At 54.6% G+C, this 135,939-nt stretch overlaps 7 protein-coding genes and 1 long non-coding RNA gene across 13 annotated transcripts; 6 read left to right on the top strand and 2 right to left on the bottom strand.

Moving 5' to 3' along the window:
- The first annotated feature begins 10,698 nt into the window (after positions 1–10,698).
- CDKN1A (cyclin dependent kinase inhibitor 1A) lies at positions 10,699–15,488 on the top strand. Its single transcript, XM_040085523.2, has 3 exons — positions 10,699–10,764; positions 13,165–13,578; positions 14,313–15,488. The coding sequence occupies exons 2-3, from the start codon at positions 13,173–13,175 to the stop codon at positions 14,360–14,362; spliced, it is 456 nt and encodes a 151-aa protein (XP_039941457.1). The 5' UTR covers positions 10,699–10,764; positions 13,165–13,172; the 3' UTR covers positions 14,363–15,488.
- Positions 15,489–17,125: 1,637 nt separating this feature from the next.
- RAB44 (RAB44, member RAS oncogene family) lies at positions 17,126–31,624 on the top strand. Of its 5 annotated transcripts, none has more exons than XM_040085926.2 (18): positions 17,126–17,203; positions 17,602–17,928; positions 19,458–19,672; positions 19,752–19,866; positions 20,111–20,282; positions 20,474–20,617; positions 20,951–21,041; positions 21,159–21,254; positions 21,528–21,715; positions 22,067–22,115; positions 22,399–22,493; positions 22,964–24,087; positions 26,998–27,537; positions 28,063–28,144; positions 28,490–28,604; positions 29,268–29,369; positions 30,195–30,271; positions 30,719–31,624. In XM_040085926.2, exons 1-18 carry the CDS (start codon positions 17,131–17,133, stop codon positions 30,804–30,806), a joined length of 3,693 nt encoding a protein of 1,230 aa, XP_039941860.1. In that variant the 5' UTR covers positions 17,126–17,130; the 3' UTR covers positions 30,807–31,624. The 5 variants fall into 5 exon arrangements, with proteins under 5 accessions (XP_039941860.1, XP_039941858.1, XP_039941861.1 ...); XM_040085924.2 differs by having other exon boundaries at positions 17,160–17,481; XM_040085927.2 differs by having other exon boundaries at positions 17,160–17,481; positions 22,964–23,358.
- Positions 31,625–35,459: 3,835 nt separating this feature from the next.
- C24H6orf89 (chromosome 24 C6orf89 homolog) lies at positions 35,460–60,482 on the top strand. Of its 2 annotated transcripts, none has more exons than XM_040085692.2 (8): positions 35,460–35,515; positions 38,897–39,104; positions 40,455–40,620; positions 52,676–52,830; positions 53,124–53,245; positions 54,306–54,432; positions 55,100–55,223; positions 55,562–60,136. In XM_040085692.2, the coding sequence occupies exons 2-8, from the start codon at positions 38,916–38,918 to the stop codon at positions 55,645–55,647; spliced, it is 969 nt and encodes a 322-aa protein (XP_039941626.1). In that variant the 5' UTR covers positions 35,460–35,515; positions 38,897–38,915; the 3' UTR covers positions 55,648–60,136. The 2 variants fall into 2 exon arrangements, 1 of the variants encoding a protein (XP_039941626.1); XR_009208496.1 differs by lacking the exon at positions 35,460–35,515 and adding an exon at positions 60,322–60,482 and having other exon boundaries at positions 55,562–59,710.
- Positions 60,483–62,955: 2,473 nt separating this feature from the next.
- Positions 62,956–67,491, top strand: PI16 (peptidase inhibitor 16). The gene is made up of 5 exons (XM_040085689.1): positions 62,956–63,224; positions 64,443–64,655; positions 65,215–65,324; positions 65,599–65,687; positions 66,642–67,491. Exons 1-5 carry the CDS (start codon positions 63,072–63,074, stop codon positions 66,779–66,781), a joined length of 705 nt encoding a protein of 234 aa, XP_039941623.1. The 5' UTR covers positions 62,956–63,071; the 3' UTR covers positions 66,782–67,491.
- A 4,363-nt stretch (positions 67,492–71,854) lies between these two features.
- Positions 71,855–79,638, top strand: LOC120762967 (peptidase inhibitor 16-like). Its single transcript, XM_040085940.2, has 6 exons — positions 71,855–71,978; positions 74,385–74,603; positions 74,867–74,976; positions 75,763–75,851; positions 76,240–77,967; positions 78,322–79,638. The coding sequence occupies exons 1-6, from the start codon at positions 71,859–71,861 to the stop codon at positions 78,459–78,461; spliced, it is 2,406 nt and encodes an 801-aa protein (XP_039941874.2). The 5' UTR covers positions 71,855–71,858; the 3' UTR covers positions 78,462–79,638.
- A 4,504-nt stretch (positions 79,639–84,142) lies between these two features.
- Positions 84,143–89,619, bottom strand: LOC120762792 (uncharacterized). Its single transcript, XR_005703971.1, has 3 exons — positions 89,508–89,619; positions 88,630–88,848; positions 84,143–84,337 (listed from the first exon to the last, which is right to left on the bottom strand). It is a non-coding gene; the product is annotated as an uncharacterized LOC120762792 (long non-coding RNA).
- A 17,249-nt stretch (positions 89,620–106,868) lies between these two features.
- MTCH1 (mitochondrial carrier 1) lies at positions 106,869–120,311 on the bottom strand. Its single transcript, XM_040085658.2, has 14 exons — positions 120,302–120,311; positions 119,624–119,628; positions 118,568–118,795; positions 117,389–117,473; positions 115,941–116,047; positions 115,474–115,551; positions 115,153–115,210; positions 114,363–114,414; positions 113,511–113,570; positions 110,298–110,391; positions 109,895–109,942; positions 109,634–109,701; positions 108,879–108,954; positions 106,869–108,485 (listed from the first exon to the last, which is right to left on the bottom strand). The coding sequence occupies exons 1-14, from the start codon at positions 120,309–120,311 to the stop codon at positions 108,411–108,413; spliced, it is 1,044 nt and encodes a 347-aa protein (XP_039941592.2). The 3' UTR covers positions 106,869–108,410.
- A 319-nt stretch (positions 120,312–120,630) lies between these two features.
- Positions 120,631–128,845, top strand: FGD2 (FYVE, RhoGEF and PH domain containing 2). Its single transcript, XM_040085560.1, has 16 exons — positions 120,631–120,695; positions 122,548–122,776; positions 122,851–122,931; positions 123,239–123,387; positions 123,765–123,921; positions 124,044–124,182; positions 124,681–124,739; positions 125,078–125,224; positions 125,603–125,695; positions 125,987–126,066; positions 126,150–126,180; positions 126,284–126,376; positions 126,543–126,668; positions 126,841–126,987; positions 127,344–127,487; positions 128,429–128,845. Exons 1-16 carry the CDS (start codon positions 120,631–120,633, stop codon positions 128,666–128,668), a joined length of 1,980 nt encoding a protein of 659 aa, XP_039941494.1. The 3' UTR covers positions 128,669–128,845.
- Positions 128,846–135,939: the final 7,094 nt, after the last annotated feature.

Raw genomic sequence — 135,939 nt, forward strand, 5'->3', positions numbered from 1 at the left:
CCCCGGCTTTGCGGGGCCCCGTTTCAGCTGCGGAGGGTGAGGAGCAGCGGGTGGAGCCGGCCCGGGCCGTGCCAGTGCCGCCGGTGCCCGGCAGAGGTCAGCGCGGCTCTGTGGGCTCGGGCCGGGCCCAGGGGCTGCCCCGGGCCCTGCTCGCTTCCCTTCCCTTTCTCTGCTGCCTCTGGCAGCGACGTGCCGAAGGGTCACGGCTGGCGGTGCCTCTGCCAGCACAGACGTTCCTCCTGTGGTTACCTGCGGGAACAAGGAGCCTTCGGTAGTTCAGCTACTGCAGGGAGAGAAATCTGAAGTGCCAGAGACAGTGGGAAGCGGGTTGTGGTTTTCGTACGCAACAGAGTCTCGCAGAACTGGAAGCATTTCAGTTTCGGGTTTCTGACTATTTTACTCAGCAGCTGAATGAAGAAGTTGCCCCTTAGATCAGAAGTGTGCTGGTTTTATATAATCAGGTGGAGGTTTTAAGAGGAACACAACAAACAGCTTCTAGAGAAGGATGGGAAATGTATAAATATTTATAAACACTGACTGGGTGGCCCTTCCCACAGGGTGTAAGTAGCAAGAGCTATTTTTCATGTACCAGCACATTTGTACATTTCAGGCGTCCCCTTCCTGTTCTGAGGGAGTGACCAGCCTGGGAGTGTTGTGTTTAAAAAGTTTGCTCTCAAATTAAATGTACAAGGAAGTGTTGGTGTTCTAAGGCCAGGGGCATCCCTTGCGTCTCCCCAAAGATTCTGACAGCAGGAAGAGTCAGCAAGCAGTTTGTTCCTGCCAGGGTAGGACAGAGGGACACTAGCCAAGGCTCCTTGGCACAACCTCAGTCACAGCCCTGCTGTGGAGACTGCTGGAGTGATGGAGCAATTGCTGCTGCCTGACACCTTCCAAATTGTTTCAGGGTTCTGACAATAATGATCTACACTGTTTCTAATATGGTTTCTAATATGGGGAGAGGTTTAACTGCCTCTGCTTCAGGCAGAAGCTTCCTGGGGTTAATCCTCAGAGGTCCGCAGCAGTGCCTGGGCACATCCCAGATATTTTGTACACTTTACCTGGGGAGAGCATTGTGTGCAAATGGATTTGCAAAGAAAAGGATCTTGGATTTTTTTTTCTTTTTATGTACATGCTGCTCCTTGTTTATAACCAAAGATCATGTTAAGAATGTGCCTTGCACTTAGAAAGTGGAGAGAGGTTAAGGATGTCCTTGCTTTTGTTGGGATTTGCTCCGCTGGCCTTCAGACAGGGTTGAGCTTGGGTAAGGAGTTGTGATCCTCCCAAACACTGACAGTTTCCAGTTTCCAACTTCCAGTTGAGCTGCTCCACGTGCGGGATGACACATCCATATACCTGTGCTAGTTAGGACAGAAACTGGAGAAAGGGAGGGCTGACAGGTAATGTTAGAAAAACAAGGAAAATCCCTTGAAAACTAGTTTTTGTTCCACTCAAATTCACCAGGTTTTAGGGTATATTACCCTTTGAGAGCTGAGCCTGTTCAGAAAGCTGAAGGGAGCCAATATGGATCATATCGAGTATTGATTTCAAAGCTGAGCCTTGGGAAGGATTGCTGCTTCCCTATGCCAAATCGCTGTCCAGAGGTGCAGCCTGGCAGTTTCTGGTTTTCCCTCTATTAAATTTAAAAGCGGAAAAGAGCTGCAGAAATCCAGAGCCAGATGCTGCTCTGTGAAAGAAGAGCTTTCTCACTCTTGGACAAACAGGTGTGCTGTGTTACCCCCCTCATCCTCCAAACCCGGTCTGGTTCTGGAGCTTTGCTCTTCTGTCCTCCAGCCACAGTGTGAACTGCAATGTGTTACTGATGGCAGGGCCTTGCATTTCATCCTCTGCCTTTGCATTTCCTTCTTTTTGAAGTCAGAGAAACCAGAGAGACACTGCACAGTGCCCGTGGATCTTCTGCAGCAGCCTGGGGCAGGTTATACCTCACACCTCTGAACCTCTCCTGCTTTGGTGGGGGTCTGCCAGCAGAACCCAGCGCTGGAAGGATTTTTTGACCTATAGATGTTTTCAGGGTTTTGTGTTTATTAATAGAATCATGGAATCACTAAGGACGGAAAAGCTCTCTAACATTGAGTCCAGCCATTCCCCCGGGCACTTCTGCAGCTTTTTACCGCTGTTATCACCTCTTTTCAGTTTCCAGTTTTACTTTCATTTGCCATGATCTCATCACTGTGAGCTCCTGATATACAGACCCTCCAAGTGGTTGAATGCCGGACAAACTTATTTCTGCTGGGTTTAAAATCCCTGTACCCACATTCAAATCCTGCCCCAGAAATACTGTCCCCAAACCTGACCTGCAGTCCCCACCACAGATCAACCTCCTCTGGTGCTGTTGTAGCACTGAATCTCTTGGTCAGAAAAGAAAAAAAAAAAAAAAAAAAGGTGAAAAAGCTTGAGCATCAACCCCTTTTGCAAACAAAAGGCTGAAGGGCAGGAGTGCAATTCCAGTTGCTCCGGTTCGACCTTAGCTCCCGCACGGCGCGATGGCGCGGCGCCGGGACCTGCCGTAAAGAGGCGGGTCCCACTGCCCTGCTGCTGGAATGCAGCTGCCTCCAGCTTCACACCTCACCCTGCCAGAAAAAGGCAGAATAAAGCCAATTTTAGCTTGGCCGTGCTTTGCAGTCGGTCACTCAGGGGCTTGCCGGAGCTGAAGCCTTATCCCAGGCTCTCACATGAGAAGTGTTCTGGCTTTCTTGAAGCACCATCGCTCTCTGGGGTTGCTCTTTTCGTTTCTGCAGTTTCACTGGGGCACGGCCATGAGTTCCTCTGTTACTGCCTTTCAAACAAACACGGCTGGGGACTAAAATAAACACGGCATCCAGACAAATATAAAATAGACATGCAAGAGGAACGCTATGTTCGTTCCCAAGTGATTCATTTGGCAATTATTTAATAATTTAGTGGCTGACATAATTTGAACAGATCTTCACAGTGATTCGGGTGGTGTTTCTCCTTGGTGCCCTAAGTCATTTTAGCCGTCAGATTTTCTGTGGGAGTGATCCCAGTCGGGAAAGGGAAGCGTACGTCCTTCCCGTCTGGATCCCGTCACCGCATCCAGCGGTGTCACTCCACAACCTCCCTGACTGAGGAGATTCCTCCTGCTACAGTCACGCTGTTGTTCTTGGGCATTTTGCTGTTTAACACAGAGGTTGTGATGTGCCACTGCCTGATGCCACCCCCAGAACAGCCCGAGGCGTGCGACAGCCCCAGCGCTCCGTCGGGCCCGCGCTATCGGGGTGCAGCAGTGGTATCAGGGCGGGGCACTGTGTCACCCGGGCTGTCACTTGGGAAGATCGCCCCTGCCAGCTGTGAGAGAGGCATTATCTCCTCCTGGGCAGGGGCTGCTTACAACATGAGTATTAGAACATGAATGTTTAAAAATATTCAGCAGGAAGCCCTGGCACTGTCCCAGCCCTCCCTGCCGATGGAGGGTTTGCTGTCAGCGTTGGATACAGAGTGTTCTCAGTCACTGTTTCACGGAATCCCAGGTTTGGGTTGCGAGAGACCTTAAAACTCAGTTTTTTCCACCCGCTGCTGTGGGCAGGAAAACCTTCCACTATCCCAGGTTACTCCAAAGCCCATGCAACCTGGCCTTGGCTACTTCCACGGCTGGGGCAGCGACAGCTTCTCTGGGCCCTCTGTGCCAGGGCCTCAGCCTCATCGCAGGGAAGGATTTCTGCCCAACACCAGTGTTATTACACCTCCTGCACTGGGTGCTGCTCTTCCTGGTGCTGGATTGATCAGCTTTTCATGCACTTGTACTATAAACTTTGTGGGAGGAGGTTGCCCCAGCTGGGGAGATAAGCTCCAGGTATGGTTTGCTGCCACTCCTGCCAAGCTGTCCTTGCAGCTGCCTGGCTGACACGTGCTGCTCAGAAACGCGTGCATGAAACTCCGCCAGATTTGGAGTCAGGAGTTCCCCTGTGCAGGGAATGTTTGACAGGGCCCCCTGGGGTGTTTTTTGATGTATAGATATTTTCAGGGTTTCGTGTTTCATAGAATCATAAAATCATTTGGGCTGGAAAAGCCCTCTAAGATCATAGAGACCAACTGTTCCCCCAAGCACTGCAGGGTCCAACACTAACCCATGTCCCTAGGTGCCACATCCACACGGGTTTTGAGAGTGCTTGCAGGGATGGTGACTCTGCCACTGCCCTGGGCAACCCATGCCTGTGCTTGAATTCCTTTTGGGGAATTTTTGCTACTATCCAACCTAGTCTTCTTCTGGTGCAGCTTGAGGCTATTTCCTCTCATCGTGTCCCTGTTCCCTGGGAGCAGAGCCTGACCCCTCCTGACTCCCTCCTCTCAGGGAGTTGTGCAGATCCAGAAGGTTCCCCCTAAACCTTTTTTTTTTTCAGGCTGAGCCTCCCCAGATGTCTCAGCTGTTCCTGGTGCTCCAGCCCCTTCCCCAGCTCTGTTCCATTCTCTGGACATGCCCCAGCCCCTCAATGTCTTGTTGAGAAGGGCCCAAAACTGAACACAATACTGGAGGTGTGGCCTTAGCAGTGCCCTGCACAGGGGCAGGGACACTTTGAGATTTACAAAATCCCTCTCCCTTTGTCTCCCTCCTGCTCCCTTTGTGGATTTACAATTGATGATCAATAAACCAGTGTTCTGCAAAGCTGGGGTTTGTGCAGAGGCGGGAAGGGCTCTGCTGCAGCATCGCTGCTGGTGGGTGAAGTACAGAACATTTTAAACCCTGTTTCCAGCCTCTGTGGCACTGCTGACCACAGCTCCAAGTTCCAGCAAATTTTCTTTTTCTTTTTTCTTTTTTTTTTTTTTTCTGAAAGAGAAAGGTTTTATTTTGGCACCTGGAACTCCCCGACTTCAGTCTCTGTGGAACTGGGCAGAGCCCCTCTAGTGTGTGCAGCGTGTCCATCCCCATGGCCCCGCCCGGGGTCAAGGCCAGCGGGGAGCCCGTGGGGTGGAAGCTGCTCGTCCATCCTGTCCTGGTTTAGGGACAAATTTGGGAGAAAACCCCTGAATGGCCGGAAATCCTGCTCTGCCTGACTGACATGCAGGAGGGGAAGTGCAATCGACCCTTACCCCGGTGTCAAGGCGGTGGCTGCCATATCATCACCCCTGCCTTTATTGCCTTCTCAGCTGTCCCCTCCCATTACCTGTGCTCCGGGCTGTGTGCAAGTCACCACGCAAGGCAGGTGACTGTCTGTCTGTCCGTCTGTCTGTGGTCTGGGTCCTGGTCCTGCCCTCTTGCAGATCCCATTTCATGGCATGTTCAGGGTCTGCCTGTCCCTGGCTCTGCCCCATCCCTCCCTCTGCCCACGCCCAGCCCCGCTCCTCGCCCCCCAGCACAAGGCAAAGTGAATCAGGCGCTGTGCTGGACTGGGGCATTCCCCAAAGGTGTGACTGGAGATCCCAGGAGATGGTGACACACGCTGAGCCAGCAGGTGCTGGGATGGGCAGACGGGCCAGCGTGCACATCCCAGAGCTCAGGATTGTGTGGGACAACCCCAAACTCCCAGCATTTGAGAGCGGAGATGCCCCATCCTGGTGTCTGGGTGCTCAGGCAGAGGGTCCCCCATGGAATCGGGGTTGTTTCAGAGGTGACATCCTGAGCGAGTGCTTAGTGAGAGCTCCCCATTCCCACCTCCTCCTCACGGCCATAAAGGGCCAGATCGAGCTCCCAATGGATTTCAAACCATCCCACAGCCTGGAGAGCAACAAATCCCTCATCAGCATCCCCGTGCCACACGTGCTGTGCATTGGGAGGAAATTCCATCCCCTGACAGCCCCCACGAGCTGGGCTGCACCGCGGGCTGGGCACCCGTGAGCCGCATGGACGGGAGCGCTCCTGCCCCACGCTCCCTCCACTTGCTCATCCTGCTGGGTAAGGTCCTGCTCTTCCCCTGCCTCCCTGAGATGCCCGTGGGGAACCACAACCCCCAGCGGGCGTTTGGGATGGACCTGATTCCCTGCAGGAAGCTCTGCGAGAGGCTGGAGCCGCCGGCCCCGGTTCGCAGTTGGGTGTCTGTGTCCCCTCCGGGCGTCTGCCCCGTCCTGCCGCGCTCCGGGGCCGTGGGCAATGAGGTGGAGCAGCAAGGGAATAAAGGGACAGCCGGGTGCAGGCTTTGGAGCCAGGTACTGCGGCCGCCCGGCCGCACTCTGAACAATGAGGCCTTTGCTGCCAGCAAAAAAACCCCACAAAGCTTCCAAGCTGCTCATGGAAAGTCAGTGAAGCAATTACGTTAATGACTATGAATGGGGCTAAAAACAATCTTGGATGAAAATGAGTGAGGGGCCGAATGAAGCGACCGATTCATAGCCCGGCTCCCGCATCCAGGAATATTTCCAGTAAGCAAAGGCCTTGTTTTAGGACTGTCTCATCCCCCATTTGTGCTTGGTGGGACTCTATTTCCACTCTGCTGGGTCTGGTGTCTCATCAAAATGCCTTCATAAATGGGCCAAACAAGGGCTGGATATGGCAGGGGAACAGTCAATTAACACGATCCGAGTTCTTTTAGGGGCAGAGTTAATCAAGCATTCAGCGTTTTGTCATTCTTGTCTTTCTTTCCTGGGAAAATCCTATTAGTATAAAATCACTTAATTGGGCACTTCAAAGAGCTGATGGGAAAACAGGCTTCGCTGGGATATAAACGCCCTCCAGCCGAACACTGGGTTCATTTAGACTTCTGCTGGAGCGTGAGGGTTTCATTAAGAGCCTTCACGATTCCCACTTAAAAGAAAAAAGCTTGTTAGCAGAGATAATAAAAAAAAAACAAACCCACACTGAAAAAAACTCTCGGTGATTTGAATCTTGCTGAAGAGGGTTTTTAGTGCCGGGATACTCGGGACTTTGTCACTGGCAATCTGCTGTCCTGAGTCGAGCAATTTCCACCTGCCTGGGATGTCCTGGCAAATAAAAGCTGTTTGAGGAGGGAATAAAAATCACCCCTGTGCCCCATGGAGTGGGACACAGCCGTGGCTGGACATTTGGGGTGTAGGATGATGTGTTCTGCAGGACTGAACCCCAACCTCATGTGCTCATCTCCACTTTAAGTACTGGGGCAGAGGTCCTGTGTTAGTTCCTCCTGTTTTCAGGGTGTTTCCTTGGGTAGAAATTCACCTTTTTGTAGAGTTTATCTCACCTTGAAAAATAAGTGTGCCCTGATCTCTGCCATCTCCATTCCAAAAGACCCAAGGGATGCTCATCTGCCCAAATCTTTGCTGGTTTTCCCCTGGCTGATCTAACAGGAATATTACTTCACCCCAAAAAAACCCTCTTCACACAGACCTTTGACCACGAAATCTCAAAACCATGTAAAATCCCTGCACGCAGGATTTCGGGTGCATTTAGAACAGTCCCGATGAGCCCGGGGTGGACGTCGGTGCGTTACTCCTGTAACCGCAGTTGTTTCCCCGTTCTCCATCCTATCCAAGGCTGGAACATTCCAGCCCTGATTCCTCCAGCCGGCCCAAGCCGTTCCCTGCTCCCCGCTGGAACTCCCACCCGTGTCCCCGTGGGTTTTGGGGGTGCTGCTTCCCGGGTCAGAGCAGGACACGGGACAGGGACTCGGAGCGAGGAGCGATGCGCCCAGGCACGTTCCCTGACGGATCCCTGGATGTGCCGAGGATGGGCTGAGTCACTCCAGCTCTGCCTGCCGTGAGTAATGTGTTTGCTTCCGTGTCTGCAGAGGCTTCCACTCCCTTCGGCTTCTTCGGGACCCACCTGGGGAGATCCCTTGGGAATTAAATGCGCCCGCTGCTCGGTGTTGGGGTGCCCCCGGTGCTGGGAAGGAGGTTCCTTTGAAGGCTGTGAAATGTTGCAGTGGTTTCATATATTCCTTTTGCTTCCGGGCATTAGGACGGGTTATTCAAGGAAATGATAAACATGGATTCTCCCACGACCACACCCCTCCCGGGTGGGGGTTTGGGACCCTTGGGGAGGGCGAGCCTGGAACAGGGGAGGTGACAGATCCCACGCTGTGGCTATGAATGGTGAGAAGGAAATAGCCCATCAGCCCTCGGCACTGATCCTGGTCCCCAGTCCTGTGTCTGCCCTCCTCCTTCTCCTCCTCCTCCTCCTCTGCCTTGTGGGATCAAGCACCATGAATCACCTTTGGGATTTTCTATATATCTTTTTTTTTTTTTAAGTTCCTGTATCGCCTTCTTAATCACTCTTCCCCCCACCCCCTCCCCTTTTTTCTCAGTTAATGCCACTGCAGACGTGCCCATGCACTTCCTGGCCCAGACCCTGACGCCATCCCTCTCCCCACTTCCCATTTCCAGAAACCCACTTGGCTGAGGTCTCCTCCGATGCCGGCGCGGCCGGAGCTCCCCTCTCCCGGAGGAAAGGAAGCGAGAGTGGAGTTTGCAAGAGCCAGAAACCTGCCCATACCCCCTTCCTAGAGTGTGGGGAGTGAACCCTCAGCCCACCAAAAAATCACTGAGAGAGCTACAGAGTTACTTTCCTAAGGGAAAATCTACGTCTGGTTGATTTTCTCACTGGTTTAGCCCTGGGATGAATCCCTGGTGTAACTGGGATGTTCCCAGCAGTCAGGCTGGTCGGTTATCTCACTTTTTGAATCCCTTTCTCTTGCATCAGTGGCTCTGGGGCCCGTCTGGGTTGCACAAGCTCCTTCCTCTGCCACTTCAAAGAGCTGCAGGTTTGATGTTCCCATTTCCTTCTGTTCACTGGGGGGGCGGGAGGGAGGGGTCTTTTATGGATAAAAAAAGGGATGTGTTTTAAGCAGGGAGCATCCTCAGGTAAATGCTGCTTCATCCCACAGTCCCAGGTGGCACTGGAGCTGCACTGGCCCCGGGTTTGCCCACGGTGCTACGGCTGGGGCGGTGCCGACTGCATCCCTCAAATCCAGAGGGAGCAAACCCACACCTGCAGCTGGAGCAGAGCTGGAGCTTGGCAAAGAAATGATCCACAACCACCCAGCGCCGCAGGTACCCCTGCAGTGAGGCTCTGAAGGCTGTTCCGTGCACCCAGGAGCAGAAACCATTCCCAGATGGAAAAACCAGTGACAGCTTCCCTGTCCCAACTTGCCCCCTCCTCTCCCTACCTCTTACAAACAGAAAGGCAGGATGAATTTCCAAGCCTTTAAGTCCAGACTGCAGCTTTCCAGGATGGATTTTCAGCAGGGTGTAGCATGAATTTAAGATGATTTCCCGTTCCCCATCCTCCTTTCGCCTTTCCTGCCCATCCCACTGTGCCTGTCTGGAGGCAGCCACGGGGCTGAGCAGCCACCACTGATACAAATCCCAGCACCTCGGCACAGCCCAGCTCCAGAGAATGAAGAGGAGTGATTGCAAAATCTCCTGCAGCGTGTGGCAGCCTCCAGCCAAACATGCCCAGACATATTTTCCAGCTGCTGCAGCCAGTGGGAAGCTGCTGGTCCAGCTGGAAAAAGCAGGAGCGGTCTGCACACAGAGGGTCCTCCTCAGCACCCCGGCACCTCCTGCCTCCAGGGGCTTTGGAGGACCCCTGGCATTCCCAAGGGATCACTTTGACGTGGCTTTTGTCACTTGGCATTGTGCTGTCACCTCCTCGTGCCCACGGGAGCAGGTTGTGTTTGTCTGTGTGCCCGAGCCGTGAGTCTGGGCCGGGAAGGGGCTGCAGGACACGGCCCCTGTGCCCAGCTGGGCTGGCTCCGGGGGCATCCCTTCCCTTCCCTTCTCCCTGCAGGGCAGGGCTGGACCCACCCAGCACGCTCAGGGCAGGTGCCCCCCAGCCCTGCAGAGTAACCCCAGCAGAAGCTGCCCCGGCTTCGCACCTTCCCTGCCTCTGCACTTGGACGCATTTCCCATCTAAGCCACAGATCCCCTCAAATCCTAGCCGCAGGTTCCTGCAGGACATGCACAGACTTGTTCCCCCTCCTCACCCCTGCCTGGACATCTGCAGGACTCAGAGCAGCAGATCTTGCTCCAAACATTTTTTTCCACCCACAGCGGGTGCTGGGGTTCCGCTGGTGGAGCAGAGCCAGGCCTGGGGGAGACAATCCAGCTGGAGAGGCCGGGGGCGGCCCGGGATGGGTTGGGCAGTGCCTGGGGGCCAGGGGAGAATCATCACCCTGCGGTTCTCAGGTTGGCACCTCCGGGGGCTGAGCCATAATCCATGAATCTCCTTCCTACAGCGGCCCGGTGGGTGGGACGGGACCTCCTCGAGGCCGGCTGAGCTCCGGCATTCCCGGCTGGAATGTGGCACCTCTGTATCCTCTGCCGGGGCTCCTTGCATCCTCTGACAAGGAAGAGGGTCCCTGCATCCCTCGTGGGGGCGTCTCCCTGTCCCCTCTAGCAAGGGGGTCTCTGCATTTCCTCCCTGTATTCCCTGATCGGGGAGATCCCTGCATCCCCAGGAAGGTCTGGTCACTGATGCCAGGTCCCTGCACCCACCTAGGAGGGGTTTCCCCTATCCCCTGACGGGGGTCCCTCCATCCCCTGCTATAGGGCCGTCCCTGCCCTCCCCAAGGACGCGAGGTCCCCGAATCCCCTGACACAGGACCCACGCTCCCTAGGAAGGGATCCCGGTGCTCACGGCCCTGGCATGCCCGAGCCTCCCCCGGCACCTCGCACATTCCCGGCAGCGGGACGGGAGAGGAAGGGGCGGGGGATGCGAGGGGGCACGGGCAGGAGCGGAGCGGCCGCCGCGGGGCCGGGCCGGGGCGGGGCGGGAGGGAAATCCCGGGCGACGCCGGGAACGGAGCCCGGCCCCGCCCCGGCCCGCCCTCGGTATGAAGGCGTAGGATCGCCGAACGTGCTGAAGTACGCGGAGAGACGGCGGTGAGTGCGGGCGGCTGCGCTGGCCGGGGAGGGAGAGAGAGAGGGAGAGCGAGCGAGCGAGCATCGCGTTCCCCGGGGAATGCCGCTGCCTGCGGCTCCGCCTGGGACCGCGACCGCAGCGCTGGGAGAGAGCGGGGCCGTGCCCGGTGCCGGGGTGGCGGTGCCGGGAGTGGCGGTGCGGAGCCCCCCGGGAACTGCCGGAGCCCCCCCGGGGGATGCGGAGCCCCCGGGCTGGGTCGTGCTTGTCCCCCGGTGGCGGCGGCGCGGGGCGGGGTGCGGGGTGCGGGCACGGAGCGGGGTGCGGGCACGGAGCGGGGTGCGGGCACGGAGCGGGGTGCGGCGGGTGCAGGGCGCGGTACGGGCGCCGTCCCTCCGCCGAGCATCCTGCGGGGACCGGCCACCCCCGTGCCATCCCCCCGCGGCCCCATCGGTGTCATGAGCCGGGCGTTCTCTGCGCGGGGTCCGCGGCTCCAGCCGCTCCCGGCTGCGGGTGCCCCCTGCCCCTCCTGTGCCCGCCCCGGGCTGGCGCCGCTGTTCCTGGGTGTCGCGGGTGTCTGTGGAGCCCCGCTGGGTGTCCCTCGGGGGTGCTTTCATCACCCAGCTCGGCTGGGAGAGGTTCGAATGTGCCCGTGCACCTGCCGCTTCCTCGCCCAAATCTTGGCGATCCCGGCCGGGAGCTCGGAGCTCGGAGCTCGGCAGAGGTCGCTGGAAGCGGCACCAGCCCCGCTGGGAGGGGACCATGACCCGGCCCCGGTGCCGGTCCCGCCCTCGTCGGTGACTTTGGCAGCCCGCAGCCGTGACTCAGGGCGAGCCTGGGTGTTATCTTCAGCCTCCAGGGTGGCACCTGAGTCGCGCCGGTGACCTGAGGATGGGGACGTGGGCTCGTGACGCGGGCGGGGAGGGCTGAGGGGTGTCTGGTCAGGGTGACGGAACGTGTCCCTCTCCCGCTACCTGCCCGGGCTTGCCTGGACATGCTGGGACTTGCCTGGCTGTGAGTGAGGTCACCCTTGTCTGTGCTCACACTGCCCGGAGATAGGAAGCTGGATTGCTATTTTTACTCGGGGATGCTGGGTCTGAGCGCAGGGTGCCCACAGGGGCGGCCCCCGGGACTGAACGCGGCCCCCCAGCCCTGGGCTGGGCACTCCCCAGCTGCCCACCGGCACCGTGCTGGTGCCATGCCCGGTACTAGGATCATCGAATCACTGAGGTTGGAAAAGACCCCCGAGATCCTCGAGTCCGACCACTGAGTGATCCTCACCTTGTCAGCTAGACCGGAGCTCTGAGTGCCACATCCAGTCGCTTCTTGCACGCTTCAAGGGGTGGAATGGGGGGAAGACAATGTGGCACAGGCAGTCCAGAGGATGCTGAATTTGGGGAGAAACCTTCCCTGCGGGGGGCTGAGAACTCCCTTCTTGGGGAAGTTTGGGGATGGGGAGGATCTTTTGTGGCCTGGCTTTGGGAGTCCCAGATCAGGTGGGAAAATGGGAGCGATGAATCTTCCTCTTTTAAGCTGATTTAATGAGTGTGGCCGTCCCAGCAGGGGCAAGCCTTAGCTCTGAAAACTCAAATCTCAGAGTAGTGCTGACTCTTATCAGCTGGACTCGATGATCCTGGAGGTGTTTTCCAACCTTAACAATTCTGATTCTGTGTCAAGGTTCCTCGTAAGTGGAGCTGTAGTGAGGGGTCCATTATCCCCACGTGTGTCAGGGGAAGGACTGCTCGGATGGAAAGGCTTTCTCACTTACCGGGAAGGTCAAGGCTTTTGGCACCGATTTGAAAAAAAACAAACAAGGTCTTGTTTCTGGTTACCCAGCAGCTCCTTGCAGATAAGCAGGGTGGTTAACAAAGTGGTCAAGCTTGTGGCATGGTTCTTGCAGTTGCTTGAAGGTTTCCTTACCACCGGGTCTGGGTTCTCGGGATGGAGAAACTGGCCAGAAAAACATCCTGTTGCCTCACTTGCCCGTGTGCCAACTTGCCCTTGCCTGCATGGAAGTGGGAGTGGGCAGGTTGGGCAGTGTCTGGGACCAGGGGAGCATCATCCTGCTGTGGCTCTGAGGCTGGCAGCCCGAGGGGTGTTTTGGGTGGAGCCCGTGGCAGTGTCGAGGGGCTGGGTGTTCTGTCCTGGCAGGGCTTTCCCTGCTGGAGGAGGAACAGGGAATGTCGACATCTGCACCTTCCCCCCGCCTCCTGTGTCGCGCTGGGCTGTGTCTGACCTCAGCCGTGCTCGAGCCTCCGCTAAAATCTCCAGAGTCAGAATCCAGATGTGTCAGTCCCCTCTGGGCTGCCTCAGTGCAGAGCCAGTGCAGCTTGTCCCACCTTGGCTACCGTGTGCTTTGCCCTGGTGGCCCTGGCTGCCCTGTGTTTGCTCCGGCCCCTGTAACTGGCTCTGTTTGCCCGCAGCCGCCGCGATGCCGCTGTCGCACAGCAGGGCTGGGCAGACCCCGTGCAGCAGCAAGGCGTGCAGGAACCTCTTCGGCCCCGTGGACCACGAGCAGCTCCAGCACGACTTCGAGGACAAGATAAGGCAACAGCTGGAGGAGGCTCAGCAGCGCTGGAACTTCAACTTTGAGACAGAGACTCCCTTGGAAGGGCCGTTCAAGTGGGAGAAGATCCTGGTGGCTGAGCAGCCGCCCCAGGAGGGTCACAGCCTGGTCACGGCTGTCATCAGCGGTGACAGCAGGAGCTCCTTGGCCCACAGGGACGCCCCCAAGGACCACGCTGGCAGGGTTTGCCCCGAGGAGTCTCAGCAGAGCTCCAAGGCTTACAAGGCTGGTTCCCTGCGGAGCTTGAAACGTGGGCAGACCACGATCAAAGGTGGGCGCTGGGGGCTGGTGTCACTCCCTGGGGGCTTGGTGGCATTGATGTCACGGCAGGGACAGAGGGGACTTGGCTGCCAGAGCCCTGTCTGGCTCTTGGGCAAGGGGAGGGGTGCCACCCTCCGTGGATCTCTCCTAGGGACCACCCTCCGTGGATCTCTCCTAGGGAAGCAGAGCCCATCTTCCAAAGGGAAGAAGGCCACCAGCTGGGTGCCTTTTGGCTGCTGGGGTTTGTGCAGGGGACTGGCGTTGGGGACTGTGGTTTTGTAGCTGAAGATGCCCCCAAATTCCTCACTTTCAGTTCCAATGGCCTGACCCAACCATAGAATCACAGAAAATTAAGGAGTTGGAGTGGAGCTTAAAGATCAGCTTTATGGTCCCATGGGCAGGGACACCTCCCGCTGGAGCAGGTTCAAAGCCTTTATCCAACCTGGCTTTGAACACTTCCAGGGCTGGGGCATCCAGAACCTCCCTGGGCAACCTGTGCCAGTGTTTCACCTCCCTCACAGGGAAAAATTTCTTCCTGTCCTCCGTGGTCAGGGGCTGGGGTGGAACTGCAGCTGAGGCAAAGAGAAGAGATGATGCAGCCTCACAGCTCTGCTCTCCAGCAGCTCTGCATGGGGGCTTTAGGGTGAAACCCACCAGGGCTGATTTTGGGACACCTCCCTCTCCCTGCCCTGCTGCTCCCAGCGGGCTGGAGACACTTCCAAACCTTTTCCTTCTTCCTTTCAGATTTTTACAGTGCCAAGAGGAGGATCGTCCCTGCCCGGCCCCAGCCGTGACTCGCCGCGGCAGCTCCGAGGCCGGGGCTGAACGTGGCTCCTGCCCTGCGCTGTGCTGACCTGTACCAAGCAATGTAGAGTCTGTAGTTCCCTATTTATGAGTAGTTCTGGGGTCCTGAGGGACCTTCACTGTGTGCAATGTAGAGGAGGAGCCCCACGGCGGGGCTGGAGGAGGACTGCGATGGCACCGAGGCGCTGCCCTGCCTGCTGAAGTGCCCTGTGCCCCGGGGTCCAGACACCGTCCTTGTGCCCTCCTGCTCTCCAGCCGTGCTGCTGGGGGACACTTGTGTCCCAGCCACCTGGTGGCACCGGATATCTCTAAGGAAAGTCCCCGGTGTGGATCGCAGAGCCCCGGGGCACCCGGCGCGGGCGGTGGCCCACGTGCCCTGTCCCGGCAGGTTGGACCCGAGCCTCGTCCCCGTGCGGGAGCAGAGATGTGGAGGCTGCTCCTTCCCACGGCTCGGGGGGAGGAAGCTGCTCCCTGGACAGCTTTTCCGTGGGGTGGCTCCCTGGGAGGTTTGGGGTCCCCTCTGGGAGCTGCTGGCCCCAAATCCCACTTTGTCACCTTGTTGTTGGCTTGTGGTGCCCACGTCCCTGCTTCCCTCGACGCTGACACCAGGCTGGGGAGCCCCTGCTCTGGCTCTGTTGGGCTCCTCTAGGAAGAAGTCCTGCTCACCAGCAGGGATGATGCAGGAATAAGGAATTGTAGCTTGTTTTCCTGGACTTTTTCTCCTTTGGGGCTGGCGGGGAGAGGACCCTCACCTGGCTCTGCTCTGGGACCGAGGGATGGCCTCAACAGAGGCTGCTGAGTTCCAGCACTGAAGGATGAGTCCCTGAGGGACTCGACACTGTCAGGTCTCGGCACTTTCATGGGGTTCAACTCCTGCTCTGCTGGATTTGGACCCAGAAAATCGGTGCAAGATGGTCCCAGGAGGAAAAGGGACAGGGTTCATCTCCCACCTTGCACCAGGATGCACTTTGCTGTCGGTGAAGCTGCCAAGCTCCCAGCACTAAATGTTTATTTATATTTAAAATAAAAAAAAATGCTACTAAGTGTATGTAAGGGAAGGGGAAATACCTGTTTGTCTGTAAGTGTTAACTCTGAATAAACACCTGTGCAAAGGAATTCTGGGTTAATGTGGATGTTTGGGAGCAGGGTCTGGCTAGGGGAGGGAGGAGGGTGTTCCAGGGGCTGGGGATCCCTCTGGGGGTGCAGCCCTGAGCTGGGGTCTGCCTTTGTGAGGGCTGGGAGGGATAAAACCTCGCCACAACCTCTGTGCTTGGCCCCATGCCCTGGGGACAGTGATCTAGTGCTGCCACCGTGTCCCCAGCAGAAGCCAGTGCCAGTGTGTGGGCTGTCCCTGGAGGAGCCCCTTCCCCACTGTGACCCCGAACCCTCAGCACCCTGTCCCGTGCTGCAAGTGGCCAGTAGCCATGGGCAAGCTGCTGCTCTCCTGAGCCCTTTAAAGGGGTGCTGTGGGGTGAGGACACAGGAACGTGGGGGCACTGCTGGTGGAAAGGTGCCAATGGCATTTCCTGGGTGGGACTGAGATCCCCTGGGAGTCAGGGATGTCTCTGCCACTCGCTGCTTCCTGAGCAAGGCTTGGCTGCAGGCTCAGGTTCTGGCCAATGTGAGAATTCCCCGATCTGTGGAGGACCCAGATGGAAGAAAGGTGATGGTGATGAACAACCTCGTGCCATTGATCAGCTGGGGATCCCTAAAGCATCTGCCTGTCCCTGCAGTGTGGGGTGACATCCGTGCAGCCTTTGAGCTGCTGCTGAGTCAAACCCCACAGATTTAGCCCCTGTAATCTTTCCCCTCACGTCAGTGCTTCCAAACCCCTCTGGCTGCTGCCAGCAGCTCCCCTCTGCTGTCAGCTCCCATTTACCAGGAGCAGTAGCAATGAAGGAAATGAGAAATAGAAATGAAGCAGTGAAACCTCCTTTGTCCATGTTTGTGGCTCTGGGGAGAGGCAGGCTCTGGCTCTGCTGTGCCACGGGGAGCTGGTCCAGGGCTTGAGCTGAGTCCCTGGGACACTCCTTGGGGCAGGAGATCCCGCAGCTTTGGGACACAAAACCAGCTCCCAGCAGCTGGGGAATGGATGGAAACCTCCCACTGTCGACCCAGCTTGTGTTTGCTGCTCCCATCCCAGCCTGGCCCCAGCACAGAGCAGATGCTGAGGGTCAAACCCCCACAGGGGGAGGGTCAGGGGGTTCCCTTCCCTTGTCCACATTCAATCCCCTTTCCCTGACATCTTCTCAGCATCTCATCGGGGTTGGATCATACCTGGGTCATACCTGGGTCATACCCTCCCTCCCAGGCTGTGCCCTCCCGTGCTGATCCCAGCACTTGCTGCCAGCACAGCTCTGCTGTTGGAAGCACGATGCCAGAGTCCTGCTGGGCAGAGGGCACAGATAAAGCTCTCCCGGGGATATTGAGGGTTTTCCCTTCAAAAGGGAATTTTTCCTCCCTGAATCCTTGGGGAAAGCAAAGCCAAAATCCAGCCTTGTCTGAGCAGCAGCAAACATTGCAGAGGTTTCAGGGCGAGGGGGGACGCTGAGCCCCCCGGCCTGACCGAGGGGATGCCTCAGTTTGGGGTGAGCAGCACCAGCTTTGCCCGGAGTGAGGAGAAGAACCAGCTGAGCTTTCAGCTGGCCCCTAAATGCCCTGATGGAGAGGATGGACCTGAGCTGGCTGCTGCTTCGTTAGGCTAATCAGCAAACGAGCAGGGTGGGACTGTTCCCAGGGAGGGATTTCAGCAGCTCAGATGGGCAGAGAGAGTTGGGGCCTCAGCTGCCAGCCCACAGCTCCTGCCCTGGGAGCCTGGGCTCAGATCTGCCGTAAGCCAGGGGATGTTCGAGTCACGCTCTAGAGATAACAGCATTTCCTTCTGCCTTCTGCAGTGAAAGAGCAGGGAAAATGCCTGTGGTCCATCTGATCCCCTGTCCCCTCACGGAGCAGAGTGCTTGCAGCCCATGGGCAGCCAGTGGCTTTGCTGCTGGGTTTAAAGCCAAGTTTGTAATTCAGGCAGGAACCTTAAAAAAAACATCAGAGAGCAGCACAGTGGGGACATCTTCAAATTCTGGGGCCAAAGGGCCTTCACAGGGAGGATTTTCAGGTTGTCCTGCCTTTGGTAGGATGTTATAACCTGAGGGTTATAAATAATCTTGTATTTTGGGTTATTTGGAGTCTTGAAATAACATTTGCTGTTTGTCTGCTGTTCTTCCCCCCACACCAGACACCCCCCAGCCCCGGACCATCACAAACCAGGACGGGATGGGGACTTTGCTGCACTCCCTACAGCACCTGCAGTGCCTTTGCAGAGCTGCCCTGGGATCTGGGGGCTCTGGGTCCTTCCCACCCCCCGCTTGCAGCGCAGCAAACAGGAAACGTGCAGCACCGGCAGTTGAGTGTCACCCCAGAACGGAAAGCGCCTTGAGTAAGAGAGATGAGAGCGGGGCACGGGGCAGCTCGGGCGCCCTCGGGGTGGGAGCGGTGTCCCCTGTGACCTGGGGAGCCCCTCGTGTGCCCCAGCACCGAGCATCCCTCTCGGCACGTGCGGAGGGTGAGTCCTGCTGCTCCGGGGAAAGCTCGGGCATCACCTGGAGAAATGGAAAAGGGAGGGAAATGAGGGTTTACTTTCTTGCTGTTGGTGATCCAAGGGAGTTTTTCTTGCTGCCTGTGAGGGACTGTGGCTGGGGGCCCTTTCTGAGGGCTGGGAGCAGCGCAGGGTGCTGTGGAGGGAGGCAGGACATTGGGAGCTGGTGATGCCATGGGGGGCCCTGCTTGGCTGGGGGGGCACAGTTGCCATCCCATCCCACCCCATCCCATCCCCCTGCTTGTTCAGCGCCTCCGTCACGCTGTGGGCTCAGCTCACCTGCCCTGGGGCTAGGACAGGTAACCAGGGGCTTCTCCATGCCTTAAACAACCTCCTGCCCCTCCGAGCTCCCACTTCTGCCCCCTTAGAGGCCGGCACCACCATTCGAGGTGTTTCTGCTCCTGTGGGACTCCAGCAGCTCCACGAGACCCTCTTGCTTTAAGGGGTTGGGGCTGGTTTGGGGCCCTGTTCCCATTTCTGGGGTTTAGGCTCTGTTTCTGATGGCAGAAGGAAGGGGCAGAGGGCTGCAGGAGCTGGCATCTCCCCAGGCCGGGAGCGCAGAGCTGGGCTCAGCCAGAGCGAGCACGGCCCCGGCTCTGCCTCACTGCTCCCCACCGCCGTGGTTTCCTTCCCTCGGGGTTTGGGCTTTGAACAGCCCCTCCTGGGGACGGCGTGGCGGCTGTTGGTGACACAGCCACCCCCAGGCTGGGGACAGGGCACGGGGGGTCCCCAGCTCAGGCCCCACAAGCCTGGGCAAGCGGCGGCGTGATGGAAACCTCCGGAGGCTCTGCCCTCTGCCCGGAGGTGACTCACAGCTGCGAAAACCGGGGGAGGAATTTAGAAATGTGCTGCTGAGCTCTGAGCGGGCAGGTGGAACCAGAGGGCTCGCTCAGACCTCCAGCATCACCTTGGCTGGTCCTTTGCTGGTGTCCCCTCCTGCCAGTGTCCCCTCCTGCCAGTGTCCCCTCCTGGGTGGCCCTTGCTGGTGCCCTGTGCATCCTCCACAGCCGGGGAAGAGCATGGGGAGATTTGGGGTGGGTGCTTGGCTGGTGGCAGGAGAAGCTGTTGGGGAGCTGGGCTGGGATCCCCTGGGATGGCTGGGAGCCCCTGGGGTGGTTGGGATCCCCTGGGATGGCTGGGAGCCCCTGGGGTGGTTGGGATCCCCTGGGATGGTTGGTTGGGATCCCCTGGGATGGTTGGTTGGGATCCCCTGGGATGGTTGGGAGCGCCTGGGATGTCTGGGAGCTCCTGGAATAGCTGGGATCCCCTGGGGTGGTTGGTTGGGATCCCCTGGGGTGGTTGGCTGGGATCCCCTGGGGTGGTTGGTTGGGATCCCCTGGGGTGGTTGGCAGGAGCAGCCGTTGCTGCTGCGCATCCAGGCTCCATTTGCTCCGTGCAATCGGAGATCCGTCCTTCCCTCGCCCTTGCCAAACCCCTCAGCAGCTGGGAGCACCACGGTGAATTTCCAGCCGGGTCCCTCTGCGCTGTCTCTCCAGGGGCCATGTCCGAGCGCCGGGCGGCCGCCAAGGGCCGGCGCTTGGGCTCCAGCCGGCGCAAGCAGCTCCGGGAGGGCTCCGGAGAGACCCCGGCGGCAGCGCCCAGCCCCGGTGAGGAGCCACCCTGGGCGTCTGAAATCGTGCAGAGGGTGCAGCAGCTCCTGGCTGACAGGGACGCGGAGCAGGCCGCAGTCGTCACGCGCTCGGACGTGCAGGTGAGGCCGGGGCCGTGTCCCGGGGTGCCCGGAGATGGGGTGACGGGCGGCTTTTCACCCCGATTTGCTCCGGTTGCAGAAGCTGCACGAGGAAGGTTTGCCGTGCAGCAGGGAGGAGCTGGAGCTCGTGTTCGACGGGCTGGACGCCGCCGGCACCGGGCGCCTGGGCACGGAGGAGTTCACGGCCGGGCTCCGTGAGTGCAGCCCGGGCTGGCCCCGGCACGCTCCCCGGGCTCTCCTGGGGGATGCGCGGCGCTGCCTTCGCTGCGTGGCGCAGGATGGATCGTCCCCAGGAGCAGCTCCCAGCCCTTGGCTCAGCGGTGCTGCTGAACCGCTTTGTCGAAGCTGCGGAGGGGGAAGCGTTGGGCTTTGGGTTTTTTGGGTTTTGGGCTTTGCTGTTGCCCTGCCCGGGCACTGAGGATTTGGGATGTCTGTCAGCAGGGCAGTTCCTGAGCTCCCAAAAAGCCGCCAGGGAGCACCGGCGGCGGAAGACGGCGTCGCGGAGGGTCCAGCTGGTGCTGCCCGTGCCGCTGGCGGGCGTGGACAGCGAGGAGCGCAGGCACTTCGCCGCCTTTATGGAGCAGCTGGGCACAGGAGACCCCTCTGAAGAGTAAGTGCCCTGCTCGGCACCCATGGGTGTCCTGCAGGATGGGACAGGACACCCATGGCCTGAGCACAGGGTCACAGTGACCCCGGCGCTCACCTGGCCTCACACACCTCAAAAAGTGTGAGCGAAACGGCTCAGCCTGGCTCCGGGGGTTCCGGGGCGAGGCTCACCCCGGAACACCGCTCTCCCTGCAGACAGGAGATCTGGCAGCTCTGGGTGAAGCTGCGGCAGGATGAGCCCCAGCTGCTGGACAACCTGGAGGACTTCCTGGCCAAGATGAGGCACCGCATCCAGGAAGCCAGGAGCGAGAAGGAGGCTTTGGAGCTGACTCTGAACAAGTGAGTCACCCCAGGATGGCGCACAGGGGTAGGACAGGAGGGGTGGGGACAGGGATGGGGCCCTGGAGGGCCACCCCAGCCGCGCCGAGAAACCGGGCTGCTTCCAGCGCATCCAGCGGGGGCCGGAGCAGAGGTTTTGCTCATGTTTGGGGTCGGGCTCCCTCTACAGTCACGGATGGGATGGCAAAAGGACCGGGCGCGTCTGTGCCGGGTGACACCCTCCGGGCAAACCCAGCCGCAGCCCGGGGCTCCCGAGGGCAGTGTGGGGTCCCGGGGGTCTGCACCCCCTCTAGCCGGGTCTCACAGCCCTCCCCGGCCCTGCTGTCGCCACAGGCGCGTGGCCGAGCACGACAAGGACGTGCAGCAGCTCTGCGAGGTCCTGGAGCAGCAGATCCAGCAGGAGCAGCTGCGGCTGCAGCAGCAGGTGGGTCCCTGGCCGCTGCTGTCCCCTCGCTGTTCCTGCCGGGGGCACCCAGCACCCCAAACCCCCTCGGCAGCTGCCGGAGGATGAGCGGGTGCCCGTGTCCCTGTGCCCCCCCAGAGCACGGCCCGGAGCCAGCAGCAGGGCGAGGAGCTGCAGCGAGTGCTGGATGCCAGCGAGAGCGAGGTGCAGCGCTTGGTCACGGCACAGGCGGAGGTGGGCTGGACCCAAATCCCCTTTGTGTGCCGGGGGTCTCTGGGCTGTGCTGTAACGACCCCGCTGTGTCCCCACCAGCCCTGGCTGCGGGGTGTCACACAGGACCCTCCACCCCAGCGTGCCCCCTCCGTCCCCAGAGGACGCAAGCGGAGTTTCCCACCCGCCACCCTCGGGGTTGTGATTCAGCCCCGGCTCTGGAGCAGGCGGTTGTGAATTGTTGTCTGGGGGGGATTTTGGCGGGGTCTCAGCGTCCTGGTGGTCGCCATCCCACAGCTGGAGCGGCGCTGCCGCAGCCTCCAGAGCTCCCAGCAAGTCACCAGCACGGAAAACCGGCAGCTGGAGGAGAGCAACCGGGCACTGGAGCATCACCTGCAGCACCTGCACCAGCAGCTGCAGCACACCCAGCGCCGCCTGAGGACCATGAGGGCTGCAGTGGTTTGGGAGCACACGGGGGAGCCCGGGTGAGCAGCTGTGTCACCCCTGTGTCCCCACACACGTCGTTTCCTCCTGGATGGAGTTGGACGGGCCTCAGCCGCCGCGGTGCTTCAGTGCTACCCGTGGTGCAGGTTAATCGTGGCTTGGTGTGCAAAGCACAGGAGGAGAGGGCAGGATTATCAGCCCCGTGCACGGGGTGTGTCCCTGCAGGGCACCAGGGGGGTGGGGGTGTCCTTCAGCCAGGAGGGCTCGGCAGGATTGGCCCAAGGACTGTGGGTTTTGCTGAGCTGCTCTATCAGCTGACGGTCCTGGGGCAGGGGTGGAAGCGGTGAAGAGGATGGAGATCCCGTTTTGACCCTTGTGCTCTGTGTTTGCAGGGACAGAGTGGTGGCAGAGTTACCCATCGAGGTGCCAATGTCCCCGCAGGTACAGCTGGGACAGGACAGGGGTTCCTGGGCCTTGTGCTGTTCTGTTTGGGGCTGCAGAGGAGCTCAAGAGCACAGGGAGCTCCTACAGCACCGCCTCCCCTAAAAGCCCTCTCACACGGGGCCGGTGCAGATGTTTGGGAAGGGAGGGGGTTGCAGCACCTTGCTTCTGCTACCCCCAAGATTTTGGGTGGGTACAACTTGAGAACTCCACATCCTTGCAGGTGGATATTCTCCCTCACCAAGCATTTCCCTCTCTCCTCTTCCCACCCTGTTTCCGGCAGCTGAGCCCTGGGAAGAGCGAGAAGTTCCGCTCCGAGATGCGGATCAGGCTGGGATCCCAGAGCGGCGAGAGCAACGCCAAGAGCACCCACCAAGTGTAAGGGGTCCTGCTGCTCCCATGGGTGCCCCTGGGGTCTGCGAGCTGGGGCTGAGCCCCAGGCCCTCCCTCCACACTCCCCAGGCAAACAGTGATATTTTGTCCTTTTAGCACTCCTCTCCCACCCACTCATCTCTCACCCTGGAGCTCACGTCTCTTATCCCAGCTCATCACTCCCTTGGCTCAGGAACTTGCTCTGCCTGGCTGAGAGTTGTCTTTTCCTGTCTGATAATGTCAATGTGGGTCCTGGGAAGAGGCCGGGATGCAGCCCCAGGTCTGCCTGCATGTCCCCTGCCCCCACTGCTGCCTGTGTGAAGTCCAAGTGCACCCAGAGGGGAAATAAAATCAGGTCTGGAGAGGGATGGGGTGAGGCTGTAGATCAGAGACCCTCTGGGACTGGCTGGGGATGGGAGGGAGCTGGAGTCTGACCTGGGAGCTGGTTCATTGCCCCCATTTTCTGCCCTTTCCAGGGTTTGGGAAATGCTGCCAGCAGAAACAAACCTTTCAGGAGCCCCACGGAAAGCAAGCTCTGCAGAAGAGGATCCCTTCCCAGAACCTCTGAAAGAGGAAGGTGTCTCTGACCAAAGCTCTTTGCTAAGAGAGATGAATGATGCAATAGCAGCTCTGAGCAAACATCTGAAGGCGCAGGCACTGGGTGCACCCCCTGCCCTGGCAGACACTCCCTGGCACCCCTGGGACAATGCTGAGCCCCAAACGGGGCCAGAGGCAGCCACAGCCCGTGAAACAACCCCTGGGGTCCTGCAGGAGACCCTCCCTGGCCACGTCCATCGTGAGCTGCTGGAAGGAGACCAGCAGGAGGGACGAGGCACAGCTGAGCTTCGTGCTCCGGATGTGACACAGGCTGGTGCGTCCACAGGAGCCACAGGGCACTGCACGGCTCAGGAGCCAGGGGCAGAGCAGGGACACGGCCCAGAGGAGGCACAGGGGATGTTATTCCTGCAAGGAAAGGGTGCCGGTGAGGAGGAGATGGTGCAAAATGTGGCTGAGCAGCTGGGAGAGAGCGTGGAGGCAGGAGAGCAGGTGCTGATGGAGGTGGAAGGAGCAGGGTGGCTGCAGGAAAAAACAGCTTGGGCAAAACCACAGCTCCTGAGAGAAGCTGAGGAAGTGGAGATAAGGCAGAGGGAAAATTTGGAGGCAGTTCTGGGGCCACCAGAGGCTGGGCAGGAAGGCAGAGCAGTGGCACAGTGCCTTGCCATGGATGAGCAGCAGCCGGGCAGGACGCTGGGTGGATGTGCGCACGCCCCGGGCACGGCGCTGCAGGAATGGGCTCACCCGGCATCGGGGCTCCCTGGGAAACTGGAAACTGAGCTGGGAGAGCACCTGGAGCCAGAGCCACCATCCTGGGGTGAGGCACAAGTGGAAGCAGCCCGTGGGGGTGGTGTCCCTGAGGTGACAGCGGCTCCTGGCCCAGGAGTGCTGGACGAGGAGCGTGCCAGGACAGAGGTGCAGCACCGGGGAGAGACCACGGACTCCAAAGTGCTGGAGGCGCTGCCAGCCCGAGCTGAGCGTGCAGGGAGCGAGGAGGAGGAGGTGGAGGAAGCAGAGCCCAGGGAGGCAGAGCAGCAGCTGCAGGGTGAGTGTGCCAGGGGAGGTGCAGGGTGGAGAGGGAGCGCAGGCGCTCTGCAGCCACTGGCAGAGGCTGTGCCACCCACTCAGGGCCAAGGAGGAGTGGGGACAGACGTGGAACTGATGGAGGCTCGGAGCAGCACCAACATAGAGGTGCAGGCAGATCTGCAGGTCTGGAATGAGGCTGGATCCCCAGGGACACAGCAGGGCCGGGGTGTGGAGCCAGGTGTGCAGCTGGAGAAGGACAAACCAGAGGCAGGGCTGGGAGAAGAAATGGGAGCTGCTGCAGTGCACAGCGAGGGTCCTTCCCCAGCAGAAACACCCGTGGGCAGCCCAGACTTGTGTGGGCTGTTCCCAGTTAAGTCTCAGGCACTGGAATTGGTGGAGGCAGATCTGCAGCTCTGTGGGGGTCTCAGCCCAGAAACCCCCCAGGGAGGGAAGGGGGAAAGAGCTGTTCAGCTCCAAGAGAACGAGGAAGAGGATGGGGCACAAGGACAGGGTGAGCACGGGCTGCCTCAGGAACCAGTGCCTCATCCCAGGGGAGTGACCCTGGATCAGGGAGAGGGGGCTGGTGGAGACATGCAGGCACAGGGAGAGGCTGAGAGCCTGCTCGCTGTTGAGCACCAGAGCTGTGGTGCCAATGTGGAGCTGACTGCAGAGGGGGATGAGCTCAGACTGACACAGGGAGGGAGCACCCAGGCAGGTCTGCAGCCCCTGGGTGAGGCTGGATCCTCAGGGACACAGCAGGCAGGGAGTGTGGATGCAGAGGTGCAGCCCCTGGATCGGGAGGATAAAGAAAAGTTTTTGGAAAGGGAGGCAGAGGATGTCCAGGAAGATAGGTCATCCAAAGAGGGTGTCAGCTCAGGGGCCCCATGGGGATGGGAGGGTGAAAGAGCTGTTCAGTTGGAGGAGGAGGAGGATGGGGCACAAGGACAGGGTGAGCATGGGCTGCCACAGGAGCCAGTGCCTCATCTGCAGGGATCAGGAGTGGGGCACAGTGCAGGAGCTGATGAAGACATGCAGGCACAGGGAGAGGCTGAAACCCTGGACACTGTTGAGCACCAGAGCTGTGGTGCCAATGTGGAGCTGACTGCAGAGGGGGATGAGCTCAAATCAGCCTCAGCAGAAAGCACCCAGGCAGATCTGCAGCCCTTAAGCCAGACTGACTCCATGGGGACAGAGCAGGGAGGGAATGTGGCTCCAGATGTGCATCCCCTGGGTCAGGAGGATAAAGAGGAGTTAGTGGAAATGGAGGCAGAGGACTCCAGGACAGACAGTCAGCTGTGTGTGAGTGCCAGCCCAGAAACCCCCCAGGGAGGGGGGCACTGTGCAGCTGTGCAGCCCAGGGATGGGGCTGGGGGCTGGGGACAGGGTGGGCGTGGGCTGATGCAGGAGCTGATGCCTCACCCATCTGGAGTGACCATCAGACAGAGAAGAGGGACAGATGCCAGTGTGCAGCCAGTGGAGGAGGTTGAAATCCTGGATACAGTGGAAGATCAGAGCAGTGGTGCCAATGTGCAGCTGATTGCAGAGGGGGATGAGCTCAGACTGACACAGGGAGGGAGCACCCAGGCAGATCTGCAGCCCCTGGGTGAGGCTGGATCCTCAGGGACACAGCAGGGACGGAGTGTGGATGCAGAGGTGCAGCCCCAGGATGAGGTTAATAAAGCAGAGTTAGGGGAAGGGGAAGCAGAGGTTGCCCAGGCACATCTGCAGCTGTCAGAGGAGCTCAGCTCAGGAGTCCCACAGAGAGGAGAAATTGAAACAAATGCTCAGGTTGAGGAGAAGGACGATGGGGAACAAGGACAGGGTGAGCACGGGCTGCCACAGGAGCCTGTGCTTGATCTGCAGGGATCAGGGGTCAGGCAGGGAGAGGGGGCTGGTGGAGACATGCAGGCACAGGGAGAGGCTGAAAGCCTGCTCGCTGTTGAGCACCAGAGCTGTGGTGCCAATGTGCAGCTGATTGCAGAGGGGGATGAGCTCAGACTGACACAGGGAGGGAGCACCCAGGCAGGTCTGCAGCCCCTGGGTGAGGCTGGATCCTCAGGGACACAGCAGGCAGGGAGTGTGGATGCAGAGGTGCAGCCCCAGGATGAGGTTAATAAAGCAGAGGTAGAGGAAGGGGAGGCAGAGGATGCCCAGGCACATCTGCAGCTGTGTGGGGGTCTCAGCCCAGGCGCTCCATGGGGAGGGGAGTGGGGAAGAGCCGTTCAGGATGAGGAGGATGGGGCACAAGTGCGAGGTGAGAATGGGTTGCCACAGGAGCCTGTGCTTGGCCCAGAAGGAGGACGAGGGCGACAGGGAGAGGGGGCTGGTGCAGGCGTCCAGCCACAGGAGGAGGCTGAGAGCCTGGACACACTGGAGGCCCAGAGCACTGATGCTGATGTGCAGCTGTTCACAGACCAGCAGAAGCCCAAATCAGGCTCAGGGGGGAGCACAGAGGCAGATCTGACACCTCTGGGTGTAGCTGGGATGTGGGAAGGGCAGCAGAGCCTGACTCTAGGTTTGGAGGCAGTTCTGGGTGCAAACCCACGGGAAGGAGCTGCTGCTGCAGGTGTGCTCACTCCAGGTGAGGCTGATTTGGGTCCTGGACCTGTCACTGCTGCAGAGGGCCCTGGTCTGGAAGCAGAACTGGGAGCATGCATTGGTCCTGAGGGGCAGATTCTGGAGGCACAGGAATCACTGCAGGGAGAGAGGGCTCCTGCAGAGGGGAAGCCTCTGGATGGAGATCACAGTCTGGAGGTGGCACAGGGCGAGAGGCTGGAGGCAGGGGCGAGGAATGGAGTGAAAACTCAGGGTCTAGGACTAAACCAGGGCCACGATGACGCTGCGCTGGCCTCCCTGGTCTCTGAGGTGCCGTTACAGATCAGCCCCCTACGGCTGGAAACGATGATGCAGGAGGATGTTCTCATTCCAGATGTGTGGCGGCTTTGTGCTCCGGGACAGGCAGCCCAAAGGGAGCTTCAGGAGCAGGTTTCAGCACAGGGCCATGAGGGGAGGCTTCACACGGTGGCCCAACAGCCAGAGGGGAAGATGGAACCGGAGCACACGGCTGCTGAGCATCCGAAGCGAGAGGTGCCACCAGCATCAACGCTGCACACGACAGCACAACCAGCAGATGCTGGGAGTGATCAGCTGGGGATGGTCCTCAGAGATAACTCACTGGGGAAAAGGCAGCGCTTGGGAGAACAGAGCAAAGACCTCGGTGTTGGTCAACGAGAGAAAATGCAAGAGTTTGGTCAGAAAATGAGCCGGGAGGGCGAGCCCAGCCCAGGAGAACCAGGAGCTGTGACTGCAGGTGGGGCAGGAGCTGCCCCAAGGGGTTGTCCTAAAGCTCCCCTGGACCCAGACCACGTCTACAACGTGCTGTTCGTTGGGGACTCCCACGTGGGCAAAACGTCGTTCCTGTACCGTTTGCACGCCGACACCTTCAACCCCCACCTCGCCGCCACAGTGGGTAGGTCTCCTCCAGCCCCTCTCCAGGCACTCGCTTGGATCACGGCTGCAATTCCCTTTCCTCCACCCCACAATTCCCTTTCCTCCACCCCACAATTCCCTTTCCTCCACACCACGAGCTGCTGGAGGTCGCCACGTGCCCGTTACAGCTCATGCCAAGCGTGCTGTACAACCAGTCCCCAGGGGCCCACCGGAGCCACCAGGTCCCCACGCCTGGATGCTCATGGGCAGGAAATGCTGCTCCTCTTTGTCCTTCCTAAGGCACCAGCGACAGTGGCCCAGGGCTTCCCTCTCTGCTTTGCCTTTCAGCTCCATTCTCCTCTCTTCTCCAGCCTGGTTTTATCCATCAGGAGATGAGAGACCTTCCCAAAATCCGGCGATTAAACACCTAAAAGCCAGAGGTTCACTTGGGACCAACCCCTGGAGCTGCAGCCTCAGACCACCCTGCACCATGTTGCTTCTCCATCCATCTTCTGTCACAGGGCAGAACTCAACCTATCAAAATATCCTCTTTTGTGTCTTCCAGGACTGGATTATCAGATCAAAACCCTCGTTGTGGATAACAAGAGCTTTGCTCTCCGCCTGTGGGACTCAGCTGGTCAGGAAAGGTGAGGTGCTGTGCTGCTTAAGGATGCAGCCTGGGTTTTTTGGTTTTTGTTTTTTTTTTTTACCCTGTAGTTTAGGGGCAATGAATATTCTTGGCTTTGCTAAGCAAAGGTGAGGTTTCTCAAGGAGGGACTCTGTACAGTCTGCCATCTGATAAAGCATAATAAAGGAAGTAATTAAGATAAAACTGGCGCTCAGACTGTTCCTATGTCCCCCGCCATCAGGACAAGAGCCAAATCTGGGGCTCGCCTGTTTTTGCAGGCCTGCATTCCCGCCTTTCCCACCAGGATTTCTGCTAGGCAGAACCCCCTTAGGCAGTGCTGGTGATCCACCCCAAATGCCTGCAGGTACCGCAGCGTGACCAAGCAGTTCTTCCGGAAGGCGGACGGGGTGGTGCTGATGTACGACATCACCTCCGAGTACTCCTTCTCCGACGTGCGCTACTGGCTCGGCTGCATCCAGGTGGGGGAGATTCCCCAGCTCTCGGGGCCGATAGGAGCGGCCAAACCCTTTGGAAAGGGTTATTCTGCATTGCTTTCATGATGAAATGATTTCTTTTATGCGGAGGATTTAAGTCAGATACGGAGGATCTTCACACGTTGGCGGTGTTCCCCAGGGTAATTTGTTGATAGCACCAGTAGGGTAATGATCAACTCTTAAACAATTAAAAACGAGTGCAAAGGAATGGAAAAATGTTGTTTTTACATCAGGAATGGTCCACCTTGAGTCCTGGGGAATGGGAGGTGATTCAAGGCTTTTTAAAAGCTTCCTTTCAGAGATTTTCCAGTTGACACAAAGGAAGTGTTTAAAAATGCTGGAGCAAAATAGGATATTGCCTTGCTTGGTGCCTGTAAATCCCAGCCAGAGCACCTTCAGGGGTGCAGTTGAGCACAAAGTGAATTCATTACGAGTGTAACTCATCCAGTGCTCTGTCCTGTTAACAGACATGGGCAGATGATTTAAGGAAGAAAAAAAAATCTTAAAAGCTGTTGAACTTATTTAAGAATTTATTTGTTATTAGCCCAAATCCATGGGTGTCAGTCATGGTGTCCCAGGATATGTGTAGGCAGTGCGGCCAGCTGGGGATTTTGGAGCTGTCCTGATCTTCCCTTCTTTCTCACTCAGGACGCAGCAGAGGATGGAATTGCTGTTCTTCTTCTTGGGAACAAAACCGACTGCGCTGCCCAGAGACAGGTCCCTACAAAGGAGGGTGAATGCCTGGCCAAGGTAGGTGGTGAAGCACAGCCCAAGCGAGGCAGGGACAGCTAAGGATGGACACCACCAGCCCAGGGAGCTGGAGAAAGGGGAAAACCTTTCATTTACCCCTCATGCATCAGTGGTTGACAAAATGTTCTCTGAAGCCAACTCTCACCCTTCCCTGCCTTGCTTTCCCTTAGCCACTTTAATTTTGCCTCAGCCCCATCCCAGTAAATTGGTTTATGGAAGTGGATTTGTAAATGAGAACGTTTTCAGCTCCGCTTATCTTTGCTGTGAAGTGTTGAGTATCTTCCCAGCATCATAAAAATAATAAACCCACTGAGCACTCTCCTAGTTTAAAGATACCGAAATGACCAAAATTTGATTAATCTCTTCAAATATAGGTGGCTAATAAAAATTAGGTGAGGAGAATTAGGAGAATTTCACCTTTACTGACTTAATTTTAAAGTTTATGAGATATGGGCTAGAATCCATGGACCAGTTTGACAGATGGAGATGAGGGATAGATGCTCATTTTCTCAAACTGGTAGAAAACAAAAGAGTTGGGAACATCTAGTTATGCCTCTCTCTGTGTTCACTCCCATAACCAGAAGGCATCACAAATTTTTCTGTCTGCACAGTCAGCCTTTTCCTTGGTATTAAAAGCTGCTGTCGTAGCAACCAGAAAATCTGGATTTCACCCTCTTGTTCCAGTAAATAAGTTATTGAGTTAGTTGTTTCCTTGATTCCCTCCGGTTTCCCCTTGACTGGGACAGTCCCATGGCTATTTATTGCCACATGAAGCTATTCCAGTGCAAGAACGTTGCATTTCTATTTGGGGTGTGTGTCTTCCAGGAGCATCAGCTCATGTTTTACGAGTGCAGCGCTGCCTCGGGCCACAACGTCTTCGAGTCCATGGTCAGCTTTGTCAGGTGAGCTGTGTGCTTGGATTTCTCCAGCTGTCCTCAGTTTAATGGGCTCCCTCCCTGCTTTTTTAACTCCAGGTATTGGGATGTCACTGTCACCAGACATTCCACGCCCAAATGTCAGGGAAAGCTCAGGGCAGCTCAGGCTGGGATGAGCACTTAGCACTGCCCTGACTTGTCTCCTGAACAACCAGCATTGCAAGGAGGTGAATAAAACCCTTTTGGGGATGCTGCTGATTTCTCCCTGGCTTGACTGAAACAAGTTCTGTGTGTGATTTGATGTAGGCTGGCACTTTTAGCAGCATCCACAGCTCTCGGATCACGTGGAGCTGGAAGGGTCCTGACTCCTCTCAGCCGTGCTGAGCCTCCTGTACCGAGGCTTGTCCAGACAAACAGCACAGCACTACAAAATATGGGGGAAATACCCAGCTAATTTGCTTCTTTTTCTCCCAGGTTGCTCAAAGTTCGTGAAGATGAATTGAAAAATAAGGCAGAAGAGGTACCAAAGGCACCCGAGAAGAAAAAGGGCTGCTGCTGGTGATGGACAGAGCCCTCGCACCGACCTGAAACTGCACCAACAGCCAGAAAAGCATAAAATAATCCTTGGACACCTTCTCTTTTCCTTTGTGTCTTCCTTGCCTGCTCTTCCTTGGCCTTGGATGCTGAGAGAAAAAGCTGCTGTGGGGAACCTGCTGCCATTACCCCAGAGCACACCAGCCCTTCAGAATACTTCTTGGGGAACTTTACCACTTTCTTTTGGAGACTAAAAACATGCCAAGAAAAGAAGCAGAAAAGGAATTCAGCTGGGTCTGAGATGCTGCAATGATACTGGAAGCAGAGAGATTAAACCCAGGCCTTGGGGTGGAATAAATGGAAACCTGAAGCCATCCAAGTGGATAAAACAAGGGGGTTCAGTGCTGTTGCTGCTCTGGGCTGTGGGGACTTCTGCTCTGGCTTTGCAATCTGACTGGATTTGATCAGGAGCAATGAGATATTCCATATTTTCTAAATGCACTTAAATCTCTCCAATGAAACAAGGTAAAGCTAATTTTTCCCTTCCCTGTTTAATCCTGCCAGTGAGCAGTGATGGGGTTTGACAGAAACTGCTGAATATTTTGCTCAAAATAAATTCAAAAGCCCCAAGAGCACGTCCAGGTTAAGAGGTTTTTTCAATTGTATTGGTCCCAGACCAGAATTCTGGACTATTGCAGCAAATCTCAGGCTGGGCAGAGAATGAGCTGCTGCCTCCTGCCCCTCTGCTCTTTGTGAAGTACTGAATTGGTTTTACATCCAACTTGAAAAATCTAAATAAACATGCCACGATTTCAAGGGGGATTTTTTTATCTTTTTACAGCTTGATTGAACTACATTTTTGCAGGGAAAAAAAAAAAAAAAAAAAAAAAAAAAAAAAAAAAAAAAAAAAAAAAAAAAGACATACAGACTAAATAAATAAGAATACAAGTGCTATATTTTAGTATTTTATACATTCCATGTAAATTCCCAGCAGTTCAGCAGGTGTATTTAAAGACTGTGCTTATGTACAGAGTTTGGGGAAATAATTCTGCCCAGCTGGGTTTGCTTTTTGTTGCCATTATTATTTTTATATGCATAATGGCAAAGCATAATAGTAGCCAGTTTGTGCTTTACAAAGAAAAAAATGACAGCAGGAGTTGGGCTTCTGGCAACACTTATATATTATCATATGTAATGATATATACATTATATATATATCAGCTTCACCAGCCAGGGTCCAACTTTGCAGTGACCCTGGGATTTCTGAGTCTTTTAGGAATGATTTATCTCTCCTGCACACCCCAATTTATCACTGCAGTATCTCTGTACCCTAAATCTCCATCCCTGTGTCTCCCCCCAGCCGACCTCAGGTCATTTTCCTTTCGCCCCATCATTAAAACACTTTATTTTCCTAATGCAATATATTTAATGCACCCATTCCCCGTCCGTCTCTCTTGACCATTTTTCTTTATACAATATTTTTAGTGATGGAGCAGCTCCTCAGGAAGGATTTATGTGGCTCAGCTCAGAGCTGTGCTTGGGTTTGATATTTGGGATATCTGGAATGGCTTTTTCCTTTTGTTTGGTACCCTCTTCACTACTTCTTTTATTTAAAAATAATATAAATCCAAATCTACATTGCAAATTTGATCCACGATAAGAGAAGCACCATTTCAGCACGATTAACCCAAACCCTTCTTTCTCCTGGGTGTGTAGCACTTCCCCATTCAAAGCCACCCATCAGGTCAGCTTTTTCTTTTGCCTAAAAACGCTGGGATTATAGATGGAAGATGCTGCTTGGCCGTGTGGCAGCAGGATTGTGCAAGAAACGGATTTATTTGATTCCAAAATGAAGAGTCGAGGCCGTCGAGGCTGATTTTTCCCATTAGATGGCAGCAGCTGCAGCAATTCATCCCCACTGCAATATTTCTGCTGCAGGGAAGGACCAGGGAGCTCGAACAGGGCCAAAAGTGGGAGCTGGAAAACAACAGGCTTCCCAGAACAGCAGGCAGAAAGAAATGTCTATCTTATTCCCCTGGAAAACACCTCTAGAAAAAAGGACGGAGTTTGTGCCCAAAGCATGAGTTACACCACTCCAACCCTCCCCGCCAAACTTGGAAATGAATTTTTCATTGCCAGGCTGGGAAAAACACCGGGCAGGCAATAAATCACATTGGAAAACACGGGCAGCACGTTGCAGTTGAAAGCGTTTTTCACCTTTAATAATTCACATCCCAGCAAACATTCCCACTCCGGGATCAAAGGCACCGCTCCTTTGCGAGCCATTAAACGCCTGCACGAGCATTTGGAGGAGGATCAAGGCCTGGGATATTAATAGCAAGAGGGAAATGCATACTTGTTTGGACCACAGGATGTTGGTGTTTTTTTAATCAGGTGTTTTCCTTTGAAGCTGTTTGAAATTCCTCAAGGCGCTCCACAAGAATTAGAGGAGCTGCCTCAGCCAAGCCAAGATCTCGGATAGCAGCCCAAAGTCAGCGGGCATTTACCAGCATCCTGCTTGGATGAATCCACCTTGGAAGCCGAGAACCCACACGAGCTTCTGACAAGTTGGAACAAATCTTCAACCACAGCTTTCAGTGCCCCAGCCATGGGATTTGGGTTTTGCCCAGGAGCATCTCTCAGAATTTCACACCCGTTCCTCTGGAAAGGCAGTAAAATTGAGATGAGGAGACAATCCCTGGGCTGGGATTGACGGGGCAGGAAATCCAAACCTGCGTAGGGGAATTCCTTTTTCTTGCAATATTTAATTCATCTGCAGAACTCGGCGCTGCTGGAAGTTGTTGAGGCCGAGAACTTCAACAAGGCTGAAATTTAGACAAGGTTGCCCTAAAGGGACCTGGTCTGGTGGAACAGAGTGGAATGAGACCATCTTTAAGGTTCTTCCAGCCCAAACCATTCTAGGATTCTATGAAAATGCATCGGAGAGATACCAAGAACACCCATCACACACCCACAATCAAGAGCCGACTGAAAATACGTTTAATTGCAGTTGAGGACTGAAGCTTATGTCTGAGAGTAGGGTGAGGCTGAGATTCCTCGTTCCAGATTCTCCCAAGCAAGAAAAATGCCAGGGGTACCTCCAGGGACCGTCTCTTGCCCCATTTGTAGCCCTTTACGCCTCAAAGCCTTTCCCACAATTTTTAGGGCTTTCCCACATTTGTTTTAGGGGATGTTAACTGTGTGCTCAGTGCTTGTCACTTGACCTGTGGGAATGGGCACCCATGTCCCCCACGGGGCTGGGGATAAGTGGGGTTCAAGGGGACACTGTGGGTCTCCCAGGGGACGCTGGAGGGTCTGGGGTGGCTGTGGGGTGATACTGGGGACTAATGGGGTGCTGGGGGTGAAGTGTTTGGGATGCTGTGGGAAGTGGCTGTGAAAGATTTGGGGGGTTCTGGGGGGTCTTGGGTGTGCTGTGGGCTCAGGAAGATGCTGAGGGTTCATGTGGGTGCTGTGTGAGATGTCAAGGCGCTGGTGGGGGCTTGGGGGATCGGGTGTTTCTTGGGGGGTCTGTGAGTGAGGGGAGGTCAGGCAGGTGCTGGGGGATGGTCTCAAGGTATTTATGGGCTCAGATGGGTGCTGGGAAGGGTCTTAGGGGTCTTCGGGAGCTCTGATGTTCCAGGAGAGGCTCAGGCTTGTCTGGGCTGGGGATAATCATGGACTGAGATAGGTGCTGGAAAAGGGGGTCCCCATATTCTGGGCTGAAAAGTGTGCAGGGAGTCTCAGTGGGACATTGGAGGTGCCAGCGGGGAGGAGTGCGGTTTTGGGGGGCTGTTGGTGCTCCCAGGGCTGTGCTGGGGGATCCTGAGGGGTGTTTGGGGCAGAAGAGGGACTGGTGTTGGTAGGGTCCTGGGGGCTGTTGAGGCTTCGGGCTGAGCAGTGTTGGGGGTCCCAGGCTGGGCCGGGCCGAGTGTTGAGGGCCCTGGATGGTGCAGGGCGGTCCCGGGCAGTGCTGGGTTCCTCCCCGGGTGGTGTTGGGCTCTCCAGGCGGTTCTGGATGCCTGGGCAGGGTTGAGGTTCCGGGGCGGTGTTGAGTCCCTGGGCAGGGTTGAGATTCGCCGAGCAGTGTTCCCAGGGTGGTGCTGTGCCCCCGGGCACGGCTGAGGTTCCTCGGGCAGTGTTCCCTGGGCGATGCTGTGCCCCCGGGTACGGCTGAGGTTCCTCAGGCAGTGTTGGGGTTCCCCGAGCAGGGTTGGGGGTCCCCGGGCGATGCTGTGCCCCCGGGTACGGCTAAGGTTCCTCAGGCAGTGTTGGGGTTCCCCGAGCAGGGTTGGGGTTCCCTGGGCGATGCTGTGTCCCCGGGCAGGGTTGAGGTTCCTCGGGCAGTGTTCCCCGGGCGATGCTGTGCCCCCGGGCAGGGTTGAGGTTCCTCGGGCAGTGTTCCCCGGGCGATGCTGTGTCCCCGGGCAGTGTTCCCCGGGCAGTGTTGAGGTTCCCCGGGCAGTGTTGAGGTTCCCCGGGCGATGCTGTGTCCCCGGGCGATGCCGTGTCCTCGGGCAGTGTCGGGGTCCCCGGCCGCTGTGCGAACCCCGGCCCGGGCCGTGCCGGAAGCCGGAAGCCGGGCCGTGCCCGCCCCGCCGCGGGAGGAGCCGCAGCCGGAGCTGGAACCGGAGCCGGAGCCGCAGCCGGAGCCGGAGCCGGAGCGGGGGCCGGGGCCGGAGCGGGGCGGGCGGGGCCGCAGCCGGAGCGGGAGGAGCCGCCGGGCGGGACGCGAGCGGGGTGAGGCCGCGGCCGCGGGCGGGGGTCGCGGGGGGAGCGGAGCGCGGCCCCTCAGCGCGGGCTGGGCCTGGGGGGGTTCCCCGGCTTGTGGGGGCCGGAGCCGGGGGTTGGGGGTGTCCTGCTTCAGTTTTTTGGTTTGTTTTTAAGGATAATCCCCTGGCTGGGGCTCCTCTGCCTCAGAGGAACACGGGCGAGGCCGTGGGGCTGTGGCCGGGTGCGCGTCCCTCCGGAGGGGTTTCAGCGCAAGGCTGGCTCCCGCTCCCCGGGCAGGGCGAGGGAGGCGGCATCAAGAGTGTTGAAGCAGATGGGAATATATTTTTATGTCTGTATCTATATATAAGTACATCATAGTAGGTTCACCAGCAAGGCGAGCAAGCTTTCCCTTTTAAAGACTCCTCCAGCACCGTTTCTATCCAAATATTTATCTTCTAAAGCCTTGGACTAACCACCCTGGGGTCTGTGGGCAGAGCTGGGCGCTGGGGTGCAAACCCTGCAAGCCAAGTGCCATCACTGTTTCTGTCTGTGGAGAGAGCTGCTGATTCCTCCAGGGTGGTGGAGTTCATAAAAAAAAAGAAAACAGAATAACATACGGGTTCCTCGTTCAAAGGCCTCTCTCTAAGGGGTTTGCCAGGGATGAGCCCTGCTCAGTGTGTGTGATGGCAAAGAGGGTACTGTAGCCTGTTGTTACTGTTTTGTCGGTTGTATCGGAGGGATTGCAAGGGAAATAATGGGTTGTTATTTGTTTTTTGAGGCCTCATCTGTTCTCCCAGCAATGTGGGAGCATAATGCTTTATTTCCCAGCTGGAAGATTGAGTTACTCTTGAATTTGTCAAGGAGCTGGATTGGGGTTTTAGTGTCTGTGATTTACAGGGGGTGTCTACAAAGGTGTTTGCTCAGAGTGGAATGTAAATGGAGAGGGGTGGGAACTGCGATGTATCTCAGTGCTGTATTTTAGCGGGATTTTTCTGTTGTTTGGAAAAGGGGAAACCACAGTGTTTGACAGCATTTCTGTGGGGCTGTTTGTTATAAGTGGTTCCAGGCAGATCCTGCAAGCAGGAGAAGCTTGTTGAATCTGCTGGAATTCTGCACGGGACAGCTTCACAGGGGAAAGCTTTGGCACTCGGGAGCCAGGGGACACTAGATAATCTTTCAGACCACTTAGCACACCACTTGCAGTGTCCAGGCAACTAGAGTAACCAGAAAAGCTGGAGGGGGAAGAAAAAAATCCGGCCTTTAATATCCTGCAGATGTGCTGTCTCTTGCTTGTTTCGTGAATCTGCATGAATGAAAGAGTTAGTAAAGCAATGGTTTGTTTTTGTTCTCACGTGTGTGGCAGGTGCTTTACAAATGAGAAGAAAAAGCCCTTGTCTTGAAAAGGTTAATATGAGATATTATTGACCCAACCTGCTTTGCTTGCCCATGGGGCTCTTCAGGTGGCAAGATCTGGGACAAATATTTGCATGGAACGCAAGGAATGTCGCTAGGAGAGGGCCAGGAGCTAATTAACCTGGCAATGTAGTGCAGTGTGTTCTCGGGGTTGGGTTTTAATTTGGCATTTTTACCTTTTTGGTGTTTTCTGTGGCTAGAAATTTGACACTGATGTTAATATAACATCTGACATTAAACTGCTGGAGTTGAATGCTTAGGCAGCTGCTGACCAAACAAATTGGGGTTATTTTGATTTTCCTGACCTGATGCTCCATGTGACCACATAAACATGTGTGCAAGGGCGAAAAGGGGAGATCCTGTGGAGAGAGGAGCAATTGCTGAGGCTGGTAGTCCTGTGAAACTTGGGGGTTTTTGAAAATACACCCCAGTGTTGCATTAAAAAGAAGCTACTAAAATTGTTCTTGCTTGATGTTATTTGTGGTTTAGGGGGAGAGCTCTCTGCCTGTTCTTTAAAGACAATTCAGAGTTCAAATCTGAACTTTATCAGGTCTCTTTTTATATCCATGAATAGAGTTATGGCTGATTTGTGCTGTGGGAGCAGCCAGAACAAATTACAGCTGAGCAAATCGGAGTTTAGGTGGTTTGTTACTCAGGGCTGGTCAGCGTGCTCGGGTGAGCAGAGCAGGTCTGTGCTTTCCCAGGCAGGCTGTGCTGGGAGGGGTGTGCAGTTACCCTTCTCACAGTGCAGGGGTGGAATCTGGGGAGCAGAGTGGCGAATTAGGTCAAATGGATTCATGAGCTGGTTCCTGGGGCCAGGAAACTGTAGAGCAAAATGGGGACAGGGGCATGATTTTAATTTCCAGCTGTGATTATCCATCGTGCTTCTTGTGCTCTTATGTGATGATCCTCAGGCTGTGCTCTCAGGGCAGAGCATTGCTAAACTCTCTTCCAGCTGGCCCATTTTGATCAGGTTAGTGTTACCCAGCTCAGAAACAAGAGGCAAAGCAAAACTCTACATATTCTGCCTTTCCCCCAGGCAGTGCCAGTGTTTTTCCCAGGCAATAGGAAAAAATTTACACTGTGATTCTCACTTTGGCAGCTTGTACCTTGTCCAGCAATTTCTTTACGTCTTTTCTTGACCCCATCAGCTGCTCTCAAAGAGACCTTTGTGGCAGAGTGGAAGTGGTAGAGGAATATACTTTTTTTTCTTTTTTTTTTTTGTCAACTTAATGTTGATCTGTCATGGGTGTGTTCTTATAAGTGAGAAATAATTTGCTGTCAAATGCCCTTTTGTCACCCAGCACAATGCAGTTCTCGCTGGGATATTTAGTTCTGTGGCATCTCTGACCTGCAGGCAAACTTGGAGAGGAAGGTGGGGGCTTTGTTGCCTGCAGAGTGGCTGCTCTCACGTTGCTGTTACTCAATAATCAGTTGGCCTGGACATTAGGTTGCGAAAATTTAAACAAACTGTGAACTGCCGAACTTTGCCCCGCACATTCGGCTTGTTTCTCCGTCCTGTCCCTATTGCTGACGGGGGATTGAAGGAAAACAAATCTGGGTTAAAATAAGCGACTGAAATTATAGCGCGGGAGGGCTTAGCGGGGCTGCTGCGTGTGATGATCAGCTTTGTATTGTTGGCTTTTGTACTCGGTGAGCAATTGCTTTACGGGATGGATTCTTTCGGAATAGATGAATAAACGGAGTTCCATTGATTTTCTGGGAAGCTTTGTTCATTTACATAAGCTGCGAATCTCAGCCGGTTCTGCTCTTGTCAGGAAATTTCACGGCTTTGAGTCGGTGGGAGATCCTGAACCAGCAGAGACTCTTAGGAGTGCAGCTCGACGTTGTGCTGTTGGCTGGGAGCAGGTTTGCTCCAGAGGAGCCTTCCTTCTTCCCTGGGCGCTGCGGCGTTCCTGGGAGGGCTGCGCACACGCTGCTCTGGGGCTGTGCGGCCGCAGTCGATTCCTGTTAACGCGCCCCATCTCTCCTCAGGGATTTCTCCTTGGAGGCCATGGAGCTTTCGGCCAACGAGCTCAGCATCTATGACAAGCTCTCCGAGACCATCGATCTGGTGAGGCAGACTGGCCACCAGTGTGGCATGTCAGAAAAAGCCATTGAGAAGTTCATCAAGCAGCTCTTGGAAAGAAACGAACCCCAGAGGGGCCCTCCACGGTACCCTGTCTTAGTGGCTCTCTACAAGGTAAGACGATTTTTGTGCATGAGCACAGTGTTTGAGGGTCAGGGTTCTCCTTTGCACCTGAGCTTTTTATTTCCCATTGCATTTTCTTGATGAATTTTCCAAGATCTTTATTTAAAAAGCCGTGAAGTGTGGCTTCCTTCCTTCATGCCATGAGCTGCTTTGAGAGCAGGAGACAGCTGCCCAAGATTTGCAATGTGTGCTGTAAATTTACATTGTCAACATCTTCGTCTCCCATAAATCATTAAATAATGAGATTTGGATTGATTTTTCAGACTAAGATTCCTAGCGTTGGCATCCTGAGTGGAAATGTGAGCTAGGAAAAGAGATTCTTGGAGTTCAGGGTTAAGTAATGACCTGAACATGGCTCTGTTTCTGACCCTGCCACAAACTTCTACTTGTCTTTATTCTCCTTCTGGTCTGTGAAATAAACCTACTAGCATCATGCTTGATGGTAGAAAAATGTTTTAAGAGCCTTAGTTAAAAGATTCTGTAAAAACTTTTGCAAAGTGGGTGAAAGGATGCTATTGTTAGGTAGGTTTGGATTATTCAATCCCAGACTGGTTTGGGTTGGAAGAGATCTTAAAGATCATCTAGTTCCAAGTCCCTGCCATGGGCAGAGCAGCTTCCACTAGACCAGATGTTTGCTTCAAGTCTGAAAAGCTTCCCACTGACATAATACTCAGTAATACTTTAGTGTCATCTCTACAAATCCATTGCAGTGGGTTTTATTTGGAAAAAAATTCAAGCTCTCTTCCTCGTGTCCTATAAAAAGCTGTAAAATGAGGCAGGAGAACAGGAAACTTCAAATTTGAACTTTCAGCTTCTGTTCGTGTGTTTGCTGTTGATTCAGTTTGACTTTGGCCGGGGGAAAAATACGTCATGTCATCTCTTTAAGGCTTATTTGGGATTCTGGTATGGAGGAGGGAGCTGGTTCCAACTCTGCCAAAGTGTTTCGAGGCTTGATGGATGTTTGCAAAAGCCACAGGGTTTCTCTTGTGTAAGAGGCATGGCAGGAGTGCAAACTTTTATTTGATTAGGTAGGGAGGAAAAGGAACTATCTGTAGATAACCCTCATTGATCTCATGCTGGATTATTTGCAGTGCTAAAATACAGGAACAGAGTTGTTTGTGTGGCTTGGGTTTGAGAGCTGCTTAATTTCATCCTTGGACAGCCCTAATAATAAAACTGGGTGTCAGCTCTGTGTACATAAATAGCACTGCAGCTGAACGAGGAGACACAGCGAAAATAAGAGTGTTCATGCTGTGGTGCACAGCCACAGCCCTCTGATAGCAGCAGAGGACACCTCAGCTCCTGCAGTGTGATTAACTCCGTGCCTGTTTTCCCTGGCAGGGTCTGCTCACGCTGGGCTTGGTGCTGCTGACTGTTTACTTGGTGATCCAGCCCTACAACCCTCTGCCGCCCGAAGCGCCGCTCTCCAGAGCCCAGGCCTGGGGCTCCCTCGTCGGGCACATCCGGCTGCTGTCCCTGCCCATTGCCAAGAAGTACATGTTGGAGAGTAAGGAAATGTTTTCCCTGCTGTAACATAAGCCTAGCAAGAAATACCAACTTAAATATCAGCCACGCGAGTCGCTCGAGCGTCTCCGGGGCACCATAAATGCGTTGCTGGCTTGGCATCGTGGTTTTGTCTTTTCCTACCACTGTACTTAAAAATAGCGTCCTGGGTTCTAGCTTCACTGGGACTGAAGCATATTTTATCTCTAACTTGATAATTTTGTTCTTGCACATTCTCTTTTCCTTGCTTTTAACACCTCGGGTCTTTCCTCCACAAGAGTCCCCTTTCCTCTAGAAATCTTTGCACTTCTGAGAACCAGAACTGAGATGGCTCTGCTGGGGAAATGTCGCCTTTTCCTGGTTTTTCTGAGAAAGGCAAAACCGGTTTCTCAACCAAATCTTGATATTGTGAGCAACGTGTAAAAACCTCAGCTTATGGCCTGGTTTGAGGAAAAGGAGTTTTTGCCAAGTGGCATATTGGGAAAGGCCTGGAGGATTGAGTGCTGTTGTGTTTACGTGACATTAAGGGCAGCGTGTGTGTGAGGAAGTCAGATAAGGGTTCCCTCTGAGGTGATCCCATCGCAGGAGAGCAACATCATAGATTTTCCTAGAATGGCATGATAGCAATGGAAAAGTTTGGCTGTTTCTCATTCTTGGTAAATCATTTCACTGACTTAGACTGGCAGGTGGGTGCAAGCCTGGGCTCTGCCTCTGCTGGAGCACAAAGACTGTCAGTGATGATAAAGCTGAGAATTATTTTGAGCAGGGATGTGGCACAATGTCGATGGTCTGGCGGCTCACTGTAAAAACAAACTCCTGTAGCCATGCCCTTGTCGGGTTTATATTTAGCTTGGGCACCTCATTGTGCTGGAGCTGTCTGTGCTGGCTCTGACCTTCCTGCCAGAGCTAAAAAGGGCTCCCTGAAATGCCAGCACCATTCTGCATCCTCTCCCTCCCTGTTTTCCGATGACGCTGACGTGGGATTTCTGTTGGTTCCAATTTGTATGGGTGGGACAGGGTATCCCCCATTGTTTCTCTTCTTCCTTATACATTGGGATATCTCTGGGAGTGAAAAACAGAGGTGAGGAGATGGCTCTGATAAGCACTTGACATTAGGAGCCTGCTTATCTCTTACATCCCAGCTTTTCCACGGGTGAGCACCCCCCTGCTCCCGTATTGAGATGGAATGCAATGGGAATTTTAATGCTCATTTAACTTTTCACAAGGGCCAGCAGTGACAGGGCAAGGGGGAATGGCCTAAATTTGAAGGAGGACAGGTTGGATGTTAGGAAGAAATTCTTCCCTGTGAGGGTGGGGAGGCTCTTGCACAGGTTGCCCCGAGCAGCTGTGGCTGCCCCATCCCTGGAAGCTGGTTGGATGGGGCTTAGGGCAGCCTGGGATAGTGGAAAGTGTCCCTGCCCCTGGCAGGGGGTGAAGCAAGATGAATTTAAAGTCCCTTCCAACCCAAACCATTCTGTGGTTCTGTTGTATTTGTTCAGGCAGATTTTGTCTGGAAAGTTGACGGGTCCCTCCTTCAGATACCACAGGGTCCCTTTGGATGAGAAGAGCCCAGGGAGGTTCCTTGGCACAGGAAAAGGTTTGTAGGACAAAGGCTGCCTGAAACCCTTGAAAGAAATGAGCATCTCCTTGTAAAGATAAATAAGAGCAAGGAGCAGTTCTGGCCTGAACCAGCTGTATGATGAGGAGGTGAGGAAACATCCAGAGGAACACGGGGAAAGGGAAAGATGGATGGATGGAGAGGAAGGATGCAGTGTTATTTAAATGCACATAAAATCCCTCATGCCTCTCTGAGTCCTGTGAGTCTTCAGAAGCAATGAGCAATAGGGTGGGCAGCAATCCAGTTCTGGGGAAAAGAGGAGAGGGGGGAGGCAATTCCTGCTCTCTTTTCCACAGAATCAGGTTGTGGTGGAAGCCACAGCATGTCCCCATTAGCAGATTGACTGGAGCTGGCTGGAGTGACTTTGATCCTGCTTAGGCAAAAGGAACTGGAGAAGACCCTGGCTATGTGAATGGGAGAGTGCAGCACCCAGCCTGAACCTTGGCTGGGTTCCTGTGGGAATCCCTCATGTCCTGGCTTCCCAGCAGGCAGCTGCAGCCACTGACACTGTCCCAGTGACACTGGTGTCACCATCACAGCTTGCTGCTGAGAGCACACTGGTGAAGCCATCCAGCAGGGATCTGCAAAAGGGAGTTCCATGGCTTGTGGCTGAGTGCTCTCCCAGTCCCTTTCAGCCCTGCTTTGTGTGTGTTGTATTATTTTGCCCCTAATTTTGGCCTTGTTGTCTGCTGAAGGGAAGGGGTAAAGCTGCATCTTGTGTCTTGTATGTTGATGAGAGTGTAAGTCCAGGAGGTCTTGCAGGCAGGTCTGGTGTTCTCTGATCATGAGGGGACCTCTGCAGGTCACCCAGTCCAGCCCCGCTGCCGAGGCAGGGTCACCTGGAACTGGTGGGTTTGGAATGTGTGCAGAGGGGGAGACGTGTCCTCCCTGGGCAGCTGTCCCAGTGCTCTGCCACCCTCCATGGAAAGAAGCTCTTCCTCATGTTGAGGTGGAACTTCTTGTGTTTTAGATTTTGGCCATTGCTCCTCATCATCTTGCTGGGCACCGTGGAAGAGTCTGGCACATCTTCTTGGCATCCCTTGGAGATACATGCATTAATGAGGTAGAAGGGATGTTTGCGCTGTGCCTGAGCAGCAGAGAAAGCCGCTAATGGAGGGACTCAAAGTACAGACTCCCTTTCCCTATGTAGGTCCTGGGAAGAAAATTTTGAGGGGGCTGAGGATGGAGCTTGGAGCTTTCTGTGCTCAGGCACCAGTTCAGAGCCAGCTCGGGCTGTTCCTGTTGAAAGCCACCTGTTGTCAGCTGGAGGCTGCCGTGGCCCACCGGCAGTGCTGGCACACGTCGCCGTGGTGTGGACGCGGCCCAGCCCGGCGTGGGCGCACGGGTGGTCTGGCTCCTTCCTCTGTGCTGGGCAGGCAGGGGCAGCCTGGGCTGTGCTGTCCCTCCTGAGCTTTGGGACAGCTTTCCTGTGTCCGGGGTTGAGGCTGGAGCTCGCTCTGCTGGGAGGTGTGGGCTGAGCAGCCAGGTTTGTGTTGCCGAACAAGGGCAGCTCAGTTGCTGGGTTTCCCCAGAGAGCCAAGAGCTCCAGTCAGAGTGGTGCTGAGGCTTTGGGAGGTGCAGAGGTGCAGGATGTGCTTCTCCCCTCCCTGCTCCTCATGGTGACCTGCCCTCCATCCTCGTCCCTTCCACCCGAGAGCTGTGCTGTGGGTGACAAGGGCTGCCTGTCTGTCAGTGGCTGTGGGTGGACCTTTGAGCAGCCGAGGTGAGGAGCAGCATCCACAAAACTCTCTTGCATTGTTTATAGGATTGAGTCCAAAGTAAATTTCCTTTTTGCCTGTCTCTGTGCTCTCTTTCTTGCTGACTTTTTACCCTGGATCAATTCCCATATTCAACCTTATGTTCCCACCCTTTGTTCCTTGATAGCTGACTCTTAGACCCTTGGGTCTGTGCCTCTCTTCCAGCTGTTTTCCCAGGGCAAGGTCCCCGTGGTTGGGGAAAAGGTCTGTGGAAATGTGGTTTGCATTTGCTCTTCCTGAGCTGGTGTTCATGCAGAGCTTGTGAAAGCCCTGGTGCTGGGTCACGTTGGCTGCTCCTGCCCTGTGGCTCTTGGCACATCAGCCCTTCATTTACAACCCCGGAGTGGCAGTGGGCTCTCACACCTCTGGGTCTACCTGCTCTAAGGAGCACAGTGTATTGTGATGGGCACGTGGGTTAACTCACGGCTATCTAATGCTATTCCAGGGAAAAAGCAGGACCTGTGCATTCTGGATTCATTTCTCACATAGGCTGGGATGGGCAGTTCCTTCTGTGTTACAGTTCTCTGGTGTAAAATAGGGGTACGAGTGCTCCTCTCTCCCCTGCAATCACTAGGAAGTAATATTTGAGCTCTCAAAGCCTGCAGTAAAGCCAAATGAAAAGGGGTTTTCTGTTCTTTTAACAAATTTTAAAACTACACTGGTGGTCACTCTACCTGATTTTTCTTCTCTTCACAACTATGTCAACCCGATAGCTTTGTTAATACCTAAATATGATGTTTGATGTCAGCTGGTTGGTAACTGTTCCCTGCCAGCCACGCAGTGATGTGATGAGCAGAGCATTAAGCTGCTCTCACATTAACTCGTGTGTCTGCCTGTGGTAAGTTCAGTCCTTGCAGCTCAAAAACCTCAGCAGAGCAGGCCTGTCCGTGAGAACAGGCTGTGACCCAACGTGACAGTTTGCACGTTGTGCTGGTAGCAGGCATTGTAATGACCTCCAGGAAAATCCAGCTTTGCTTTTAATAATGACACTTGGTTCTGGGCACACTCATCCTGCACAGCCCAGAACCAGCTGGGTCAGTAACTGCTCAGCACACCTGAAATCAGACAAAAGCACACATGGATCTCGGTGCTGGAAAAGAGATCCTGTGCAAGTTATCCCCAGCTTGGAGTTGGAGAGTTAAAATACTCCTTTTTACATTGACCAGTAGGGTTAAAATCATGTTTACAGGTTTATACATGATTATTGTAGAGAAAGGAGCCCAGCTGGAGGAGCAGTGTTTAGCAACACCTTGTAAATGGCCTGTCATTGTGTTACTAAAGCCTGCTGGGTGCCAGAGCTATTTGTGGGGACGGGTCACAGCAGGCTGGGTTACTGGGGGAGGACAGCAGCTGGTTACTGGGAGAGGGCAGCAGCCTCTGCCTCTTGGCTGGCCCACCTTGGGTTTAGCTGGAGGCTTGCCTTGGCACTTGGCCAGCTCTTGTCTCTTCTCCAATCTTAACCCTTTGCAGGCAAAACACTTTTCCCTGCAGCCCTGGAGTGTTTTTATCCTTGGCACAGCTTTGTGCAGAAGGGAAGCATCCAGCCTGCCTGCCGTGCACGGAGAATTGCTGCTGCTTGAGAGCAGCGTGGGCACCCAGGGGTTCATCCAGCCTTTCCCCATGGTCTGAGCACCCAGGGGTTCATCCAGCCTTTCCCCATGGTCTGAGCACCCAGGGGTTCATCCAGCCTTTCCCCATGGGCTGAGCACCCAGGGGTTCATCCAGCTTTTCCCCATGGGCTGAGCACCCAGGGGTTCATCCAGTCTTTCCCTGTAGCTGAGCACCCAGGGGTTCATCCAGCCTTTCCCCATGGGCTGAGCACCCAGGGGTTCATCCAGCCTTTCCTCATGGGCTGAGCACCCAGGGGTTCATCCAGCCTTTCCCTGTGAGCTGGGCACCCAGGGGTTCATCCAGCCTTTGCCTGTGAGCTGGGCACCCAGGGGTTCATCCAGCCTTTCCCTGTGAGCTGAGCACCCAGGGGTTCATCCAGCCTTTCCCTGGGAGCTGAGCACCCAGGGGTTCATCCAGCCTTTCCCTGGGAGCTGAGCACCCAGGGGTTCATCCAGCCTTTCCCCATGGGCTGAGCACCCAGGGGTTCATCCAGCCTTTCCCCATGGTCTGAGCACCCAGGGGTTCATCCAGCCTTTCCCCATGGTCTGAGCACCCAGGGGTTCATCCAGCCTTTCCCCATGGGCTGAGCACCCAGGGGTTCATCCAGCCTTTCCCCATGGGCTGAGCACCCAGGGGTTCATCCAGCCTTTCCCTGTGAGCTGAGCACTCAGGGGTTCATCCAGCCTTTCCCCATGGGCTGAGCACCCAGGGGTTCATCCAGCCTTTCCCTGTGAGCTGGGCACCCAGGGGTTCATCCAGCCTTTCCCCATGAGCTTTGCAGCCCATGCTCTGTCTGACCCGTGGGGCTCAGGGATTCCTGAGCCCAAGGAGCATGGGCCTTCTCTGAATGAAGGGTTGCACAATAATGCTGCTTGGGAGGTAAGGCAGGATCTGATTTCTAACTTGTTGCCTCTTCTCTTGCTCTCAAAGGATGTAAATTTTTTTATTTTTTTTTTCCCCTAAGCAAAGCTGAGCTGGTTTTTGCTCTTGTTTTCGTGCATGTTCTCGTGCACCCGCTTTGGGGGCTGAAGCATTTGGAGGTGGTTGTGGGTCACAGTATGTACAGGGCTCCCTCCCATCACTGCACAGCTGCCAGTTTATCTGATCCTTTGTGTGTGTAAACAACCCTTTTATGATATAACCTGCGAGCAACCAGCAGACGTGTGTTGGCTCGTTCAAAGGGGAAAAGAAACGGCTGACTTTGCAGGGCAGGGTGGTGCCAAGCTGTTCATACTCTCTGTTACTTTGGCCTTGGTTCAGCCAGTGGGCTGTTTGTTTGGGTTTGCTGGCAGTAAACTAACCCCAAACCATTGTGGTGCTGTGGAAATGCTCTTCCTTTTACTTCTGTATTGTGAAGCCTCCAAAATTTCTTGTGTCCTCATTTGCAGAGTGAATCCTTACTTTGGATTTGCTTCCCCGGGAAGAGCATTTGCCATGGGTGGCCTCTTGCAGAGGCATTTAGCAGCCTGGCAGAGCCCTCTGTGTACTTGTGACACAGACGTGTCAAACCCTTCACAGGCTGAGGCCACCAGCAGGCAGGTGACAGCAGCTGGGAGGGATTTGTTTCCAAAGCTGTTCCTCTGAGGCAGATTGCTCGTGCAGCACAAGCTGTCGCTGGGGCAGGTAACCAGAGGTGCAGCTGGAGTGGGCTTTGGATGCTTTCCTGACAGCTCGGTCCCTGCCTTCCATTTCTGAGACTGGTAGGTGCAGATTTCTCCTGGAAATAATGCTCTTTTGCCCCAGTGGACTGTGAATTCCTCTTGGGCTCGGCTCAGCAGACTTGATTTCACAATGTCTGGTTGGATCAAAATCATTTTCGTGCTTTGCTCGAGGTTGACTAATGATCCCTGTGCTGGTGGAGCAGCCGTTACCCATTAGTGAGATGAACGAGTAGTTCTTCAAGCTGTTGACTTCTTCTCAGAACAACAATAAAGGGGTTCTTGATGGGTTTTTTTGTAGCTGTTATTTTGTTCCTAGCTGTTCCTAAAAATGCTGTGGACAAAACTGGGAGGTACTTTCTTCTCGTGGCATAAATATATTAAGTATACCCAGACCTACAATAAAAGTTCAGTATGAGGGAGGGGTGTAGATCTTGTGCTGAACAGGGACACTCTTTGTAGTATATATTTAAAACCCTGCTGTGATGCAGTCCTTAATGAGGACTTGCAGGCTGTAATTAATAATCCTTATGTTTCCTGCCTGACTTACTTAAGAACCCATCAGTTTAGCCTGACTTTGACATGACATTATAAATGATCAAATTAATTTTTAGTCTAGTGAAGAATTTCAGCAAGATGGAGTTTAGAAAACACTGCTTGTGCAACAAAGTGCTCCAAATGCCTCTTCCTGGTGCCACAGTGCCACCTGGTAATTACAGAGCTTGGAATTCCTACATCTGTAAAGCAGGAGTGATGGGATTTGCCTGTGTCATAGATTGTGATCATGAATTTGATGCCTAAATTGTTCCACTATCCCAAGTTGCTCAAAGCCTTGTCCAGCCTGGCCTTGGACACTTCCAGAGATCCAGGGGCAGCCACAGCTTCTCTGGGCACCCTGTGCCAGGGCCTGCCCACCCTCACAGGGAAGGATTTCTGTCCCATATCCCATCCATCCCTGCCCTCTGGCAGTGGAAGCCATTCCCACTCATCCTGATACTCCAGGCCTTGTCCCAAATCCCTCTCCAGCTCTCTGGGTTCTCTTTAGGCACTGGAAGGGGCTCTAAGGTCTCCCCAGAGCCTTTTCCTCTCCAGATGAACGATCCCAGCTCTCCCAGCCTGGTTCTAGAGCAGAGGGACTCCAGCCCTTGGAGCATTTCTTTGCCTTCCTTGGGACTCACTCCAGCAGCTCCACATCCTTCTTGTGTTGGGGTCCCAGAGTGGAGGCAGCTCTGCAGGTGGGGTCTCACCTGAGCAGGGCAGAGGGGCAGAATCCCCTTTTAATGAAACACCCAGGTTTGTACGATGGACCTACAAGAAAAGACAGAGAAATGTCTGGGGAATATTCAGTGCACAGCCATTCATGGGAGCCCTGAGTTCATCTGCTGCTTGCTGAAGTTGCTTGAATATCCCTAGGATTGGCCCTGGTGAAGCATGTGGTGGTCTGGGGAACAGCCTCATCCTCAGAAAGAGGAATCTGGGATTTGGAACCGGCCTTTGCAGGTTGTGGAGCTGCTCAGTACTTCAGCCAGTCCTCTGGGGAGCTTCCACAGTTACTGTGGGTGATGGCAGCAACAGACCCTATGGACACAACTCCTGGGGGGCTGTGGGGTCCTGGGAGTCTTCTCTGGGACCAGACTTCCCTGTGCAGACCTGGCTGGTGATTGTTTCAGCCTTGCAGCACCCAGTGCTAGGGAACAAACCAGCTTGGTGGGGAGCCAGCAAACTGCCTCAGCACCTGCAGTGCTGCAAGCAGGAGGTTTTCTGTTTTGAACACTTTGTTAGGGTCAGGAGCAGCCCTTGGCTCTGTATCCTGCAGGAACAAAAGTTCCCCCTGCTAGAGGCTTCCCTTTGAACCTGCTGCACTGGCAGATTGATCCTGCGCCCTCCATATGGTCCCTAAAGAGAGCAGGGCTTGCTGAGATCCTGCTCTCACATCCATGTGGGCAAGTGTCCATAAGTTAATTTGCTTTGCTGCAACGGGCAGAAGCAGGGCCAGGCCTTCTCAGGAACCTTGAGCTTACGATCTGATCATCCACACCCAGCATCTCTGGGGCTGTGCACACACACCCCTCTCCAGTGCTGGGGGCAGCCAAAAATTTGGGAGATCCTCTGTGAAAAAAGCCAAGAAGGGCGGGGTACTCATTTTAAATTGATGGTGACTTGAAAATTATTTTTCTGCATAGTGGAAAGTAGAGTCATAAACTCCTTGTAGCATTAATCATAGATGTGTTTTAAGGGAAGATTGTTATCTCTTGGTCTGAGCTGTGTTAGCAGCTGAAAGTCCCAGCCCTGGCTCTGCCAGGAGTTCTCCTGACACTGGGGAGAAGGCAGCTCTTGTTCTGGAGAAATAATAACACATAAAAGGAAATATTAGGTGGTTATGGCCGATGGGGAACTGAAGTTCTGTTGAACAAACTGAAAGCTGCCCTCAAACAGGGGTGAGAAAGCAGAGAGGAGTTGGCCCCGCTTCTGTCGTGTAAGGGATGGTTGGATGTGTCACTGCTACAGCTGCTCTCCTGCACTCCAGCTCCGCAGGGATAATTGCCCACGCCCAGCACTTCAGCGTGTGGTTGGGAGTGGATGGGAGCAGGGTGTGAGGGTTGTGCTGGGATGAAAAGAGCATCTTCCATTTGCATCCCTGAGCAGCCGTGTGTGCGCGCAGACAGCGCGCTCGACTTCCACCAGAACGATCCCCAGGGTGTCTGGGCAGGCAGGGTGATAATGTAAAAGGAATGCAGGGAGGGTAAGGAGAGAAAATCAGCATCCTGGGTAAAATCCTGCCCTGGTCCCCAGTGGCAGTTGGCTCCTCTGTGCACCATCTCTCCTCCCGCCCTCCCTGGGAAGGGCAGGCGCTGCCTGTACTTGTCATGCCAGTCACACGCATGCTGGTGCACAGACTAACACCCTCCACAATAAATCTAAAAGATTAATTACTAGGAAAAAAAAAAAAAAATCCCACAACCCCACATGCAGCATTTGAAATGCGTCTCAACCAGTGCTCTGCTCTGGTTATTCATGGGGAAAAGAAATCACCTCCTGAATCGAGCAATTGAGAATGCAAATATCCCAGCCTGGCTCAAAAGAGGAATCAAGCTCTGTACTGTCAAGCTGATTAGCATCCTGTTCCGTGGGGTACTGCCCTGAGCCCAGAGGGAAAATTTGGGGACAACTGTGCTTAATGCTTAGGGATGAGGTTTCTGAGTTTTGCCCAGAGAGAAATTACAGTCTTGCTACGCCCCGTCTGATGACAGACCATAGAGATGTTTCCTTGTTCTCTTCTCAGCGACTGCCCTTTCTCTGGTGAGATCTTTCAGCCTTTTGTTTCCTGTCACTGACCAGCTGTTTTTTGTGAGTTGAGTTTTTTTGTTGTTGTAAAACTGAAGCTTTCTACAGGCAGTGGAACAAAGATTTTCTTTTTTCTCTTGTGAGGAGGGAGGGAAAGTACGTCGGAGCAGTTTCTCATGGGAGTGGAACTTCTGCTTGCAAGAAGGATTTTACACTTTGTTTTGCCTTTTTTTCCCCTTTCCCTGAAAGCAGTGTAGATGCATCTTCCAGAAAGACTAGGAATTATATCCTGATCCCTTTCAGTCCATATCCCAGCAGTAGGGTGGGAAATGCAGCATTTGGGAGTTGAAAATACTCAGCAAGAAAGAAGCAGAATGAATCCCAATCTGCTCCTTGTTGCTATGTCCCAATGCACGTAAATCCTCTGTAACATTCCTCGTGGTCCATTGCAGATGTCAGAGGGGAAAATAAAACAAGAGCTCTCCTATAAAGTTCTGTTCATCCCTTCTTAGCCCTGTGCAGGAGTGTGAGCGTGGCTGGAAATTGCAGTGGCAGTGACAGGGAGGTTGTGCACGGTCTTTTTTCCCCCCAAAAAGCTGCTGTGCATCCTTGTTTCCCCCTTGATTTTTCAGCCACACTTCACTCTCCTTTCTCCCTTTGCCATCCCCTCGTCTCCCGAGTTTGCCTGCAGCAATGTCCAGGAGATTTTGGAGCTGTTTTGCCACGTGCTGTCAGGGTGGGCATGTTGGTGAGGACACCACCAGCCTTGGGTTTTTCCTGACCCACCCTGACAGATCAGGCCTAGGATGGCTTTGCTGGCACTGCCCAAGTTAAGCCTCTCCTGTTGGATTAAGGCTGCAGAACCAGGGCTGTCACTGCCATAAAATCTGTGTTTGAAGTGGAATTTCCATTCAGCTCTTCCATTTCTCACAACCTGCTGCTGTATCTCCAAATATAAAATTTGTGTTGGGGGGGTTTAGGTTGGATATCAGGGAAAGATCTTTCCCCCAGAGGGTGCCGGGCACTGCCCAGGCTCCCCAGGGAATGGGCACAACCCTGAGGCTGCCAGAGCTCCAGGAGAGTTTGGACACGGCTCCCAGCACAGGGTGGGAGTTTGGGATGTCGCTGTGCAAGGCCAGGAGTTGGAATTTGATCTTCATGTGATTCTGTAAATTAGAGCCACACGCTTTCAGTGTGGTGGCTGCTCTGCACATCCTTTAGCATCAAAATGCATGGGGTGTGTCAGCATTGTCCTGCTCGTTCCCTGCTGCAACAAGTCCCTGCTCTTAATGGTTTTTGGGAGAGCTGGTAAATTTGAGGCTGGATACAGGCATCAAGTTGTGTTTTCATGTCAAAATTGAATTTTTGAAGATGTAAACATATCCAGTGTTCATTACAGGCCAGTTCAGCTGATTGTGGTGTAACAACAGTTTATGGAATTTAGAATGAACGTGGCTGTGGTCCAGGGGTTGCTCGTGCTGGGACTTTTCTCCCCATTTCATCATCAAGTCAATGCATGGGATGAATGAAATCAGTAGCAGCATGTCTTGGTGAAATATGACATTTCCCCAGCTTCTTCTGCACATCAGAGACTGGGCAACCATTGCCTGGGACAAAGTATTTCTAAATTAACACAGTGGTAAAGGGGAGGGTGATGATTTCAGGTATGTCCTAGCAGGGTTCATGACACCAGTGCTAACCCGTGTGGGAGTTACTCTTTCCAACCTGGATCTTTTTTTTGTTTACTGGGTGTTATCTCCTTGGTAACACTTTTGGGTTTCTCTTTTGCTTATGGACTTGTTTCAGTTTAATTACACTTCGTGTGATGGTTGCCATCCTTCTGCTGCTCATGGAAGGTGATCTGAGCCTGTGTGCCTCATGCACAGAGAAGTGGAATTTCCATTAGCTCTCCCATTGCTCACAACCTTTAGCTGTATCTCCAAAATGTGCTGGAAACATTCCCTCCAGTTCCCTGTCTGGTGAAGCTTCTTCTTTTTGAGTTAACAGCCATCAGAAACTATAAGAAAACTCAGTGTTTCATGTTGGGGATAATGAGTTTATCACTGAATTTGTCTCCTTCCCATTCCATTTTTGGTCTTACTGAACAGGTTTCTCTTGTTTCTTCCCCAGAATGCCAGGACTGGTGGGCAGCAGGTTGCAGACAGAACGCTTCTGCACTTCCTGCAAACTGCACAGTCTGTTCTGCTGTGAAAAGCCTTCAGATAGTGACAGACTACAGAGAGCTATCAGAAAAGCTCCAGAGGCATCAGCCTTTTCTAATCAAGGTAATGCAGGGATTTGTGAGGGTGGGTGATGAGCCCAAAACCCCTGCCCAGTATTTTCACCCATGAACTCAAACTGCTCGTTCAGGACATGTGTCTAAGATGACATTTCACCCCAGTGTAAAGATGTGGGAGGAGAGAGCTCCCTGCATTGTTCCTCTGGCTAATGATCATTGTATTTGGACACTTAGCAATCCACGTGGCTCTTGCTCTTGGATGTGTTCTGCTGGGAGGGAAATGGGAGCAGGGGGCAACCCTGGGGGCACAGCTTTTATCTTTGTTTCGTGTTCTTTAAGACAGGGCAGCATCTCTCCTATGAAGAGCTGAAGCATTTTCAGTCCCAGGATCCAGAACTGGCAGAGGTTATAATAGAAGAAAATTCAGCTGAATTATGGAGCTGCCCATTTTTCTTTCCCTGGTGAGTCAGACAAAGCAAGTGATGGATGGACACATCCTTTCTGCATGGGTGCTCAAGCTCTGCCTGTGTGAGCCACCAGTGCCTGCCAGGTGCAGTTTAACTGGAGGGAAGGTGTACAGGAGTGGGTCACAGGCTGCTTCTGCTTGCTGGCACTGGTTTGCTCTGAGGACGAGACTTCTGCACTAAAAATGGAGAGTTGTGGCTTGGTCTCCAGGTATTGCTCCCTTTACAAGAAAATTATCCCAGGGACTGCCTGGTCCTCTTCTTCAGGCTGTAAATCATCTGGGCTGTGATCTGATCACCTGAGGCAACTGGTTCACATTTCTATCACCTCTGTCTGCTCAGTGGAAATCCTCCACCACTGGTGCTGACTGTCAAGAGATGCCATGACTTCTGCAAACACTGAGAAGTAATGGAAAGTCACAGAATCCTGTAATTTGTATTTGGTCTTGTGCAGAAAATATGGCCAACTCTAATCCTGCCCCAGTTAACCAAAAGCTCTTTGCCAAAGCCTTTTAGTGTGAACAAGACGTGTGAACAACTCAGAGCTCTCTAAGGTCTCAGAGCAAGCACTGGTACAGGGATGGTCAGGGTACAGAAGAATTAATCATGTCAGTCCCCTAAACAGGGATGTAGAAATAACAAGCCCCACCTGGCCTTTTCCAGTTACATTTCCTGGTCTAAAGAACAGCCTTGGGTCTCCCCTGCCTCGCCATGTGGGTTCAGTTATGATGCCACCACTCTGCATCTTTTGTAGTTAGTGGATCTGCTCAATGATTTGGATCATTTTAAGGGAAAAGGGGAGGGAAATGAAGTTCAGGTATCCATCAGGATCTGTTTGTTCCCTCTTTACATGGTCCTGGTGCAGGAGCCCAGAGGAAAGTGTGGAGGAGCATGGGTTTAAAGGCTGAGGTTGAATTTTGCTCCTGGCTCCCAGGGCTAGTCTGTCATGCTGTTTATCAAGCCTGAATGTTTGGCAAGAATTTTATCTGGAAAGTAGCTTTTAAATGCTAACATTATCATTGTGTGATGACTCTTTAATATGGGCTGGTTTGTTTAGGAACAAGTCCGTGAATAAATCTCGGATTCTGCAGGAATTTTTCCCTGCTTCCTCTTTGCTGTCCTTCCCCAAGAGAGTGACCTTGGAGAGCTGCTTCCTCATCCGCCATCCAGATTTGGGGAATACGGTGAGAAATTCATTCCAGAGACATTTTTTTCCTGTCTGTGTGTTGTCTCCCAGCACCTCTGAGTTTCTGTGGGATTTGTAGGGTATTTTTAGCTGATACAGTCCTGCAAAGGAGCATTTGGGGTTGTATCAGCTCCGTCCATCCCTGTGGGAAGTGGCATCTCAAGGTGGCTGTGCAGTTGTGTCTAGTTTGGGGCAGGAGATACCCTGTGCCCATCTCCCTTGGCAGCTGGAGATGTCACAGAAACCGAGGGACTTTAAAAGCATCTTGTTCCAGCACCCCTTGCCTGCTCCATTCGTGTGTCTGGCCTTGCTCTAGAGCTGGGTGAGGTCTTTTTGTGCGCAGTTGGGCAGAATTATTTTTAAAAGTTGCATTTTAGGAGCTGTTCCTGGCAGTGAGTCTCACTCATTCTGAGGCACTTCAGGCGTCTGGCCTCATCTCCTCTGTGTTTTCCTGAGTTTTGGGGATGTGCAGGCTTTGCCTTGGAGGAGAGAAGCCTTGCATGCAGCTGACCTCAGCTAAGATTCTGTGATCCTCTGGACACTGGGGGAGCAGCAAAGGTGTTGTTTGTCTCACCTGCCTGCAGGGCAGTGACTTGTCCCTGCTTTGGGCAGACAGAGCCAAGGAAAGCTGGCCAGGCTTTTGAAATGCTCTCCTTCTGTTCTAGAGCTACAGCCTGCACAGCCTCTTCATTGTTGGGAGCGGGCAGCTCACCCTGACTGTTGCACCTCTGGACACGTGCAGAGGACACTGTGAGATGTTCAAGGTGGAGCTGGAAGCTGGGGATTTGGGTGAGTACCAGAGCTGTGGCGTGCAGGGACTGGGGGAGCCTTTGGAATCAGGAGACTGCTTCTAGCTGGGTCTTTTCTGTCTGACAGCTGGGATGGTGGTTTGTGCCATTGTCACCTCCAGACTGGTGTGTGCCTGCTTGTCACAGCACAGGGAGGGATCCTTCTGGGCTGGGAGTTTGTAGCCTGGAACACCAACACTGGGATACCAGGAGCTGCTCAAAGCTGAGCAGTGTGGGTACACAATGAGTGTTACAGTGAGCACATCCCTTTGTGGGAAATGGGAGCACTCATTAAGGATGGGCTCATCTCACAGAGCCTCTCCGTTGCCTCTTCCCAAGGTTATGCCAGCGCAGATCACTGGACAATGAACTTCATGGCCAGAGGGACAGAGCCAGCCGTGGTTTGTGATGGAGCTGCCAGCTAAGGATGGTGGGGTGGGAGAACAGAGCTGTTCCCAGGACAAGAAGACTTTCAGCTTTGAAACCAAGGCAACGTCTTGAGAGGAGCGAGCCAGGGCAACTGGGGCAGGCAGCTTTGCCACCCTGCATGTTTACAGTGTTTAAAAGTGACTATTTTCCTGACCCTTGAGGTAATCCTTTGCCTTTCCTCAAATGTATTTTGGGAGAAGCTCAAGCTATTTATGACCCTCCCTGTCCCCTCAGGTAAGCCCTGGGTTTGCAGCAAAGGGTTTTTTTTCCAGGAGCAGCAGATGGATTTCTCAGGATGAGATTCACCTTGTGTTCTTTGTGGATTATGGCACTTCTGAAACTTCCTGGGGGGTTTGGGAGTGGATGGGGTGTGTGACATTTCTGTGTACATTCCTCCTGAGGAGGAAGCTTTGAGCCTGTGTAGTCAGGCCAGTTCTATAAAGGGAATGAATTGGTGATGTGTCTCAGCTCTCCCTCACGTCCGCAGCTGTGTGAGCCCTGCAGAGCTCATCTTGGCTCTGCTCCCGAGCTGGGAGAGCCTTGAGCCTGAGGGCAGAAACTCTCACCCACTTTGTCCTTCTTGTACCAAAAGAATCCCTTCAGGCCTCTCTGTGTTGTGATCACTCTTCTGCAGCTCTCTGTCAGCAGGTTGTGAGTGAGTCAAATGATAATTGTGCTTTTCTTCACCTCCACTTCCTTTCCTGTAAAATCACCGACACAGACGCACGTGTTAGTGGTGCTGGCAGTGCAGGAGTTCTGGATGGAGCTGGGGCTGGGAGAGAGCAGCTCTGTCCAACTTTCGCCTCAGACACCAAGGGCTGCACAGCCGTTCTCAGCTGCTCTTTGTTTTTGGAGGTGCTGCCTGCGTTCCCAGCCCACGGTACCTCTGGGAGCACCTGAAACCTCCCTCTTCCCTGGCATATTTTTGCATTGACTCTTTCCAGACCTGGAACTCTGTCTTCAGAATGAACGTTGGTTTTTCCTGGGTCCTTTCCAAGCTGCCTTTGCGTGTTTCCTGCTGCTGGAGCGGTGCTGTCTCCAGTGCCCTGAGAGAGGCTCGGGTTCGGTGTTTGCAGGCTGCGGATGCTCCGGTCCCTTCCAAGTCTGATCCTTTGGGTCTGATCCCACTGCTGGAGATCATTTACAGATGTGTCAGGCTGAACTCATAGGCCAGGGCTGGAGTTCAGGACATACTCTCACACTTGTTAATATGGAGTTGGGAGGGGTTTTGGTTGACAGTGAGTTAACTCTGTTCTCAGGAACAAGAGCCTTTTTCTCTGTAAATATTTTAGGTACATGTAAAATGACAGATTGGGAAAATGTCTGTCCAGCCTTTGTTTTTGAGGAGAATGGGAGCAAACATTGTGCTAATCTGATTAGGAGCTGACAAAAGCTGCCAAGTGGGATGACCACGTCTGGCTCCTGTACAAGAATAAGGCAGAGGACAGTTCCTGCTCCAAAGAATTTAGTCTGAGGCCTTGACACTGCAAACATTTCTATGCATAACCCTTGTTTTTCTCCTGTCAAAACAATGAGAACAAGCCCAGCACCTGTGTCAGTCTGTGCACGGCCCTCGGTGCTGGACACACACCAGATCTAGTAGAACCAAAGGGGGAGAGTCTGGCTCTCTCAGGATAGAAAAGGACTAATATAATTGGTTACAGAGTATTAAAGGGAATTGGACCAATAAAACTGCCATTAGTATTCTCACTGCTTGGAGTGTATTTCACACTCATGACACTACATTCGATCTTGTACATGCCAAGACACACACACACACACCACCCCTCTCCCTCCTCTTAAAGCCTGGGTCTTAGTTAATGGAAATTTGGGAGTTCGGTGATGGCAGAATTAGAGCCTCATTAGTGACTGTTGCTATTTACACTTTGACAGCTTCTCAAATCAAATTCAAAGGCTGACAAGGTTACTTCACCTCTTACTGGTTTTATATCTGAACCATTTTTGTAAAGCATTTGCTCAAAGATGCTGCTGGAGCCATTCTTGCTGAGATTGCGGCGGTTCGGTGACACTGTCACCGCTAAGTGTCCTTGACTGTAACTTGTAAAAGAGCTGCGGAGACAATTCCCAAGTGTCTGTGAAATGCCTGGATTTTGAGAGCCACACTTAAGCCATTGTGGCTGTCTGGCTCTTTCGGGAAGAAGCAGAGAAAATGGATCTATTTACAGTTGGTGTTTGGACTGGGAGGAGGAGGGGGAGGAAGGGGCAGGTTTGTGCCTGTTTAGCAGAAGTGTTCTCACGTAGTGCTTCTCCCTTCCTCGAAGAGTTGCAGCTGGTTGGACAGGAGCTGGTGAGTCTGGCCTGTTTGCAGAGCAGCCTTCCAAGTGCACTTTATGGGCTCTGCATAAGTTTCCAGCTCTGTCTCAGCAATACATTGCATATGTCCCAACCTCGCTCCCTTTGGAGTTTACATCATTTGTTTTTAAGCTCTCCGGTATATTTTCTCTTCCTCTTCCAAAAGCTGTAAGGAATTAGCTGCTAAACTAAAACAGGAGGGCAGTTCTCCTGCTGATAAAGAGCCGATTTTGGCCGAAGTGCAGAGCCCCGGTCTGCAGCACAGCTTCCAGAGCAGCTCCTGTCTCCAGCTGCCAGAGGAGTGGTGCTCACACCTTCCACATCCCAGGGCGGGCGAGGAGCCACGGTGGGAAACCCGGGGGTGAGGCCACAATGGCAAAACTGGGATGGCCAAAGGGAGATTTTGATACCTTTACTGCAATTAAGCCGTGGTCATCTTCCTCATCCAGAGCTCCAGCTTCACAGCATCCCTGGAAAGGCTGCAGGACTTCCCTAGAGATCCTGGTGGTCCTAGTGGCCTGCTGAGGTGGAAATAGGGGGAACAGGACAGTTCCTGCAGCTATTGAGGTTTCACAGCCATGATCAGAGGAGTCACAGAAGGGGGTGTCCCACCATGGTCTCCCTCACCTCAGCTCCCCTTTTGCACTCTGCTGCTGGTTTGGACAATCTCCCACTCCCACTCTGCCCAGCTCACACGGCTTCCCAATCAACGCATTTTAAAATCCCTTTTTGTGCTTCAGAGCTCATTGCCTGTGAGCTGGGAGATGGATTCCTCCTCACCCCACATCCCCCAAGCTGCAAAGCTGCTCTGAAATCGCACCAGAAATCGGTACTACGCACGAGCCCAGTGAGCAGAGGTGAGGAGGGGGCACCTCTGCGCTTGCCAGGCTGGAAGGACGCGCTGTCCCTGTCAGCTGGGCGGGAGGATCGTGGTTTAAAGCTGCTCCCCAAAGCTGGGGTCACTGAACGGTGCTGTCAGCCAGTCCTGAACTCAGGGTAACTGAAAGGAGGAGAAAGGATTATTATGATTTACTTCAGTACTGGGAAATCAGCAGCCCCCACGGGAGCAAAGCTGGCAGTTTCTATTGATTGGGTTTTTTTGCTTTCTTTGTTCCTTTTCAAAATTTTTTTTTTTTTTTCCTGCCCACTGTTATTGCACACATTGATTCCCCTGAGGGGTCTCTTTGCAGGGCCCTGGAGAGCTTTGAGTCAGATTTCCCATGAGTCTCCAGACTTCAGCTTCTCCCACCAGGCCTGTTTTCGCAGTGTTCTGGAGGAGAAGCTGGTTTGTCTGGGCTGGATCAAAGCACCTCCCTTCCCTCGTGGCCTCCTGGGCTCCAGCAGCAGCAGGAGGAGGTGGGAGGCAGGAGAGCATCTCGTGGTAGAGATGTGAGCTCTGTAAACACGTGTCTCAGAAAAGGGGATCCTTCTGCCTTGAACCCCTCTTGTTCCCTCCCTCCAGGAGGGAAGTTTCCCTTCCCCACACCCCAATCCCAGGTCCACGTTCAGCCTCGTGGCCCCCAGGAGAACTGGACACTCCTGGGGTGAGGCCATTTCTGTGGGTGCACAAAGAGCTTTCGCTTCCTGCAAACCAAACTTTCTCCTCTTGATAAATTTTATAGGTAGAACTCGATATCCTCCTCTTCAGGAACCTCCTCCTTGTAAAGGGCAGATTTAGTGTCCTGCTGGGTTAGACAAGGGAGATGCTGGACTTCCCTTTGCTTTGGAGATTCAAACAAATGGCAGGTGATTTATTTTTAGCATCATCTCCTTGTCTTGGGGAGGGAAGCCGCATTCTTAAGGCTCAGAGGTGCTGGGAAGTAAAGCTATATATGCATAAAGACTGTTTCAATGCTGAACACTAAATTCAGTGATGGATTTAAAAAAAAAAAAAAAAAAAAAGAATGTGAATATGCACTTAATGCAGAATTTTATGGATGGTCCTAATTTAATATATTGCAAACTTTGTAAATACTTGGGAAAAGCCTGTAAAGTGTGTAAATAAATGAGATTTGTATGTAAGAAGAATAAAATTTTTTAATTTTTGCAATTAAATACAAGTGTTAATGACCCTTTTCCCTTTTCCTGATTTTTATTTTCATGTTGCATGTCAGCTATGGAGGGGTTATTTCACCTTTTTTTAGGGCACTTTTTCTAAGGGAAATGTAATTATAAATGAAAAGTCAGAATGCTTTTGTTTAAAAAAAAGTCATAAAGAACACTGTGAAAAAGGAGTAGTCTGGGAAATGTTCTGTGGGTTTTATCCTGGTTCTCTGAACAAAGTTGATGAAACAGCTCTGCCTGTCCCTCCTTTCTTTTCTTCCATTAACAATCTCCATGTTTCCTTTACAATTCAGTTGATTTTAGCCAAACTTTGAGGCGTGGAAGACGATAAACTCCTCCAGAGCTCATAAATCCAGGCGAGTAGGGAGAAGAGAGAGTTCCTGTTACTCCCACACCAGTGCAGGAGCCTTGTTAGACACCGGCCAGCCCCGCTGGAGACCCTCGAGACGTGAGTCAGTGGAAGCCCAGGCTTGGTCACTTCTGTGCTGCAGAGTGGGGCCTCTCTGGAGCCACCAGGCTGGAGCAGACCCTGTCAGGTGTTGGTGTGTGGCTGCTGTCCCCGTGCAGTGGCCGCTGCTCCCCGGGGTGTGGGGATGGGCTGCTCCTTGAGCGAGCAGGAGGAGAGCTGCACTCCACATATCCTGTCAATGCAGAGCCCACGGTCTGCTTGTTCCAGCCAGCCCCGAGGGCAGACACAGGCTCTCAGCTGCCCTGTCTGGGGCAATTTCAGCTCTGTACCCCATTCTTCCGCTCCTGCTCCCCCTTCTCCTGATTCGGGTTCAGGGAGGAGGCATCAAGCCTCTGTTTGTCCCTGTTCCCAGCAGGCTGGGGGAGCCCGGGGGGCTGCTCCTCATCTGCCACATGCTGTCACCCCAACACAGACACGGGGCTGGCCGAGGTGAGCTCTGACTTTGGGGAGTTGCTGTGCTGCAAACTGCTCTCAGCAACTGCATCTCGCTGCCTTTGTAATGCAGCTGCATTCCAGGGGTAGAGGAGGGGCTCTGTGAAAACAGGGCTTTGGTGCTTGCTGTGGGATTATTGTTAGAGGCTCTGGGTGACACTGTGGTGGGTATTTACTACAGGGCACCTGTGAGGAGGAGGAAGTTGATGAGGTTTTCTGTGGGCAGCTGGAAGTAGCCTCGTGGTCACAGGTCCTGGTCCTCCTGGGGAACTTCAACCACCCTGATACTTGTTGGAGAGACAACACAGCTCAGCACGGGCTGTACGTCCAGGAAGTTCCTGCAGATCATTGAAAATAATTTTGATACAAGTGGTGGAGGAGCCAAGGAGGAGAGGTGTATTTCTGGACCTTGTACTACCAAACCAGGAGGGACTGGTTGAAGATGGGAAGGCTGGGGAAAGCCTTGCTGTAGTGACCCATGTTGTGGTGAAACTCAGGATCCTGTGTGGGGAAGCAAAGCAGTAGCAGGGCTAGAACCCTGAATTTCCAGAGAGCCAATTCAACCTTTCCAAAGACCTACTTAGAGGAATCCCATGGAATAGTGCTCTAGAAGGGAAGGGGGCCCAAGAAACTTGGTCAAAATTCAAGCATCCAAACCCAGCAGGATGGGTTGATGAGAGAAGAGCAGTGGGTGGTGTCTACCTTGACTTCAGCAAGGTTTTTGACACTGTCCCCTAAGATCCCCATGGATAATCTCAGGAAATGCGAGCTGGGTGAATGGACAGTGAGGTGGATCAAGAACTGGCTCAATGGCTGAGCTCAGAGGGTTGTGAGCAGAGCAGAATCCTGCTGGAGGCCTGTAGTCAGTGGCATTCCCCAGGGTTCAGTACTAGGTCCAGTCATATCCAAATTGTTATCAACAGCCTGGATGAAGGGATAGGATGGACCCTGGGCAGGTTTGGTGATGATACAGAGCTGGGGGGGTGGCTGATCCACCTGGAGGCTGGGCTGCCATTCCGAGGGACCTGGATAGGCTGCAGGGTTGGATGGAGAGAAACCTGATGAGGTTCAACAGGGGCAAACACAGGTCCTGCACCTGGGGAGGGATAACCCAGGTACCAGCACAGGCTGGGGGTGACCTGCTGGAAAGCAGCTCTGCAGAGAAGGACCAGAGGGTCAATGAGTTGACCATGAGCCAGCAGTGTGCTCTGGAGCCAGGAGGGACAACGGGATCCTGGGGGCATTGGGAAGAGTGTTGTCAGCAGGTCAGGGAGGTGATCCTTACCCTCTACTCTGCCCTGGGGAGACCATATCTGTGTTCAGGTCTGGTGTCCGAGCTCACGAAAGACAGGAGTTACTGGAGCGAGTCCAGTGGAGGCCATAAAGATTAAGGGACTGGAGGATCCCTCTGATGGGGAGAGACTGCTGGAGCTGGGCCTGGTTAGTTTGGAGAAGAGAGAACTGAGAGGGGATCTCATCAATCCATAGAAATATATCTAGGAGGTGTCAGAGGATGGTGTCAGACTCTTTAGTGGTGCCCAGCAACAGGGCAAGGAGCAATGGCCATAAACTCAAAACACCAGAAGTTCCACCTCAAGACAAGAAGAAACTTCATTCCATGGAGGATGGCAGAGCACTGGAACAGGTGTCCAGGGAGTTATGGAGTTCTCTCACACTGGAGATATCCCAAACCCACCAGGATGTGTTCCTGTGTCACCTGTTCCAGGTGATTTTGCAGAGGGGTTGGACTGGATGATTTTGAGGGCCCTTCCAACCCCAGCTATTCTGGGATTGTGTGATTTTGAGAAAAGGGACAGGAGGTAGAAGAGGGGACCCATAACTGAGGGCTCAGGGGATGGCTGAGGTTTGGAGCAGCAGAGGTTTGAAGAGCAGAAGAATGGCAATCCAGGGATTAGGATTCAGGCATGGGGAGTGACCATGCATGTTTGCTGGCACCAGCCCCAGTGCAGCCTCTCCATCAAGGCCGATACGTGACATGGGTGTGTCCCACGTGGCTCCAAAACTCTAATAAATACATTTCCTCCCCAATCTTCAAGCTGTTGGGTGTTCCTGGCTCTTGGGAGGCATTTAAATCTGACTGCCAGAGCCGTGGGCTGCTGAGAGGCAGAAGCTGCCTGCACAATGCTGAGCTCAGGTCTTCCTCCCGTTCTCCTGATGCTCTCAGTGCTGGAGCTGAGCTGGTCCCTGAGCGATGAAGAAAAGAAGATCATCTTGGATGAGCATAATAAATATCGCTCCCAGGTCTCTCCTCCTGCCAAGGCTATGATGAAGATGGTAAGTGGCATTTATTACAGAGGAACATTGGGGTGTTTGTGTGGTCCAAGGCTCGATCTTAGTGCAAGGATGGATCAGGGTTCTCCTTAGGGGAGGCAGAGCAATTCTTGTGTAGGGTTATGAGTAGGTGTCAATGGAGGGGTTCCTAAACTGCCTCTAAAGAGGAGAGTTTCCTTTACCTTTGGAGTTGTCTTTGATCATTTTCTGGAAGTTCCTACATGTGATGTGAGTCCCCAGGTGCTCTTGCATGAGAGTGATGAATCTCTCAGTCACATGAGCGCCTGCTGGAGCTGCCTGTGATGGCAGGAAGGGCAGGTGAGGCGCTGCCATGAGCAGGTGCCATGAGCTGGAGACTTTGCCATGGTCATTGCCAAGAGCTGGTGGGGGAATCCTGCTGTGTGGGACAACATGCAGTGCTCTGTATTTGCATCAACTTCAAACATGTCAGTCAAGTCTGTCACTTATTTGGACCCCTCATGATCCTATTCCTGCCCATGCCTTGTGCAGGGCTGCCTTGGATGTGAGGGATCCCCTGTTTTGTTTGAGGAAATCAAGTCAGGTCCCACATCAACATGTGGCTGCAGTGGGAGCAAAACTGAGCTCTAGAGCTGCTGCTTTTTGTCTTGTTCAGACTCTTGATTTGATTAAAAGTTGGCTATCAAGTTTAATCTTGCACCACATGTGATTTTTCCTCACTGTTTACGAATCATGGGGAGGAGAAGGACAACTGTTCATCCTGGAAAGTTGGAGCCCTTTCCTCCTTGGGTCACAGTGTGCTTGGAGGACACCTTGCCAAAGTTGCCTAGGCTGGGTAAAGTCTTTGTGGGCTGGTAAATGGGAGCTTAACAACCAAAGTAAAAGTTAAATTCAGAGAGAGCAGGCCTGACCAGTGACTGCAGACTCAAAGGGTACAGGGCCAGAACCCTCAGCGCTGTGATGGTTTCTCCTTGCTGAGCTGAGGAAACTCCATGATGGCATTAGAAGAGCTTCAGGAAAGGTTCAAAAGGCTTTGAAAGCCTTTGACCCATAAACCAGGGCTTGTGCTAGGACTGACCATGGAGCTCCCCTCTCCTGAGGACTGTGTTGGGTAGGGGTTTGAATTTTCCTCATGAATGGGGAAACTGCAGCCAGAGAGCACAGGGGTCCTTGGTTAAGTGCCTTGTTCCTGTTGGAGAGCCCAGCGTCCCTCTCTGTGTGCTGACACCGAGCTCCTTTCAGATCTGGGACACGGACCTGGAGGTTGCTGCTCAAATCCATGCAAAGAATTGCATCTGGGGCCAGAACGGGGGCCGAGGCAGGGCAAACCTCTTTGCCACGGCTTCAGCCCTGGATGTAAAATTGGCCATCGAAGAATGGAACAGGGAGTGGAAATTCTACAACTTGAAAACATCCGAGTGTGACCCCAGGCAGACGTGTGACAACTACACCCAGGTACCAGCTGCTGGGGTGGAGGGGCTGTTGGGACAGGAGCTGTACCGGTGCCTCAGCTCCTCCCAAAGTCTGTGCAAAAGGACAGGGAACCAGGTGGGATTCACAATGATAGAGGTGGACCTGGGCATGGTGTCAGCCATGAGCAGCCTTTTGGAGAAGACCTTTTTTGAGACAAGCTCTACTGCCCTCTTTTTGGCTGCCCAGCAGTGCTCAGTGCCAGCTTGTCTTGGGTAGAAAGATGAGGTCTGGGTGTTTCTTCACATCTTGGGTGGGTGCAAGGAAGAGAAGAGGTGGTGGTAAGTATATGGATGGATGATTCCAAGACCAAAGCCGAGGTGGTGATGCTCTGCCTGGGTAGACTGTATGGTAGGAAAGCTGTGGCACTGGAATATATGACCTTGGGAAGGTGCGATGGGGAAGATCCTGAATGCCAGAGCACCATGGGGATGTGGGATCCAGAACACACGCTGGGAGATGAGGAAGATATGAGAGCAGCTTTAAAGGCCAGGGGAGAGACTTCACCCAATCCCCTCACCTTCAACCCTGATCTTTGCCTCAGGTGGTCTGGGCAGAGACAACTCGCGTTGGCTGTGGGAAGAGTTCTTGTAAGAAGATTGATGGAATCAAAACAGAGAATGCACAGCTGCTTGTTTGCAAATATTATCCCCCGTAAGTTCCAGGCCCCAATGCCCACACCCTGCTCTCTTCTGAGCGGGGTGAGGGATCTGCTCTGTGCAGTTGTCTGCCCTGGCTTTAGCAGCCTTGGGGTCAGGCTGGTGAGTAAAGGGCCCTGACAGGCCGTGACAGGAGACCAAGACCTGTTTTCTATGCTAATCCCAAGTTTTGCCTTGGCTGGGATATCCCAGCTGAATCAGCCCCCTCTCTGGGATGGGTGTTTCCCCTTTCCTCACACCTTCTTTATCTCGGCATTTTCTGCTTCCAGGGGTAATAGAAAGGACAAACTGCCCTACATGGAAGGACCCTCGTGTGAAAGGTGTCCCACGGGCACAGTCTGTGAGAACAACCTGTGTGGTGAGTGAGCAGAGCCGAGTGTGGCCCTGGAGGGGGTGTTGGGACTGAGACCCCGGGCTGGGTCTGAGCTCTGGACCCTCCTGGGGCTGTCAGGGAGCCCTTGAGCTGCACTTCCACGGCTGCACCATGAGACATCAGGAGCAATTCCTGCTCCTAACAGAGGTCAACTGTCTCAAGATGAGGAGGATTGGACAAGGGCCTTCTACCCCATTAGGCAGTGGGTTTGCCCCTTGTGGGGCAGGAAGCTGTGTAAGGGACGTGAGGTGTCTTCAGGCTGGGAATGGCCCAGAGTGACCTGAGAAGGGTCAGCTGCTGTTTCAGCCCCTCCCTGGTTTCTGCTGGTCCTGCTCAGTGCGGGGATCTGCTGAGGTGAGCCAGCCCTAACCCATGGCACTTTAATCTCTGCATCTCTTTCATCCACCACAACAGCTCTGCCAAAACTCAGAGCCACAGCCAAACCAGAACCCACAGTACCAGTACACACCAGAGCCAAACCTGAACCCACAGCATCAGAGGCCACCAGAACCACAGCCAAGCCACCATCCAAAAACTGACTTCCAACCACAACCACGGCTAAACCACCACCCAGAGCCACACTGCCAAACACAGCCAAGCCCAAAACCCTCAACACTCTTACCTATCACAAGAGCCAGGCCAAAACCTGCCACCACAGTCCCAAATGACAACCCCAGCCAGGCCAAAACCCATCACAACTCTGACCAAGCCAATATCTGCTGCTACAACCCCAGCATGTGCCACAATGGCAAAGAGACACCGAAAACTGCCACAGCCACAAAGCCAGAGCAGAAAGCCTTGCTGAGGCAACGAGGATCACTCTTTCCTTTGACCTTTGTTAGATGCATCTCCAGAGGAAGAGGCAGGCACTGGAGAGCCTCTTAGCTCCTTCACTAAAGAGGAACTTGTCTAACTTCATGTTTTCTTCTTTTCCTTCAGTATCTGCCCGGGATGCAAAACCGAAGACAAACTCAGTCAAGACACGTGTGGATCCACCCAAAGATGGAGCCCCCAGGACCTGCTTGGGGCTTTCGCTCTTCCTCCTCCCCAGCGCCATCCTGCTGGGCCTTCTGCTCTGAGGGGTTTTCCTCAGCTGTCCCTGCACCCCTCAGCAAGGCTTTTGTCAGTGCTGGTTGTTGCACAGCCCTGGTAGGCTCAGGACACTCCTTGGACAATTCACACGCTCCCTCCTTACGCTGCCTTCTCTGCCGCAGAGCCAAGGGCAGCCGGCAGTCCCGGGGAACTTTGTCCCCTTCCTGAGGAGACCTGAGGGCAGGAGTTTGCCATAACCTTGGATGCTTCTCCTTTTTCCTGGCTTCTGTTCCATTTCCAGGCTGGAAGTGTTGAGCTCTCCCACCCACCTGCCCGTGTGGCTGGCAGGCCCCGCCACAGCGTAACCCCAGGGACAGCAGGGTGACGTGGGGACAAGGAGACATGGAGATTTGCTTTGGTGTTTGTCAGGATGAGTTTCCAGCAGAAATACTCTTTTCCCTCCCAGTGGGTTTCAGTTTTGCACATATTTTTTCTCTTCCTTTTTTTGTCCAAATAGAATGGCTTTTTTGAGGATTTCTGTTTCCTCCTGGTCCTGGTGTAACTCTGGCCAGTACTATCCAGCTGTTCCCCCCCTTCCTCGTCACACTCTGCAGCACTTGCCTCCTCCCTCTCTCCTCCCCCCTCTCTCCTGTTCTCTGTCACGTCCCATTCCTCAGTGACTCCAATGCCAAAGATTTATTTTACTCGTGTGCCTGCACCTGTGTGCACGCACAGAAGAGAAACCTTCAGAGCTGAGAGAGACCACCAGCTCCTTCATGTAGCTTTCCCCTGCATTCTTTTCATATTTTCAGTGTATTTGAATTTCAATACAGATGCTGGTTGATGTGTACCTTGTGTGTATATGGTCAGGCAGAGCAAATCCTCACGCGTGTTGGTACAATCGGAGCTCCAGAGATACAAGTGATGCTGTCACAGGTCACTGGTGGCTCTGCTGCCCAGCAGCACCATCTGTCCAGCAGGAGCCCAGCTGCCTGCAGGGTGTTCTCAGGTCACTGGCCAGTCCAGCCCAGCCAGGCAGTGACCAGCAGATGGCACTGGGAGAGGCACCGCTGAGAACTGGGCAGCTCAACTCCCTGCCCGCAGTTCCGAGCTTTATTTCACCGCCTGCTTCAGATGTAGTTAAGAATCACATTAAAAATAACCTCGTGCCCAGGTGCCGAGGCTCAGCTCCTGCTGCCGAGCTGCCTTTGGGGGAGAAATCCATCCCTGCTTTATGGACAGATGATCAAAATACAGCCCAGAGGCTGCTCCTCACCCGGGGCTGAGGGGAGAGGGGTTGGAGCTGGGAGAGCATTTCAGGACCTCGTCCGGTTTTGCATCTGCGTGAAGGACAGTGCAGCACTCCCTAAAAGCTCCCCAGAAACACGACAAAGAGCAGAAAACCGTTTCTCCTCCCAGCAAGATCAGGGCACTCGGGCAAGCCCTGATTGTCTGCAGTGCTGGATCCCCCACCCTGCTGAGAGCCATCGAGGCACAGCGGTGCTGCTGATTAACAGCCACCAACAGAATTGCAGGATTTAGGTGTTTTATCAGTGGTGTGAAAACTCCTGAGTTGTGTTTTCCTGAAGGTCTTGACTGGTGGAGACAGGCTGTTGTGCTCTATTTATAGAGTTCCTGGCAGCAGCAAACTCCATCCCAGAAGGAAATCCGCTTTCCTCTTGCCCTGCTGCCCGGGACAGCGGGGCTGAGCGTGCCCACACAGGCATTTGGGGCTTTGCCTTAATCCTGAATTTGGGCCTTTTGGCAAGGGCAGGGTTTGCTGTGCTGCACAGGGGAGGACACAGAACATTCAAGGGAGACTTTTGCAGCGTTCCCACTCCATTTCTGGGGTTGGCATAAAGGGCTCTCTGGCACTGGGGTGACCCTGGCAAAGATTCTGCCAGGTCCTTACAGCCCCATGGCCCTGTGTGGTGGCAGCAGGAGAAGGCATCAACCCTCAGCTGGGCTGACTTGGGTTCAGTGGTGGGATCTGTGGTGTTTAGGAGACCTGGCCTCTTTATGATCCCCACCTGCTTGGTTGCCTCCGTTCCTGCGCCTGTTTCCAGCAGGGACAGGGAGGTGTTTGCTGCTGGTTGAGCGAGAGGAGGTTCCTTTGCTTCAGCTTCTGGATCTCCTGTGAATGCAGTGGCTCAGAAAGGTTGAGGAGAGCACACACACCCTGCTGGGGGATTTGCATTTGGGGTCTTGCTGCTGGCAGGTCCATCCAGCTTCCAAGTGTTTCCTCAGAGTGTTTGGGCTGCAAGTGCTCTTGTCCCACAATGTCCTGTGATGGTTTGGGGCCGACCCACCTTTCTGGATCTTGCTTCCTGGCTGCTTTTTGCTAAAAGGTGTTGCCCTTCCATGCCATTGCAACTGTCTGCAAAACTAAAACATCAGGGCAGTTCTCCTGGTGGTGAGGAATCTCATTTGGCCAATCTGCCAAGCCCCAATCTGCAGCACGGATTCCAGAGCGGCTCCTGTCTTCAGCTGCCAGAGGCGAGTGGTCCTCACAGCTTCTGCATCATCAGGGTGGGAAACCCAGGTGTGAGGCCACAATGGCAGAAGTGGGATGACCAAGGGGATGTTTTGATACCTTGGGCAAAGAGCTGCAAGTGAGCCCTGGTCATTTTCCTCATCGAGAGCTCCTGAAGAGCCTGGTGGTCCTAGTGGCCTGCTGAGGTGGAACTGGGGGAATGGGGCTGCTCCTGCAGCTGTTGAGGCATTGTGGTGACAGACACAATTGGATAAGTCACAGATGGGGTGTGTCACCGTGACCTCCCTCAGCTCAGCTCTCCTTTGCACTCACTGTACTGGTTTGGACAATACCCCACCTTCACCCTGCTCAGCTCAGAGGGATTCCCAGTCAACACTTGTGTCCCAGCATTTTTAAATAATAGAATGGATGAATGAATAATGTGGAAGACTATAAACTCCTCCAGAGCTCATAAATCTGGGCAAGTAGGGAGAAGAGAGAGTTCCTGTTACTCCCACACCAGTGCAGGAGCCTTGTTAGACACCGGCCAGCCCCGCTGGAGACCCTCGAGACGTGAGTCAGTGGAAGCCCAGGCTTGGTCACTTCTGTGCTGCAGAGTGGGGCCTCTCTGGAGCCACCAGGCTGGAGCAGACCCTGTCAGGTGTTGGTGTGTGGCTGCTGTCCCCGTGCAGTGGCCGCTGCTCCCCGGGGTGTGGGGATGGGCTGCTCCTTGAGCGAGCAGAAGGAGAGCTGCATTCCTCACACACTTACCTAATGCCGGCTGGACACGAGTGTCTCAGCTCCAGGGTGGGGCTTGGACCTTGCACTGCTAATCTTGATGCTTCAGACATTGGCTCCAGAAGGAGCCACCGGAGCAGGTTGGGGGTTGAGAAATGGCCCTGCACCCTTTGGCAGCCGCCCTTGCGCTTGCCAAAGGCATCAGCTCGTGCTCACGTTTCCCCGTGAGCCACATGCCCTGGTGATGACTCCTCCAGGGCTGATTGCTCTTCCCCACAAGCTCTGTGTATCCCATTTTCCTTCATCCTTGTTGCCACGCTATCTCCTGCAGGGCTCAGCCAGGGAGCTGTAGTGCCAGGGGCTATGGGGAGCTGCATCTCCACCTTCCCAGTCACGTTTGGAGAGACCAGCAATTGCACTGGTCTAGTGGAAGGTGTCCACTCGAGGGGTTGGATGGAGATGAGCTTGCAGGTTCTTCCCATCCCAAACCATTCCGTGGCTCTATGATTCTCAGCATTGCTTTGTTCTTTGTAAGCCAGCCCACGGTGAGCAGGAGCTGGAGCCCGTGTTGATGTTTTCTAGACATTTCTCCAGATCTCCTGAGATACAACAGCAAATGTGTTGAGGTGTCTCCATCAAGAGACAGATTTTCCTTAGCACTACATGAGAGTCCCTGCTTTGACCATCTGAGCTGAAGACCTGGTGGGATGTTGGCCTCAGACCCCACTTGCAGGAATTGTTGGACAATTGAGGGTATGACTGACCCCAGAGCCAAGAAGGACAAGGTGATAACACAGAGCTAAGAGATCTGGGGGCAGGAGGAGAGCTGTTGTGGTGAGAGAGGTGATCCGTGTGGTCGGAAACCAGAGGAAAACCGACAAAGAAGTTCCCGGAGGGGAGGGGAGGGGGAGGCAGAGCCGGCAGCGTGTGATTAACTTGGCTGCGCTCCGCAGAGCTGCCCACCCGCTGATCCTCCCGAACAGGCTGCGATCCCAGCGGAGCCCCTGGAGCCGGGCCGGGCGGTTGCACAATCGCAGATGGGAGCCGAGGCTGGAGCAGCCCGGGGGGCTCGGCCGGGGGGGCTGCGGGACACGGGCGCTGAGCCCTCCAGGTGTCTGCGGGGAGCAGCGCAGCCTGTCCCGCTCTGCTTGTTCCAGCCAGCCCCGAGGGCAGACACAGGCTCTCAGCTGCCCTGTCTGGGGCAATTTCAGCTCTCTACCCCGTTCTTCTGCTCCTGCTCCCCCTTCTCCTGATTCGGGTTCAGGGAGGAGGCAGCAAGCCTCTGTTTGTCCCTGTTCCCAGCAGGCTGGGGGAGCCCGGGGGGCTGCTCCTCATCTGCCACATGCTGTCACCCCAACACAGACACGGGGCTGGCCGAGGTGAGCTCTGACTCTGTCTGGGGAGCTGCTGTGCTGCAAACTGCTCTCAGCAACTGCATCTCGCTGCCTTCGTTTGTAACGCAGCTGCATTCCAGGGACGGGGGAAGACCCCAGTGAAAACAGGGCTTTGTCAGTTTCTGTGGGATTATTGTTACAGATTGTATTGTTACAGATGAGGAGAGATGGAACAGGAGGTAGAAGAGAGGACCCATAACTGAGGGCTCAGGGGATGGCTGAGGTTTGGATGAAGAATGGCAATCCAGGGATTAGGACTCAGGCACGGGGTCTGTCCCTGGGAGAGGACCCCGCGTGTTTGTTGGCACTGCAGCCTCTCCATCAAGGCCGATATGTGAGATGGGTGTGTTCTACATGGCTCCAAAACTCTAGTAAATACATTTCCTCCCCAATCTTCGAGCTGTTGGGTGTTCCTCGCTTTTGGGAGGTGCTTTAAATCTGACTGCCAGAGCCGTGGGCTGCTGAGAGGCAGAAGCTGCCTGCACAATGCTGAGCTCAGGTCTTCCTCCCGTTCTCCTGATGCTCTCAGTGCTGGAGCTGAGCTGGTCCCTGAGTGATGAAGAAAAGAAGATCATCTTGGATGAGCATAATAAATATCGCTCCCAGGTCTCTCCTCCTGCCAAGGCTATGATGAAGATGGTAAGTGGCTTTTATTACAGAGGAACATTGGGGTGTTTGTGTGGTCCAAGGCTCGATCTTAGTGCAAGGATGGATCAGGGTTCTCCTTAGGGGAGGCAGAGCAATTCTTGTGTAGGGTTACGAGTAGGTGTCAATGGAGGGGTTCCTAAACTGCCTCTAAAGAGGAGAGTTTCCTTTACCTTTGGAGTTGTCTTTGATCATTTTCTGGAAGTTCCTACATGTGATGTGAGTCCCCAGGTGCTCTTGCATGAGAATGATGCATCTCTCAGTCACATGAGTGCCTGCTGGAGCTGCCTGTGATGGCAGGAAGGGCAGGTGAGGCGCTGCCATGAGCAGGTGCCATGAGCTGGAGACTTTGCCATGGTCATTGCCAAGAGCTGGTGGGGGAATCCTGCTGTGTTTTCTTTTGCAGATGAAGGTACTTTTATCTATTGCAGGGAATATCAAGTTGTCAGTCAAGATTTTTCAGTTATTTGGGCTCATCACACTCCTAATCCTCACCATGACTTGTTGTCTTGGAGATACGGGATCCTCTGTTTTGTTTGGGGAAATCAAGTCAGGTCCCACACCAGTGGAACCTGTTGTAAAACCAAAAACAAGCTTGGTGCTGGTGCTGCTTTTTGTCTTGTTCAGACTCTTGATTTGATTAGAACTTGGCTATCGAGTTTAATCTTGCACCACACGTGATTTTTTTTCCTTCTTGTTTGCAAATCACACAGAGAAGGATAATTGTTTATCATGGAGAGTTGGAGTCCTTTCCTCTTCGGGTCACTGTTCTTGGAGGACACCTCCCTGCCTGGCACAGAAGTTGCCCAGAATGAGTAAAACCTTTGTGGGCTAGTAGATGGGAACTTAACAATTAGAAGAAACAAAAAGCTAAATTGGGGAGAGCAGGCCTGACCAGTGACTGCTGACTCCAGGGGGACAGAGCCAGAACCCTCAGCACCGTGACCCCATTGAACCCACCAGGCACAGCAAACTCAGGGCTTTGGCGCCAAAGCCTTAGAGAAAGCCTGAGGGAAAGGAGCTCTCAGGGTCCTTAAGTCAGGGCAATTCCAAACCCATGGGGGCTGCTCCTGGCTGAATCTTTGATTGCAGCCCCTGTGCTTTGAGATGCTCCCTCTGCAGCTTCTGCTCCTGCTTAGACACACAGGACCTGCTCATGGTCTGGAGCCAAAGGCTTTTTCATTTTGAACTCCAGCAAATGTTTAGCTCACAGCAGCCCTGATGATTTCTCAGTAGAGGTTTTCCATGAGAACATCGTCCTCACCTCCCTCCTGGGACCTTTGCTTGGGCTGTCTTTGCCTCTGGGTTCACCTGCTGCCGTGGCACTGTGCCTGGCTGAGGTCACTCCGTGCTTCCTTTGGGACATGGGGCTGGTTGCTTTGGAAATATTTAGTTGAAGGGGGGGAATCTGTAGCCTAAAGCCACTTTACTAATGAGGCAAATCTGCAGGTGTGAGTCCCCCGTTTATGGAGCCCAGCTCTGTGCCAGAGGGAGAGGGGTGTGTGCTCCCCAGACTGGGTCTCCAGCCATCTCTGTCAGCGTGGCTCGGGGCCATGGCGGGAGGTGAACCAACACTCTGTGTCCCATCCAGGTGTTTCCTCCCCCCAGTGCTTTCAGGCCTGTCCTCATCCCCTCAACACCCCCATGGTGACATTCCCTCCTGTCTGGCACCTTTTGGATCCAGCCCTGGCTCTGTCCAGGAAAGTTCCCCCTCAGGACCCCCTGCCTTCCAGCAGCCAAGCTGCTCTCTCCATCAAGGATGGTCCAAGCAGCTGCAGTGTAGGATTCCCCATATGCACGCCTGCGAGAAAAGCTCTCCATCTCCTCCTCCTCCTCCTTCTCCTCCCTGTGCACATCCCTGTGGCCAGGGGCTCAGCTGGTGTTGGGGCTGCTGCTGCTCCAGAGGGGGCTCCTGGCTGGCAGCCAGGCTGCCACGTCTCGGTTCCAGGCAAACAGATGATGTTTCCCGGCAGCGTGTGCTCCAGGGCTTTGCACAGCTGCCAGGAGAGATGTGTCCCTTTCCCCTTCTATCCCTACCCTGTGCCCCAGACCCCTCTGGTGTGACCCACAGTGGGTTTCCTGCCTTCCTCCATGACTTCATGGTTTCTCCACGCTGAGTTGAGGATGCCCCATGATGGTGTTAGATGAGCTCCAGGAGAGGTTCTGAGGGTTGTGTTGTGCCCTGACCTTCTCCTCTTTGACCCATAAACCAAAGTGTAGTTTGTGCTGGGACTGACCATGGAGCTCCCCTCTCCTGAGGACTGTGTTGGGTTGGGGTTTGAATTTTCATCATGAATGGGGAAACTGCAGCCAGAGAGCACAGGGGTCCTTGGTAAGTGCCTTGTTCCTGTTGGAGAGGCCAGCGTCCCTCTCTGTGTGCTGACACCGAGCTCCTTTCAGACCTGGGACAAGGAGCTGGAGGCCCTTGCTCAATCCTATGCAGAGAAGTGCATCTGGGACCACAACAAGGAGAGGGGCCGACGGGGAGAAAACCTCTTTGCTATGGCCCCAACCCTGGAACTAGAATTCGCCGTTGAAGACTGGAACGGGGAGGAGAAATTCTACAACTTTACGACATCCACATGTGTCCCCGGGCAGATGTGTGGCCACTACACCCAGGTACCAACTGCTGGGGTGGAGGGGTGGCTGCTCAGCAGAGATGGGTGCCAGTTTTACTCAGACAGAGAGACGAAGTCTGAGTGTTTCTTCACGGCTTGAGTAGGAGCAGAGAAGGTGGTGGATCCTGAATGCCAGAGCAACATAGGGATGTGGGATCTGGGGCACGCTCTGTGGGATGAGGAGGTCGTTGGAGCAGCCTTTAAGGCCAGGGGACAGGTTTCCTTCACCCAATCCCCTCACCTCCACCCTGGTCTTTGCCTTAGGTGGTCTGGTCAAACACACATCAGATCGGCTGCGGGGCACATTTTTGTGAGAAGATCGAGGGAATCGAAACAGAGAACATGCACCTGCTTGTTTGCAACTATTATCCCCCGTAAGTTCCAGGCCCTGCATGGGTTGGTGCATCTCAGTGGGGTTTCTGTGCAGGAAATGCCCTGGCTTCAGTCCTTATGTCATAGCAGGGTTTGTCCTTGGTCAGAAATAGAAGTTCCAATTAATGCTTCTGTTATCTTGGGTCGGTCCCAGAGTAGGGAAGGGTTGTGTGGAGGTCCTGGCCCATCATTGTGACTGCTGAGGGCTGGTTCGGCTCCTGACACACACCCAGGGTGCGACTTTCCCCAAGAGCTGCTCAAGGCTGGAGTGGCAGTAGCTGAGGGTACAAACAGCTCCCTGCCCTGGGCCCTGCTCTTCCCTGCTGGCAGCAGCCTTTGCCTGGGGTGGAGAAACCTTTTGTCAGCAGCAGGAAGGGTTGGACGTGGGAGGAGAGCTGGGTACCCCCTCTCCAGCCCTGGGACCAGCCTTGGCACCACTTGCTTGGAGCTGCTGAGAGCACCAAGAGCGGCTGGTGGCTGCAAACCTTCCTGGGGGTCTGGAGCAGAAGTGAGACAGAATTCCCTGTCCCAATGCCCACACCCTGCTCTCTTCTGAGGGGGGTGAGGGATCTGCTCTGTGCAATTGTCTGCCCTGGCTTTAGCAGCCTTGGGGTCAGGCTGGTGAGTAAAGAGCCCTGACAGGCCGTGGCAGGAGACCAAGACCTGTTTTCTATGCTAATCCCAAGTTTTGCCTTGGCTGGGATATCCCAGCTGAATCAGCCCCCTCTCTGGGATGGGTGTTTCCCCTTTCCTCACACCTTCTTTATCTCGGCATTTTCTGCTTCCAGGGGTAACATGAAAGGGAAAAAGCCCTACATGGAAGGACCCTCGTGTGAAAGGTGTCCCACGGGCACAGTCTGTGAGAACAACCTGTGTGGTGAGTGAGCAGAGCCGAGTGTGGCCCTGGAGGGGGTGTTGGGACTGAGACCCCGGGCTGGGTCTGAGCTCTGGACCCTCCTGGGGCTGTCAGGGAGCCCTTGAGCTGCACTTCCAGGGCTGGACCGTGAGACAGGACAACTGCCTTAAGATAAGGAGGGCTTGTTCCCTGTAAGCAGCATTATTTGCCCCATGCATGGCAGGAGGTTGTGAGGGACATGAGATGTCTCCAGGTTGGGAACCCCAACTGGGGATTGTCCAGAGTGACCTGAGAGGGGTCAGCTGCTGTTTCAGCCCCTCCCAGGTTTCTGCTGGCCCTGCTCAGTGCAGGGATCTGCTGAGGTCAGCTGATCCAGCCCTAACCCATGGCACTTTTCATCTCTCACCAGAACTCGTTGTAGAAGAGACCACTCCGGCCTCTGTGACAACAAAGGCAAGGCCATCCACCCCAGCCACAGCCAAACCAGAGCCCACAGCCAAACCAGAGCCCACAGCTAAACCAGAACCCACAGCTAAACCAGAGCCCACAGCCAAACCAGAGCCCACAGCTAAACCAGAGCCCACAGCCTCAGCCAAACCAGAGCCCACAGCCAAACCAGAGCCCACAGCACCAGTTCAGACCACAGAGGAACCAGAACCCACACCAGTGTCCACCACAGCTGAATCAGAACCCACACCATTACACACCACAGCAAAACCTGACCCCACAGAAGCATCCACCACAGCCAAACCAGAACACACAAAACCAGTGTCTGCCACAGCCAAGCCAAAACCTACAACCACGCTTCCACCCACAGTGACAGTCCCAGCCACAGCCAAGCCCAAACCCCCAGCACAGGCACCCTTCAGCACAGCCAAGCCAAAACCTGCCAGCACGCTCCCAGCAACAGCCCCAGCCAGGCCTAAACCCACGAGACCAGCAGCCACCACAGCCATGGCCAAGCCAAAACCCACCGTGCCAGCAGCCACCAGCACTGCAGCCCAGCCAAAGCCCACCACAACTGTGGCCAAACCAACACCCACCACACCAAAACCCACCCTAACAACCACTGCCACTAAGCCAACAACCACCACCAGGACAACAGCCGTCTCCCTGAAACCCAACACAACAAACACTGCCACCAAACCGACAGCCTCCACAACCACCACCAAACCAACACCCACCACACCAAACCCCACCACCAAACCAACAACCTCCATAACCACCACCACCACCAAACTAACACCCACCACCAAACCAACAACCTCCATAACCACCACCACCACCAAACTAACACCCACCACCACCACCACCAAACCAACACCCACCACCAAACCAACAACCTCCATAACCACCACCACCACCATCAAACCAACACCTACCACAACCACCAAACCAACACCCACCACCACCAAACCAACACCCACCACCACCAAACCAACACCCACCACCACCAAACCAACACCCACCACACCAAGCCCCACCACAACCACCCCTACAGCCAAGCCAAAACCAACCACAACTATGGTCAAGCCAACAGCCACCACACCAAAACCCACCCCAACTGTAGCTAGGACAAAACTTGCTACAGCCACAGCCAAACCAACACCCACCACACCAACATCTACCACCACTACAGCCAAGCCAACACCGGCTGCTACCATGCTAGCACCGGCCACAACAGCAAAGACACAACTGAAAACTGCCACAGCCACAAAGCCAGAACCAGAAAGACCTGATCCTACTGAGGGAACCTGGATCACTCTTTCCTTTGAGCCCTTCTTAGACCAAGATTATGAAGTATCTCCAGAGGCAGACACTGGAGAGCCTTTTAGCTCCTTCACTACAGAGGATCCAGCCTTATTAGAAAGCATTGGCACAGCCTTCAGCCCCAGATCAGTCCCAGAAAGAAAGAAAGGTGTCAAAGAGGATGAGAAAGAGGAATCAGCCTTTTCTAGTCCATCTCCATCCCTCAGCCAAGCTGTTCCAGAGATGAAGTTAGCTTTCAATAGACCTGAGCTCATAACCCCCTCCAAGTCAGTGGTCCTCAGCCCTGAAGAGCCCACGTTCTTGCGCTTAACATCATCCTCCAAAGACAAAAAAGTGCCAAGCCCCCATTTCCAGACCTCCCTCTCAGGTAAGGCAACCGTGGAGTTTGTCCTGGCATGGACACTCGGACATCCAGGGATCCCCAAGCAGCATGGAGAGGGCTTGGGAGGAGCAGTGTCAGACTGGTCCTTTGGATCCTCCTCTTGTGTGTGGCACCAAGCCTTTTCCTCACTCTTTGCTCTAACCCTGAGGGGTTGGTTGGATGTCCCTGAAGCATGGTCTCATTCACAGCCTGCTCCCACTAACGCACAGCTTCCCTGGACCAGAGCTCTGCTGCCTCACAGTGCCTCGGGGCACGTCATGGCACACCTGCATGAGCGGGAGTTTCACTTCTGCCACATCTTCCCCTCTAACTCCACATTTTCCTCTCTTCTTCCAGCAGGTGCCCTGGACACAGAAGAACTGGAGACAAACTCGGACCAGACAAGTGTGGATCCACCCAAAGGTGGAGCCCCCAGGACCTGCTTGGGGCTTTCGCTCTTCCTCCTCCCCAGCGCCATCCTGCTGGGCCTTCTGCTCTGAGGGGTTTTCCTCAGCTGCCCCTGCACCCCTCAGCAAGGCTTTTGTCAGTGCTGGTTGTTGCACAGCCCTGGTAGGCTCAGGACACTCCTTGGACAATTCACACGCTCCCTCCTTACGCTGCCTTCTCTGCCGCAGAGCCAAGGGCAGCCGGCAGTCCCGGGGAACTTTGTCCCCTTCCTGAGGAGACCTGAGGGCAGGAGTTTGCCATAACCTTGGACGCTTCTCCTTTTTCCTGGCTTCTGTTCCATTTCCAGGCTGGAAGTGTTGAGCTCTCCCACCCACCTGCCCGTGTGGCTGGCAGGCCCCGCCACAGCGTGACCCCGGGGACAGCAGGGTGACGTGGGGACAAGGAGACATTGGTGGCTTTGGTGTTTGTAAATGAGACATGGTGGTTGGCTTTGGTGTTTTTTTTCAGCAAAAATGCTCTTTTCCTTCCCAGTGTGTTCATCTCAATTTTGGACAAGTTTTACCTCTTTCCCTTCTTGTCCAAAAAAAAAAAAAAGTGGCTTTTTTGAGGATTTCTGTTTCTTCCTGGTCCTGGTGTAGCTCTGGCCAGTACTCCCCAGCTGTTCCCCCCTCTCCTCCTCCCACTCTGCATCCTTTGCCTCCTCCAATGCCAAAGATTTATTTTACGCGTGTGCCTGCACCTGTGTGCACGCACAGAAGAGAAACCTTCAGAGCTGAGAGAGGCCACCAGCTCCTTCATGTAGCTTTTCCCTGCATGGCTCCATTCTTTGCATCCCTTCAGTGTATTTGAATTTAGAGACAGATTCCTCTTGGCGTGTAACTTGTGTGTTGGGGGTCAAGGAGAACAAGTCCCCAGGTGTGTTGGTACAGTCAGAGCCCCAGAGATACGAGTGACATTCTCAGAAGTTATTGGTGGCTCCTGGGCTTGTTGCAGGACCACTGGCATTGTCTGGGCCACTGTGTTCTGTTACCCCCTGTCCCTCCTCCCTTCACCTGAGGATGCCCAGTCAGGTGTGTTAAATATGTGACAAGTTTTGCAGACAGGTGGGAGGGAGGTTAACGGGGAGATACAGCTCCTTCTCTGTCATTGCGACCTCTCATTTCTTACAGATGAGGTGGAGGATGATCTGAAGGCCATTATTCAGATCCTCCACTGCTGCTCTGTCCTGTGCATCCCCAGAGCATGCACTGAATAAATCCTGTTGTAAAAGTCTGTTCACTGTCTCTCTAGGGGATCTGGACACCTGGGAGCCACTAATTATACCTGTAAAATGCTCTTAATTATGTGCTTACACAGAACTCCTAAAAGACAACATGACTTCTGTAGGACCTGAAGGGGTTTCTTGGCTTTCCAAAAGCATCCATGTGCTGCTTTTTGTAAGGGTGTAACTTAATGTTTTTAAAGCTGTGTAAAAGCAGCAGGAGGCCATGGGGATTGAGGATGACGTAGGGAAATTTTTCTTGAGCATCCAGCTGAGTGTAAAGTAAAAATGTGTCTCCACCAGGAACTCTTGGGCAAGGAAAGCAAGAGAAAAAGAGCTCAGAGCAAAAAAAAGAAATAAAACCTGTGGCTGGAACACTTCTGGTTCCCTGTTTTAGGAAGCCCAGCACAAGCCTCTCACACCCTAAACACACACAATTTCATCTCTCCGACACAGAAAATAACAAAATACGAGTGTACGTCCCTGGATTCTGTGTTTTTGCAACATTTTCACCTCAGAACATCCATCTAGGAGCAGCATAAGGGGAAAGGGCCTCACGAGGCAAAATCAGCACTGGAGTGATTGTGGTATTGGACTTTGCTTTTTGCTTTTCCCCATCCTGCTGCCCCTGCTTTTCCCAGCAAAGCTGCCCTGAAGCTCCACATTTCCCTTCTCCGGAATCCCTGCTGCAGGAGCGCGGCAGCACCATCTGTCCAGCAGGAGCCCAGCTGCCTGCAGGGTGTTCTCAGGTCACTGGCCAGTCCAGCCCAGCCAGGCAGTGACCAGCAGATGGCACTGGGAGAGGCACCGCTGAGAACTGGGCAGCTCAACTCCCTGCCCGCAGCTCCGAGCTTTATTTCACCGCCTGCTTCAGATGTAGTTAAGAATCACATTAAAAATAACCTCGTGCCCAGGTGCCGAGGCTCAGCTCCTGCTGCCGAGTTGCCTTTGGGGGAGAAATCCATCCCTGCTTTATGGACAGATGATCAAAATACAGCCCAGAGGCTGCTCCTCACCCGGGGCTGAGGGGAGAGGGGTCGGAGCTGGGAGAGCATTTCAGGACATCCTCTGGTTTTGCATCTGCGTGAAGGACAGTGCAGCACTCCCTAAAAGCTCCCCAGAAACACGACAAAGAGCAGAAAACCATTTCTCCTCCCAGCAAGATCAGGGCACTCGGGCAAGCCCTGATTGTCTGCAGTGCTGGATGCCCCACCCTGCTGAGAGCCATCGAGGCACAGCGGTGCTGCTGATTAACAGCCACCAACAGAATTGCAGGATTTAGGTGTTTTATCAGTGGTGTGAAAACTCCTGAGTTGTGTTTTCCTGAAGGTCTTGACTGGTGGAGACAGGCTGTTGTGCTCTATTTATAGAGTTCCTGGCAGCAGCAAACTCCATCCCAGAAGGAAATCCGCTTTCCTCTTGCCCTGCTGCCCGGGACAGCGGGGCTGAGCGTGCCCACACAGGCATTTGGGGCTTTGCCTTAATCCTGAATTTGGGCCTTTTGGCAAGGGCAGGGTTTGCTGTGCTGCACAGGGGGGGACACAGAACATTCAAGGGGGACTTTTGCAGCATTCCCACTCCATTTCTGGGGTTGGCATAAAGGGCTCTCTGGCTCTGGGGTGACCCCGGCAAAGATTCTGCCAGGTCCTTACAGCCCCATGGCCCTGTGTGGTGGGAGCAGGGGAAGGCATCAACCCTCAGCAGGGCTGACTTGGGTTCAGTGGTGGGATCTGTGGTGTTTAGGAGACCTGGCTTCTTTATGATCCCCACCTGCTTGGTTGCCTCCGTTCCTGCGCCTGTTTCCAGCAGGGACAGGGAGGTGTTTGCTGCTGGTTGAGCGAGAGGAGGTTCCTTTGCTTCAGTTTCTGGATCTCCTGTGAATGCAGTGGCTCAGAAAGGTTGGGGAGAGCACACACACCCTGCTGGGGGATTTGCATTTGGGGTCTTGCTGCTGGCATGTCCATCCAGCTTCCAAGTGTTTCCTCAGAGTGTTTGGGCTGCAAGTGCTCTCGTCCCACAATGTCCTGTGATGGTTTGGGGCCGACCCACCTTTCTGGATCCTGCTTCCTGGATGCTTTTTTGCTAAAAGAAGGTGCCTATTCCTCCCTGCCTTTATGGTAGGGATGATGTTGCTCCCCCAGTGCCACGTGCTGTGGGATTCTGGCCAGTGGGTCAGGAGGGTGTCCCTCATATCCATGGGTGTGACCTTTGCCAGGCTGGTCACCCTCCTCCTGGGTAAAGCTGCCTTTTCATTTGTGCCAGCACACGCTGGAGCAATTAAACATTACCTGGGCTGGCTTTTAGCCCTTGATGGGATTTACTTGGGTTAGTGGACCCTGGAAGTCCCTGTGTTCCCCTCTTGCTGGTATAAACATTATAAACGTGTTTATAGCGGGGAAAATCCAGGGCAGAGGGAACCCCAACCTGCTGCCCTTGAGCTGACTGAGGGTGAGGAAGCAGGTTGGGTTTTGTGTAGGAGTTGTGCAGAAAATTTGTGTCGGGAAAGCACCTGCTGACAGCCAACACAGATGGTCTCAGCGTGGCCAACTGAGTCTGCCCCACATCCTCATCCTGCGGCTTCCCTTTCACACCCAGGGTTTTGGTCAGTCAAGAACAGTGACCACTCCTCGAGAGGGCCCAGCTCACCAGCCAAGCTCACTTCAGGGCAATAAAAAGACTCTTGTTTTTTTAAAAAGTCAAACCAAGTTTATTTTCACACGGGAATATCTCCAGCAATATTTTATTCGTGGCTTCCAGCTCACACAGTTCCACTCTTTGGGATTCTCTGCTCTAGCATCAATGCCACCGAGGGGGACTGAACGGATTCCGTCTGGGATGTGTGGGATCAGCTCTTTTCCAGGGGACACCCCTCCAGATGCAGTGGATATGGCGCCCTGTTCCCATGCTTGTGGTGCTATTTTGGTACCTTCCAAGCAATCTGTGGGCAGGAGCCCTGCCCCTGAGCAAGCAGCTGGAGGATAATAACACAGCTCAGAGCACCAAGCTGTAGTTTTTTGCACAGCAAGTCGCCAGGACCGCTGAAAAGCCAGATTTATGGAGAGAGGGTTGCATTCCTTCGCCGCTTGGAACTGCAGCATCCCCACCCACCAGCTGTGTCCCAGGCTCGCTGCAGCTACGCCCTGTCCCAGCAGAGGAGCCTGAAATGAGCTGCTTCATCCTGGGTGTCCCACGGCCCCGGCAGCCAGGTCTGGCTCTCCCTGTGCCTTCGCTCGGGGTGAAATTTGTGGGCTCCAATTTCTCTTTGCTCTCTCCCTCCCACTTCACCTGAGAAGGTGTCCTCTGCTTGCCCCCGCTCCCCGGTGTCTCGGATCTCACGCGTCTCCCTGGCAGTAAGATGGTGGCGATAATGGCCTGAAATGTCCTTCCTGATCCAGCCCCGATCGTGTTACAGCTCCACTCGTGGTCCTGATCCTACTTACTCTGGAAAACGGCAGAGGGAGAGTCCCATCTGCTCCGAAGAAAGAGAAGAATTAACAATTCCCTGTCCCTTGCCAAGGGCCGGAGCTCTGAAGCGTGACGACTTCTCGCATGTCTGCTGTCAGGTGACAGCGCCTGGGAGAACCCAGAAGGATCAGAACCTGCTCCCTTTGGCTCATGTCTCTTCCCTACCTGTCTCCACTTCAGGACAAGGTTTTAGTCTGAATCATTGGCTCAACCTATGTAAATATCCAAGAGCCCTAAACTTCCCTGACAGGGTTTGCATGTGAGTGAGTTCATTTGATAAGGGATTATCAGATCAGAAAGAACCACCCTCTAACTCTGGTCCATGGGACGGGCTGGGAACTCGTCCAAAACAAAATGCACTTCCTGAGCAGGGGCCAACCAGCCAAATCTGATCAGCTCCCAGGGCTCTGAGTCCACAGGCTAAGCTTGAACCCAAACTTCAGAACTCGGCACAACAAAATTAAATCATGAGCTCAGATCTGTCCCATTTATACCAAAGTATCTGCTCCCCTCCAGACCTGGGGACAGACCAGAAAAGATCAACACACTTAAACACGTTACAACTTGAACCCATCTTCTGAAAAAAAAAAAAAAAAAAAAAATAGAATTGAACACTGGGGGCTGCTGTGCAAACTTATTCCCTGGTTCTCTCCCACCTTAAACAGAGGCGGGTTCCCTGGAAGCAGGTGGCTCCATGCTCCAGTGCCTGAGGCACGAAGCAATTCCTGGAAGAATGCAATTCTGCATGCTGTAAGTGCAACGCCCACTGAGTTGTTTAACAATGCCACGATGCGTTTTTGGATCCTCAACAAAAGAGACGATGCCTCAGGAGCTCCTCCGGTGGTTTTGCTGCTCTTTAAGGAAGGCAATAGACTGTATAGTTATCACCTGAAATGGGATCAAATCCCTCCCACCAAACTATACAACCTACTACCTCACCTCCACAGAGCAGAACGGACGGATCACGGATTTGCTGTGCTTGCACCACCTGCCCCCACAGCTGGCGCAGGAGTGGATGATGAGCAGACCTGATGACCTGACTGTCTCCTTAGGAAAGACAGTAGATTGTATAGTTAGCTCAGAGGGAGGACCGGACTCCACAACTATTCAATCTACTACCTCAGCCTCAAGGACAGCTTGGGACCGTGGCAGCCTAAGGCACTGGGATGATCCTTATCCAGGGATGAGCCTTATCCAGGCACTGGGATGAGCCTTATCCAGGCACTGGCTGCTCCGCAGGTCCTGCAAAGAGGAATGCATGAAAAATCAGAATTTTTGATGGCAGGGGAGAGGAGTCGTATCCAGCCTTGTCCTGGAGCTCTTTTTCCTTCTTCAAAGCTCCTCGGACTATACCTTGTGCTTGGCAATCACGCTGGCTGCAGGCTTCATGCGCCCGAGGGTGCACAAAAGCAGCAGCCCTGCCCTTGGAACCCGGGGCTACACATGGAGATAGCAGAGCTCTCGGGAAGCTGCAGCAGCGCCAAGCACACCCAGCCAGGCTGACCTCACCTCCTGAACACACAGCGTATCTAGAACAAACCTGCCAGACCAGATAAGAGAATCCATCAATTTAGCTGCTGTGCACTCCAGGGAATTGAGCAGATTAGAAATAACTAAGTACAAGGAAGCTTTTAGGCTGCAAATGTAATGGTATCGAGTACATCAAGGCAGATCTTATTTCCTAAACAAATGAGTGCAACATGCAGCCGTGCTGTTCCTCTAATGCTCCAGCCCAGCCAAGCAGTATTAGCATGGATCTGAGACAGACTGGCTTCCCCCCAAGCCCTTGGCTCACCTTCTGAGGCTTCTTCACTCTCTGTTCACCCAAATACAGAGGCGAGGTATTCATCTGCTCGTTTGAAAGAAACGCGTGAGGCTCTTTTGCAAGGAGAAAGAATTCCCCTTGGAGATTAAAGCAGCCCTAACGACGAGGGAGCCAAGCCAAGCAGGCTGCATGTGCAGCCCAGCACAGACCCAAAGGATAACTTCCCATGGGAGCTCAGCAGGAGATGTCTGCTGAGAGCTGCGGTGGGAGAGGAGGGGGCTCAGGCAGGAATCTCCAAAGGGATGAAAGCTGCCTAATGCTTCGTGCTTCCACAGCTACCAGGCAACAGCCTAAATATTCCCAAAGCTTTGGTGAACTGCTGTAGCTGGAATCCTTATGAGAGTTTAGGACGGCCTCAGGTACATGGGTATCTCTGCAGCAGGGTTTGGGAAGTGCCCTCTTCCCCAGAGCTCTCCACAGGCTCTCCTCACTGGCATTCAACACAGTCCAGGTAATTCTCTTAATTTCCTTTGACAAACTGGACCTTCACAGGGAGTGACCCACTGTGCTGGACCATCTGGCCCAGGCCTCTCCTGGTGAGCGGGGTATGAACAGCGTCAAAGCCCCGGCGCGGCGGAACTGGCTCCTACAGCACTGAAGTGCTCGGCCCATCCCTGGAGCCAAGTGCATCCCAAACAGCCTCCTGATGGGAAATGCTGTCTCTCCTGTTTTTATCAGCACAAAAGTGATGCACAGGGGTCGCACATCCCTCCTCAGCACATGCAACACCAGCCAGAGCTTTTGGTGAGGTGACAGCCAGGCTTAAGGGTCCGTCAGCTGTGCCACTGCTCAGCTCCTTGGGGACAGAAGGGTTAGTTTAAACTAAAATGTTTCAGCTTCCCAAAAATTAAGCTGCTGCCGCAAGCATCAACCAGAAGGGTGGCAAGGAAGCCAACAGTGGTCAGGGACTGGGAGGGTGGGGGGTCTAGATGATTCCTGGGTGATGCAGAGGCAGAGGATGCTCATCTTTTCCAAAGAGACTTTTAGCAACTGAGCTGGAGGAATAATTTTTCCTGGTTCCCAGTCTGGTAGTTTATATTACTCTAAGCCACACGTATCAGGCTGGCATTTCAAAGGCCACTCTTGATGCCATGGCAGACAACAGGCATTTGGGCCGATCTCAAACTGTTGGTGGGAAATCACATTAAATAACTCTGAGTTCACATAGATGTAATTATACATGGAGAGAGAGAGAAAAAAAAATCCCTTCTGACTTCTATAAGTAAACCTGAAAACAGAAGGCTTAATTATAATAATTGTCTTAATGAGTATAGGGTTTGGGAATACCCAGCTGCTGACTCTGGAATCCTGATTTTAGCAGGGTCTGTGAAGAAAGGAGTTAAACAGGAGGATTTATGGATCAAACAGGGGGAATTTTTATGCCCAGAAAGGATGACTAAGAGCGTCCTACCCTTAGCATTGCTGTCACACTTGTTTGTCCTACACAAATTGCAATGACAGGGATTCCCTCTCCTCATGGCCTGAGGTCTAAACCATCAAGACAAAAGATGGGGAAGGAAGGAGATGTGCCCACATTTGCCTGGATGTGATGCGGCTATGCAAAATTCTGGATAAAACAGCCAACAGGGTCTGGAGGAGCCAGAGACCCGCACCCAAAGCCTGTCACTGCCTTCTGAAATTAAACCCATTTTTGAAAGATTTTTGGATACTTAATTGTGAAGAACCTCTTCAAAAAACACCACTTTCTGCGCAGGCCTTAAGGCAGTAGCCCTGTGGTTTTTACTTTCCAGATTCATATGGATCCCTCAAAATTGATTAAATCTGATTTCTGTGAAAACACTTCATCGGTTTCTGCAAGTCCCTGCACGAAGGTCCCTGTGCACAGAGTGTGTCACTACATGGTCCCACTGCCCACCCCTTGGAGGGGTGAGGAAAACTGGCAGGTAAAAATTATGGGTTTTTTTCACAGAAAATCCTCCAGGCTGGAATAAAAATGGCATTTCCAGTCCATCTTTCAGACTTATTTTTGGGATCAAGACGTGACCTATACTGCTCCTCATTTATCAGGGCTCAGGATGGCTTGTGGTGACCCCAGCAGAAAACCCAACACGATGCCCCCCAAACTCTGAAGCATCTTTGCACCAAAGATTCCTGAGCACAGCCAAATGTCTGCATTTAAAAGGAGCTCACCTCGGAGAGGAGCTGGAAAGGCTCCGAAGCCTTGAGGAGCTGATCTGGTTTGTTAAGGAGCACTGAATGAAATGGAGGAGGGGGGAGGAGGAAACCATAAAACAACAAAGTCTCTGCTTTAAAAGCTGACACCACTTTCAGCCTTTGTGAAGCTGCGGTCCGAAACGTGCCAGGGACAGGGAGGGCTTCCCAGTGGGAAATCAGGCCCCTGAGTCTCCGAGAGGATTTTCAGCCTCCTGGAGCTGGGGCAGGACCGGCCCCGATTCCCCGGAACGGCGGCGTTGGCACAAAATGGCCGAGAGTGGCCATTTTGTTCCCTTGGCTTCGTGTCCTCCCAACCTGGCCGCCATGGAAAAATAAAAACCAAACAGACCAAAAATAAAATCTGAAAATCAAACCCCCAAAAGAAGCCAAAAGAAGCGTGGAAGGTTTTCAACGACTCCCCAACATCGAGGGGACCCTCAGCGCCAATTGGAGCTGCTGATCCGCGCAGCGGCGAGGAACCCGCTCCATGAAAAGCAGAAAACAGCCCAAAAACCCATCTTGGACACACCCTGTGCCACGGGAAAGCAATAAAAAAATGTCATTTGCCAAACTAGCTATGAAGACAAGTTGTTTATAACTTCTCCCCGGCCAGGCAATCCTTTCAGCAAAGCAAGGCCAACCATCTCTGCAAACACCGCATCCTAAAGTCAGTATTAAATATCACGCCTTGAAACAGTTATCAAAGGCACCGTGAACAGGGAAAGAGAAATGGAAGTAAAAATATTTACAGATCAATCCTGCAACAGCCCCTGTCTCTCAGCCATGCTTTTACTCCACACACTTTAAATGACATCGGGAATATTTCACATCAACTTTGTGACTGCATTTATTATTAAACAATTAGCAGGTATCTTTATAAACAGCTGCTCATCACTTAGGGGTTGTCTTGAGTCCAGTCAGATGTTTCTAAATTAATGAATCTGATATTGTTATCTAAAATACAGGCATCTGTAACCTGCTTGTTATATGACTTATCTTTTGTTAACCCTTCCTAAACGCATTATTAAAGGTGGCCATAAAGGTAATGGTTCTTCTAAATGTTTGTATATTTTCCTTGTAAATTTGTATATACCTCACCCTCTCCTGAAGTAAAAAAAAATCCCAGAATTTTTGTTATAAAAGGTAGGCGCTACTGATACTTCATGGAGTAATTTGACTAAATACTAAAAATAAGAGGTAAAAAATATCCTTCAGGCTTATTTTTACCTGCTTTGCACTCGATTCTATAGGTTAACTCAAAAATCTAAAGAAAGAACATTTTTTTTCCCAGTAATACTCTATAAATCTGTTCTATTAATACTGTTAACCTTCTCAATGTTCAGTTCATAAGCTGCTGATGAGAGATGTTCAGGTATTTAATGTAGATTTGGGACCAAAACATTAAATTTGCACCGTGAAGCACCCACCCAGCGCCCGCCTGTGCAGCCCCGGCTCCGGGACCACCATGGCCCTGCCATTCTCTCTATTGTCTGTTTGCAAACAAGCCAAGGGGGTATGGAGGCAAATCAAATACCTTTCTGTGCAAGGAAAGCCATTTCACCTCCTTCCCAGCTCCGCTCTGGAAGTGTCTGCTTCTCTCCACATGTCTGGAAAGCCACTCAAGGAACAACAGGACGATCATTCCAACACCTTATTAGAGCCTGATCCTCCCCGTGCCACAGGGCAGGGATCTGCTCCTCGGAGTGTCCACGAACAAAGCGACGTGGCTACTAACGCCAAGACATCCAGGCTACTGAAGGAAATGCAGAATCACTTACAAAAAAAACCCAAAAACAACAACCCAAAAAAAAAAAAAAAAAAAAAAAAATCACTTTTATTTGGCGCATATTCTGGTGTTTTTGCCCTGCTTCTGCGCAAAATTTTACGGTAACGCCACCAAAGTTGCTTTAAACTTTCAAGGCGTGTTCCTGTTGATGGTGTTTCTGTTGTGTATCACACCTTAACGTGTGCAGGATACACACAGAGTGCAATAAACATCTTGTGAGAACAGTACAGCTCCAGCCTTGGGAGAAAAGCAAGGGCTTAAAAAGCCAAGAACAGCTATTGCTTTAAATATTTAAATTAAGATGTTTTTATTCCTTAGATGAAAACTTTCAAGGCAAGAAGGCAATAAACAAAAAAAAATTCCCTAAAAAAAATATTCTCCGGATTACATCATCTAAATCCAGGCAGTGCCAGCTCAGTGGAAAGGTCAGATCCCGTATGCACCAAAAACAAGAGGACACACAACAGGTTAAAACGCTACCGTCCGGCAATGACCGGCTCTGGTCATACCAAGCCGATGTGTAAAACCATCTGCCCGTCCAAAAACAAATTAAGACAACAGTGCTCTCTGGTACTTTATAAATCCAGAAGAAAGGAGGGCTGTTTTATTGAATATAGCGAACAAACCTTTCCGTCCGGCTATTCCGTGCAGCCCCGCGGCTCTGCGTGCACCGAGTAGCCCTTACGCTGCTCATACAAAAGCTCAGTTTGGCAATTCCAGGCATTTTCAGTGCTCAACATACGCCAAAACTACCCACTCTCTGCCTCTGCCTTTGGTCTCGTTCCAAAATGTCCTTTTTTTTTTTTTTTTTTTTTTTTTTTTCTCTCTCTCTCTCTTTTTTTTTCCCTTTCTCTCTCTTGCTACAGCCGGTGCCACGTAGAGACGGAAGAGATGGGCTCGGACATGGCCGCAGCCTCCAAAAAAGAGCCAAATCCCGGCGTCCCGGCTTCCCCCCTTCCAGATGGGAAACAAAATGGCCATGGAGCAGCCATTTTGTTTGCTGCGGGATGGGAGGGAGAAGGGAAGGGAGGGGAGACGCAGGCCAGGCGGGAAGGATGAGGGGGGAGAGGGGAGGGCGTCAATTCGGCAGGAACCCAAAAGCTCTGCAGCCATGCCCGGGCGCGTCCTCCTTCCTCCTGCCGGCCCCGTCCAGTCCCACGGCAGGACTGAGCCGGAGGGATGGACACAGGGCTGATTTTCCAGCCCTCCCAAGCCGGCTGAGCCTGAGTTGTCCGGCCTGACATGGGTTACGCTTCCCCCCCTGGGCCCGGCCGGCACCTCCATCCCGCCCGCGGGGTCCGGCCCCGCTGCTGCGGAGCTCCCGAAAGGAGCCGGGCAGGAGAGCGGAAACCAACCCCGTAACGTCAAACTCCTGAACTTCCCCGGGCAGGAAACGGTGTAAATAACACCCGCGGAGAGGGGGAGAGGAACCCGGCCTCGGGGACAGCGTGGCCTCCACAGCCCGGATCCCAACGGCACCCGCGGGAGCAGCGGTCCGAGCTTCCCTTGCTCGCTCCCGTCAGGACGAGCCTGCCTCGGAAACAGAGGCTCTCTCCAGCAGGACCTTGTGCCCACAAAAAGCCTCGTGAGCTCCACAACTTTTATCTTCCTGCCCCTCCACGGAGCAGCCCCAGAGCTGCCCATGGCTTGAGGAACTGGAGATGCCTCTCACTGGACACTCTTCTCCCGAAAGCACAGGGCTGAAGTCCCTGTTAGCACCCAGCAAGACACACAGATGAATCCCACCCTCCACCGCAGGCGTTACGTTCCTCCAAACCCTGAGCAAAACCATTGACGGGTTTTTAGAGCAAGGCAAACTGCCTCAGGAACCTGTCTGGGAATACCTGGCATGGGAAGACCCTTAGGAGAACACAAATCAAACACCCCCTGGGCTTTCTGCCTCTGTAGATGGGACGAGATGTGAAAATCAGGAGTATTCCCAGGATTTAGGACGGGTAAGATCTCCCCATTAGAAGCCCTATCCCTTAAGGATGCAGGGAACTGGAAATGCCAAAACTCAGCACAGCTTTGAAGCTGTTACAGGACCTGTAGGAAAATCCTGTAAGGAAGGTTGTCAATAGGATGAGGCACTTTGTGCCATATTCACATGAGATAATTTTAAGCACAGGAGGCTGGACCTGCTCAGCTTTCTCGAGTCAGTGGGGACGGTAATTCCTCTGCAAATTCAGAGCAGAAGCATAATGGCAACATCTTGAATTAAAAATTGAAAAAAATTAAACCTTTAGGGTTTTTTTTTGGTGTTTTTTTTTTTTTTTTTTTTTTTTTTTTTTTTTTTTTTTTTTTTTTTTTAATAACCACTATTCCTCACTGCAATTTCAGGCAAAGTAACCTAAGATCTCCAGGTGAAAGTTGTTATGGATTTATTAGTAATTTGTTGTAATTGATTAGGCTTATTAAAATGTCCCTAAAAAAAAGCATCACCTGTAACAAAGTCCACTGAGAGCCTGCTCAGGTTATCCTGATTTCTGGTATGGGTTTCGTGTGGAGCCATGTGACCCCACGGGTAGGTTTGTGCACTTTGTATTAACCTCAAAGTCTGGGAATTTTGAAGATATTTGAGAGACCCGAGTCTGGTTTATTTTACCAGGCTTTGAGCAGACAAAGCTTGCTTGAAAATGCTTTTGCATGGGGAGAATGGTGCGTGTCTTGTGTAATACTCTTCCAGGAAAACCAGCAAGACAGGTTGGAGAATGATGACCAAAGGGCTCTACATGTGTATAGGCACAGATCAGGAATGGCCACATGCAGCATGTCAGGCTGGAGCTAAGTATAAAAACTAATTTCAGCCGCTCTGGCACCTGAAATTGGTTTCCAGTCTCTCTTCTAGAAACGCCCAACAACCTGAGGAGCTCTGGTTTTAGCCTTATTCCAAGTGAAAATGAACAGAGCAGGACGAGACACTTCTACAAGACACATTTACAAGACGGAGTGTTTTGTCTTCCCCAATAACAGCCCCCCCCACATCAGCAGCACTTTCCTGGTGGTCCTGAGATGGAGAAACATGGAACTGGGGACATGCATGGGGCTGGGATTGCTCCATCTATCAACAGCACCCCCAGAACTGCACGGAGCCCCTCAGCCCTAGCTGGTTATTCAACAGATCTTGGTCAAATGAGGGTGCAAGGGGGGAAAGATGGGAATACAGAGAATAAGCAAACAGGGATGTTTGGGAAGCTTATGGAGGGGAGAGTGCCTGGTGCATAAGCAAGGGAATGAGACCAGGAATGCACAGGTTTTGTGGACCTGGGAGGGAGCTGGGATGGTTTGTGTCAGGAGAGGGAGGTGTGAACATGATTAAAATGCTGGAGCTTCACAAAGGACAAGGGAGGAGTTGCTGAACGGGGATATTTTTGTACCCTGCAATCTAGGCTGCTGTGGGCTCAGCAAACTGGTGGTGGATTAAGCCGTGGTCATGAAAGGAGTCCCTTCTACAGGACAGGCCACTTGCTTTGGTGCCTTCTGCTTCTGTGACCTCACCAGGTCCCTCATTCCAGGCACTCCCCTGACATTCCAGGGTTGAGCAGGGCTGTGGCTGCCTGGGCTGGTTGGAAGCCAGCAGACTGATAAAGGCACGTGGCCCCATAATTAAACCCCGTGAGATTCTCCACTTCAAGAGCAGGATCCCTGCATGCAGGAGCTGGTTCTCATTCCTCTGCACACACATCCTTGCTGCTGAGAATCGTCACTGGAGAGCAGGTAAAGCACAAAGCGCCTTCAGGTCAGAGCTGGGGGGGAGAACAAGCCTCCCCTTTCTGTTTGGGATCAGGGCTCATGAGAAAGGGCCTGTGGTGTTGTCATGAGTCTGGAAGCCAAAGAACTCTACCCTTGTTCTTCAGCTCAGGGCTTTTTCCAACCACGCTGCACGAAGCTGTGGAAATCAGCTGCTCATCATCATGTGTTGGAGTTGAAGGACTTCCTCGGCATCAAAGTTTCCCCTCTGGCTGTTTGTTTGAATCTCTTCAGGTCTTATCCTTCTGCTCTGATCCCATCCCAGTGAGCCTCTGCAAACACAGCCACGCTGTCATTTCTCATGTGCTCCCTCCTCCCCGCACTGGCCATTTGCTCATGAAATTTAGAGTAGATGTAGATGTGAGTGAAAAGCCCAGGTGATGAGAAAAACTTTCCCTTTTGGTTTTATTCCTTAGTCAGTGCACATAGGTGAAACAAATTGCCTCCTCTGAGTGTTTGGATGGATTCAGTTCTTCTCAGGTTTGTCCAGTGGTACCTTCCCTCACTGAGCCTGAGCACTCTCTCGGGAGTTTTTAGGAGTCTTCCATTTCTGTCTCAGGGAAATTATGTGCATAAGGCAGCAGCAGCCACACAAAATCATTTGGGACAGAAAAAAACCAGACTTAACAGCTGCATTGCTTAAGCTCCTGCATGGAGTCTTAGTGAGTTACTTTGCCTCTGTTTCCTCCTTTGGGAGACAGATATTCCCTACCTGGGATGCTGAGAAAGTTATTAGTTAATGTACTAATTAACCGAATGTGCTTTGAACAATGGAATTGCTTGAGGCAGTGGATCTCATGAAGGTCTAATTCTAACACTGGCTTTAACAAGATTGGGCTCCCAGTTGTTATCAGCTGGGACACCTTGCCCTCGGCCAGGGAGAGAAGAATTGAACTCCCATACATTATTCATACTGTTGGCACCTCCAAAGCACAAAGGCCAGCATCCATCCAAGCTCTTTCCTGCTCCCACCACGGATGAAGACGGAGCTGCCACATCAGACCCTGGGGCTCCAGACCCACAAAACACAGAAAAACCACAAGCAGGGATTTTGGCAACATTGCTGACCTTTTTAGTATGTGCCCAGCAGTCTGTGACCCACATCCCACCCTGCTCTGGAGATCTGCTCACATCCAGGGCAGCTTCTCCCTCTCTCTTCCAGGAGCTGGACGGTGGCAGAGAATTCTCAGAAGTGAGAGATGGCTTCTCTCTCCACATCACTGGGACCCATCCCAGGCTGGATTTGGAGCTGCAGCTGCTGCAAATCCTGCAAGCCAAAGCAGTTTAGACTTTGGCCAGTCCTGAGCTCATCCAAAAGCCATTTTGTGCAGCTATTGTGTCTGTTGAGGCAACTGAACAGGGAAGTCAAAACCCGTGGTGGAGATTTTAACCTACTGAAAGCTTCCAGTAGAGTTGTAACCACTGGAGCTGATGAAGGTTGTTTGGTATGAATACAACAATCCTGCTCAGCCCTGCACTGCCCCAGGGCGCCAAATTTACCCCTTCAGAGTGACACTGTCCCCAGGCCTGGGGGGGCTGGAGGAAGAGAAATTGTGACAATTTAGATTACTCAGGGAACTGAGCTTGATTCCCAAACGTGAAACTAAAATCTCCTTCCACACCAGCTCTGCAATCTCTGAAACCCTGCAGGTTTAGCTGGTTCCTCCCCAGCTGGAGCAGAAAATGCCAGGCAATGTCACAGCTATTTCTTCTGTGTCACACTTATACAATGCAAAGACCGAATTGTAAGAAGCTGAAAATCATAATTAGGCAAGCAAGAACCTACAGTCTGAAAAATTCATCCCTCTTTAGCCTAGTCTGAGGCATGTATTGTATGAGACTCTTAAGAGCTGAGTTTTTCAGAGCTGCACTTTAAGAACTGAGCTGCTTCCGAAAGCAGGGCCCCTAAAATAAGCAAGATTAGCAAATGTTCCCACCTCCAGCAGTTCTGACGATGACACCAACAGGCAGATTTTCATCACCCTTTTGGCTGAGCCCTTCTGGAACTGTGGACACGTTTTCTACAGGCAGAATCCTTTCTAAATCTCCCCCTTTGCAACACAGAAACTGTACAGATCCCTAATTGCAGCCAAGTGTGACCACAGATCCAGCTCTCGGCCCTCTCTGTGGACACAAAAATGCTTTGGAGAAACACTGTCAATATGGTTTTGCTAATTGATGGTCCTGTGCTGGCTTTGACCCATCAGTTGATTGACCATCCTCAACTGTCATTTCCTAAACCTATTTTTTTTTTCTGCTTGTTTATCTTCCCCAGCCTTGTTTGCACACAGCCACCACCCAAAACCCCTCTGTCCAGGGAGTGGGATTTATCACTCCTATTTCAGTAGCAGCAGAGCACAGAACTATGTAGGGCTTATGCAAACGAGTTCTGCTGTTTTCTTTTGCTTTTCATTTATTCCTTATGGAAAATCAGCACATTCCAAACCAAACAAAAATCAGAAGATTTAGGACCCGAAGTGCAGCCTAGAGCAATATAACAGGGGCTGAGGACAGGTTGGGTTTAGAAATGCAGCAACAAGTAGCCCTGGAAAGCAAATGAAATGTTTAACCTGTGCTGCATTCCTGAGATTGTTCCCGGCTGTGAAGACACTTTGGCACTCAGGAAATGGCAGGAGCAGGTGCCTGGGTCCCTGAACACCACCATGGGGAGCAGGGACACGTAAACTCCCCCTGGCAGGGAACACCATCATTACTGGACAGTGCTTGGTGTGACAGATCCCCCAGGACACTCCAGTGACCACCAGTAAGAGCTGTGCCAGTGAGGCTGACACCGTTTGGGTATATGGGACACCAGGACTGGGAATTGTGAGCTGTGGTTTTGTCCCAACTCTGTCACCAGGCTGGACCTTTCAGAAGACCCTAAAGGACCACGCAAGCTTGAACCACTGCACTACAAAAAACCCACATTGATCCACACACCAGCTCCTCTTTTGATTCCATTTCAGCCCAGGCCGGTGTGTTACCTGACATCTGTAACCCACTGCAGGGCTGTCGTGGTTTTTGCATAGCTGGAAAAAATTTCTAAGGCAAAGAAGCTGCAGTGAACCCTCAGGATCCTGCAGCAGCACCTAGAAACTCTACCAGTGTTCTTCCAGAGCAGCACTGAGAGCCCAGTCCCGCCCCTGACCATGTGTGTCCTGTGCTCAGCACCCCACGGGAGGAGCAAGGCTTTGAAGCCAGGCAGCCGAACATAATCCACCTTTACCTGTTCGTGGTAAAGCTGAGCTGGGATGAGCAGGCAGAGGCTGGAAAGCTGAGCTTATCTGCACGTCACAGCGATCCCTTTGAACTGCTCCAAGCCCTTTGGAGGAGCCACCCTCCCCGCAGGCTTTTCCTGGGCTGCATCCTGCTGTTCGCTGGGATCGTGGTGGCTGCAGCCCCCAGGGCTGCCCCAGCCCGGCGGGGAGCGGAGCTGGGGCTGCAGAGCCTTGTTCTCAGCCTGCCTGGAGTGGCCGTGGCAGACAGGGATGGAAACGGTGCCCCAGAGGCATCTGCCTGTGATGGGGCTGATGCGCAAGGATGAACAGATGGGTTGATTACACCGGGAGAAATGGACACTAATCGTATCCAGATTCACCAGCTGCAGGATTTCCTCCTGAGCCCTGAAGTACAGGAAGCCCATACCTGCTTCGTTATCCTGTCTCTGTTCATTAGCCTCCTTCCCCGCCCTGGGAACCGCATCTCCTCTAATCCCCTGGGCAGGGGAGGGCCTGGACTGCAAAGCTGAGGTCCAGATGGGAACTGCTCCTGCGCTCAGGCACGGCTGGATCCAGCTCCAGGTCAGGGGCAGCTCCTGGCTGCCGGCTCCAGCACAGCCAGGCTCCATCAGCTCAACTCTCCCCACTCTGTGAATTTGTTGCCAGGCTCTTCTCTTGCTGCTGCCTCTCTGAAGAGCCAGCAAGACTTCAGGATTAGGAAGGTGAACAACAAAGGCTGTTGGGGTCTGACACATCATTCACTGTGTGTTTCCTCATCTCTGCTGAGATGCTGCCGCTCCTAGGGTGGAGTTTTGGGTGTGCTCACAGCACGTGGCTGCTGGGGACAGCGAGAGGAGGAGGTTTTGTGGATTGAAAACAGCAGAAGCAATTCCCCACCACGCTGTAGGATGACTGAACTGCGAGGTGATGTTGGAAACCTCATCTGTTTTCTTATATCTGGGAGACTGAAACATGCCAAGTGGTTGGATTTCATCACCTGCTTGCATTTTGTGCGGTGCCACCTTGGAGGAAGGAGCAGAGCCCTCCCAGATACCTTTATCCATGTCCCTCTGCATTCATCCCAGCTCTCTGCAGAGGCAGTGGTGTGCTCCCAATGCACAGCAGCTGGGGGGATGATCCCAGGCATCCTCCCTTGGGGCTGCTCAGCTCCAAGGGTCTCAGCCCAATCCTCCTCCCAGAAACAGGAGCTCTGGGGGTGGATGTGCAGACACTGAGGCTGTCGATCACACTGGCATCAGCAGCTGCCCTGACTTCTGGTGGAGTCTCTGTGAAGAGCTTCCTGCTTGGAAAACTTCATAACCCAAGTCATTGCTCCAAGTTGGGCTTTTGGGACCTTCTCTCCTTGCATGCCCAGGGTGCCTCCACTGCCAACCTGAGCTCACATTTCTGTTGTCAAGATCGATGCAAGCAAATTAGGCTGCTCCTATGCTTGTGCCTGCTCCCACCCTGCTGCCTGCTCCCCACCTAGATTCACTCTGGCTCCACATGCCAGGATGCCACAGGCTGCCCCACGACCTCTGCTCACCACATCAGAGCTGATGCCCAGCACTGAGCAAAACAAGACTGAAGGACGGGAGAACCTGAACTCTTGGTGTTAGTCCCAGAACCTCCCAGGCCTTGCAAAGCTGCTTTGGGTCTTCACACCTGGCAGTAAAACGTCAGCATGGACCACCCTGTGAGTCCAAACCAGGCCTGAAGATTGGGATAAAGGTGGCTGTGGCTGCCCTGCAGAGCCCTCAAGCTGGGGGGAAGAGGAACAGGAGGAAGGAGAAAGGAGGAGGAGGAAGAAGCACAGCGTTTGTTGTGGTCTTGCAGGTGAGGAGAAACCTCCTGCCCAGCCCTGCAGGAGCCAGGGATGCACGGCCACCTCCCCTGGGCTGGGCCCGGCAGGATGGGATGTGCTGGCAGCAGCCACAGGATAGAAAAGCACTGGTGTGGGAATGAGCAGGAGAGGTTCACGTGAAGCCACCCCCACACACCTCCCAGAACAGGGTGACATTTGGTTGCCATCACCTCAACAACGCAGCCCCCACCCCTCTGACTCCACAGCCCTCGCCTCGTGCAGCGTCTTGGTTGTGTCCTTTGCTGGGCTACTTCTCTTACATTTCCTGTGGCCAGGACTACCTGGAGAGCAACCTTAGCGTGCCAAACCCTGCGTGTCCCGTGGGCTTTTTCCAGCTGCAGAGCCACACAGCACAGCTCAGTGCCCATGAGCAAACCTACACTAACACACTGGTCACCTCCTAGCCGTGTCCTCCCAGACCTCACCTCACAGCAGCCAACTTTCGCCAAAGTTAAACAGTGCCTACGAGCAACTCCAACGTGAAAAACCCAGTACCGCAGAAAAAAAGCTAGAGGGAAATTAGGGGCTGAGAGAGGTGGCAGACAGAGAAAAACACCGCAGGGAGGAAAAGAAATGGTATTGATTCTTCTGAGGCCCAGCTGCGGGGTGGCACAGAGGGTGAATCAGATCTGGCTGTGTTTGGACACCGTGTTCCCCATGGTGCACGAGCCTGCCAGCATCAGCTCTCCCTTGGATGGGCTTCTACGAGGATCTCATGAAATGTACCCCCAAATCCCGCGGAACAATTAGTGGAAAGGCTGAGGTTGGAGCCCACAGAGGTCAAATTAGTCTCGTTGCCTTTTACCCCTTCTTTCCCCACCAGAAGTGATTCCTGGAGTGGCGAAGCTGCTTACATGGATGGTCCAGCATGGGGGAAGCTTTCCCCCTCAGTCTGGCCTGTGGAGACACAGAGCTCAGCATTTTCTGCAGCTGTAAATCAGGCAGTTCCCACCAATATAAATTTTGCTCTGAGTTGTAGGGGATTTAAAAAAAAAAAAAAAAAAAAAAAAAAGGAAATCACAATTCAAACTCTGCCCTGGCCAAACTTGGTCCTTTTAAGGAAAGGAAATTTCCCAGAGCCACCCTCGACAAACCTGGGGGCCTGATCCTGCTGTGAGGAATGTCTGTGCAAATCCAGAGTGGCTCTGCTGCCTGCTGGGGGTTACAGCAGCTGAACTTGGCTCCAGCCTCAGAGCAAAGCTCCTGGTCTCCTGCCAGGAGATGGAGCAGAGCTCACACCAGAGCAGCCTGAGAGCAAACTGGGGATTCAGAGGCAATAAACAGCAGAAAGATCTGACTCCCCCTCTCAAGAATTCACCCTTTCTGCTGAGCCATGTTCTGGAAGCACGAGCCCTGTTTTGCTGTGAGCTGTGTGGAATAAAACAGCTGTGTCCCTTGGCTGGACGGCTCTTCCAGGGGTGCCAGATGTTTTGCTTAGGACACGTCAGAAGAGCCTTGCTTGAGTTCAGACTTTTTTCCTCTCAGGCTGTTTGCAGGAGCTTCAGTCGGTTTGGGGTTGTTTTTTTTTTTAATATTTGCTCTCCACCAGATTTTCACAGGAAAGCAATAGGGATTGGGAGCAAATTGGGAAAGATCTGGTTTCACCCCAGCCCCTCTTTGTATAAATAATCTGCAAGGGAAAAGCTGGAATGATGGGTAAAACACTCGTGCTGCCTTTTCACTGGAATTGAGGATCTGGATGTAACCCACTGTGTCCACACTCTGCTGAAGAGGCCATCCTGGCTCATTTTGGGGGTCAGACCCCACAAATGCCTGACTGCCCCCAGCTCCCACAACATGGGAATTCCAGCTGCCAAACCAGCCGTGGGGTGCTGTGGAAACAGCACAACAAGGAAGCTCCAGGACCAGAGCCCGGCGTCCCAGCCACCAAACCGGGGAGCAGGAGGTCACACAGCTCCCTGTGGGGTCGGGAAGATGTGAAATGCCCAGGACATCATCTCGGGGAGGCTGTCACCATCCTGGTGGGTAAGGCAGTTTTGGGAATGTCCCCGGAGCAGGGCTGATACAGCCAGTACAGGCTTGGTGGGTCACACAGGCAGAGAAGGGCTGGGATATTTGGCTGCTTTGTGGCCAGTTCGAAGGTTTTACTGTAGGGCCATGCGTCGCTCACTGAAAAGGGTGGGTTTTTTTTCAGAGAAAGGAGGAGGAGCAGGGAGGCAGGGCAGCAGGGAAGAGGAGGAAAAATTTGGCGAAGGAGGAGGGGTGGCTTTCATGGCTCCGAGCGCCTGCGGAGTGCGCGGCAGCCGGGAAGGAGGAGACCCTGCCCTGCAAACAAGCTGCTTTTGTTGCGTCCCAAGCAGGCCTAAATTACCTAAATTAAGTTTGACAGAAAGAGGGCAGATTCCCCCACGCCGGGGCAAGCCCTGGGCTCGAGTAGGGCCGGGCCGCCCTCGGCCGTGCCAAACCTCGCCCCGGTGCGAGGCGCGAACCTGCACGAGGCTGGAGGAGCCACACGGCCCGGGAACGCGCCGAGCCTTCGCAGGGCTTCCTCCAGCAGCAGCCAGGAGTATCCCGAGCCTTCGCAGGGCTTCCTCCAGCAGCACCCAGCCCGGCCCCGAGGCCGCCGTAGCTCCAGGAAAAGCCGCCTCCCGAGTGCCCCAGCCCGCCCCGCTGCCAGGCATCTCCCAGCCCCGCGCCCGCCCGGGCACGCCGTGCCAGCGTGGGGAACCTGCCAGCTTCTAAACAGTTAATGCTGACAAAACCAGGCAGCTTGAGTTCCCTCCTTCCCGGACCCGCTCCTGGTGGAGCTCACCCCCTTCAAATGAAATGAAATAAAATTATCCCCCTGCTCTGAGCTCGCCCCGGCGTCCTCCCCGCTGTCCTCCCTGTCCGTGCAGCCGCTCTCGCCGTGTCCCCACCCCGCGCTGGCGCGGCCGGGAGTGCCCGTGCCCAGCGTCTCCCACCACGTTTGCTCCGGCTGCCATGTTGAATTGCAAATCCGACATGATTCGACACATTTTCCCCCGTCGGTGGTGCCCGGTGGGGAACTGAAGGGGCGCCCGGGCGACAACGCCCAGCCCCGGGTGGCTCTTGGGGACGTCCCGGGTGGTGGGGCGAGGGCAGGGAGAGGAATCACCCTCCAGTTCTGCTCCAAATGCTGCACGTAGGGACCTGCCTATCTGCCATACATCCCTCTCTAGGAGACTGATTAAAGTCGGGTGTTTTAGCACCAAGGGCCAGAGGACTCGGCGGGAAGGGATTTCGGGGAGAAGGCAGGTTACAGCAACAACAAAGCAACGGAGCAACTGGAGGAACAAAACGTTATTTCAAATCAAAGGCAAAAAAAAAACCCAACCGCACGGACAAAAAAAAAAAAACAAAAAAAACCAACCAAAATTAAGAGTGAGGTTCAATTTCGTACCAAGGCAGCAAGAGAGACGCACCGTGGAAGAGAGCGGTTTTGTTGTTGAGTAGTGGCTGGATTTAGCTCCGCTTATCCGGACAATCATCGGGGAAGGATCCTTTTCCGAGAAAGGCCAGTTTGAGTGAGACAGCTTTTTTTTTTCCCTTCTCTCGCTCGCTCTCTCCCCTTTCCTTCTCCTCGCAGCTCAATGCCAAGAAATGGGCGGTGCCTGGATGCCAGGCTCCATCCGAACGAGACACCCAAGGCCAACGGAGGCTGGCACAAAGGCGAGCTGGCAGGAATTCCTGCACTCGGAGCCGTGCGCCTGTGGGACGAGCTTGCCGCCTCCCAAAAAACCAACCTCCGACACCGCCCGCTCCGGAAAGTTGCCCCATCAGGCTCGAAAACGCCCCATGAGGCTCAAGCAGAGGGTGGAAAAAAAGGACAAGGGGAGGAAAAAAACCCAAGACCCCTCTTTGCATCAATGCAGGTTAAACAAAAGGCCTGGGGAGGTGGATTATTTTTTTCCGCCCTCCCCATGCTCCTTTTCCCGCCTTCCTATCCCTCTCCTCCCTCCTCTTGTCCTCCATCGTTGTCTCCCTCGCCCGCCACCCCGGCGTCCAGGCAGAAATAAACCCTTGGCTCCCTCCTTCCTGGTTTTAGCACGACAGGAGGTGGCGGGTCCATGAATAGGAACACACACACCCAACGTGAGAGGGACCCGATGGGGGCAGAAAAGAAAAGAGGACAAAATATATATATACACACATACAAACAACAACCCACCCGCCATGGAGGACGGTTGGGAGCAGTTGCTGCCGAGGGTGGCAGATTGGGGGTGGTTTGGGTGCCAGGGGGTATTTTTGGCCTTATTTTGTTGTTGCCCAAGCACCTGGGTCGTGCCGATTGTAAAAGGGAGTCACGGCGGGCTGGGGAAGGGAGCGGAGGGGGGGGCAGCTGGGGTTGGTAGCGCTGCTGGGGAGATGCCAAAAAACCAAAACAAAACACGTTTTCATTTTGTCTGCACCAGCCTGGGCGCAGGCGAGCACGGGAGAGAGGGAGGGAGAGGGAGGCGCACGCCAACAGAAAGCCGCCGTGCTCAGACGCGGGCCTGCGGCCACGTCCCTCCACAGCCGCCCCAGCCGCCGTTCCCGCTCCCTCGTCCCCCTCTCCCTGCCCACCCGGCTTCGCCTGCCAAGTCCGAGTTGGCACGGCTCCCCCGGCTGCGCCGAACAAAGCCGTCACCCATCCCCGAGCCGGCGCTGACAGTAAGCAAAGTGACAGGCGCATCTTCCGCATGTTAATCCAAACGGCGAGAAGGCGAGCGAGCGGCGGAGGCCCCCCCGTGCCATGCACACGCACCCCCCCCGCCACCGAGCCACCCACCCCACCCTTGGCACCCGACGGCCCCGGCGGCCTCGTGCAGGGATGGCGAGGCCCCCGCCGGCGGGAGCACCGAAGGCTCCTCGTCGGCGATGTTTAAATCGAGCCGAAGCCCTGCTCGGCGGGCAAACGAGGCCACTCGGCATCTGCTGTACCTGTTCCCGCTGCCTTCATCTCGCCTTGGAACCGTGACAAGAGCGCACTCGCCTCTGGTGGGCTCTCAAAGCCGCGGGTCTGTAACCCTTTGCAGGAAGTTGGCACCGATCCCAGGTAGGACTTTACTCCCCGGCTCTCGCTCTCTCCCCCCACCTCCGCCTCCCGCTCCCTCCCCTCCGCTCCCCCACCCATCCTGTCCCTTGGGCCCCTCTTGCGTCCCCCAAAACGCCACCCGGCCCCCGCTCCCCCTGCGCTGCTCACCCGCCTCGTTGGCCGAGGGTAGCGCGGGGGGCGGCCGACGGCTGCTGGGCGCCCACCGAGCCCTCGTGCCCACCGCCCTTGCACACATACCCTGGAAGGATGAACTGGGCAAGACAGAGAACAACAACTTCCTGCTCTGGCTCCCTAAAACGCCTGTTTCCACGCAGGGGTTAGGCAGCGCGGCGAGACGGGGGGAGCTGGGAGGAGGTTTGGGGGTTTGTCGTCATTGAACCAGGCTTTTTTTCTTTTCCTCTTTTTTTTTTTTTTTTCCTTTTTTCTTCTTCCCCCCCCCCCCTTTTTTTTTTTTTTTTTAGCCTTTTTTCTATTTTTTCTGCCTTTCCCCCCTGTTTTTTAATGCCTGGTTTGTTTTTTTTTTTTTTTGAAACATATATTTTTGCCCTGCAGTCCAAACCCAACGCGAAGGGAAAGGAGGGGAAGAGAAATCAAATGGGAAGAGAATAGCTCCAAGTCGGCAGGACAATGCACGGGAAACGGGGAGATTAGCGTAGCTCTCGAAATCCATCACGCCCGCCCCGTTTCTGAACCGTTCGCCCCCGCGCCTCGTCTTTTTTAATTCTCCCAGCTCCTGAATTATTCCAGTCCACGAGCAGGAGGGGAGCGCACAGTCCGGAGTCCCTCAAAGCTGCCAAGAGCATTGCAACAGGAAAGAAAGGAAGCAGGAGAGGGAGAGCCAGGCAGAACCCTCACAATCGAGCAGCGAGAAGAGCAAGGAAAAATTAACATCCAATTAGTGCCGTGTTTAACGAGGGAGACAGAGGCGGCTGTTGTTTTATTGCCCTGTTCTTTTCAGGCGCATCTGACAGGCAGCAGGGAAGGCACCCCTGCTCCGAGTGACGTCATCATATTTTATTTTTTAATTATTTTCCCCCCCTCCCTTCCTCCCCCGTCTTTCCTTCTCTAAGTTTCGCCCAGGCGATCTGGGCAACTCGGCCAGGGAAATTCGGGACTTTCTCGCATTCAAGCCACCGTCTCCCCCCTCCACCTCCAGCCTCCCCCCCATCCACCGACAACAACCCCGGAAAAACAACAGCGCCAACCCACCCCAAAGTCTTTGTTCTTCCAAAAAGAAAAGAAAAGAAAAAAAAAAAAAGGAGGAAAGAAAAAAAAAGAATCAGCGTTGGGATGAGAGCTGGAGGGAGCCTGGAGGAGGTTTCTCCGTGTGCGCGTCCGAGTGCGTGCGTGCGGCGGTCGCTCCCTCTCCCGTCCCTCTCCCCAGACGCTCGCTCGCCTTGTAAAACTTTGCTGCATGTGACGCTGCTCCGGCCTCCTCTGGCAGCCTGACAAGAGCCGCCCGGCCGCAGAGCGCAGGCTGCTTTTCAGGGAGGAACTCCATTCCGAGGGATGGGAGCATTCACATGTTTGCAGCGAGGGCCGGCGCCTCGAGCCAGGGCCGCGGCGATGCCGACCCTCGGCACGCCAGCCCGGCCTGGGGTCACAGCAGGGGGAGAGGGGCCGAGTTTAAAGCTGGGGAGACTTTCCCCCTCCTGTTTCTCCCCTGGGTTGGGGGCCCAGCGCGGTGTAAATGCCGAGGGAGGTGTGCAGGGGTCACGGTGGCTGCAGGGAAAGGAGTCTCAGCTGACCTTGTGCTGCCACCTCTTCCCCGAAAGACCCAGATCCCCTCAGGGTGGGATAAAACACGACCGGCTCTCCCTGAGAGCACTGCCCAGGAGGGAACAGGGCAGCTCAGTATAGGGGGATTTGAGGGAATTTACCCTAAAAAAAAAAAATCCCACAGCAGGCAAGCAGGAGCATGGAAAGCAGCTCCCCAACATCCTTCCCATCCTCTTACCAGCCGTGAGTGATGGATGGAGCGATCAGGGTCAGCGTGGCAGGTCAGGCCGCTGCACCGAGCTTTGCCACCGTGCTCTTTGTGGCTTCTTCTCCTTCGTTTCCAGATGGGATTTCCCTTATCCAGGGGGGGAATCCATGAGAAGCCAGCTCTTCTGCAATCCCCCATTTCAGGTGAAGGCCATCCCAGGGGATGGGGCTGTGTGAAGACAGGGACAGGTCCAGGGCCACCGTGCTGCTGGTGCCTGGGTCCAGTCCAAGTCCCCACCCTGAGCATTTCCTGGCACCACCACCCCGGCAGCGAGATCTCCTCTGTGAGGGTTATTATTTTTTACATATATATATATATATATTTTTTTTTTTAAAGGAATTATTTGCCTACGTGGAGCTCGGCGCTGCGGGAGAACAGAGCAAACAGCCTTATCGAGGGCAGCTGTGCCACAGGGCACTTCCTCATGCGTGGCTGCAAGATGGGGCCCTCCACGGCTGCGGGGGAGGGCTGGCAGCCCCTGGCCTTCCCACTGACCAGACAGCAGGGAGACACCAGGCACCATCCAGGCATCGGCAGAGCTCTCTGGGATGTTTCCCTCCCAGCTCCACTGCGGGAGAGCGGCACGGCCAGGAAGGGGTTTGGACTGAACTGAAGGGTCCTCAGCAGGACGGCTCTGCAGGGGAGAGGGGAGGATGGAACAGTCGCTCTGAGCTCAGCTGCGCTTCCCTGGGCACAAAGGCTCGTCTCACTGCTTCCCAGATCCTGCCAGACTCCAGCATCCAAGCCCAGCAGAGAGACAGAGCAGCCTTGACCTGAGATTCCCTCTCCCGGCTGCTGTCGCTGCCTCTTTTCTCCCCCGGGCAGCTGGGAGCAGATGAGGCCAAAGTCCCGGCAATCTCAGTTTTGCACTGGAGGCTGATAAACGGCGCGGGCACGGAACGGCGGCGATCCCCACCCAGCCTGGCTTTGTGCAGGAGTCAATATTTAAACCAGAGTTTGTTTCCTGGGCAGACAGGGGAGCGCCAGTGGGAGAAACCCCCGGCTCCATCCTGGGTGCCGGACCCAAACCTCCTCCTCCACCCCTCCATTTGTTCTCCTGACCGCATGTTCCACCCTGGATCCCATCTCCTGTGGGAATGGGGCCCCATCCCCTTCACCTGGGACACCTGAGCACCAGCTGCAGGGCCAGGCACTGACTAATGGGTAGCAATTCAAAGGAGAGGGATGCCCAACCAGGGTTTGGGTTGTCTCCTTGCCTGCTCCTAGTGCAGATATTTGCCCTTGTGGTGGGACCCCTCAAATGAAGCACGGGACAAGAAGAATCCGGGATAGAAAAATAGGTGAGGAAATATTCAGTCATCCTAAGAATGGCAGCCCCTTGCTTCAAAGTGAGGCAGTGCACTGAAAGCTTTAAAAGCTGGTTTTCATTTAAATAGTGCAAAAACTACAGTCAACTGTTGGGTTTTCAGCCAAGTTTGTGGGCCCTGATGAACTGGGCAGAAATTACTGGCAGGATGCATCCATTGGTGCAGCTTTAGGTAAATCCCTTAGGTAAATTCCTTAGGTAAATCCCTTAGGTAAATTCCTCAAAGGACAGGAAATAGCTTTTCCCTGCAGTGGCTGCTGTGCCGAGGCTGCAGGAGGTTGGACAGGCATGTGAGCAGCAGGAGGTGGCTTTAATTTGGAGGGTAAAGGGACACGTTCCTGACCAGGTGCTGTGTGACCTGGCAGATGCAATGCCCTGTGCTGGAGCAGGTCATAAAAGGAGGTGATGGAAGGCCGGTGGGGAAGGACGGAGCTGTGAGGGGGAAGATGGGATGGCTGAGCCCTCCTGATCTGTCTGACAGCAGCAAAGGGTCTCCATCACCCCTTCCAGAAGACCTCAGGGTCAATTTTAACTCCAAAAACCTAATTCCGCATCTATTGTTTCAAGCACCCAAGCCCTCTGCTGCCTCCACCCTCACTCCAGGTGCACTCACTGCAGTTTGCTCAGCCTAGATATGCCCACCTTCCATGACAGTGAGGAAAATCAGGGGGAACCTGAGTTTTAAACAGCTGTTATAGCCCCTGGTTTGGAGAAAAGACCATAGGAAGTGCCTGTCTTAAACGGAAACCTTCACTGAAGGAGTACATTATGCAGGAAAGAAAACCCACCAAAAAAAAAAAAAAAAAAAAAAAAGGAACACCCAATAGTTGTTCTGTAATTGTATTTTGGAGCATAATTAAATCCTCTTTGAAATAATCTCTGGTATTAGGGAGCAGGTCCATGCATTATTTAGCTGTAACACAAACTGGGAGCGAGGGAGGACAGAGAAGACCGACGTCACGACACCAAAGGGAGCTGGGTGGGGGCTGCCAGTCCCAGCACGTACCACCACTGTCCTGCAGACCCTGCCTGGGCTGTGCATCGACCCTGCCTGCTGGAGGAAAAAACCCCGTGTGATGGCAGGTCCCCAGAGATGTGACCCCAGCTGCTGCTGTTGCTGCAGCACAGGGGAACCTGCTCAAGGAATGCTAAACCTCTTCCCAGGGAGTTCAGCATCACCTCTGTGCAAAAGACTGCTTCGTGGGGGACTGAAACGGGGGAAATCTGCCTGGCTGCCATCACAGCACAGACTGGTGCAAAGAAATTGTTGTCTGGGGAGCTGAGCATCAATCCTGCCCTGGTGCCACTGGTGAGCTCTGCTACACACAGAGCACCGGGAGCCTTCCACCCTGCTGCCTCGCCAGCCTTTGGCCAGCTCAAGGTGTATCTCTTTAGGGCAGACAGCCCTGATGGCGGCCCCTGCTGCAGGAGAGCCCTTTGTGGCAGCTCTCACATCCCGGCTCCGTTTCCATCAGCGACGGGAGCGGGAGCCCAGCAGGGCTCGTGGTGCTGCTGCCTGGGAGATTCCCCTCGGTGCAGCCAGGCCAGGCCAGCCCAGCACACAGGAGTGGTGGTGCAGGCTGCCTGCCCAGCCCACGGCTCTGCTGGGTGTGTCCTAAACACAGCCCCTTCCACAACCGAAATCCTGCCCAAAGCAGCACCACTGGCAGTGCAGGGCCCTTCCCAAGGGCTCCCTCTGTGTCCACATCCCATCGCTGCCCTGAGCTGGGCTGCACCTGTCTCTTTGGGACTCTGCTGTTCCTTGCAATGGGACTCTGTTTCCCTTCCCTGTTTTGATCCTATAATTTCCTTTTCATGCCCATGGGAGGTGGGATGCTCCTGGGTGTTCAGGTACTCTCAAACCTTAAACATGGATGCCAAGTTGATCTTGCCCAGGATGAGCTACCTGCCAGGCAAAGGTGCTTTCTCCAAAAAGGATCAGGCAGGAGGCTGTCACCTGGCACAGCCTCCCCAGGGAGGTGACCTTGGAACTCCTGCTGCTTCCCAGCTCAGGCAGAACAAAGCAGGCTTTTGTCCCTGCAGCTCATGGCTGGCTCCTGTAGTACCTGGGCATTTTCTGGATTCCTGGACTTCCCCAGCAACTCCAGGGCTACAGTCTGGACCAAAGGGACAATGCTTTTCTGCTCTCTGCTATACATCCCAGTCGAGACAGCCACGAGGATGGAGCTTTGGTCCAGCTGGAGCTAGAAGCCAGATGTCCAGAAGTCTGTTGCTGGCCTTGCTGGAGAAGAGGTGTCAGTTCTGGCACCATGGACTTTGGATCAGAAAATAGAAATATACAGATATCGAAACAAGCTTGGGGTTTCTTGAGGAGTCTGAGTTGAAGAGCTCTCCCTGCCGAGGCGTCAGTCGATGGGGAAGGAGGCGGCTGGGATGGGCGCCCTGCGGAACAGCAGGCTGGAGCCACGGAACAGCTGCCCCTGAGGAGGAGAGCCCGGGGTCAGGGCAGCCTGGGACCTGGCCAGGGAACTGCAGCTCTTTGAGCAGGGCCTGACTCCATGCCCGTGGCCGGGCTGGGCACCCTGGGCTGCTCTGCAGGACAAAGTGAGGTTCCAGCCCCGTGTGTGCTGGAGCCAGGCATTTCCCCCAGGGGTGCAGAGGGGCACAGACTCTGCTGTGTGCAATGCACGGGCTAAAAGCCCTCAGGCTGCAGGCTCGGGGTGTGCAATGGGCAGAGCAGCACTGCCATGCTGGTACCAGTGCCAGAACCGCAGGGACAGCAAGGATGCAGCACGGGCACTTTTGGGGAATGCTGGAGACTTGGGGAAGGAGCAGAGGGAGCCCAAAGCCCGGTGTGTGCCCTGCTCCCTCACCTGAGCACTGAGGTACCTCCAGCAGTGGATCCAGGATGCGAAGACGGGAGCGTAGGGAGGGAGGCCGGCGCGCAACCTGCACGGCAACAGGGAACAGCTGAGGTGGAAGTGTCACCTTACCCCCACAGGTAACAAAAGAGCAGCAGGAAGTGTCAGTGAGGACACGGGGACAGTGTCTGCACCGGGCTGGCGGCCAAGTGACAGCTCATTATTTACAATGCTGCAGATCTGTAATTTAATTACCCCTGGAGCGCACAAACAAGGAGCATTACCTGGAGACGTGCAAAGTCCAGGACCGTATCTGCACCTTCAAAAGCCAGCAGATACTGAGGAAACGCTACACAAACTTGGATCCCATCCCGTTCCCATGAGCACAAATGCAGCAGTGCGATTGGGAAGCAAGCTTGGTCCTGCTCCTGTCTGCTCCCATCACTGCAGTAGGAGCTCTGCTCCCCTCGTGCTGCTCCCTGGAGCCAGTTCCTTTGATCCCTGTGCCTCCAGCTTAGCTCAGGTCGGACCATACCACCACAACTCTCCCGATTTCTCACCACCTGAGCTTTTCTGCTGCTCGTGTCTGTGCCCTCTGATCTAAAATTATAAGCAACCTGGGACAGGAAACGAGCCAGCTCTGCGAGGTGCCACAGAGTTTACGGGGCTGTAGGAAAGCTTTACGGTCGTTAGCAGCCCATTCAGACAACAACAAGGGGCTGCGAGAAAGAAAGGGAAAGCTTTAGATCGCAGTGTGAAGGACATACCCACAGTTGTTCACTGCCATGAGATCTCCCACGAGAAGGAACGGGTAGGTCAGCATGCTCACAGCGATCTGAAAGCACAAAAAACCAGCGGCCCCTCTAACGCTCCCCGTGTCAAAAACGCTATTTCCAGCTTTTGCATGTTAGCAGAGTTATCCTTGGAAAAGGGATGGCAAGTACAGAGCAGCCCGTGCCCTCAGAGCATGAGCTCTCAGCCCAGAGGTGACAGGAGGAGGGGAAAGGACACAGCAGCTGCCTACGTACCCCCATCACGAACTTGGTGTAGCTCCGGATCACCGATGCCTGGCTGAACTGCAGAGAGAAACCGAAGGTGTTGTGGGGCAGGGGGATGACACCAGGCTGGCACTGTCCCTGTGTGACACTCCCTGAGCCTGAGGCGAGGGACAAGGGACAGGGGATGAAGCAGAAAGCAACGGGAGAGCAACTGCATTCCAGCTGAGAGCCTGGGAAGGCATTTGCTGTCACGGGTGATGCCCCAAGATGCAGGTGAAGTACAGCCTTGAGCAGACAGCGCCTCCAGCACCCTCTCAGGGATGTCCCCAAAGCCTGGGGTCTGTATTAAACCAGCCCCTGCTCCCCAGTAACTCCTTCCCACTGCAGGTGCTTGGTCCAGACCCCAAGCCCTCCCTCAGGAACTTCCACTCACGTTGTCGTCCACTGCATAGGTGTTGATGAAGTGAGCCAGGAGGTTGCAGCACCAGAGGAAGATGACATCCCCCAGGATGTGAGGGACTAACCCACTGCAAGGGCAAAAGAAGGGCTGTGAGGTGCGGGAGGGCCCCAGTGCCACCTCCCGAGGTGCCCAGCCCTCTTTTCCTCCATCAGCTCAGAGGAACTTCACTCCCCCAAAATGAAATTTTTACTTTGGGAGGAGCTGAAAAAGGAGATTTCAGGGAAGAGCTCTCTCAGCCTTCGAACTTGGTACTACACGTGCTGCTCTGGCTGGAAAGCTTACAGGATCCGTTTTTTGGGCATGACTCAAGTCCCCTTGCTCTATCCCAAATCCCTTCTTGGCCCAGCTCCTGCTGAGAAACCCAAGTGAGACACAGATGAAGAGGTTTCAATTTCTCAAGATTGTTCTTTTGGATGCAGAATGGGAAGTTCTCTCTTTGTGGAATTCCCTTCTTTTAGAAATCAATATGAGAGGGGTTGCTCCTGCACAACCTGCCCCACTGAGAAGTGGGGGTAACTAGGGGAACACTCAGGTCCCTCTGATTTTTCCCAGTCCCTGCTGCCCCCAGGAGCACAGCTCTTTGGTTAATGCCTCCCACCGACACACTGGAGCTCCCAGCAGCGCCAGCACCACCAGCTTTTGCAGATAATGGCACTAAAACTTTAACAAAATGTTCCAGAAGGTTTCTCCAGTTTGTTGGTGCTTCTGCAGCATCTGCTGCACCAGTGCAGGGTTTCCTGCCTTTGCAGGGATTGTTCCACTGCAAAAGGATGCAGGTGTGTGTCAAACCTGTGTTTCACCAGCAGATGTGGTCAGTTCTGAAAAGGAGCCTGTCAAGAGCCACATGAGTGTTTGCTGAGCTGGAAAGAGCCACCTCCAAGCACATCACTCTGAGTCATTTGTTTCTTCCCAAACACGATGCTGCCTCCTCAGAGCAAGGGACCAGTTTGTTTCCTGCTGTGGTTGCTGCAGCAGCATGGCAGCAACTGGGACTGGTTTTGGGAACAACCTATGCATTGTTAAGGCCCCAGCAGCCCTGGGGATGCAGCTGAGGTCTCAGGGGCCAGGCACAGCAGAAACCTCCAACAGAACATTCGCTGGCTTCAAAGATGTGATACATGAGCAGCAGACAGGACAAAGAAATCAAAGCTCTCTGGCCCCAAAGAGATGTTCTGCTTTGTGTTTGGCTTTAAGCCCTTGTTAAAACCAACCTTTCTCTAACTCAGAGTTAAGTCTGAAGCTCCTGAGCTGCTGCAGATACAACAGAGCCTAATAAAGCCCAGAAGCAAAGGGCTGGGCCAGGGCAGCCCCATAAGGAAAACCTCACCCAACTGTTGATAGGGAGTCAGACTGTTTATTCCACTTCCAATAAGGATCCCATCCCTCTCTCCCCTCCAAAGAAACAACAGCTGCTGGCCCTGAGCTGGATGACTGCAAACCAGGGGTCTGAGAGCTGCAGAAAGGAACTAAAAAAAGCCAAAAAGCCAAAGGTACCAGGCCTGAAAACCCCTCCTGGAATTCCAGTGCCACCTTTACTACTACTGACACAAAAAAAAGTGAGCGCTGCAATTCTCCCACCTGCTGAGATGTCCAAGACCTGAACTGGGAATATTTTTTGGAAGATGATGAAAAGCTGGAACTGCAGCAGGCAGAGGAGGAAGCCTGAATGATGTACAGTGATGTGACCCAATGTCAGAAAACCCAGTGCAAGGAACCTGGGACAAGCCATCCTTGAGCTGACCATGCCCAGCAGTTTTGGAGCTCAGGGAACACCTTCCTGGGCTGGCAGGAGCCTGTTGCAGATATGAGGGGAAGGGAGATAAATCCATCCTTGAAAAGTCTTTATCTCTAGCCAGGCACACACCCAGGGAGTATGTGCCACAGCTGTTGCTGGGGGTGGTTATAAGGCCATGAGAAACAAGTGCACTGCCATGATTTTAGAGCAGTGGATGTGCTGGGATTGCACCAGGAGGGCTGAGAGGAGAAAACCAGCAGTTTGGTCCTTCAGATGCAGTCTGTGCTCCCCTCACAGCAGTGGGATTTCTTAACAGGGTTACAGAGCACGTAGAACTTCAGAGCCCTCCTGAGACCATCTGGGCTGTGTTAAAGCCTTTCCTGTGAACTATTACATTTCGTTAGGCTACCAGCAGTGTTTATTTCATGTGGATGGAAGGGAATGTCACAGCTTCCTTCAGAACACTTCCCTGGGAGGAGGAGGGTTGTGAGCAGCCTGCTCCAGCCATGCCCCACTGACAGGGATCATCCCAGAGGATCCCATATTAGTGGAGCAGAATTGGAGCTGCCACAGCTCAGCTGAGAAGCTGTGGGCTGCCAAAGGAAGCAGCAGTGACACTCGATGAGTGGGGTCTCTGCAGACCCCTTGGGGAAGGACAAGGTGAGACCCCCCCCCCCTCCGTGATTGCTTCCCTCTTCCTGATGCATTCAGGTTTCAACTGGAGGCCCATATTTTGTGACTGCAGAGCCAAAGGCATCCCAAAAACCCCTTCTGAAATTCCAGAGCTGCCTTTACTATTATTGACATAATAAAGTCAGCTATCTCCCCACCACGAGCAGAGACAGCAGGCAGTTCTGCTTTTATGTAGGTGTCAAAAAGAAAGGCAGGAAGCATTAATTAAGGGTTCAAGCAAAAAGGTGTCCACTAAACTTCCACTGCAGTGATGCACCAATTTGCAATGCTCTGTAAGCAGCTGGAAACACCTTTCAGCTCCTCCTGGTCCAGGCACCACCACACTCCAAGCACACAGGTAAATCTGCTCATTACAAGCACCCACAGGGCTCTGCAGAGGAATATGCTGCTTATGCAGGCCCTGGCTTTCATTTCAACAAGGGATCTCATTGTTCCACTTGATCTTGGTGCCTGTTGCACAAACAGGCGCTTTAAATGGCCCTTCACTGAAACACAAAGAAGGACCAAGGGAAAAAGAAAGAGAAGAATACAGCTTCCTCTGGGCTCTGAAGGTTCGATTGAAGATAAGATCTGGGGCAAACTTAATGGTCAAACTGGAGGTCAAAGGCACAGATTTAATCGTGGGAGTGATGTGGGAGGTTCCTCGTCAGACAAGGTTTCAGCTCAGTGTGATTCCAGCTGGGGCTGGCAGAGCTGCCAGGAGAGCCATCAGTGCCCTCAGGCCACGGGAGAAAGCACTTAAACAACAACTCACGTACACAAAGAATCCCAGGATCCCTTCTTCCTTAAATATCCTGCCAATGGCACTGAACACACCGCTGCCAAGAAAGGAAAAGAGCTGTGAGTGTGCAGAGTTGTTTTACCTCTGCCCTGTGCAACTTCACACGCATCCTGCAGCCCCCAGCCACGGCAGTGCCTCCCCAGCCATCACTGCAGCAGAAGGCAGCTTGCTCTGCTCATTCTCCTCAGACCAGGCAGATCTGAGGGAAGGAAGGTCGTGTCTGCACTCTGCCAGTCTGCAGTGACACCCAGGAGAACACCCAACCTGCACACAGCTCTCCGGTGCTGAAGGTACAAGAGCTCTGGGAGGCTTTGTGAGTGGGTACAGATGTTGTGTGATGTGGTTTGATTTGGCTGATTCTAAGCCCAAGAATCCTCTCCTGCCTTTGGGAACTCGAGCTGGCTGTCGTGGGCCGGCTGGAATCCTGTCTAGCGTGCCTCCATGTCACTCCACGGGCAGTTTTGCCCTGCAGAGAGGCAGCTGGTACTGGAAAAGGCTTGGAAAAAAATTCACCTGCTAAGCAGGGCTGCAGGAAAGCTTTGTGTTATCCACTCTGCCTCCCTGCTGCCTTCCCTTTCCATCAATAGCCAAAGGAGAAAGGCAGGAGACACTGTGTGATCAGCAAGGGGTGATACAGCCCCAAACCGCCACGGGCACAAGGTGGAGCAGAGGCACGTCAGGGACAGAGCCCACATCCCTTCAAGCCCCAGTCACCACCCTCTAACCACAGCTCAGATTCACTTTTCAGTCTCTCAGGCCTCCTGGATAACCCTATTCCCCATGGCACGGGAGCACCTGGCACCCCTGACCCCAGACTGCAGCCACTCACCTGTACTTGACTTCCCGGCCCACGAACTGAACCATGCAGCGCATGGAGATCACTGGGAGGAAAGAAACACAGGGCTCATAGAGAAACAAATCCAGTTCGGGTTGTAATGGACGTGAAAGAAAATGAAACGTGACCCCTCTGCTCTCCCTCAACTCACAGCATCTCCAGCTCCTCTCAGTGGTCATCAGCACTGCAAGACTCATTAGAAACTGGGGCCTTTCCTGAGCCTGTAAGTGGTGGGAAGGATTTCAGAGGATCACAGAGAGGTTTGGGTTGGAAGGGACCTGATAGATCATCTTTTTCCAAACCCCCTGCCATGGGCAAGAACACCTTCCACTGCCCCCGGCTGCTCCAACCTGGCCTGGGACACTTCCAGGGATCCAGAGGCAGCCACAGCTGCCCTGGGCACCCTGTGCCAGGGCCTCCCCACCCTCACAGGGAAGGATTTATTGCCAATATCCCATCTAACCCTGCCCTCTGGCAGTGGGAAACCATTCCCTGTGTCCTGTCTCTCCATGCCCTTGTCCAAAGTCTCTCTCCAGCTCTCTTGGAGCCCCTTTAGGCACTGGAAGGTTGCTACTGGCCCTAACCCCAAAAGGATCTCTAGGACAAGGTCCTGGATGAGTGGGAAGAGAGAAACTCGTTGCTCAGCTGTGTTGGTGCCTGAAGGTAAACCCCAGCACCAGCCTCACGCGATAGAGAAGTATCACAAGTCTCATCCCCCTGCGTGAGCAGGGTTTGGGGTGATGCCCAGCCTGGAGGGAGCTGCCAGCCAGGGGACAGGACTCACCGTGCAGAGGGTGTGAGACAACCCTGGACACACACTGCATCATCATCTCGTGGGATGTCTGCAAAGGGAGGAGAAAACACCTGTGAGAAAAGCTGTGCTGCTCCTCCTGCACAGCCCAGGCCCTTTCCCTCAGTGTGGGGAGACCCGTTCTGGGTCCCTCCTTTCAGATCTGTTCTTGTGGTAAATCTCTGCTCCTGTGAATTATTTCATGGATGGACACAGAATGGCCACGAAACACCACCAAGTTCTCACCAAGTAATCTCACCCACATCCCCAGGGACCGCTCCAACCACTCATTAATGGGCAGTATCCACTTCTCACCTCTCTGACCACTTTCCTAAGTGAAGTTTTCACATCATCCTTGTTAGACACGTGCTCCATGTCTTCCAGTGGAAAAGCCTGAGTAGAGAGGGAAGAAACGTGGTCAGAACTGATGGAGATGCTGACCCACAATGTCTGAGGACAGGGGGAAACCACGAAAAGCCATGCTCTGGATGCAAGGGACAAGACAAACAGGCAAGAAGGAACACAGGAGAAGGATGGAAAGTAAAATAGAGGCACAGAGGAGTCACAAAACTGCTGACAGAGGATACAAGGCAAGGGGATGCCAAATCAAATTTAAATGGTTTATAAATAAAAAAATGCTTTGGGGATAAGGGCACTGGAGGACTATTCCCTTAGGAGATGGAGAGGGATGGGTGCATCAGTCCTCCTGCCTGTACTGCAGGCACTTGCTGCAGTAGCACTGAACCTGCACGCGATTAATGGAGAGAGAAGCTGACCTTTACCTTCTTCACACTCCCCCTGGTGATGGTTGATAAAGTGCTTGAGATGAGGCGAGGAGTCAGGCCACGGAAGAGGCCTCTTTTCCCATCCACTTCCACGATGTGTCTGGCTGGGTGGGACAACACCAGGCTGCTGTCAGTTGAGAAGGGGACAATGCACGGAGAGCAGCCCAAAGAGCCCCAGGGATCAGCCAAAAGCACGCCAGGCTCAGCTGGGAACGGCAGCCACTCCACGGCCCCACTGGGAGTGATTTATTGTAACAGTCCTAAATAAACTTCATACCCGAGGACAAGAATCCTTACTCTCTGTCTTCTGCCTAATCTGGAAAGACAGCTCCAAGATTTTGGGCTACTTTTTGTCTTTTGATGGTTTTGCTCACCTGAAAGGGCTCCAAGGTGGTTTATTGAGCCAGGCAGGGGGGATCATCCCATGTGCTCCGTGCTGTCACCTCCTCCCTCGACCCCAGGAAAGCCTGACTCCGGGTTCACATGGATCTCACAAATCCACGGTCCATTCCTGCCCCACCACCTTCTCCCAGGCAAACTTCCTCAGGTTTGCAGTTGCAAAGAAAGCCCAGAGATCCCATTTCTCCCACGTGTAATGAGGTGGGACAGAACCCACTCTGTGCTGCTGGCTACTGACTGCTCCTGGCCCCTGTCCTGTGCTGTCCAAGCGAAGCCAGGCAGGCTCTGCACCTCTCCATCACCCAACAGTGCCCACCTGTTTGGAAACTGCATCTTCCAAAGGGCAGCACTGCAGCATTTCCAGCCCTGGGTGTCCCAGGATGGGCTCCCAGTGCTCTCATCCGGCTCCTGTGCCGGTTCCGCCCCATGGATACCACTGGCTGATTTTGGGATTGGCCCAGCTCGCTGTCAGGACAGCGCATTCCCCCTCCCACAGCAACCTGCTGTGACAGCAGGTCACAAAGTATTCACCTCTCACACGCTGCTCCACCCACAAAAAGATGAAAACACTACTTTTTTTTTCCCTTCTAAACGTATTACCTGCCCTTTTCTTGGTATTTCTGTCCCTTTAGGGCTCCATCTACAACACAATTGAGCAGGGCAGGGGGCAGGTTATTCCAGCACTGGTTTGGAGCAGAAGGAAAGTATTTTGCAATCTCCAAAACACACAAAACCCTCCTGCAACAAGCCTACACCACCTAAACCTCCCCAAACCCCTCCACCGCGGTGCAAACCCAGAGCAGTGTGCCACAGGAACACGATGCAGCACCAACACTGTGGCCACCACCCCCGTGTCCCCAGCAGTAGGTACATAAATCTGACAGCCTTGCAAGGAGTTGTGGTGGTTTATGCCTCACTGCAGCCTCGGGATGATCCCAAGGGGATGTGGGGGAGCTGCTGGAGGTCAGCTTGGTCTGCCTGGCAGCTCCCAGCCCCGATGCCCCGAGGGCAGGACCTCGTGCTGGCAGGGAGGGACAGTCACTCACCATAGGTGAAGAAGCCGGGCAGGTACAGGACCTTCCTTCCCAGCACATTTCTGCCAATGGTTGGAGGTAGAGGCTCATGCCCAACCTGAGAGAGAAACCTCGTGAGCAGGCCTTTGTTCTGGTGGTCCCAAAGACGAACAGGATTGATCCCAGCATCCCCCCATCGCTCTCAGGCACTCCTTTCCCCATTTGATGGGGTCCCTCGGTTACAGAGGGTCCTCCACCCTCCCACTTTAGGGGGTCCCTATTACTGAGCAGGTCTTGGGGTTTCCTATCCCTCTGTATGTGGGAGGCCCCATGGCAGAGGGGTAACTTTACAGGGGTTCCCAGATTACTGAGCATCCCCATTCCCTGTCACAGGAGGGGTCCCAACGCCCCACAACGGAGACCCCACAGTACAGGAGCCTCACTCCTCCATTATATGGTGTCCCCTATTCCCTGTTTAGGGAACCCGTGCTGTAGAATGCATCCTCACTTTCCTATTATACAGGACCCCGTTTTTACATAGGGCCCACCAGTGTATAGGGGACCCCATCCCCTTATATATGGGGGACCCCATTACCCAGATGTCCCTCATCCTACAAGTGCTCAGGGGGTCCTGTTGTAGTTTGGGGGGGCTGTACATGCAGTGACCCCCAGTGCACGGAGCATCCACAGGGGCACGAAACAGGAACCCACTCCCACCCACTACACGGGGGTCCCGACCCCCCATCATACACAGGGTTACACATGGGGGTCCCCCATTCTAAAGGTGCCCCCCATTCCGTAGATGCCCCCACGGCACAGGGGGTCCCACTGTAACAGGGGGGGCTGTACATACTGTAAATACAATCCCAGCACATGGGGGTTTCCATAGAGGCACTGTGCAGGAATCCATCTCCTCCCGTTATACTGGGGTCCCGATCCCCCATTATCCACTGGGACCCCATCCCGTCACACACACTGAGGTGCCCCCATGCTGCAGGCACCCCCATCGCACAGGGGGCCCCGTTATAGGAAGGAGGGCTGTATATGCCGTATATACAGTGACCCCCAGCGCACAGAGGCTTCCATGGGAGCACTATCCACATCCCGCTAACCTGGAGTCGCGACCCCCCGCCCCCCCCCTTACAAACGTGATTCCCACCCCACCGTCCCCATACGCTCTCCCCCCGGCTTCCCCCCCTCTCCCGAGCGGACCTGCACCAGCAGCTTGACGTAGAGCAGGGGGTGGCTGGCGGCGGCGAGCCCCGCGCCCAGCAGCACGAACAGGCCCTCAGCGCCCTCAGGCCCCGCCGCGTCCGCCGCGCCCCCGCCAGGCGGCGACAGCGGCCCCGGGGGCAGCGCCGCCATGGCCGCCACGGGCCGCGCGTCACCGGCCGCCACCACCGCGCCGCGCCGCGGGGGGAACCGCGGCGGGAGGAACCACTGCGGAGCGCGGAGGGGGGGGGGGTGAGGCAGTAAATGCGGAGAATTCGGGGTTTTAGGAAAGTTGAGATGGTTGTGTTGCTGAATTAGCTGAAGTGGGTAGATGAGCTTTGCTTGCAGTTAACAGAAACAGGATCTTAGATAAGCTAGCCCGGATTTAGTAGCTCGTTGCTTGTCGGCCTGATGTTTAGGTCGCTGGGCTTGTAACAAAAAACCAAAATGAGTTAAATAAGATGATATAAGATGATATAAGATATAAGATACAAGATATAAGATATATATATAAGATAACTGCAGGCTTCCTGCTAAAAGGACCCATTCAACACAGGAAACTGTAAGTTCTGCCAAGGATTCATTTATCACGAATGCATTGAAAAGGTCGAAAGGTCGGGATGAAGAAGACTCATCTTACTTCCTCAATTTTGGTGACCCCTCCCCAGAAGAGACCCCCGACTCATTTTAAGAAACAAACTACGCATGCTCAATAGCCTTTATGCCAATTAGCATAAGGAATGGGAGGTGACGGGTATGAATATGAATTTGTACTTTGGTTATTTAACACTTTTGTAAAGAAAAGGCTTTGTAATTACCTGTGAATTTCACAGCGCGTATTTGGGAGCTATCCCGAGTGCTGCCCAACCGTAATAAACATACACTTTCTAACTTTAAACTGTCAAAGAGTTGTTGTCTGTCACAGTTGGGTATCGATACCAGATCAATACCCGTATTTCCTTAATAAGTCAGGGTGATGTGGTGGTGGGAGAGGAGGGGGCACGGAAAGCAGCCGAGGGTTTGAGGGGTTTGCAGAGTCAGCTGTCAGTGCCTGACCGGGTCTGGGGAAAGGGGAGAGAGAAAAGAGGACACGAGTTAAAGAGGGAGAGAGAAGAAAAGGAAAGAAAGAAGGAAAAAAGGAGAGGAGAGGAGAGGAGAGGAGAGGAGAGGAGAGGAGAGGAGAGGAGAGGAGAGGAGAGGAGAGGAGAGGAGAGGAGAGGAGAGGAGAGGAGAGGAGAGGAGAGGAGAGGAGAGGAGAGGAGAGGAGAGGAGAGGGAAAAGGAAAACATGAAAAATATAAAGAAAAGAGGAAAAAGGAAAGGAGATCTCCAGTCCTGTTTCCAGCACTGGTCTGGCTGATGGGATGTCCAGTGTCCTGGGGCACAAGCTCTGGGATGGGTTTCTCAGTTTCCATGCAAATTGGTTCTCATGCACAGTGCACACTTTCAGACCTTTCTGGAGAAGTGTTGCCCACCTCCACGTGGCCCCTTCTCCAAACACCTCTTGTTCTTTCTCGTGGTTATTACCAACAATGCTTGTCTCTTGTTACCAGCAATCCTTGGCCGGCCCCACGGCCATCCAGGTGTCGGTGTTTGAGACAGACACATGGACAGCCCTAGCCAGGGTCCTGCCAGCCCATTCCTGGCCCCTCCAGCCGTCTGGACTGCCCAGAGTCCCACCCTGAAGCCCACCCTGGTGGGACACAGCCTGGGAATCATCCCAGGTCACGCCTACCCTGCTCCATCCCCGCTGCTGCTCTGGCCTTGGCTGTGCCACCACTTTGATCCCTCCCAAGCTGAAGTGATTCCCTGTGTTTTCTCAGCGTTTCTCCTACCCACAGAGTGCTGTGCTTCCCCTTTCCCTTCCCTTTTGAGGCCAACCCAGACACAAGCTCTGCTACCACAGAGAGGGCAGCGGGTGGGCTTTGCCTCGTGCAAATCCCCGTTCCCAAGCTGCAGCCAGAAACACTTCAGAGCAGAGAGGGGGCCAGAGGAAGGAGCTGCAGCCTCCAGCACCTGTCCCTGCAGCTCCTGGACACCCAGGACCTGCTCCCAGCCCGTGCCATGGAGGGGAAGGTGGATAATCGGCAGAACGTGGTGAAGCTGGTGGCTGCCTTTGAGGAGCAGTGGTAAGGCAGGAGGGCTCTGGGTGCTGAGGGCGTGTTAGGGCTCCACACAGAGTGTGTTTGGGAAGGAAGAAACCCACTGTGAGGTGTTTGGGGGCCTGTGGAGAAGCTGACAAGGTGATCTGCAATTCTTCACCTCTTGGGTCTTCCTCAATGTCTTCCTCCCTCTGTGGGTCATGAGCAGAAACCTGAAAACCTCAGCGGGGTGTGAGTGGTTCTGCCTGGCTCAGGGTTTGGCTGTGGCAGCCCATTCTCCCACACTCAGCCTGGCTGGTGCATAGGCAGGGGTTTTCACTGGGAATTAACTGCCTGGTGTCTGGGAGGGTCCCAGCCTCACACTGTCCAGTTTTGTGCAGAGATGTGGCTCCTAGGAAAGGAAACATAAAGCATTATGTTAAGGGAGAGAGAGAATTCCTTTCGTAAAACAGCTCCTTCCCTTGGAGTGTGAGCTGGGACCCCCAGACAGCATGTGCTGGGACCCCCAGACAGCGTGTGCTGGGACCCCCAGACAGCGTGTGCTGGGGTCTGGGCGAGGGGATCTGCCCTGGCTCTGGTGTAAAAGTGATTCTGAGGCTTCAGGTGAGTTATTGTCGGGGCCGTGCCTCAGTTTCCCCATCTGTCGGATGGAGATATGGAATCCTGCCGTTCCCTGTACCCCTGGGATGCTCTCAGCGAGCCTTGCAGAGGCTGGGTGGTCGGGCAGGTGAGTTTGGCAGCAGTTCCTGAAGATGCTCAAGCAGGAGATTTCCTTTCATTCCATGAACTCCCGCACCTCTGCCGTGTGCTTTTCCCCAGGCTTTGTGGTTGTCCCCATCCTCCCACAGCGACGCTGTGCTGGAACCGCTGCAGCGTTTGATCTGCCCCCGTGTCACTGCTGCAGCGTGCTTCTTGTTTGCCCTGGAGTGCGAGTTTGGTTTAGAGGAAATAAAAGTAACTTGGGACTTTCAGAGGAAGCTGGGGAACCTGGGAATGAGCAGAGCAGCTTGGAACAGACAATGGTTTGGCCTAAGTCAGCATGAACAGAAAGAGAGAAGTTCCCCGTTGGGACTCAGCCGTGGCTTTAGGCTGACACAGGTTTGGGAGGCACTGGCGGAGATGGAAAAAGCTTCTTTGTCTCTGAAGGGTTCTGCCAGCCCCCTTGGACAGGGGGAGTTTGTGCATGGCTGTGGATGCACTGCCGAGCTCGCAGACATCCTGAGCATGGGATGGAGCTGACATCCTCTTCAGAGGAGTCTCTGCCCCTCAAGTCACCTCCTATCCTCAGCTCTGCAGTCTGATGTCCAGTTTCTCCATGTCTTTCCCATCCTATCCATCCCACTCCTGTCAGTGGATGTCTTTCCAGTTTCTGCCCAGAGCAGTTTCCTGCAGGGACCAGCTCTTGGATGACAGACAAGTCACCTGCTGTCACCTTCACGGCCTGGCTTCTCCCTCATGCCTGCTCTGGACCTGCTTTCTTTGTCTTTGCCAGAAAAGGGAAGAGAGAACACCACAAAAAACCACGACCTGTCTGTAAAACCACCCACACACGGGCCGCTCCTGGCTCAAAACTCTTGGCTATCGGGCTTCTCCCTGTTTTTCTCCACGGTGGCAGCAGGCAGAAAGCCAGAGCTGTGGGTGGCATAAATGTCAGGATCCTGCTTTTCTGGAGCAGGAGAGGGGCTGGGCACAGCAGCAGGGAGCACTGGGCGAAGAGAGGCTGGGTCCTGGTGCCGTGGAGGAGGATGAGGATGTCTGTGCCACAGGGCTGTGCGGGGCAGAGCAGTGTCAGCTGCTGCTCTTGTCCCTTTTGGTGGCTTTAAGCTGGGCCCGGGGGCTGTGCTGGGGGAATGGCTGGGCTGATCACATTCCTTTGTAGCAGGGACAGCAAATCTGCCCAGAGGGACAAGCAGGCAGGCAGGCAGCCCCAACAGCTTCCCACATTCCCTGCCAGCCAGAGCTGCTCCCCGAGCAGAGAAGAGAATGAGGAGAAGGATCAGCAAGGTCGCCATGGGCTCAGCTTCAAATGCCTCCGTTCCCTGCGATGCAAAATCCGTGAGGATGACTGGAGGAGGCCACAGGGTCCAGACCTGGAGCCTGGCAGCCAGGTGGGCACCAGAGGCTGGTGGCTGGCTCAGGGTCTCATCTCTGCCCACCAGACTGAGCCCTGCTCCCCATGCAGGAACCAGAGGAAAAGAAAATCGCACTGGAGCTGCTGGAGACAGAGCAGGCTTACGTCAACCGCCTCCATCTCCTTGACCAGGTGAACTGGGGAGTGGAGGGACCAGTGCAAGGGGATTTGGGAGAGACTGAAGCTATAAAAATGAGAAACACGTGGGCTCCTGGTCTTTACAGCCAGAGATGGGGTCTGGCCTTTGCCTTTTCTACATCCCACACCTCTGGGAATCACCCTTGTCTCAGCAAAGCCTTCCATTCCCCTCACCTCTTGGAGCCTGGGATTTCCCTCCTGCACAGTCAGGCCTTTCACTGGGGGACGTGCCAATCTCAGAGAGGGAATGGGGTCCTCAAGCATCTCCCTGGCCCTCTTTGTTCACCCCTCTTTCTTCCAGGTATTCTATACAGAGCTGATGAAAGAAGCCAAAACTGGGAAGGTGGTCCCAGAGGAGGTGGTGAAAATGATCTTTTCCAACATCTCCTCCATCTACCAGTTCCACGCCGAGTTCTTCCTGCCGGAGCTGCGGAAGCGCATGGAGGATTGGTGAGCTGCAGGAGGGGAGGGCAGGACACCGGGGTGGCTCGGCCAGAATTGGGGGAGCAGCGCTGAATTCGTGCTCCCACCAGGACCGGAGCTCAGCTTGGTTTGCTCCAAATGTCTTCTGCTGGAAAACACTTCCTTAAAACGCTCGGATCAGAGTATGGAAAGATGGGTGACCCCTCAGGTGGTTTGAGGGTGTGCTTGGGGATGAACAGCCCAGGCTGGCTGCAAGGTGGGGACAGTCCTGTTCTGGAGAGCAGGAAATGGTGTGGGGATGTAGCAGCTGCAGCAGGGAAAACCTCGGTCCTTCCGTTCGTCCCTCGCTGCCTGTCTGCCCTGGCGGACTGGGGAAGCTGCAGGTCTGTGGTTCCCTCCTGCAGGAACCGCAACCCCCGCATTGGGGATGTGATCCAGAAGCTTGCACCCTTCCTCAAGATGTATGGGGAGTACGTGAAGAACTTCGACAAGGCTGTGGAGCTCATCACTGCCTGGTCAGAGAAATCACCCCCCTTCCAGGAGCTCATTGCTGACATCCAGGTAAGGGCAGGGCCAGGGAATCGCGGCAGAGCTCCCAAAATCTCCTGGGAAGGGGGAAACAGCAGAGGGTGGGAGCTGCCTTGGTCACTGTTCCTCTCCCCGTGCCTGCTGTCCCTGCCCAGAAGAGGAAGGTCTGCGCTAACCTGACGCTGCAGCACCACATGCTGGAACCTGTGCAGAGGATCCCACGCTACGAGCTCCTCCTGAAGGATTATGTCCGGAAACTCCCGCCCCAGTCCCCAGACAGGGGCGATGCCGAGAGTAAGGGCTCTGGGCCCCCACGGTGGGGAGGGCAGGGTGGCTTTGGAGGGAAAGAACAACCCCCAGTGCTGTACATGAGCACCAGAATACCTGGATTCACTCACCGGCTGCCCTGTGCCCTTGGATACAGCTCTCAGTCTGCTCCTTTTCTGGCAGGGAGAGGGATTAATCTGCCTTTTCAGGGGCTGGGAGGGGAAGGATGGTGTGTCAGGTGTCCACAGCATCCCCTGCAGAGACCTGCAGACCCCTGTGGATAACACAGTTCCCAGTCCTGCTGGGATGGAGGGATACAGGAGTGGGCTGTCTGTCCCTCCAAGACCCCTGCATGTGCAGTCCAGCTGCACCCAAACTCCTGCACAGCATTTCAGGGCCACTTGGGTTGTTCACAGAAGGGCAGCAGCTGCTACTCACGTGCATCCATGAGGGACAGAGCCAGAAACCTCCTCCCAGAGCTCCAGAGCAGGTGTTTCACCTCCAGCCTGTCTGTTCTCATTGCAGAAGCCCTGGAGATGATTTTTATGGTGGCCAAGCACTCCAATGCAGCTATTGCCGAGATGGTGAGGCCCTGTCCCAGCTGGAAATGCTTCGCAGCTCTCAGCACACTCCTCCTGAAGGGGACAAGAGCCCTGTGGGTTCAGCTGTGGAGCTTAGACCCTGCTCGTAATGCCCAACCCCAGCACCCCAAGCCTGGGGAAGTCACAGTAGGATCAGCTGGGATGGAGTCAGCTGGACAAAGCTGGGAGCTGCTCCCAAAGATCAGTCTGAGCTGAGAGAGCTGTGCCACCTCTCCCAGTACTCAGCAGCTGGCTGGGAGATGGGCATGGAGGGGAGCCAGTGGTGACAGGCTTGTGGCTGCTCAGCACCCCGCTAAAACAGGTCCCTCTGCCTCCCCCAGGAACGGCTGCAGAACCTCTGGGTGGTCTATCAGAGGCTGGGCCTCGAGGATGACATCGTGGATCCCTCCAACGAGCTGATCAAGGAGGGACCAATCCAAAAAATCTCCACCCGCAACAACAGCACGTCGGAGAAGTACCTGTTCCTGGTGGGAGCTGGGATGCCTGGGGCAAGGAGAGGGAGCAGATGAGATGGGAGTGGGGAGAGGGGCAGCACAGCCTGGCCAGGGTGTTGTGGGTCACCCTGACACAGAGGGGATGAATTCAGAGCTGGGGGGGGTGGGGATCGACCCCACTCAGTGCAGGGCACAGTTGGGAATCTGCTGATCCCTGGGCACGGCAGCCCTGGGACATGCTTCACCTTTGCAGGGTGGGAGGGGGCCGAGGCAGAAACAGCCGAGTTTTAGGTGGGATTCATCCCATGGACCAGCTCAGCCGTGGGGAGTGAAGGACCACGGACCCCAGGGGAGCCCACAGCTGAGAGCAGGCGGTGCTGAGCTCCAACCCACCCCCTTCTCCCCTCCCAGTTCAACAACATGCTGCTGTACTGCGTGCCCAAGGTCATCCAGGTGGGCGCCGAGTTCCAGGTCCACCTCCGCATGGATGTGGAGGGCATGAAGGTCAGACAGGCACCTTGTCTTCGTGCTTCCCCCAGCTCCTGCCTCCTCCAAAAGCCTCTGCTCTGGGGTGTGGCTGCTGCCCCAACTTCCTCGGGAGGGAGGGAGGAGCTGGAGCCAGGGGTGGCTTCGTGAGCGGGGTTGATACTCTGCCAGCGAAATCTTGTGCATGTGGGATCTGAGGGGCTGAAGGGCTTGTGCCCGAGGGACATCCCTGTGCCCCATGTCATGGAGAAAGGCCCAGGTGTGCTGGAAGTGGGTTCAGCTCCACATCCCTTCTCTGGTCTCCCACAGGTGCGGGAGCTGAAGGACACCGAGTTCCCTCACACCTTCCTGGTCTCGGGAAAGCAGCGGACGCTGGAGCTCCAGGCCAGGTAAGGGGAAAGGTGGAAGGGTGACGTCATGCAGACCCTCAGGGAGGAGGGACAACAGCTCATCCACCTCCTTTTTGTACCAGGTCTGGGGAGGAGATGAACGCCTGGATCAAGGTACCACCGAGTGCCGGGAGAGGGGGCACAGCCCCCCCGTCCCTGCTGGGTGCCCGGGGTCAGGGCACCCCCGGTGCCCCTCCAGCCCTGCCCTCCCCTCTAGGCCTTCCAAGATGCCATTGACAGGAAGGAGAAGAGGAGTGAGACTTTTAAGACAGCAGTCCATGGACTGGAGACAGACACCCCTGCACTGAAGGTAACCCTGCTGCTCTCCCCTGCCCCACCTGCCTCCAGCTGCTCGGGAGAACACACCTTGCTGTGCCTCAGTTTCCCAGCTGAAGCGACCTGGGGGGAGGCTGGGGAAGGGAAGGGGTGAGGTCAGAGGAGCTGGGACCACCCAGACTATGGTGTTGCACCCCCAGACAGAGGAGCTGGGCCGCCGGGCCCCACAGTGGGTGCGGGACAATCTGGTGACCATGTGCATGCGCTGCAAGGAGCCCTTCAACGCCATCACCCGCCGGAGGCACCACTGCCGAGCCTGCGGATACGTGAGTGCCCCCGTGCCCCCTTCCCTCCCTCCCGGCCTGCTGGGCCAGGAGTGCACCTCTCCTGCACCCTGTACCCCTTTCCTAGGCTTGGGGCTGCTCCTGCCTCTCAGCTCCTCATGGAGCCGCCCCTGGGTCCCCCAGTGTCACCAGTGTCTCTGTCTGGTGGCTGCAGGTGGTCTGTGCTCGCTGCTCCGACTACAAGGCCGAGCTGCAGTACGATGGGAACCGCCCGAACCGCGTCTGCCAGGAGTGCTTCATCTTCCTCACCGGCCACACGGTGCTGGAGGACCGCGAGGGGAAGCACAGAGGGATCCTGGAGGTGAGCATCGCCCCTCCCTGCCCTGGGAGCACTGCCACCCTCCACCCCGCTCTCCAGCCTCGCTGTCCCAGCCTGGCCCTGCACCCGCAGCAGGAGGGGTGGGAGTCACTCCCACAGCAGTCAGAACGTGTGTTGATCTCCCTCGTTCATTCTCCAAGCCTGGGGACCAAGCATCCAGGGCTCCCTTCACCACAGGATGTCAGCAGCACCGTCACAGCCAGGACAACCCCTCACCTGCCCCTGCCTTGGGGGGTTTTCTGGAGCGGGCAAGGAATTCCCCAGGAAATCATCTCAGCTCGGTGCCCTTTCTACCATCTGCACTGGGTATTGAGGGATTTTTTGGGTTTTTTCGGCAGAAAGGAGCTGCAGAGGTATCAAGCAGGAGTTTGCTCTGCAGTTCGCTGCAGCTGCTGGACAAGAACGGCAAGGCGGGCACACGGGGCTGGTTCGTGATCCCCCGGGACGATCCCCTGGTGCTCTACATCTATGCAGCCCCCCAGGTGAGGCCTGGCGCGAATCCACCTCCAGGGGACATCCTTCTGTGCCCATGGAACACTCTGCTGTGCCCATGGGACATCCCTCTGTGCCCATGGGACACCCTGCTGTGCCCATGGAACACCCTGCTGTGCCCATGGGACACTCTGCTGTGCCCAAGGGACATCCCTCTGTGCCCATGGGACACCCTGCTGTGCCCATGGGACATCCCTCTGTGCCCATGGGACACCCCTCTGTGCCCATGGGACATCCTTCTGTGCCCATGGGACATCCCTCTGTGCCCATGGGACATCCCTCTGTGCCGATGGGACATCCCTCTGTGCCCATGGGACATCCCTCTGTGCCCATGGGACATCCCTTTGTACCCATGGGACACCCTGCTGTGCCCATGGGACACCCTGCTGTGCCCATGGGACATCCCTCTGTGCCCATGGGACATCCCTCTGTGCCCATGGGACACTCTGCTGTGCCCAAGGGACACCCTGCTGTGCCGATGGGACATCCCGCTGTGCCCATGGGACACCCTGCTGTGCCGATGGGACACCCCGCTGTGCCCATGGGACATCCCTTTGTACCCATGGGACACTCTGCTGTGCCCATGGGACACTCTGCTGTGCCCATGGGACATCCCGCTGTGCCCATGGGACATCCCTTTGTACCCATGGGACACCCTGCTGTGCCCAAGGGACATCCCCCTGTGCCCATGGGACATCCCTCTGTGCCCATGGAACACCCTGCTGTGCCCATGGGACACCCCTCTGTGCCCATGGGACGCCCCTCTGTGCCCATGGGACATCCCGCTGTGCCCATGGGACACCCCGCTGTGCCCATGGGACATCCCTCTGTGCCCATGGGACACTCTGCTGTGCCCATGGGACATCCCTCTGTGCCCATGGGACATCCCGCTGTGCCCACCCCCTGCCTCCCAACCCATCTCTCTTGGCAGGACGTCCGAGCCCACACCTCCATCCCGCTGCTGGGCTACGAGGTGCGGGACATGGCCCAGAGCGAGTCCCGGCACCTCTTCCAGCTGCTGCAGTCGCGGCAGGTGTTCACCTTCGTGGCCGACACCGAGGAGCTGAAACAGCGCTGGATGAAAGCCATGGCGCGCTCTGCTGCGGGGATCGCACCCCCGGAGGAGGAGGAGGAGGAGGAGGGTGCAGGCCCCTGTGATGAAGCACAATGAGGCCGTTCCCACCCCTGCCCGCTCTCACTGCTGGGTTTGGGCACACCCCGACATCTCCGCATTCTGGTTTTCCGTCGTGAAAGGGGCAAGATGGGGACGCGGTTTCCGCCACGCGGACGAGCTGGATCCCCTTTCCCTCCCTGCTCGCTCTCCGCGCGGGGCAGAAGCGCTGCGAGTGGAGGCAGAGGGGGATTTTGGGGAGCCCGCGGGGGGATTTTGGGGAGCCCGCAGAGGATTTGGGGGAACCCGCGGAGGGATTTTTGGGGAGCCCGCGGGGGGATTTTGGGGAGCCCTCGGGGGGGATTTTGGGGAGCCCGCGGGGGGATTCTGCGGAGCCCGCGGAGGTTTTTAGGGAGCCCACGGAGGATTTCTGGGGAGCCAGCGGGGGGATTTTTGGGGAGCCCGCGGGGGGATTTTTGGGGAGCCCGCGGGGAGATTTTTGGGGAGCTCGCGGGGGGATTTTTGGGGAGCTCGTGCCCCGTAGAGCCGGGCGCTGTGCAATGCCAGCCGCGGCCACGCGAGGGCAGCACCACCCCGTCCTTCGGCCGGCGGCGCGGCGCTGCCCCGGTGGGGAGAGCGCGGGGCTGCGAGTGCCGAGATAAATCCCACCCGAGAACCCTCTCTGCGCTCCGTGCTGCCTTTTTTTGGGGCGTGTTTTTTCGAGAGAGCCCCGTGGGACTGTCCCCGTGGCCGTATGTGGCACAAATATGTCAGGGACCCCCCCAGCTTGTAGCTCAGACTCGCAGCGCAGGGACCCCAGCGCTGGATTCGGGGTGTCCCTTTTCCAGCTTGTCACCACTCCTGGCCTCACATTGCAGTCCCGTGGTGTGGGGGTACCCCTTAACCACAGACAGCCCTCACCTGCCTCACTGAGCCAGCCCACACTCCTGCCCATCCCAGATTTTCGCTGCACTTCCACCCCTGTACCTCCCTCAGTTAAAAGTTTCCTGGGGGAAAACACTCTGCCACAAGGTCGTGTCCACACAGGTGCTGCTGTGGTGACACGGGGGATCCCTCTCTCCATCATCAGCATAACGAGCACCCCTGTTCGTTTCAGTCACTTCTTTAGGCTGCAGCCCCGCACTTTTCTCTCTGCATCCTCTTTAGCTCCCCAAAAATGTTGCCCAGGCAGAAGTTGCCACTTCTGAGCCTGCCGGGGGCCTCGTGCACAGAGCTGGAGGAGCTCAGGGTCCCTGGCAGGCAGGGCTTGCTGTCTGTGCCTGGACCATGAGCGGCTCCAGCGGCCGTGGGCAGAGCCCAGGGGCGTCACGGGCTGAACAGATCCCTGCAAACTGGGGAGGGAAGGTGGAGCAGGATACTGCAAACAGGAACAGCACCTGGGGAAAGGATGGGGGAGGTAAAGATGAACCACAGCTGTCACTGCTCTGGGGGGGCTTTGAGGTGACATGAAAAAGCTGTGAGCAGTGTCCTTCCTCAGTCTACTCCACTCAGCTCATCCTGGGAAAGGGCAAACTGTGGTGGCTTTATCTCCTCCAGCTTAAGAGATCCCATCAAGGAAAGGGGGAGAGGAGCTGGATGTCAGGGGGAGAGCTCTGGGTGCTGCTGAGCCCAGATGCCATCAACACAAACAGAGACACCCCAAAACAGCCCGTGGGAAGGGGGAACCCCGACAGCCCTGGAAAGGCCGGGGAGCGCAGGGCGCCGCTGGGAGGAAGGAGTGAGCAAAGGGGAAGCCCGCGGGGCGGGAAGGCTCGGCGTGGTGGCCCTTCCACCTCGGCGTCACCCCTGTGTCAGCCAGGAACAAAACAAGCCCGGAGCAGGGAGCTGCCCTCAGCCCTGGGCTCGTGAATGGCCTAAGAATAGATTTCCTGTTTACCCAGTGAGGAATCGCTCCCGGGGCAGAGGGCACCTGGAGCTATTTTTACTGGCTCCTTGCTCTGCTCCCTCCTGACCCCCAGCACCCTCGGGAGCACTGCAGCACCCACGAGTGCCTCGGGAAGGGGGCTGCCACAGAGGAGAGGTGGCCCAGGGATGGAGGGGGTGGCAGGGCACTAGGGCAGGTCACTGCCCTGGTTTTGGCGTCGTGCCACCCTCAAAGACAGGGAGGTGGCACCGCTGTCCTGAGCATCCCAAAACAGAAGGGTGGGAGACCGAGCTTTAAGAGGCTTGCATGATTCCTGAACGCTGCTGTCCAAAAAAAAAAAAAAAAAAAAAAAAAAAGAAAGAAAAAAAGAAGAAAAATATAGATTTTTACACGTGCAGAGAATACACGGATGGATTTTCTCTGCCCGTCCTGTCTCAATCCCCAGGCAGCGCCACAGCAGTGGTCAAGCAGAGCAGCTCAGCCTCTCGCCTCCGGAGCAGAAAGTGAAACCCCCGTGCAGAAGTCACAGTTTCCTATTCTCGAGAATGGGGAAGGCTCGCAGGCCATTTACTGGCATCCCCCCCGCGGGCCCCACCACGCCTCTTCTCGTAAGCGCTGACCAAAATACCCTGTGAAACCCAGAGCGCCTGTGCTGGGGCCGGGACACCCGTCAGGAGAGGTGTGTCCCTGTCCCGTGCTCATCCCAAACCCCGGCTGGGTCCCACACCTCCATCCCCGCTGCGGGAGAGGCCCGTGCAGAGGGTCAAGGGCACCAGTGAGCAGAGGGGGCTGGCAGGGGCACAGCTGTGGTCCCTCCTTGCAGGTGCAATCTCCCCCCGATGCCCAGGAAGGGGCTCAGCAGGGCCTGGGCTGGAGCCTCTCCAGGTGTGGAGTGCGGTGGGAACTGCATGGGCCCGCAGAACCACACAGCCCCAGCCTGCAGGGCTGCTCTGGGGGCTGCTCTGGGGGCTGCTCTGGGGGCTCTGGATCCAGAGGGACAGGCTCTGAAGGAGGGTTCTCTACATGGTTGGCACTCGCCCTCTTTGGGGCACGTTCTCTTGCTCACTAATTTCAGGTCGCTCTGCACTACATGAGAGCATTTTGTGCTCTCTAGGGACTGTTCTTCAGGGGTCTGCTCTGCTGGGGCAGTAGTTTTTGCTCTGTAACCCCTGGGCTTTGGTTGTGTGGGTGCTGTGCTCCCGAGGGGCCAGCCCCACACAGAGGGGGCTCTTTTGGTGGAGTTGAGTTCCATAGGGGCGTTCCTGGAGGGGCTGTGACCCACAGAGTCCCTGCTTGGGGACAGCACTTCCCTCACCGTGGGACACTGCACAACCCTTGCCGTGGGGCTCTTGGGGCAGCACATCCCTCCCCGGGAGATTTTGGGTAGCACAGCCCTCACTGTGCTCACCGTCGCCGAGGGATTTGGGGCATTTCCCCCCTCGCTGGGGGATTTTGGACATTTCCCCCCTCGCTGAGGGATTTGGGGCATTTCCCCCCTCGCTGGGGGATTTGGGGCATTTCCCCCCTCGCTGGGGGATTTTGGATATTTCCCCCATCACTGAGGGGTTTGGGGCATTTCCCCCCTCGCTGGGGGATTTTGGGCAGCTCTCGCTGCAGAGCCGCGGTGCCGGAGCTGCAGCAGCTCACCCTCTCCTCAGCTCACCATGCAGCATCTGCAGCCCACCGAGGCTGCCGCTGCTCCCGCCAAGCGCTTTAAATAACAAATAAATTGAGTTCGGAGGCAGCCACAGCAGAGCCCTGCCCCGGGGCATCGCTCCCCGCCGTGCCAGGGCTGCGGGCTTCCCCGGTGCCCCCTGAGTCTGCGGGGATTTAAAGGTGTGAGATGATGCTCAATGATGCCAAATATTTGTGATATCCCCTCCCACCCCCCCAAAAAAAACCCCCAAACCAACCCACAGCCGAGATTGTGTCACTTTAGGACTGGGATGCCCCACCCTGCTCTTCAACCCCCCCAAATCCCTCAGGGAGCACCCCAGATCGGGAGGGGGTATCCCAGGATCCACCCAGCTGCACCCCATTTTGGCAATGCACGGGGAGGACCTCGCTCCGGGGGTGTCCCCATGCTTGGGGGGACACCTTTTGGGGTGGGGGAAGCTTCCACCTGCTTCCACGCCCGCAGGTGCCTGCAGAGGACATTTCGTGCCGGTGGGAAGCAGGTCGTGCATCCCGGCGTCTGGCGATGAGGCGGGAGGTGTTTCCCGGCGGCGCAGGAATTCGCTGTTTGCGCCTCGTGTTGCCGGAGGTTGGGGGAAGGAAGAACGGGGCGGAGGTGGAAGAGGGGGGGGGGGGGAGCTGGCAGTTGTTGTTATTTCATTTTTATTTTCCTTCCTCCATCCAGGAATCTCTGCAATGTGCCGGCTGCTCCCCGGGGGGCTGGGGTGGCCGTGAGTCACTGCTGCCGCTGGAACGTGACTCAGTCCTGCTGCTCCGCCGGCAGGACATGACCGGACTGCCAAAAACCGGGAGAAGCCCCGGCTCCGACTCCCGCCCGCGCCGGAACACGCGAAATCCACTCGCGGAGCTCAGCCTCCCCCTCCCCAGGGAGACGCAGCCCCTTGCCGTGGGGCAGAGCTCAGCATGGGGGGCACAATGGGCTTGTTTATTTAGTTATTTATTGTCCTTATATTTTTTTTTATTATTATTATTATTTTCTTTCCCAGCTAGGAAAACCCTCTCCACTCTGGCTCACCCGTCCGTGCATGGCCGTGGGGCTGGGGGGAATCCCTGGGGTTTTGCTTCCCCATCTCCCAGGCGCTGTGGGTGAGCAGGAAAAGCTTCTGGCACGGTTCCTGCCCCAGTTCCCATGCCTCAGTTTCCCCATCCGGTGGGGGAGCGGAGATTTCCCGAGCGGGGCAGGGGTTACTTCAGGTTGTGCTTTGAGGTCAGTGAATAGCAGCTGCAGGGGGTTGTTATTAATATTAATTAATAGCCGGGCTGGCTCAGGGCTCAGGTGGCAGGGAGGGATGAGCAGCCCTGAGTCACGGGGGACAGCCAGGGGCTGGGTGATGCTGGCCGTGAGCCCTCCTCATCCTCATCCTCATCCTCACGCTCCTGCTGCCGGCAGGAACAGCGGGAGCAGCAGGGGCAACGCGGTGGCCACGGCCGTGGGATGCTCGCCACACCTCGGGCCCGCCGTGCCCCGTGGCCGCAGCTGCCTGTGTCAGCCGTGATTGAAAGCCAAGCCGGGCCGGCAGGCCTTCTCTGTGATCTTGTTAATTAAGAAATACATTTAATTAGCAGCACCCCAGCTGTGACTCAGCTAATCGTCACGATCGAAACGAGAGCCGGACTCTAGCGTTGGAGCACGGAGGCACCAAAGCCTCCTCAACCTGCCGTGAGTCCCTGGTTCTGCCCTGGGACCCACCAGGCACATCCCGGTGCCCTCCTGGGGTTTTGGGGTGAGCTTTCCCCTCAGCTGGAGGCAGGCTGGGTCTGAGAGTGTCCCCGTGCAGCACCTCACACGCGCTGGTGTCGTCCCCACCCTGGGCAATTACCCATTGCCAGACGGCAAATAATCATATGAATAACACATTTAGCGGGCTATAAATATCCTTGATAATAACACCCTGGGTTTTCCAGGAACGGATTGTCAAAAATGTGGGGAAAAACCATTCCCTGTCGCCTGGGTTGCAGATGGGGAAACTGAGGCAGGGTTGGTTTCGGGCGCAGCTCTCACCCACTGCGGCAAGCGCCTGCCAGGCAGCTGTGGAATTTGCTCCCGAATAAACTGTCATGTAAATGAGCCCTTATGTATATTTATAGGAGCCATCCTGCCAGCTGGAATCTAATAGGGGAGAAAATAAACTGGGAAACTGCCTGGAACACGAGGGCGGTGCCTCACACATCAGCCCTGTGCCCCTCTGGCACTGCCAGGGGTGAGTGTCTGTCTGTCCCTGTCCCCAGGGTGTCTGTCCCTGGGAATCCTGCTCTGCATCCTGGGGTGCCCAGTTCTGGTCCTGGATGCTGAGCCCTTCACCCTGGGATGCCCAGCCCTAGTTCTGGGTGCCCAGCCCTGCTCCCTGGGGTACCCAGCTCTGCTCCCTGGGGTGCCCAGATCCTCATGTGCCCAGATCCTGGAGTGTCTGGAAGCGGCCACCGAGTGCTCTGCAGCTGCTGTGGGCTCTAATGGGATGTGGGGAATGGGGAATGTTGTTGGCACTGGGGCTAAGAGGGTCACAGGAGAGTAAAACTACTCAACATTTTTTGGGGGGCTGGCACAAGGGTTCCCTCCCCCCTCAGCAAGGCCTGGGTGGGTGAGCCCAGAGCTCCGGGTGGGTGCTGTCCCTGCCAGTGATGCACACGTGTGTGTGTGTGTGTGTACATGGGTGTGTGCAGCAGTGCCACATGGGTGCTGCAGAGCCCCCACCCATGGGGACAGGGTGCAGGCAGCAGCACCTACCGCAGGGATGGAGCACCCAGGGATCCCTGGCCCGGCTTTCCCGGGGTCCCTGGCCCGGTTTTCCTGGGGGTCCCTGACCTGGCTTTCCAGGGGGTTCCTGGCCCGGCTTTCCAGGGGGTTCCTGGCCCGGCTTTCCAGGGGGATCCCTGGCCCGGCTTTCCCGGGGTCCCTGGCCCGGCTTTCCCGGGGGGTTCCTGGCCCGGCTTTCCCGGGGATCCCTGGCCCGGCTTTCCCGGGGGTCCCTGACCTGGCTTTCCAGGGGGTCCCTGGCCCGGCTTTCCAGGGGGTTCCTGGCCCGGCTTTCCCGGGGATCCCTGGCCCGGCTTTCCCAGGGTTCCTGGCCCGGCTTTCCCAGGGGATCCCTGGCCCAGATTTCCCAGGGGGTCCCTGGCCCGGCTTTCCCGGGGTCCCTGGCCCGGCTTTCCCGGGGATCCCAGCCCGGCTTTCCCGGGGTTCCTGGCCCGGCTTTCCCGCAGCCCCAGCGCAGCGCTGGGAGGAGGAGCGGGCGGCAGCGAGGCCCATTAGGGATGCAGACAGTGCTGCTCTCTAATGTCTTCCTGTCTCGAGCAGACAGCAGCAGCCCGCACAGCTCCTGTGCTGCAGCCGCCCTCGGCTCCTCGGTGCGTGCCCCAGCCCAGCCTGCAGCCCCCGTTTTTTGGGTGTCACAGGGACTTGGACCCCCGGGTCCCAGCAGGCCATGGAGGGACACGACGGTGCCAAGGCCAGGCGTGACCCCGCAGCCATCCTGGAGCGGGGTTCCTCCCTGGAAAGGGTTTTTGGAGCAGGAATGCTGGCAGGGCTTCGTGCTGCGGCACCTCTCCCGCTGTGCCTCCCTCCTGCTGCTCCCGAGCCCTCGCCGCCGTGATTCCCTGCAGCGGGCTAAAAATATCCCCGGGAGCTGCCGCCACACCCCGGCGCTCAGAGCTGGTGATAAATAGCCCGGGGGAAGCTCACACCAGCCCTTTCCCGTTGCTGCGGGAGGAGGTCGGAGCCCCCATCCTCACCGTGCCGCTGGAGGGGCGGATG

The sequence above is a fragment of the Hirundo rustica genome, chromosome 24 (assembly GCF_015227805.2).
Source record: "Hirundo rustica isolate bHirRus1 chromosome 24, bHirRus1.pri.v3, whole genome shotgun sequence".
In the NCBI taxonomy this organism is placed as follows: Eukaryota; Metazoa; Chordata; class Aves; order Passeriformes; family Hirundinidae; genus Hirundo; species Hirundo rustica.

What these genes read in the sequence shown, in the direction of transcription:
- CDKN1A (XM_040085523.2), top strand. Translation starts at nt 13,173, where the DNA reads ATGCCGCTGTCGCACAGCAGGGCTGGGCAGACCCCGTGCAGCAGCAAG. An exon ending in TGGGCAGACCACGATCAAAG is followed by an intron (nt 13,579 to 14,312) that starts GTGGGCGCTGGG and finishes TCTTCCTTTCAG; the next exon opens with ATTTTTACAGTGCCAAGAGG.
- RAB44 (XM_040085924.2), top strand. Translation starts at nt 17,283, where the DNA reads ATGCCTGTGGTCCATCTGATCCCCTGTCCCCTCACGGAGCAGAGTGCT. An exon ending in TCACGCGCTCGGACGTGCAG is followed by an intron (nt 19,673 to 19,751) that starts GTGAGGCCGGGG and finishes CTCCGGTTGCAG; the next exon opens with AAGCTGCACGAGGAAGGTTT. An exon ending in GACTCAGCTGGTCAGGAAAG is followed by an intron (nt 28,145 to 28,489) that starts GTGAGGTGCTGT and finishes AAATGCCTGCAG; the next exon opens with GTACCGCAGCGTGACCAAGC.
- PI16 (XM_040085689.1), top strand. Translation starts at nt 63,072, where the DNA reads ATGCTGAGCTCAGGTCTTCCTCCCGTTCTCCTGATGCTCTCAGTGCTG. An exon ending in CCAAGGCTATGATGAAGATG is followed by an intron (nt 63,225 to 64,442) that starts GTAAGTGGCATT and finishes AGCTCCTTTCAG; the next exon opens with ATCTGGGACACGGACCTGGA. An exon ending in GTTTGCAAATATTATCCCCC is followed by an intron (nt 65,325 to 65,598) that starts GTAAGTTCCAGG and finishes TTCTGCTTCCAG; the next exon opens with GGGTAATAGAAAGGACAAAC.
- FGD2 (XM_040085560.1), top strand. Translation starts at nt 120,631, where the DNA reads ATGGAGGGGAAGGTGGATAATCGGCAGAACGTGGTGAAGCTGGTGGCT. An exon ending in AGACAGGGGCGATGCCGAGA is followed by an intron (nt 124,183 to 124,680) that starts GTAAGGGCTCTG and finishes TTCTCATTGCAG; the next exon opens with AAGCCCTGGAGATGATTTTT. An exon ending in CAGACACCCCTGCACTGAAG is followed by an intron (nt 126,377 to 126,542) that starts GTAACCCTGCTG and finishes TTGCACCCCCAG; the next exon opens with ACAGAGGAGCTGGGCCGCCG.
- MTCH1 (XM_040085658.2), bottom strand. An exon ending in ATGGCAGTGAACAACTGTGG is followed by an intron (nt 108,955 to 109,633) that starts GTATGTCCTTCA and finishes GTTGCCGTGCAG; the next exon opens with GTTGCGCGCCGGCCTCCCTC. An exon ending in GGAGGTACCTCAGTGCTCAG is followed by an intron (nt 108,486 to 108,878) that starts GTGAGGGAGCAG and finishes TCTCCTCCTCAG; the next exon opens with GGGCAGCTGTTCCGTGGCTC.
- C24H6orf89 (XM_040085692.2), top strand. Translation starts at nt 38,916, where the DNA reads ATGGAGCTTTCGGCCAACGAGCTCAGCATCTATGACAAGCTCTCCGAG. An exon ending in ATCAGCCTTTTCTAATCAAG is followed by an intron (nt 52,831 to 53,123) that starts GTAATGCAGGGA and finishes GTGTTCTTTAAG; the next exon opens with ACAGGGCAGCATCTCTCCTA. An exon ending in TGCCCATTTTTCTTTCCCTG is followed by an intron (nt 53,246 to 54,305) that starts GTGAGTCAGACA and finishes TGGTTTGTTTAG; the next exon opens with GAACAAGTCCGTGAATAAAT.
- LOC120762967 (XM_040085940.2), top strand. Translation starts at nt 71,859, where the DNA reads ATGCTCTCAGTGCTGGAGCTGAGCTGGTCCCTGAGTGATGAAGAAAAG. An exon ending in TGTGTGGCCACTACACCCAG is followed by an intron (nt 74,604 to 74,866) that starts GTACCAACTGCT and finishes TCTTTGCCTTAG; the next exon opens with GTGGTCTGGTCAAACACACA. An exon ending in TTTCCAGACCTCCCTCTCAG is followed by an intron (nt 77,968 to 78,321) that starts GTAAGGCAACCG and finishes TTCTTCCAGCAG; the next exon opens with GTGCCCTGGACACAGAAGAA.